This window comes from Benincasa hispida, chromosome 8, assembly GCF_009727055.1.
Source record: "Benincasa hispida cultivar B227 chromosome 8, ASM972705v1, whole genome shotgun sequence".
Lineage (NCBI taxonomy): Eukaryota > Viridiplantae > Streptophyta > Magnoliopsida > Cucurbitales > Cucurbitaceae > Benincasa > Benincasa hispida.
The window spans coordinates 46169238-46313416 of NC_052356.1; the positions used below are offsets into that span (position 1 = coordinate 46169238).

The 144179-nt window shown below is 34.4% G+C and overlaps 9 protein-coding genes, 2 long non-coding RNA genes and 1 other non-coding gene across 22 annotated transcripts; 7 read left to right on the plus strand and 5 right to left on the minus strand.

Moving 5' to 3' along the window:
- The first annotated feature begins 15276 nt into the window (after nt 1-15276).
- LOC120083119 (probable boron transporter 2) lies at nt 15277-21195 on the plus strand. 2 transcript variants are annotated; one of them, XM_039038676.1, is made up of 12 exons: nt 15277-16584; nt 16688-16770; nt 16866-17058; nt 17136-17274; nt 17485-17650; nt 17857-18023; nt 18151-18324; nt 18478-18573; nt 18966-19103; nt 19182-19501; nt 19821-20091; nt 20694-21195. In XM_039038676.1, exons 1-12 carry the CDS (start codon nt 16481-16483, stop codon nt 20994-20996), a joined length of 2154 nt encoding a protein of 717 aa, XP_038894604.1. In that variant the 5' UTR covers nt 15277-16480; the 3' UTR covers nt 20997-21195. The 2 variants fall into 2 exon arrangements, with proteins under 2 accessions (XP_038894604.1, XP_038894605.1); XM_039038677.1 differs by having other exon boundaries at nt 15279-16577.
- Nucleotides 21196-24103: 2908 nt separating this feature from the next.
- On the minus strand, nt 24104-27875 carry LOC120083606 (triose phosphate/phosphate translocator, non-green plastid, chloroplastic-like). 2 transcript variants are annotated; one of them, XM_039039427.1, is made up of 10 exons: nt 27304-27875; nt 26396-26518; nt 26101-26253; nt 25804-25889; nt 25606-25690; nt 25322-25441; nt 25170-25238; nt 24661-24790; nt 24467-24568; nt 24104-24338 (listed from the first exon to the last, which is right to left on the minus strand). In XM_039039427.1, exons 1-9 carry the CDS (start codon nt 27718-27720, stop codon nt 24492-24494), a joined length of 1260 nt encoding a protein of 419 aa, XP_038895355.1. In that variant the 5' UTR covers nt 27721-27875; the 3' UTR covers nt 24104-24338; nt 24467-24491. The 2 variants fall into 2 exon arrangements, with proteins under 2 accessions (XP_038895355.1, XP_038895354.1); XM_039039426.1 differs by having other exon boundaries at nt 24158-24568; nt 27304-27874.
- Nucleotides 27876-55514: 27639 nt separating this feature from the next.
- Nucleotides 55515-60141, plus strand: LOC120083605. The gene is made up of 6 exons (XM_039039425.1): nt 55515-56131; nt 57075-57188; nt 58212-58292; nt 58578-58750; nt 58855-58951; nt 59666-60141. Exons 1-6 carry the CDS (start codon nt 55835-55837, stop codon nt 59774-59776), a joined length of 873 nt encoding a protein of 290 aa, XP_038895353.1. The 5' UTR covers nt 55515-55834; the 3' UTR covers nt 59777-60141.
- Nucleotides 60142-65951: 5810 nt separating this feature from the next.
- Nucleotides 65952-69377, plus strand: LOC120084250. 3 transcript variants are annotated; one of them, XM_039040153.1, is made up of 9 exons: nt 65952-66089; nt 66963-67314; nt 67459-67492; nt 67599-67820; nt 67928-68017; nt 68191-68256; nt 68338-68429; nt 68513-68560; nt 68887-69377. In XM_039040153.1, exons 2-9 carry the CDS (start codon nt 66992-66994, stop codon nt 69002-69004), a joined length of 993 nt encoding a protein of 330 aa, XP_038896081.1. In that variant the 5' UTR covers nt 65952-66089; nt 66963-66991; the 3' UTR covers nt 69005-69377. The 3 variants fall into 3 exon arrangements, with proteins under 3 accessions (XP_038896081.1, XP_038896082.1, XP_038896080.1); XM_039040154.1 differs by having other exon boundaries at nt 66986-67314; XM_039040152.1 differs by lacking the exon at nt 65952-66089 and having other exon boundaries at nt 66115-67314.
- Nucleotides 69378-70409: 1032 nt separating this feature from the next.
- Nucleotides 70410-73232, minus strand: LOC120082584. Its single transcript, XM_039037823.1, has 5 exons — nt 72858-73232; nt 72499-72603; nt 71495-71750; nt 71202-71279; nt 70410-71005 (listed from the first exon to the last, which is right to left on the minus strand). The coding sequence occupies exons 1-5, from the start codon at nt 72894-72896 to the stop codon at nt 70866-70868; spliced, it is 618 nt and encodes a 205-aa protein (XP_038893751.1). The 5' UTR covers nt 72897-73232; the 3' UTR covers nt 70410-70865.
- Nucleotides 73233-76650: 3418 nt separating this feature from the next.
- On the minus strand, nt 76651-77771 carry LOC120083897. The gene is made up of 2 exons (XR_005483582.1): nt 77636-77771; nt 76651-77196 (listed from the first exon to the last, which is right to left on the minus strand). It is a non-coding gene; the product is annotated as an uncharacterized LOC120083897 (long non-coding RNA).
- A 239-nt stretch (nt 77772-78010) lies between these two features.
- LOC120083896 lies at nt 78011-83286 on the plus strand. The gene is made up of 3 exons (XM_039039806.1): nt 78011-78867; nt 81794-81853; nt 82922-83286. The coding sequence occupies exons 1-3, from the start codon at nt 78039-78041 to the stop codon at nt 82942-82944; spliced, it is 912 nt and encodes a 303-aa protein (XP_038895734.1). The 5' UTR covers nt 78011-78038; the 3' UTR covers nt 82945-83286.
- An 8604-nt stretch (nt 83287-91890) lies between these two features.
- Nucleotides 91891-91993, plus strand: LOC120084348. Its single transcript, XR_005483707.1, has one exon. It is a non-coding gene; the product is annotated as a small nucleolar RNA R71 (small nucleolar RNA).
- A 1777-nt stretch (nt 91994-93770) lies between these two features.
- On the plus strand, nt 93771-98197 carry LOC120082864 (anthranilate phosphoribosyltransferase, chloroplastic). Its single transcript, XM_039038219.1, has 10 exons — nt 93771-94198; nt 94317-94460; nt 94879-95040; nt 95151-95234; nt 95655-95843; nt 97052-97142; nt 97230-97289; nt 97382-97500; nt 97567-97701; nt 97776-98197. The coding sequence occupies exons 1-10, from the start codon at nt 93950-93952 to the stop codon at nt 97797-97799; spliced, it is 1257 nt and encodes a 418-aa protein (XP_038894147.1). The 5' UTR covers nt 93771-93949; the 3' UTR covers nt 97800-98197.
- A 571-nt stretch (nt 98198-98768) lies between these two features.
- Nucleotides 98769-100777, minus strand: LOC120082865 (glutaredoxin). The gene is made up of 4 exons (XM_039038220.1): nt 100491-100777; nt 100094-100182; nt 99129-99227; nt 98769-99034 (listed from the first exon to the last, which is right to left on the minus strand). The coding sequence occupies exons 1-4, from the start codon at nt 100592-100594 to the stop codon at nt 98949-98951; spliced, it is 378 nt and encodes a 125-aa protein (XP_038894148.1). The 5' UTR covers nt 100595-100777; the 3' UTR covers nt 98769-98948.
- A 618-nt stretch (nt 100778-101395) lies between these two features.
- On the minus strand, nt 101396-108605 carry LOC120082862. 7 transcript variants are annotated; one of them, XM_039038214.1, is made up of 13 exons: nt 108313-108605; nt 106728-106860; nt 106069-106205; nt 105604-105805; nt 105288-105526; nt 105087-105198; nt 104820-104964; nt 104588-104730; nt 104311-104480; nt 103729-104034; nt 103585-103640; nt 102883-103100; nt 101396-102767 (listed from the first exon to the last, which is right to left on the minus strand). In XM_039038214.1, the coding sequence occupies exons 1-13, from the start codon at nt 108397-108399 to the stop codon at nt 101587-101589; spliced, it is 3129 nt and encodes a 1042-aa protein (XP_038894142.1). In that variant the 5' UTR covers nt 108400-108605; the 3' UTR covers nt 101396-101586. The 7 variants fall into 7 exon arrangements, with proteins under 7 accessions (XP_038894142.1, XP_038894143.1, XP_038894140.1 ...); XM_039038215.1 differs by having other exon boundaries at nt 108332-108522; XM_039038212.1 differs by lacking the exon at nt 108313-108605 and adding an exon at nt 107247-108298.
- A 224-nt stretch (nt 108606-108829) lies between these two features.
- On the plus strand, nt 108830-110765 carry LOC120082866. Its single transcript, XR_005483310.1, has 2 exons — nt 108830-109644; nt 110340-110765. It is a non-coding gene; the product is annotated as an uncharacterized LOC120082866 (long non-coding RNA).
- Nucleotides 110766-144179: the final 33414 nt, after the last annotated feature.

The following is a 144179-nucleotide window of genomic DNA, read 5'->3' on the forward strand; positions in this document are numbered from 1 at the left end:
GAGGTTGCGAAGCCTGATCGTGCGATCGTGTAGCGCGACGACAGGTAAACGATTTACCTTAAGTTACTAAGCGATCGTTTAGTCAGTTACTAAACGATGAAGTTTGCTAACCTAAACGATAGTCTAGCGCGCTTTAAACGAAACGCGAGCGTCTGATCGTCTAACCGATGCATGCAACTTGGTAAATGATTTACCTTGCAATGCTAAGCGATAGTTTAGTTAGTTACTAAGCGATGAAGCTTGCTGACCTAAACCATCGTCTAGCGATTGCGTGCCCAATCGTCAACCCGATACGACCAACTCTTGATCGCATACCCCATCGTTTAATCGATGCGTTCAACAGTGATCGCATACTTCTTCATCTTCACGATGCGATGGATAGCGATCGCATAGAACCTCTTCTGCACGATGCGATCAACCCTAGATCATCTCCTTCCTCAAAGAGTCGCAATCTTTGCCCAGAACTTCAAAGAACGACTCAAGACTTCAAAAATTTTGAATACAGACTCGACTACAATTATTTATGCCCAAAAACCTTTACAAACAACTGCAAATGTAAAAAGGAATTAAACAAACCGAGGCAATTCATCTCGAAAACATCCATTAATCTGGCATATCCACAGCAGAATTAACATTTAAAACAACGTAGAAATGCATCCACCATGAATGTATACATTATTTCGTTGCAATAGATCAAATCAGAGTATCAGAAACCTAGCTCTGATACCAATTGAAGGATCTCATACCAAGAGCTCCTTGAGTGGGTTTAGATCGCTCCGATTTCACAGTGACCAAAACATAAATGACATATATTCAACACATACAGTTATGCATATAATCTAATTATCGGCATGCTCAGGATACAGTAAAAATCATGGAAAGGGTTCATACCAGATGAAGACACTCTTCGAATGTCTGAACCCTAAGCAGCGGAAACCTCCAACGGATCTATCAACACCCGGCGAGTATGTCGACTGCAACAGCACGATCAAAAAGTACACGAACACTGCAGTGGGGACGACACCACCACAAGAGAAACCCGGGTATCTTCGGCATCAAAAACCCAAAGAGTGGGCTTTAGTAAGTTTGGTAAAGTACGGAGGAGAAGGCGTCGTGTAGACGATAGGCAAGTGGGAGATGAAACTCTGCTATCGTGATTATCGTATAGTAGAGCTACACGATCGTGTAGGAAAGACTGAACAATCGTTTAAGAAAAACATATACGATCGTTTTGAGAAAACGTGAGGCAGACGATCGTTTAGACGAACGAGCTTTTATCGTATAGGCTCTCGCAATTGCTTTCACGGATTCTTTTAGGCGCAGGATAATACGAATGCACGATTGAATAAGATGAAAACGATTTTCATTGTTTTAATCCGCTAGTTACCATAACCATGGCAACCCCACTTCCCACATCCGAACGTGGATAAATCCGTTAATTATCAAATAGTTAATCAATTAATTTAATTAATAAATATAATCATATTATATTTATATCCTATAGTTTGATATCATATATCTACTATAGTATTTTCTCCTCTACTTAATATAAATCATATTTATATATAATTTCCTCCAAAATAATGTATCTCAAACATTTACCCAATTATATCATATATAATTAACCAGTCCAATTATATCATATATAATTGAACTTCCTCTTGTCAATTTGAATATTTCAAATTAAACCAAACACTGGTTCTCGACTTTATCCAAGCTACCCAGGTGACCTAATGGACCTGTGGCTCAATACTCCAACAGTACGAGAATATCTGACTAAACATTTTAGCCACAAGATCCACCATTCGTTAACTGTCAGTGATTTCACTAAAGACCAATAGCTGAACTCTTCTTACCACAGATATATTTCTGTGTCCATCGGATATAACCAATCATGAGTACGATGACCCTTCACAGATGCTCGTAAGTACAGCTGGACCAATTTACCTTTTTGCCCCTGTAGTTACATCTCACTCCTTAAGTACCACTGATTCCTCTAATGAGCAATACAACATAGTCCAACTATGTGTGAACACCTCTCGGGCCAAGAGAGATGTGTGTGACGCCACATCGTTCAAGCCCTGGAATCAGCCCTTAAGGGAACCATCTATCTACTTATCTGCTCGGGGAAGGAGTAAATTCCATCTTGTGTAGCTGAGTTCCCAGCTCCCAAATCAGACAAATCTCCAAAATGGTAGGTTTGAATTAGCGATCTGGCCACTTGTACCCATACAATTCAAAGGACCGCCCTCAATGGCAAGAGTTCCCAACTCACTCAGGATTGAGGTCATGTTACCTATGGTCATTCTAGTGAAGTAAAGTCTCTGTCATGAACGGTGTTATATAACGAGACATTAACAATTCGTGGTCAGGTCTTATACAAACTCTTTGTATAGGACGCCCCCGCTCGCATGTCCCCAACACGAATGATCAGGACTAGACCACCTGTGACAAGTCACAACACTTGTGACCATTCCACAAAGCAGGCCAGCGTCCATAGCGTTACTAGGATAAGGTTTCCCTCCTTTACCCATTTACTACATACCATTTTGGTTATCACTCAAAACATGATCCACTTATATGTCACCACATACATGTTTGAGTCACATACATATAACTAGGAATTTTATATTTATTTGTTTGTTGTAAAGCAAATAAAACAAATAACCGAGTAAAACAACAAGATGTGAAGTAAATATCATATATTAACAATCACAGGTGTTCGTATATACTGTTCACAAACTACAGGACACGAGACTTTAGGGCATCGACCCCAACAATTATATCACATACAATATAAACTATAGTTTCTTTTATCTATTATATGACATTTAATATAAATCATATTTATATTAAATTTAACAACTATGAATCATATTCATAGAAAATATATTTGAATCTCATTCAAATATTTATTTCCTCCTATTAAACTATAATGTATCAAATACATTATGACAATTATATCAAATATAATTAAAACAATTTGATTATATCATATATAATTAAATCCCTCTATTAATTTGAACAATTCAAATTAATCCAAAAACTGATTCTTAACTAAATCCTATTGAACTACCAAGAGGACCTCATGGACCTGTAGCTTGAAGCTCTAACGCTACATGAATAATCAATTAAACTCTTTAATTACATTCGTTAACTGTCAGGCACTCCACTAAAGACCGACAGTTGTATTCTTCACATTACAGATATATTTCTATGTCCATTGGATATAACTAATCAACAGTACGATGACCCTTCACAAATTGCCTGTAAGTACAACTGGGCCAAATTACCGTTTTGTCTCTATAGTTACATCTAATTCCTTAAGTACCACTGATCCCTCTAATGAACAATAGATCATAGTCCTACTATGACTAAACCCCTCTCAGGCCAGGAGAAGGTGTGGCGCGACATTGTTCAAGACTCAGAATCAGCCCTTAAGGGAGCAATTTATCTACTTACCCCTGCTTTGGGGAATGAGTGAATTTCATCTTATGTAGCTGTGTTCCCAGCTCCCCAATCAGACGAATCCACAAAATGGTAGGCTTGTTGAGTCGGCGATCTGGCCACTCTTACCCATACAAATCAAAGGACTGCTCTCATAGTCAGGAGTTCACAACTCACTTAGGATTCAGGTCATGTTACCTATTGTCATCCTGGTGAAATGTAAGTCTATATTATGAACAACATTTTATAATGAGACTAAAGATTTCGTGGTCCGGTCTTATACAAACTCTTTTGTATAAAATATCCCCGCTTGCATGTCTAATATATGATTGACCAAGATAAGATCATTTGTAGTATTTTACAACAATTGTAACACCTACAAAGCGGGCCATACTCGTAGTGTCACCAAGATAAGGTACCCAACCTTATCCATCTCTACAGACCATTTAGGTTATTACTTAAACACGATCCACCTATATGTCTCCACATACATGTTTAAGTTACAAAGATAACCTTGGATATTAATTTATTGGTTTGTCGTTAATGTAACTAAAATATCACATATTTTATAGACAATGAATAAAATATCAAATATTTTATTAAATACAAAAAGAGTTTGTTCATACAATGTTTACAAACTATAGAACCCTACGAGATTAAAGGCATCAACTCCAACAATTTAAACATATTTCTCATCGCATATTTAGGTTTAAGTTAGCTTATTCAATCAACCCCTTAAATATTTTAACTTGCACTAAGATCATATTCTTAGCTTCATCGCGTGCACAAGCAATCCCTGTGTTCGACCATGGACTCATCAGGAACTTTGGTCAAATTTGCACTTGTGTTTGACTAGATAAAACTGAACGTTAAATCTCACAAGCATTATTATTTCATCGCATGTATAGAACCAATCATATGCGTCCAATACCCCATCCTTTAGGGTTTTTTCCACTATATTGCTCAACACTTGGACAAATTCTCTCCCTTGAATGCCCTATGCGTCCACCCCTCATTCTTCTGTGCATCCAACTCTAATTTTCTCTCTTGGTGGTGCATAATTCCACACATGGTTGTGCAACACTTAGTCAAATTCTTCCCCATGTGTTAAACTCATCCAAGATTCTCCATCCTCTCCTATGCTACGAATCCAACTCTATTCTCATCACATAGTTTGGATAATTAGCCAATTTTTCTAATGTACTATGAGTTCATAGCATAGTTTATATACTTGACCAAAAGTTTACCCCCTTTAGGCTCTGAGTATGCATTTGCCCAACAACCAAAGAATTCTAGTCAAGATCTGGGTCTTGCAGGCCAGGGGGCACGTGCTCCCCTCAAGTGATGACATTTTTCATAAATGAATATTGGTTTTAAAAGATTGTTATATATATGTGTATATATGTATGTATGTTTATGTATATGTATTATATATTTAAATAATGACCAATTAGCTGGATATGTCTGATAACTCTAAAAAGGAGCTATTATTCTTAGCTTAATTTAGGCGCCTTAATGGATTTTATGTGTTTATTGTGTTATTTATAGGTACCAAGCAATCAAGAGGTAGAATTAATCATTTGGTGAAGAAAATGGTTAATTTGAAGCAATTTGGAGGTGATTTGAGCATCCTGGCTTTAAAGAAGTTAAAATCACGAAAATGCCACTACCATAAAGTTGCAACGCTAGCCTGTCGCTTTGTAGAGTTGCAACTCTAGCCTGACGCTTGTCTGACGCTATAAGGCAGAATGTGCAGCATTGCAACGCTACCTGCAGCATTGAAACGCTCTGAAGTTTGCAACGCTTCGACGATTTCTATAAATAACTCCATTTGTCTTTAGGTCAAAACATGCTGAATTTTTTGGCCCAATTGATGGAAGCCGAGGTTAACCTTCATTCTTCTTCTTTCCCCTCAGAATTTAGTTTCTTTAGGTTAGTTTTTCTTATTGTTTTGGGTTGTGATCAATGGATCATATGTATATCTCGGATTTGTCTATGAATTAAGAGGTAACTCCTATCTAATTTCTTTGAGTAAGAGCCCTATGTTTAATCTCTTAAAGGACTTCTAGTTAATTTAACTGATTGTTGTGAACTCTTTGGATGGATTTGATTGAATCTTAATGGAATTATTATGAATTTATCTGTAAAATTAGTTTATCGAAATTCTTGTTTGTAAAATTGTCATAGCCTATGCATATATTGATTGATTTAGTTATCATATTAGGATCGCATGTTTAGGGTCTAGACTTATTCTGACCAAACTTGTGTACCCAAATATAATCTTTCCCAATTAATCATGCTATAAGATATGGCTTTTCCGACTTGTAGCATGTCTAAAAAATTGAACCATTTTGTAATGCAATTCAATTTTAACTTGTATGTCGTTAAGAAGGAAGAATTGTAAATTGAATTAAGACTAATTTGGTTTAATATCAAATTTAGCTAATTGGGCTGTTAGATTTTCTAATAGGCTGAGAGATTGATAGATTCAGTGCAATTAATTGATGCCTAATGAAAGAAATTACATAGGATTCTCTCTCTTGCTCTAGAAATTAGATAGACTCTTATTTTAGATTACATTTACTATTTTATTTTAATTTCACGCATATATCTCTTCCACACACAACCCCCCATTTACTGCTCTAGTTAGAAAATTCACTTCACGAAACAAATTGTGCTTCCCTATGGATTGACTTGGACTTACCACTATTACTACGACTTTGTAGTGATAGGAATGGTTCGGTATTTACAAATTTTCTTTTGATAGGGCTTTGGGATTAAACGATGTCCAAAATCCTACTGTCAATGTCTTAAAGTGTGTTTGGTCAAGAGCTATCCTAAGACTATAATAACCACCTATTGCTACAGTAAATACTATTTTGTATTCCCTAATTAGCTACCGTCAATACTAGTTCAAAATTCTAATTTGCTACAATTTTTACTATTTTACATTCATCATTTTGTACTCTTTACTATAATGTTTACTATTTCCTTCTCAAACTAAAATAGTTTACACCTGAAGCATACACTATTATAACCCAAACTAAAATAATCTACATCCCAAACACAAACTATTATAACCCAACTATAATAATCTATGCCCTAAGTATAAACTATTATAACCCAACTATAATAACTTAGGACTATAATAACCAACTTATTTCCTAAATGTCCCCTTAGTGGTTGTGAGGACGCCAGTAGTCAGCATGCGTGCTTTAGGTCCAAGGATCAGAACCTGATAAAAGCATTTCCCTTTTTATTTTAGTTTTGAACACATTTCTTTCTGTATATATGAATGAACTATTTCCACATATTTTTCAGTTTTCTCCTATATACATTTAGAAATCTATAAATATTTTTTGGACCTTTATAATAACTGCACGAAAATTGATTGGATAATTTTTTGTTATATACTTAGATAAATAATTCTATAAAAATATATAATTATTTTATAATTGGTATTATTTAATCTAGATATCAGTGTTAATACAAGGTTTCTAGAGAAACTTGTTTCGTGGAATTTGAACTGATCGGTCTTTCGGCTTGTTGATCTTTTTAGATGATCGGGCTTTAGGCTTGATTTTCTTGGATGATCAGCTTTTGGGCTTGTTGATCTTCTTGGATGATCGGTCTTGGGCTTGATGATTTTCTTAGATGTTGGCCTTTGGGCTAGATGATTTTCTTGGATGATCGGTCTTTGGGCTTGTTGATCTTCTTGATGATTGGTCTTGGGCTTGTTGATCTTCTTGACCTTTGTGCTTGATGATCTTCTTGAATAATCGACCTTTGGGCTTGGTGATCATCTTGAATAATCGACCTTTGGGCTTGGTGATCGTCTTGGAGAAGCAATGTTTGCACGTGGCTCTTGGAGAAATGTATCTTCTGGATTTGAACTTGTGTTGATGTAGATTTGACGCCGATGTGGTTTGATCTCTAGTACTTAATCCTTTAAATGCACACACTTATGTGTAGATGTTCTTGATGTTCAATGAGTATTCTGGTTGTAGAGAATTCCCTTTAGACTCTTTGGAGCATAGAATTTCTGACCCTGCAAATGAGAAGAGCTTCTCTATTTATAAAGTTCTCAGGTGGGCTTCGTGGGGTTGAGCTTGATTGGTCCATGGACCTGACCCGTGGGCCCAACTAATTGGATTTTAGTCTTAATTGATATTTGGGTCAAATTAAGTCCATTTTTGGGCTCAATTAGACTTCTAGCCCAAATAATAATATCAAATTAGATCGTATTAATTTTATTCAATCCAATGGTTATGAAGAAAACATGTGGCATCATCGGAATTCGCTAATTTATGTCTTCAACTTCAATTTGTGACACATATCAACTTCTAATTAGTCTCAAATTCAATTATTTGGAATTTCGTCATTAATTTAGTAAATGGCGTGATAATTTACGATTGGTCTAAAATTTCTCATTCAACAATCAGATATTAATATATTTAAGATTACACTTATGTGAATGTTAATATATAAGTTTTATCCATAAATTTTGTAATTAAGTTATTACTAATAAATCTAACTTTCAATTTTATATTTAATGAATCTCATAAACATTAAATATATTTCAAAATTAACTATTTTATAAGATAAAAAAATAACTTGTGTCAAATTTAACTTTAAATTTTTAATTTTATAGTTAATAGATAAATTAATTCTATGATCGTTCTTATTAAACACAAAAGGTAAATTTAATGTTCATTGTAAATTTTTTAAATATGTAAAGAGATATACTGGATGTATAATTGATATTTTAAGAATCTATTAAATGCAAAAATCGAGAATTCATGGTCTTATAAAACATTTTTTTTTAAGTTTACGATCTATATATAAACATAAGTCTAGAAATTTATGGACTAAATTTCTTACTATATATATTTGTGTCCCTGACATAAAGTTCTGGATCTGCCATTAAACCTATATATTGTTTTAATTTGAAATGAGTGAAAATGTGATTAAAAATATTGTTAAATCATTGCAAATTAAATATATACATTATAATTTGAAATTTGAACCATTTATTTCTTGGTTAAATTACAAATTTGATCCATATGATTTGAAGAAAGTCAAATTTTCGTCTTTATGTTTTAAAAGTTATAATTTTGTTCTTATAGTTTGATAAAATCTCAAAAATACTCCTTATATACTTTAGTAACTAAATTCTAATTTTCTCTGAATCTTAGGGACAAAATTTATAATTTAACCTTATTACTTTGTCACCAAATGCATGATGAGTCTATTTTTGAGATTAGAACTCGAAATGACAACTTGATACAATATAATTATAAAAATTACAATTTGGTACAATTTGATTATGAAAATTATACTGTAATTCATGTTTCAACTAATAAATGGAAGGTTAAAATACAAATTTAATTTTATACTTTGGTTTTATTTAAACCTAATCCAAAAAAATGTCTTTATAAGCATTCTCTTTATAAACATTTGTACAGAGAATGCTTATAAGAAAAATATTATTATTATCTGGTTTTAAAAAAATTACTTTTGAATGACTGATTTTAAGATTTATTGAAAATATAGAAATAAAATTTAAGATTTAAAAGTACCGTGACTAAAATTAAATAATTAAAAATGCAGGACTAAATGAGAATGGAAGTTAAGGTCTAAAATGGACAAAATGTCACTAGTGTAAATATAATATAAATAATAGACATGTTAACTTTGTTTAAAATTCATGAAATATTTATTTACTAATTTAATTATTTTTTTTTTGAGTTTTTTGTTATTATAAATTTTCCATAAATATCCATCATTTTAAACCTGGAAGCTAATTTTGTGAATGCTAAAAGATATTTGAATTAAAAATATTATTATGCCCTCAGTATTTTCAGTCTCATTATTTGTTTTAGTCTACTTTTAAATGTCTAAATTTAAATATTTGTATTTCTGATAAAATTCTACTACTCCCATTCAAATAATAATAACAATAACAATAATAATAATACCTATTGTTTAATATTATTCTTTATTGTTACTGTTAAGTTTTTCTTTTTAATCAAAATTCATTAAGTAATAATAATAGAAAAGACACCAAATAATTTTTTTCTAAATTTATAGAGAGAATGCTACCGATGTTAATTTTTCTTTGTAGCGAAATGATAGTATAAACTAATTTTAAAATTTACTAGAAATATAAGAAATAAATTTGAACATTTGAAAATACAATAACTATAATGAAAGATGATCAAAAGTATAGTATAGAAGTTAAAATGCTATTTGAGTCTTTTTTTTTTTTTTACAAGAAGTAAATATGACAAATAAATAAGACTATTTTCACATTGTTTGTTTTGATTTTTAATTTTTGTTATCTTTAAACAAAAAATCCATACCCTTCCACTTTTTTTTTTTAAAAAAAAAAACATAGTTTTGATAACTAAAAAAGATGTGTTAATAAAACAAGTACAATATATTATAAAATTATATGGTTATTAAATAATTCATTAGTTAAAAAATTAATATATATATATATATATAAATCAAGCTCAAATTGGTAGTTATTGATTTTAACATTAGAAGCACTTTTTAAGACAAAAATTACATAGATAAAGGAATGAACCTCCAATCTCAAACGAAGAGGAGATATCAATTAATTAATGGTTAGATAGAGTTTTTTTTTTTTTTTTCAGCATTTTGTTTGTTACAATAATTTAATCGTGTCCAAATTTTGTTCCGGTATATGTAATAAAATTTAAATTTAGTTATTTTTGTTAGATGATATAATTAAATTTATCTTTATTAGTCAATTTAAATTTTTGGGTCAATTGACGATTTAAGATAATGGTTCAAAAAAGCAATATTTTTTTTTTTTATCAATCAGTAATTTAAGAACTTTCTACCCATCTAAATTTAGTCTTCCAATTCAAAATTTAAAAAAATTGATTACGAATATTTTCTAATATATATAAAATAAAATGTTAATAAAGGCTGATTTTTTTAAATAGAAAAATAGTCGAAATTTGAGATATATTAAAAATACAACTATAGGACCAAAAGGAGATTTAAATCAAATATATATATATATAAGTGAAAATTAAAACCATCAAATCGAAGGTTAAATAACTAAAAAAGAAAAAAAAAAAAAAAAAATGAAGGGTCAGATGGCGAGTGCGTGGGGAGGGGCCATGGACCCTGTTCGATGAAAAGCCAAAAGGGTACTCCACCCACAAATATTAGGTATGGTATTATAAAGTTTTATTGTTTTTACATTCTAAAGTTTCTCTTTTAAATTTTTTATTTTTTATTATTATTATTATTTCTTCTTTTTTTGGGCCTTTTTTCTTTTTTAAGTAAACCTTCCTTTTGGGTTTTGTTGGCTTACTTTAAGTCTCAATAAGAGGCCACCATATACTTCAACTTTTTTTAATTTTTGAATTACATTCTTTGTAAGTTGAAACAGTATTATGTTGATTTCATATTTTTCTACTTTAGTTCATCTTAAACTTTTTAAATATTTATTTTACTCTACATATTTCTTTTTTATAAAATTGACTATTTTGTAAAATTAAAAATGAAAGGACAAAAATGATCAATATTACGTTTTAGATCAAGTACGAAAACTAAAATAGACATTTTGAAAATATAAAACCAAAACGAATAAAAGTTGAAAGTATAAATACTAGAATGAACATATTGAAAGTATATAGACCAAAATAAATTAACAAAAAATATTCAACTGAAGTGTAGTATTTAAACCTATTTATGAATATATAATTTTATATTACATTTAGACCACTTTTACCCCCAACTGAAACATAATCTATCAACGAAAAAGTAAAAAGTGGGCCCTAGTTGATTACGTTTGTCGTTGTTTACTTGTATTTTGCAATCATAATGAATTGTGGGCTCACCTCCAAATTTGTAGTCAAAACATGTAATATAATTGAGGAATAGAAGATGCTTAATTTGATTGTACTTGAAAATTACGTGGGACTCATTACCTTTATCGTTATTATCATTGTTATAGATATGTTTATTGTAACAGTATGAGAATTATGAATATGTTACATTTATGATTATCTTTACTTTTACCGATGTCATTATCGTTACCATTTTGGTCAAACAATAACGGTAACGGTAACGGTTACAGTAAATGTGGCAAATCTGTAATTATAAGTAAACATAATAAAAAAAATCTAATAACATTTGCAATTCAGACTCATTACAATTGATCAACCAATAAAGTTTTATTACGATTACGCCACTTTTCATTATAGTTTGGCAAATGTGGCATTATCGACCAATTATCTTGGGCTTTTTCAAGATCAGTGTAGATATAAAAAGATTATATTTATCAAGGATATAAAATTTTATGACGTTTTTCTTTAATTAAAAAATTTTGAGTAAAATTCGAGTGTACCTTAGGTTACACTCATTTTCATACCTCTTCTTTAATGACATAGTAAAAATATGATTAAAAAATGGTCACGTGACAAATATTAATTAGATAAATGAATAATGGAGGTAGTGGATAATACATCCAATTACTTTTATAATTTTTTATAACGTTTATGTATAGCTTAAGGTGCATATAACTCAACCAAATCTTAACCATATAGTATTGTGTTTTACTCCACTATGCATTATATTTTATATTGAAAATAATTACTTTAATACGATATTTTATAACACAAGCCTCCAAAATAATGATTATTGGGTCTGTCCAATGAAATCGAAACCTTATCTGGACAATTAGAAAGTTAAATTAAATTACATAATTTCTTTTTAGTTACGTGTGATTTGTAATCAAGTGGATAAAATAATATAAGATAATAACATAGGGGTGGTTATTTTCCTACAAATAAATAAATAAATAACATAGGGTTGTTATTTAACAAAATAGTCCATAGAGTCTAGTTATTGCATCACCAATTGAGAAAACACCATCAAAATAAATTATTTCTGTCCTAATAAATTCTTCTATGATAATCAACCTATAAAGGTAGACGGTGAAAATTATTTCCCAAATGTTTTTTTTATTATTATTTTCATTACTTTTTTAATATGCTAATAATAATTACAAAGCTTTTATGAAATGTGATTTGTGTGTCACATTAAAACTATATAGAAATGAGTGATATTAATTAGTTATAGAAGTGGAAGTTATGTTACTTTATTAAAGGATATAAAATAATAAAATATAATCGTCTCACCTTCTATATTATTTTATACATAGGAATAGAGAAAAATGTAAATTGATTTAAGTATTAAAAAGTGTTGCTACACACGCATGCAAACCAGTACTACTCATCGATGTGCGCTCCATTTAAAAAAAAAAACAAAAAACAAAATATGGTGAGTTTTTTTTTTTTAATAAAAAAAATTTATTTATTTATTTATTTATTAATCTCGTGTCTATTTGATCAATTAACATTTCAACAATGTATATCGATTTATAAAATTTTAATTTTGTGTCAAATAGATTTATGAACTTTAAAGTGTCTACTAAGTCCATGAATTTTTAATTTTGTGTCTAGTAGATATATCTCTAAACTTTCATTTGTTTGTCCTGTGTTGACCTATTTGATATTTTTTTAAAAAAAAATCATGGAAATATCTAACAAAAAATTGAAAATTGTTCAAGTTTTGTTTGATAACGAGTTTTAGTTTTTAAAAATTAAGTTTTGAAACACTACAATGAACAAGAAATTAAACAACATAGTCCAAGACAAAAAATTTCAAGGAAACAAAGTATTCAATGAAAAGTAATGAAAATAAAAAAGAGAGAAGAGAGAATAGAGCACACAATGTTGTGGTTCGACCAAATTTGGGGTTCTCCTTATTCCATTTAGGTGTAACCATCGAAATTGATGGTACAAACACTATGTCACTTGAACTATGTTCATTTTGGCATTTTGATAAAAAGTATAATAATTAAAGTGTGGGATAAGAGAATTGAATCGAAAACCATAAGTCGATAATACAATTCTTTTGCTAATCTATTTGGCCGTCTTTGCATGTCCCTTAATATCAATCTGTAAAATCAATTTCTAGTTATCGCAAAGTAATTTAATATTAATTTTTTAAAAAAAGAAAATAAGTATTATAATAATAATTGATGAGATTTGGAAGGACTAGAAAAAAAAAGTAAAGAGAAAATGTGGCTTTATGGTTTTCAATCGCTTTTTATCAATCTTACTTTACAACAACCGATGGGAGTAGGGGCAGAGCAGAAAGCTTTCCGTTGAATGGCTCTTCTTCTTCATCATCACCATTATTATCAATTATTATTATTATCACTATTATTGTATTATTTTATTCTTTTTCTTAAACTATAAATATGTATGAAATTTACAAAAAATAAATAAATAAATAAATAAATAAAGAAAATTATTTAATTATTATAACAAAATTTTAATTTTCTTTAATAGAGATTGAGAGAAATCCATCCATATTCGAAACTGATAGAAGTTTACAGTGTCAATATATATTTTTTTTTTTGCTATTTATGTAATATGAGAATTTTTTCTGACAAATTCTCCAAATATATTATATATTATTTTTTCTTAAATTATAAATTTCTCTTTCACTACCTAAACTCTTTCTTTCTTGCATCTTCATGCCTTTTTTTTTAATAATAATAATAATAAAACAAACAACATTAAAGAAAATATTATCTTACACAATTATATCATTTATCCCTTCAAATATCCTAACAACTTTACATGCTATATTATAAATAATATATAAATCTGGTTTGGAATTATTTTATCATTTTATCAATTTTTATTTTTGAAAGTTAGGTTTATTTTTTCTCAACATTTTATAATAATTCGTATATTTTTAAGTACAAGAGTTTAATTCTTAACCAGATTCTAGAAACAATAACAAGTTTTAGAATTTTTCTTTAGTTTTTAAAATTTAGCTTTGATTATTAAAAATCTTGGTAAAAATTAGATAACAGTGCAAGAAATTTAGAGGTGGAATGAGTGTTAAAGACTTAATTTCTAAAAATTAAAAACGAAAAAATAAACGGTTACCAAACAAGGTCGTAGTGATCCTAATAATGTAGGCTTTTTTGGTTAAATACATGACATCTATCAGTTTTTCAAAAATAATAAAAAAGTCATCTTAATTTTTTTTTTTTTTTTTTTTTTTTTTTTTAAGAATCTGACTAAAAATTCAAGTGTTTCTTAAAGGAATGTGCAAATTATAATATCAAAATTAGGAATAATCAAGAACAACTTTTTTAATAAAAAATACTAAAAACAAATTTGTTATCAAACTATTAAGCGAGCATTTGGAATACTAATTTATAAAATATAGACAAAAAATTAAAGTTGGCTAAACTTTATTTTATTATTATATGTTTTTTTAGTATAATAAAGGAGCTCGAGAGAATTTGAACCTCTATCTTCAAAAGAAGAAATACACACCAATTATTGAAGCTTAAACTCAAAGGAATGATTTAGGTTCAGTTTAGCATTTATCTTTGAATTGTTACACATTTTTTTACATATTTTTTAAAGGGTGTCATTTAAACTAATTTGTTTAAAATTGTTAAACTGTATTTAACTTAAGTAATACGTATATTAAATATAACTTTATGATCATACGCGTTTCAAATTCTCATTTGACATAGATGAAAAAAATTGTTCTTTTACAAGTGCGCAAGCATGTCACGTTCAAACAAAAAAGGTCGACATGATAAAGGATGAAGAAGATTAGAATTAACAAAATATTAAAAAGTAGAATCATGATCTAATTACAAGAATTATATAGCTCGCGAGTCAAATTTAAAATTAATTCAAATTTTAACCCCTTAATCTGTCTCTCTTCTCCAAAAGAGGAAAAGAGAGAGAAATGTGGGTCTGTGTCATCACTCATCACTGAGCAGGGGAGAGTTATTTATGTGCTTTGGCTGTCACCGCACACTAACCTCATTCACGCCAAAAAATATCATACCCCAATTCCCCATTGCTCAATTTTCTTGCAAAATTCTCTCTTACTTGCTCTGATCGTTGTTGTGTGCTTCTGAATCCCTTCTATCCTTTGTATTTCTTGTGTAATCTGTTATTTCAGGTCATGTAACTGTGAACCATCTTCCTCCTTTTTCTGCCTTTTCCCCCTCTCTGTATGTCCTTTTTTGTTCTTCTGAGTAATGTAATCTGGGGATTTAAGCCTTCTTGCTTTAATCTTTCTTCGTTTGGTTAATGTTCATTTCATTGAAACTTCTGTTCTGAAGCAGTGTGTTTGTGTTTTCAATTATGGGTTCTCGCTAATCTTGCTGCTTTTAGTCGGTGGGACTGTTTTATGAATGCCCATTTGCTTTTGGTTGGTCTAAAACGATTAGAATGCAGTTTGGGAAAATGGGTTGTCGTTAATTATTGAAGTCTTGCTTTAAAAAGCAGTTAATGCTCTTTTGATTTTGTATCGAGTTTAGTCATCTTTAGGATGTAAATCCCTCCCACATTACCAAGATCTTCTTAGTCGGTTAGTAGAATAGTTCTGATTAAAAATACAGGGATTTCAATTAGTTCGTTTTGATCTGAAATGATGAAAGTTCGTTAGCCTAGATTACCTTAGTTGCAATGAAAAATTCCACCCTTGTTTTTGTGTTTGATGTGGAGTCAAGAGCTATCAGGCTCACTCCTAACTAATTCATTTTTTTATTTGTTCATTTGTATCTAGCAATGATATACCCACCATTCTTTACGAACACTCTTAAAGATGTAAAGTTCTGTTAACTTCATTCAACTTTGTAGCGTTTTTTAAGGTAACTATATGTATTACATTCAATTTTCAGACCTCTCATTCGATATCTATGAGAATCTAGAGTTGTTTGTTTCTCTGTCCATAGGACATATCGAATAATTAGTTATGAAATCTTAACCATCATGTTGGCCTCTCGAGTCCTGTTAACTTGATTATGGTTTAGCTTACATGTTACCACTTTGATTTGTCTCTTCAATGTTACTTCCACTCTCATACTCTTAATATCTCAAAAGAAAAGGGGGGGAAATCCGTTCACGAACCTTCTTGTTCACAAAATATTCCACTCGAAATGGAGGAAACATTTTTTCCTTTTCGTGGAATTAAGAATGATATAAGAGGAAGACTTCTGTGCTACAGACAGGATTGGACCGGCGGCTTTCGTGCTGGTATCAGGTTTATTTCCTTATGACCAAAGATGATCTCTGCATAAACTTCCATTTTCTTGCCTCAGCAAGTTAGAAATGTATACTTATCCACGAGGTTCATATTTTGTTAGGATCTTGGCCCCAACAACGTACATATTCTTTGCTTCGGCCATTCCCGTTATATCGTTTGGGGAGCAGCTAGAAAGGAATACATGTATGGATACTTTTTGGTTGCTGATATGATTTTTATGATTTTCAAACTTGTCGTGGTCTGCTCAGATATGTTTCTCTCTTTCATGTGTGTCATAGACGGGACTCTCACTGCTGTACAAACTCTAGCATCAACAGCACTTTGTGGTATTATCCACTCAGTCTTTGGGGGACAACCTCTACTCATCCTTGGCGTTGCTGAACCAACTGTTTTGATGTATACGTTCATGTTCGACTTTGCAAAGGACCGAAAGGAACTGGGGCAGGAACTATTCTTAGCCTGGACGGGATGGTATCTGTTTAATTTACTTTACCAACTGTATAGGTGTCTGGTGGCAACAAAAAGTTAATCTTGTATTTTACTTCTAGGGTCTGTGTATGGACAGCCATCTTGCTTTTCTTGCTTGCGGTGTTGGGTGCATGCTCCCTGATCAATAGGTTCACACGTCTTGCTGGAGAATTGTTTGGTCTGCTAATTGCCATGCTCTTCATGCAGCAGGCGATACGTGTGAGTATGCTTTGTGATAGTTAGTTGTGATGTCCTTGGTCTCAGTCTCATTGTTAATTAGAAGAAATTGATAGTTGAATTCGTCTTATGATCTTGATAAGAAATTCCAGCTTCTTGAGGAAGCTACAAAATTTGTCTCATAACAGTTTGATTGTCTTGCATTCTGTTCAGAACAACTGCCATAGTCCAATGTACTATTTCCTTGTATAGGGTGTTGTTGAGGAATTTGGCATACCCCAAAGGGAAAATCCTAATCAGGTGGCTCTCCAACCTCCTTGGCGCTTTGGCAATGGAATGTTTGCATTAGTGCTGTCCTTTGGGCTTCTGCTAACTGCTCTTCAAAGTCGCAAGGCTAGATCATGGCGCTATGGGACTGGTACCACCAGACAGGCTCTTCTTTTGAATTCGAAAATATAGAATTTTTAATACATATAGATAAAATTTCGAAGATAGTTTTGGATAATATGTTGTGTTCCTATAATGATTCTGTTCTGAACCTCCCTTTTCTTAATTACTTTCCACCATCATGCAACTATTGATTTGATTTAGCTTTTTTCTCCTGAAATATGATCTAAAATATAGGCTGTCTACGCGGCCTTATCGCTGATTATGGAGTTCCACTTATGGTGCTCGTATGGACAGCCCTATCTTACATTCCAGTCAACAACGTCCCACTTGGGATCCCAAGAAGGCTTTTCAGTCCCAATCCATGGTCTCAGGGTGCCTACTCAAATTGGACGGTTATAAAGGTTCGTCAAATTTGGCTGATATCCAAGTTTCTAATAGTTTGGTAGCTAGAATCTGCATAAAATCAAAGCCATACACTTACCTATCTTCAGTGGCATGTCTAGGTATTTACACTTTTGACATATGCAGGAAATGTTGAGAGTGCCTCCATTGTATATAGTTGGAGCATTCATACCAGCAACCATGATAGCAGTTCTTTACTACTTTGATCATAGTGTTGCATCTCAACTTGCCCAACAGAAAGAGTTTAATTTGAAGAAACCAGCTTCATATCATTATGATCTTCTTCTCCTAGGTTTCCTTGTAAGCTGCCCCATGGAAATACAATATTTCCTTTTGTTTCCCCTTTTTTCTGCAAATTTAGTGGGTCCATATTGGATTTTTGGCTCCAATAGTTGCTATCTGATGTATTGGGAAAAGGTTACCCAACTCAATAGAAACTATTTCTTTTCTCAGGTTATCCTGTGTGGGCTTATAGGCATACCACCTTCCAATGGTGTAATTCCTCAGTCTCCTATGCACACAAAAAGCTTAGCTACCCTAAAACATCAGGTAATACCTTCAATTAGTTCTCAAGATATCTGATTTTATATGCATATATCCATTCTCTCTGCATTGAACCTTGAAGTATAGAACTTTACAACCAGTAGTCATTATAAACCTCTCTTTCCGAATGTATGTATGCATATACTATCCCTTTTATCGCTGAGATCTCAGCGTCACCCATTTTCTGGGCTGATGGGGTGTTTAGATTATGTTCAGCAATCAACTTCCTTTTCGAATATTCTTGACTACATCTCCTTTCTATGTATTTCATCGATCAACTTGTGCAATTTCTATGATTGTAATCACTCTCTTAAACTGTGATGTAGTTACACGAGTATAAACTTCTTTGTAATGTGACATATAAACAAACTGCTTATGTTTTATTTCTTTTAAAATAGATTTTGCGGAGCAAGCTGGTAGCAGCAGCACGGCAAAGTTTCCGTAAGAATTCGAACTTAAGTCAATTTTATCGGAACATGCAAGAGGCTTATAACGAGATGCAGACTCCTTTAATTTATCAAAATCCACCAGCTGTGGTAATGATGGTCATTTGGAATACCCTGCGTTATTTCATTTTACTTATTTAATCTCACATGTTCTTCTGTCTTAAGCAGGGGCTGAAGGAGTTGAAGGATTCCACAATTCAACTAGCTTCAAGAACTGGCTACATTGATGCACCGGTTGATGAAACTGTTTTCGATGTGGACAAAGATATTGATGACCTTCTGCCAGTAGAAGTTAAAGAACAACGTCTCAGCAATTTGCTTCAGGCAGTAATGGTTGGTGGTTGTGTTGCTGCTATGCCTCTTTTAAAGAAGATCCCGACTTCGGTTCTTTGGGGTTACTTTGCTTTCATGGCAATCGAGAGCTTGCCCGGAAATCAATTCTGGGAAAGGATTTTACTGCTTTTCACTGCTCCGAACCGAAGATACAAGTTAGTTGACATCCATATGCACACACTACATTAATATTGTCGTCACTACACTTCGAGTATCCCCAAACCCTCCGCCCTCCTCCTCCCCCACCCCCTATCCCAGAAAATATCATGACAATGATAAAACAAAATTAAATAACCCCAAATGGAAACACAACAAGAATGCATTGATGAACCCCAAGGTAGATTTAACAAAACAGGACAGGTAAAAGGAAAAAACTTCTATACATTTTGTAGCTATAATCTATGAAAATGAGACACTGATTCGTATACTATTAAGGTTGACTAAAGATTGATTAGTAATTCATTTCACTTTCAGGGTGCTGGAGGAATATCATGCAACCTTTCTGGAAACTGTCCCCTTCAAAACAATTGCCACTTTCACCTTGTTTCAGACAGTATATTTGCTGATGTGTTTTGGTTTAACCTGGATTCCAATTGCTGGTGTTCTTTTTCCACTGTTGATCATGCTTCTTGTCCCTGTACGGCAGTATTTGCTCCCCAAGTTCTTCAAAGGTGCTCATCTTCAGGACTTGGATGCTGCTGAATATGAGGAGGCCCCTGCAATCACTTTTAATCCGTCATTCGAAGTAAGCTATCAGAACTCTCTATTTGTTTTAGTTAAATATGTTGATCATCTAGTTCAAGTAATGGTTAAGATTATTAGATAAATGGGGTTTCATCTCAAAACCAAATGACAATGAGATGAGTAACCCACATACCTGGTAAAGATTGTGAAGTCTTTTATCTTTTCAATGCGGATTCTTCAACATTCCCTAAACCCCCAAGCTGGTATCTCTTTGGGTTCATTCCTGGGTCAGATTCCTTTTTTTTCTTTTTTTTTTTTTCTTTTTACCAAATGCTTGTTTGAATTTGATGGACTCTGATACCATATTAGATAAACATGAGTTTTCATCTCAAAACTAATTGGCGATGAGTGGAGTAACATATGTATCTTGTAAAGATTGTGAGGCCTCTCCTTTCGATGTGAAATTCTCAACAAAGATGTCATCCACATCCTTCTAGAGTTTGAATAACAATGTGAAATTTTGACATAGGAGTACATAATCATCCTGTTAAATGGTGGTGTATGTGAAGCAAATTCAGTCACTTCATTCCATTCCATTTTTGTTTATGTGGGAGGTTATTTGAACTCAGTATATTGTTTCTCCTCTGCTTTGGTACTTTTCAGGATCGAATGGGAAGAACTCCCAACATTGATGATGGCGAAATACTTGACGAGATGATCACAAGAAGCCGTGGTGAGATTCGACGTACACAGGGTTCAAAAGTGACAAGCTCATCCCCAACTTCTCTAGAGGGCATCAAACCTATCTACAGCCCACAGGTGCCACAGAAACTGTACAGTCCAAGAATCAATGAGCTGAGAAGGGAGAGAAGTTCTTTATCTCCTGGAAAAGGACTTGATTTTAAGCTAAATTCTAGTCCTAGTCCTAGCGAAGAACCAGGGCCAGGACCTTCTTTTAGAAATTAGCATTTGTAAGTTGTGAGTGGCACTTCTTCTTGGTTTTGATATTGTTGTTAATTGTGTTCGAGAGGCCTTTTAACGTTGCTTTGCTGGAGCTAAGTTTCAGTTTGTATGGGTATTATCTCTTTTTTAAATAAAACGAAGGAAAAACATACATATACTGTCATATAGAAATTATCTGAATATTTCAAAAGTTGTTGCCTTATGATGTTATTTTCGTCCATTCTTATTTGATTTTTTCCCCATTTGATCATGTCATATGATTTGTTCATTTTTCAATTTAAGAAAAGCAAATATGTTATAATTATTGGTTAAATTATGTGAATCTGTACATGTATGTTTTAGTTATGCTTACAAACTTTGGAACTTTTCATTTTTATTATTGAATTTTGAAATTGTTTAAAAAAAATAAAAAATCTTTGAAGAGCTTTTTCCGTTAAATTGATGAATTTTGACACAACTAATGTGTAATATGTAAAAATCGAAGGACACAAGTTACATTATTTATAAAATTATTGATTTTATTATAAATAATTGATTTTGTAAATATTATCAACAATATCCATAAAGTTGAAATGTATGTTCGGTACGTATCTTCTTTCTAGTTGAAATTGAGTTAAGAATGATGCATCATATTACTTTCAATTTTTATATGATATTTTAATGAAAAAAATTCTCCCTAAGTTAGGTTCTATTAGCTTTGAGAATAGAAGTATTTTCAAAAAATAGAAATATAAGAAAAATTATTTACACAATATAGTAAAATTTTAATTTTCTTAAATAAAGGTTAATAGAAGTCTATTCGTATCTATCAGTGATAGAAACTAATAAAAGTATATCACTGTCAAATCTTCACATCGAAGAAGATGAAAATATAAAAATGGTAACGAATCTAATGTGAAATAAAAATTTGGCAAAATGGGTAATTGATTATAAAGGGGGCGTTTGATTGGAATCTAGACGAACCAACATAGAAAGAATGGACAAATCATATAAACCCAAAATGCTTTCACACTTCACTCTCCACTCTTTCATTAATTATATTTTAAATCCCACAGTTGGCTGCCCAATGCTGCATGTGTTATTTCTCTTCCAAAAATTAAATTAAATTAAATTGCTGCATCTGTTATGTTTTCTATGAACAAATATTTTCAACCTCATTTATTACAAAGAGATTTGTACACATTACGATTTAAGAATTATTTCTTTAATTGTCTTTTTTATAAAAAAAAATTAAGTAGCCTCGTCCATACTATGTACAAATCAAGTAATTGTAATCATAACTGTGAATCATTGATTCACTAGAGGATGAATTTTTGTTATCCGAAAAATTAGTAGATGAAACTTGCCATCTATCACTAAAAGATATATAAGAGAGATGTACTTTGAATTTATATCTTTTTTGTTTATTAGGACATTGAAATTTTTTAGCAATTATTACGAGACAATTACATTGTGTCAACCTCGTCGAAAATCTCGTCCAAAATTTTAAGGGTGAATTCTTTTTCTCTTCTTTTTTTACATTATCTCATAATTCGTTACAACATATTATTGACTTCAAAATAGTAAATCAATCTTTTTGGGGCAAATTTCAACTTTTACCATTGAACTTTAAGAGTTTGTCAATTTAAACCCCAAACTAATAATTGTATCAATGTAAATCTTGAACTTTTGGGGTTGTATCAATTTAAACCCTGAATTTTGGGTGGTATCAATTTAAACTCCAAACTTATAATTATATCAATTTAAATCCTGAACTTTCACAAGTATATCAATTTAAACCTTAAACTTTCATAGTTGTATCAATTTACATATTATTTCAAATTTAGTTTGAAAAATATTAGACAAAATATTTAATATTTTTTCAATCAAACTTATGTAAGTTTAGAGATTTAATTGATAAAATTACAAGTCTTACACTGTGTTTATCCATATGAAACACAGTGAATGGTTTAAATTGATACATTCATGAAAATTCAGGATTTAAATTAATACAACTCTTAAAGCTCAGAGTTTAAATCGATTGATACAATTATTAGTTTGGGGTTTAAATTGATACAACCCACAAAGTTCAAGGTTTAAATTTATATAATAATTAATTTATGGTTTAAATATACAACTCCCAAAGTTTAGGGGTATAAATTGATATTTTTTATTATTATTATTTAAAAAATAAAAAATTACAAAAAGAAGAAAAATCTAGCTTTTTGTCCATCTAATAAAATGACTTTTGACCAGACACACCAATCCTTATGTAGCTCATTCTTATTACTCACATAAAAAAAGATTTAAATATGTTTTAATAAATAAGAAAAAAAAATTGTCATATGATAAATAATGATTGGATAGTTTGATAGAATATAAAGATAGATGCTATTAGGAATACACCAAAATATTTTTCTTAATAAGTTGGAGTGTCCATCTACAGATAGATGAAAAGTTGGTTCGGAAAAAGTTCTTAAGCAATCAATTTTTTAAAATATAAAAATATTTTTAAAAAGTTTTTATAGTAGTTAAAAAGAATTGTTAGAATGAAAATGAAGGAAAAAGAGTTGCTAGAATAAAAATGAAAACACTTGATGCAGACAACAAAATACGCAGTCGATGAATATTCCAAACCACCACAATAATGATGGACAAGCAAAAAGATCTCAAATGCCTTTCGCTAGACCCCACAAAACTTTCAATTCCCAACGAAAAATGATTTTGAATTTATTATTTCATTTGGAATGAGAATGATTTGAAATAAATATATTCAAGATTTTGTGTGTGGATGATCACTGAAAAAGAAAAGATAGTTAAGATTTTACTAATATGTACTTTTTAACTATAATATGTTAATGAAAAATTAGAATGTGACAAGGTAAAAAATTAGTGATTTAATTCTTTTTTTAAAGTAAAAGCAGGAGTTAAAATCACTCCAAAATTTAAAATCTCTCTATCTTGCACTACCCAACAACATAATTCATTAAATTCATTTGAAATCCTAAAAAATCACGAGGTTGGGTTCTAAATAGGTCATAAATCTTTAAGCCACATCACATGCGTCAATTAGAAATTACAAAACTTACATCAAACAAACTCTTACTTTAGAATTTGTTATCCCACTACTCTTTCAAATGAATTCTGTTAAGTTTGTTCAAGGAAGAGATTGGACAGATGTGAAATAAGTTTGCAACAAGTGGCAAAGGGTTTAAATCTGAAAACTTTCACTAGCATTTCATTTCTAATATTGTGGTTACTTATAAGGCTGGCGAATCGTGTGGTCATGCTAGTGAATTGAAATGGGCACACAACTGTCCAGAGGGAATGAAGATGGCTATTTATCCACAAAGAATAAAAGTCATCCTGAAGGACAGAAATAGTACAAAACTGAAATCAACAAAAAGCCTTACAGTTTGTTTTCTACAAGGATTGCAACTACAAACAAATCATTGATGGATTTCTTTTGTCATGGATCGCAACTACCAACTTACCGAGGCAAAATTTCATGGGGGATTTTTAAGCCGTTTTCGGCTTAGCTTTGATGCGCTTAACCCTTGAATACAGGAAAACCCCAGCAAGAGCTATTCCAGTGCCTGCATTTGATCCAAGAACAAGTATTTTAATGCATCGACAAGTGTTTGACACACATATTCACAAACAGAAGACTGAAGCAAATCAATATTACCAATAGAGTTGATAGGAGAAACGGGTGTTTGGAAGAAGATAACAGAGCTCACGATGACCACAACACGCTTTACACAATTGCCTACTGAGTGGGTAACAGGCGATACTCTTTGCAATATCATGTAAGAAACCTACAAAAGTCATCTCAGAAGCCGTAAGTTAACACCCTTTATGTGAAAAATGAATGAGCAGGAGGTACGGTAAAAGTTTAAAAACTGCAAGTGCCTCAATTTCATCATGCTTTAGATCAGAACTACACCAAAAGTTCTCAGCACTACACATCAAATTTTCTCAATATTGCAGAGAACAACATATATTCCTTTTATCCAAATGTCGGATACTTTCTCCACAGATGCAGCATATTAGTTTTTTTTAATTTCCAAAAGTCATATTAGTTGAAGATGTAGAGATTAAAATTAAAAAATAAAAATAGAACTATATGAAAAAGGTACATGTTTAGGAGAAAGTTGGAATGCAATCCAACTCCACTAGTTAAATTAGAAATCTTACCTGTTGGTAAGCATGGAAACAAAGGGCAGCAAGAAGAGACCTAATGTATAGTTGATTCATGTTCAATCCCTGTAATGCCAAAAATTACATTGAAGATCAAGATATAAAACTACAGGAAACTTTGACCGAGCTTTGCTTATTGAATTACTCACAACTGATTGAAGGTATGCAGGAGTGAACTTGACTCCTTCCATGAAGATGGCCACAGGGGATAGTAAGAAAAAGGACATGACTGTTATAATTGAAAAGAGGGTGATGTTGTCAATTGATTCCTGTTTCAATAACAAAATGTTGTTACTTTCAAGATTCCCGCAAAGACACGTTCGCCATGAACAATATTTTTTCCTCCATTAGATGTAGAACATGAGTTTCAAATCAATAAAGCTGCTAACAGAAGCAACAAATGTAATCAGAAATATGCATCTGTAGCGGTTACCTCTTTTTTCACCATGACCTTTTTGCTAAGAACATTACGAGATTGATTAGTCACATTGGATGCCATTGCACTCCAAAACCCAGCCCTTTTGCAAGAAATACGATATGTTAGAAATTGCATAAATAATCCATTTTCTGTCATCTACTTACAACAGTAGACATGAATATAGACATAATAAACTAAATCACTCAGACTTACCAGTTGAAGGAGGCCTCAGTGGCAGATGCCAATGCAACACCACCTACAATTGGCAGAAGGGATGCAACGACCCAGGGAGTAGGAGTCTTCAAGGACATAAATACAAACGTCAGAGTTAAGACACCACCAACATTTTTCTCATGATTTTAAAAGGTTAATGCTTAGAACTCTAGCATAGAAAGCACTAGCACTTTTAATCGCTGAAATTCAGGGCTAACTGTGTTCTAATTTTGGCCAAGCATAAACACGTGGACAAAAATAAATAATTAAATAAGGAGTAACCAAGTGTACGTATACCTCTCCAAGAAACATGGCTGACAGGACAACTGAAAAAAATGGCTCCATAGCTTTGATTGTGTGAGTGAACGATACCGCCACTTTCCCAAGACTCATATTTGTGAAAAGATTTCCCAATGTGTGAACAAATGCCAATGGCAGAATAGCAACAAGCTGCTTAAGTTTAAAGAAGTCAGAACCTCGTAACAAAAAAAATTGAATGGGAAACAGTTGCCTCAATGAAAATTCATTACTCAAAACAAGTTTCACACCCACAAGGTTCCTAAAACCTGAAAGGGGGAAAAATACTGATTACCTGAGCACCACTAATCTTTGGTCTTTTGTAGAGATTGAGTCCCCACATGAGAAGAACAAGTACAGTCCCTACAGTAAATTGAACTGCAGTGACAGTTACAGGGAACGGATACACCTTGAGAACCTGTGAGCAAGTAGTGTCAGATAATTATCAGGGTTCTCATCTCCAAAAGAGGCTAGCATTTCAATTCATCTTGATCGATATAAAGCAAGTTGAAAGTTGAAATGAATGAGCATGTAAAAGAGTTACACGAAATCTTGAAGGAGCAATTTACTGAATCAGACGCCAAGGATCTAATTTTGAAGTCAGCTGATTACGACTTTTTGCAGACGGAAAATTGCTCTGAAGGTTATACGACTTTCAAGTATCAACATACCAGCAAGAGCTTAATCATACCTAATCGTTCCTCTGCCTTCTTTTATTTCTCATGAAAAAATAATAAAAGTAAAAATAAAAGAAAAGAGGCCTCCACTTAAAATATCACATTCATGCGGATCTACTATGGGAGTTTGATTTTACATCTTCATGGAAACAACTCTTTATCTGCCTCGTTGAAATATGAAATTATCGGAAGCGACCGGGAAAATTTGGCGTCAGTATCGTATAAAAAAGAGTCCTGGATAAATCCTCATACAAGAATATTGATCAAGAGAAATACTGAATATAATAAAAGAAACACATCTAACACCATGCTCGTTCGTATTTGATTGATTATGAAGATAATTTAAGCATAAGAATAACTTTCTTTTCTCTAAAGGATCCATATACGGAACATTGTCAAGCCTCGGTTTCTCGCGGTACAGGCATTTCATGCAAATCGATCAAAATAACTACGAATTCTAACAACCGTTCCACACAAAATGCACAAACGCCGTAAAATTTCAAAGAAGAAGAAGAAGACACCTAACCTGCTTGTTGTAGATGTTAAAGTAGATGTTGAACAGGTACCAGAGGCCAAACAACAACCCAAGCTCCAACGTTTTCATTAGGCTTCCGCCAGCACTCGCGGCCTCCCCTGAGCTATCTGGCACCGCAGTGGCCTGAACCTTGAAATGACTCGCATCGGAATCCGAAGCAAGCAAGGGCACACCGGTCCATGGGCGGAGTTTCGATGATGAAAAAGGAGACGAAGACAGAGCCCAAGATCGCCGGGGCCAGGAGGAAGGGAGGCCAACATTATTCAGGTCTCCGAGATCTCTGGAATTTGAGGAAGACGAAGAAGATAACCGAATTGAGTTACATCCAGAGCTGAAGGAGGAAGTATGAGGCCTGCGAGGCTTGAGAAGAGGAAGAGAAGGCGAGAAGGTGACGGCAGAGCTCTGCATTTCGAAGGCTTGAGCTCGAGATCTGAGATCGGAGAAGAGGACGAAGCAAAAGAGAAAAGCCTCGGAGCGTCCGCCGAGGAGAAAGGTTGGTGAAGCAGTGGTTGGTGGCGCAATGCAATAGCAAGAATGAAGGACTAAAAAGACGCTTAAAATTGGGGAATTAACTAGTCAAAATTGAACACCTAATGACGGATATTCTAAAGCCTTTTATTTCGTCATTATTATATATATACAAAATAGTTTTTTTAAGTACCACAAATGACTCTAGAAATTTATGACCCCTTTTCAGCAAAATATTTAAAAAAAAAAAAAAAAAAAAAAAAAAAAAAAAACATTTTTATTTAACCATTTTTTATAAAGAGGAATTAAAATGTAATTGAAAATTTATTTTGAATACTTCCCAACATTTTCATTCATTCTAAAATGATTGTTATTTAAAAAAATTAGACATTTGAAAATATATTTTAATTGTACCCTTAAATTTCAATGGTACAAATATAATTTTTTTACATAAATTTCGTAGTTATCAATGTATTTGGATGTTAATTGAGTTATGTTCGGTCTGATGGTATGAATATACATTATGATTAAATTATACTTTGATTTTAATTTAATAAAAGACTCAAGTTTTATGTTATATTTTGAGTTACATTTAGATTTGAAAAAAAAAATGGTTAGTGTTGATGTCATTTGTCTTATTTCATGGTTATATTTATATTTGCAAAAAAAAAGTTTTATTTTTGTCCTTAAATTGTAATTAATGTGTTGAAAATCAAGGCACAATTATTTTCTTTTTTATCTTCTATTTTTTGAAAACTATATTTATTTTTCATAATATTTTTTTTGGGGGTAAGTTTTTTCAATTTCATTAAAAACGCATCTGATTTGTGTAAGAAATGTTATTGTACCTACCATGTAATAATAATATAGTAAATAAAAGAATTTATTTTATTTAAAAATAGTGCTTTTTGTTTTCATATAATGTCTGATGGACTGCACCTAACCAAAATTTCAACCTTGTTGGGGGCTGCGGGAGAATATTTATGAGGAATTTGTATGATGGTCCTATTTAGGAGACTTTCAAAATTTGGTATCACTTAAAGAAATGCTCGAAATTTATCTCGTACTAATATCATCTATATGTGAAAGTATTCATTTGACCTCAAAACACATGTGAAGGTCGGTTTCTAGCTCCTCACTCCTACTTCCACTTCTCGCTCCTTCATCTTGATCCTCATAAGACACAACATTTTTTTCTTCCATTTTTCTTTTCATTTGTTCAGACTCTTCATCTCATTTTCTCGCTCCTGGTCCTTGCTCTCTGCTCCCACTTTTCGTTTTTCGCTCTCGTTCCTCTATCCTTCGTCTTGTTCTTCATCAGACACACCTGCAACTTTTTTCTTCGAGAAAAAATTGTAGAACGAAGAATAAAGAAAGAAAAATAAAAAAATGTGACATAAATAGAAATCGTCGAAAAAGAAAAAAAAAACCCCAAAGGACAGCATAAATGAAAGAAATTGCCAGAAACGAAAAAGAGAGAATAAAAGAAGAAGAAAATAAGAAAAATTTGGGAAAAAGTGCTACAGAAGAGAGGAGGGGGAGGGAGGGAGGAGAAAAAATAGTTAAAGTGGTAAATTCACAAGTGATGACATCAACAAATGGCAAAATTTTATTTGTTTGTAAAAGTGAGGCCAAATTTCAAGTGGACCTCGGGGCCATCCGGATAAATTTTCCTAGATTTATAAAATGTAAAGTACCTTTTAAAAAATAGAAATAAAGTGAGAGCAAAACTTCTAATTTAAGTTTTTTTTAGCATGAATTAAAACACTAAAATTCCATTGGTTTAAAATTATGTTGGTCCCTATATTTTTCTATTTTTGTTTATTATAGCTTTTTTACTTTTAAAATGTTCATTTAAGTCCTTATAATTTCAACTTTGGTTCATTTTGTAATTTTAATTTCGATTCATTTTGACCTTTGTACTTTGAAAGTGACCATCTTAATTCAGATATTTTCATTTTTTATTTGATTTTAGGGATTAAAATTATCATTTTTTTAAGTTCAAGAGAAATTAAATTAATTATTTAAAAAATATATAGACAAAAAATAATAAAAATTGAAAGTATATGAAAAAAGAAAAACATTTTAAAAGTACATAAAAAGAAAAAAAGAAAAAAAGAAAAAAAAAGTTTAGGAGGTAGTATCTAAATCAAATCCATTAATTCGAGGAAATAGAAAAAACACACTTTCTCCGCCTTACGGCGATCAATTGGAATAACTTTCTGTCTGATCCCTTCTTTTTCTCATCTTTCTTTTTTTTCTCACATTTCTTTATGTTATTTTTCTTCGGATATTATTTTATGAAAAAGGGGTCAAAATGGAGGATAGATTAGATAACATAGGATGATAAGTTGGTTTTCTTTAATATATATTTAGATATAATTTTTAGTAATAGTTCACTTGATCCATTAATTTTAAAGTGTGCATTTTTAAGTCTACTATTTTAAAATATAAGTATAAATTCATGACATTACTAACAAAAGTTTTGTTAGTTTAATTGACATAAAATATGCATCTTCCACTAGATTAGAAGGTTAGTCACAAGTTCGAACTTCCTCATTTCATAAAAAAAAAACCATCGATACGTTAATATAAAAAATTTATAATATATGTAAATATATTGTCTGGATAAATAGATTTATCTTACAGGAAAAAAAAAAAAAAAACTTTATTCTTAGGCCCGCTTTATAACAATTTGGTTCTTTTAGTTTTAGTTTTTGGAAATTAAACCTATGGATACTACTTCTATCTCAAATTTCTTCATTTGTTATCTACTTTTCACAATGATTTAAAAAGTCAAGCTTTGTATATGAATATATATATATATATACTTTTACTAATTCACCTAATTTTCAACTAAATGATACCTTAAATGTCTATGTATATGTTACAATTCTTTTCATATACGTATACTTTTACTAATTCTCCCATAGTTTTAACAAATACATATATACTCTCTTAGAACTTGAACATTTTAATTTTGACACAAAATTAGGTTTTCTCAATACAACTATGTCAAAACTAACAACTTTAAAGAGGATGAAATATATATCTATTAAACAGGACAAAATGGGGAGATTCTTTAACACCCAATTTTGCCCTTACTTCTTTACAAAATTTCCTTTTTTCCCTTTTTTTCCTTAATTTTCATTTTTGCTCTTCACTTAAATTTATTTTAAGTCTTACTTTTTGTTCTTTAAATAACTGTTTTTTAAAAAAGTCTCGTACTCTTTCGTTATAAAACCTCCCAATCCCTTCATTTTAAAATTTTTAGTATAACCAATTCTTTATAGTTCCATGAAAACTTTTTATGAATAAGAAGTTTCATAAAATTAGTTTTATTGTATGGTGATTTCTTTGTTAAAAGTTGTTGGATCCCAAAAACGATATTCGAGATTTCTAAAAAGTTAGTGATCGTTTCACTCAATTTCATAATTTTGAAAATTTTAATGATGGACATGGATGAATTGCCATAGAATTCACGTATCATTCATCTATTACCATGATTTATTCAAATTTTATTACTCTATCATTATGTTATAAATTTCCACATGTTTTAAAATTTGTGTGAACTAAGGATTTTAGTGGTTGGTCGTCAATTTCAGTATAAATATTTATAATAAAAAATTTATATTGTTACTCGGATTTTGATACATTTGTAGATCCAATTAAATTAAATTTATTGATCATTACATATAATTCTAGTCTTTTTTTTATTTGAGAATTGAAAGATTTTTTATTGGATAAAGATTTTTTTGCGTACCCTATATGTATGGGATTAATAACTCAATCAAATAAAAAGAAATGTGATTATCTCCCAAAACAAAGAAAAAAGAAACTGTTATGTTTAATATATCAAGTTTCATCTGTATTTATCTTTAATTCTTTTGTTATGAAAATTAGATTGAGGTTTGATTTGTCTGGTTTTTTATTTATTGAAATGTAGATTTTTTTAATAATATTATTTCTTTTTTAGATTAAACTTTTTTATTTTTATTTAAATCTTTGATATATTTATAATTGGTTATGTTAGAGAATCTCTCGGTTTTTTCCTTTTTATACTATGATTTTTCTTTTTATTTGTCCATGATAATAATTTATAGATTTCTATTTTATATCTTGGTTGCAAATATATATTACTCCTCATTGATATTCATGCAATCTCCAAAGTTCTTACTCTAGTGCTTACAAATATCACTACTACAGAGATTAGATTACTTGACGTTTTTCCAATGTCAAGTAAAAGGTATACTTGGCACTTATAAAAGGAGTATTCGAGTGTCAAGTATAGTGTAATAACCTGACTCCGAAAAAACGTCAAGATAAATGTTTCTTGATACAATTTTCATGTCAAGAAAGATAATACACTTGACATTGGTGGTATGTCAAGTTTATTAATTCTTGACATTGATTACATATCATATATAATAACTCTTTGACGTTTTTTATGTGTCAAGTATGTCTTTTTTTCTTCAAATTAAATGCCCCAATCGATATTCTCATTTTTTGTCTTGTATTCCAACAATACAATTATATCAACTAAATAAACATTATACATTTAAGATCTATCAACTCAATATATTCATTAAAAGTCTATATGTTCAACTATGACCTTTCATATGAACACTCCTCGTAAATTACAACAATATTTTTCTTTCACATATACTTGCACAAAATAAAATCTCAATTATTGCTTTTGTATACAAAACTCAACTTTCAACAAACACAAAAGTGACAAATTGTTTAATAAGTAACCTCTCAACAAAGTACATTATTTAATCTATACATTGAGCTTTGAAGTCTAAAGATCGAGAACTAAGGGTCAGGCAAATCATATTTAAGCAAGTCAATCTGCAAAATAGAATAAAGGACGATAACATCAAATTTCAAAATATATAAATAAATGTTAAGATACAACAACGACAAAAAGTCACGCACAAGAAAAATGCACAAATAAACGATTCAACATAAACTCAGCAAGTTAATGGTTCTCCTAGACTTAATAGGAAACACAACAAACTAGAATTTTGCAAAATATATAAACATAAACCAAAAAACCTTTAAACACATACACTCAATGGAAACCATAAACAAACTTAACATCAAATTCAATTGGAAAACTTACCAAAAATAACTTGAGACCTAGCTGAAAAGTATCTGAACACGCCCGAAACGAATCCAAGCTTAAACAGAAGTTTCATGTGTTTGGAACAATTATAAAAAGAAATAGACGGTAAAGATAGTCAGAGAACTCCAACATATATTCTAATCACCTCACATTACATAATGAAACATCTAAATAGATAAACTAGATTGACAGAAAATTGGAGCCTCAATTCGCAACAATGGAAAGAGATTTTAAAGAAAATCTAAATCAAAGTCACAAAGCATCATCACCCAAAATTATAAGCAATTGGTTATTAATAGAGCAAAATCATTTAAAACACTTGGACGAGCAAATCAACTAATCCTCTCTACAACATTTTTCATATTCATTTGTCTTTGAGAGAAGGTTGAATAGATTGAACATGATACTTTCAAGATACCAAACCTTTTTTTAATTTCTCAATTCATTCATAAAATCGAACTCAAAAGACAAATTTCTAGTAGTAGTAAAAGGAAAACCCCTATATTCAAAGTACCTTGTTGATAGCATTTAATTGGACCTTTTGTACATTTACTGAAAATAATAATACAGTCAATTCAAATCGATGAGGATCTATGCATTGGAGCACTGTAGAAATGAAACAAATATACTTCTTCAAACTTACGGTTGCATGGGATTAAATTTATAGAGAAGCACACCACATTGTGCTAATCCTTTTTCAGGAATTCAAATGTATGGCCTTCCTTTTCAGATCATGCATGTACATAACTTTTGAAGTGTGAATGCTCAGACAAACACAACAAACCAAAACAAATCACTAAAGGAATTTCCCTAAACACTAACTATCCTATCCAAGTATCCATAAACAATTGTGCAAGTGTAAAGAGGTACAGTGATGGGATGTGTGGGTATGTCGTCGTTCATGAATCATCGCTTCTCGGGGTCAGCTATTTCAAGAGTTCATAGCTTCAAAATGAGAAAAGGAAAACAAATAAGATCCCCAATTTTCTTTTGAGAAAAAGAGATTCCAAACAGAAATTAAGAAAGGATTTTTTTATCCAACAAAATTGAACTAATCTATCACAAACAACCAGTCAGCCACCACATAATAATGAAAAAAAAAAGTGAGAAATTCAAAAACCCATCTTCAACAGAAGAAAAAAAAAAACTTCACTAAACAAAATCCAAATACCAAGATTCAACTAGACATAAACAGAGGATTTCATACATAAAAGCAACTAAACCACAACAAAGTATCAATAAATTAAAGAAAGAAATGAAAAATCAATGAAACAAAAATGCTGGAATTAGAAGAAAGATTATCAGAATACGAATATTATGTCCCATCATTATTAATTCCTATTTCACCATAGAAAATGGCTCCTTAGAGCTCAAACCTAAGAAATCCATCAAGATTTAAACCAAAAATCTGACAACACCACAGAGTTGACCAAAAAAAAGACCAAAGCAGAGAAAATTTGAAATAAAGAGAATGGATCTTCGAGTGGCTGCTGATGGAGGTTAGAACTGCCGCCAGATCGACGGTGGAACAGGAGAGGGAGAGCGGCGAGGGCTGGCGGTGAAACGATGAGGACTCGCATAATTTGGGTGCGGTTGGTTGAGTGACTCGAAATCCGACGTTGAGCTGATACTTCTGTCAATGATGAGATGGTCGGAGCAGCGGCGTGCGGTTCATGGGGCTCGGATGTTCAGGTGGCGCATGCGAGGGTTGGGCTGACGAACGGGGGGGGGGGGGGGGGGGGGTTGTTGGGGTGACGAACGGAGGTTGGTTGTACGGCTGCCTGGGAGAGGGAAAGTCGGCTAGAGGGTTTGGGAGGGGAGGGGGTTGCGAGAGTAAAAATGAGAAAGGGGAAGTTTTTTTTTTATGGTTTAAAATAATAAGTTAATTATTTTTTATATTTTATTTGATAATTTTGGTAGGAGGAAACCAAATTTGAGAGAGAAATGAAAACGAGAAGGGAGGAAAAAAAAGTAAATATTAAATAAATATTATTTTTTATATTTTACTTGACACGAAAAATATGTCAAGTAAGAACTTCCTATACTTGTTAAGTAATGGTTCGCGTGAAAATATCTGAAAAATTCCATCTTTTTTAACTCTTTTACTTGACATTTTTTTTTCTAAAAGGTCATTATTTTACTTTTTTCTAAAGAAAAGTGAAATAATTAAAAACTACAAGTGTCAAGTAATGTAGATTTTGTAATAGATGTACAATTGTTTTTTCTTTTCATTTATATAAATAAAAGATATGTAAATCATCGTGTTCTTAAATTTTGGATTTAAAGAGCAATTTAAAGGATATTATGATATTTTAATATACAAATTTGTGATTTTTTTTTATTCAGGTTGTGAGTTTTTGTGATATATGTTTGTTCATCTTCATTTATAGTTTTTGATATATTATTAAACAGAGATTTCATATGTTTGTTCATCTTCATTTATAGTTTTTGATATATTATTAAACAGAGATTTCCAGAGAAAACTTTTTGTATTTGTATTGATGCGATGTGGTTTTGTATTTGTATTAATGCGATGTGGTTCAATCTCTAGTACTTGATCCACATACGTTTGGGAGAATTCTCTCTAACTCTCTAGTGTAAAATTTCTGATCTCATAATTAAAGAGAATCCTCTATTTATAGAGTAATCTGGTGAGCTTTGTGGGTTTAAGCTTGATTGGTCCATAGATCTGATCCTTGTACCCAATTAATTGGATTTGGGTCTAATTTGTCATTTGGGTCAAACCAAGCATATTTTTTAACTCAATTTGACTTTAGCCCAATCCTTCATATTTAATTGAACCAAAATAATTAATTTGATCTGACGATCAAGATGAAAACACATGGTATCATCGGGATTTGTCAATTTATGTCTTAAATTTTTGTCATAAATTTGAGAAACGAGGTGACAATTTGTGATTTGTTCAAAATTTCTCATTCAATAAATGGTCCCGTTTCGAGATTTATGCACATTTATGGGTGGATGAATCACGAAACACATAAAGTTGGAATCAAACTACAAGTTATTTGTTCTTGATTTAAACTCTATTTGATGTGTCAATCAAACTATGAATTTAATACGTAAATTTGTGATTTTACCGTCAATTTGATTTGGATTGAGAATAAAAGCTAAAGTTGATTTGAATTTGACATAATATCTGGAATATGATCAAATTTTAATAAATTTTGAGATATTATTCCTAATTTATTTGAGCTAATTTGGGGATAAAAGGCTAAATTTAAATTATTTGAATTTGATATAAAATTTGGGATGTGGTCCAACTTTAATTTGAGGTGAATTCGAAGTCTTATCCATACCTGGGATAAAAGTTCAAATAATTCGAGTTTGGGATAAAATTTTAAATATACTCAAAATCACAACGTTGGATCAAAAGATTTAATCCCAATTCATATTTATGTTAGATTCTTTTGTAATATAATTTAATTCTAAAGCAAAATCAAAATGCTTCTTCCAATTAGAATCCAAAGGATTTCAAAATATAAGATTCATATTTCGCAATCTATAAATCGTCAAGATCATGCTCAAATTATTTTTTTCTTTAACGAGCCACATCCTCACAAGGTACCACAATATTTAATTCAATTTTTTTTTTTTTTATTTCTTACAGAGGACAATGGCGAATTACTAATCACCTTTACACACCCCATTTTTTTACTGAAGGAAATCAGACATGAGGATTTTCATAAGTAGTGGAATGATCGTTCCAAATTCTATTCGAAATTGAACATAAACAATTACAATCAAGAAATGGAAACTAATCGATCATGCACAATATGAAATTACAACGTGCTTTACTAGATAATCAAGGGGAAAATATCATACCTTTGAAGACTCATCTTCAAATTCCCTCGATCACGAACGCCCATTCAATCTCCAAGACTGCAACACACGAACGCTTGAACACAGCGACCACGACATTGAAGGAAATCGGACACGAGGATTTCCATGGGCAGCGGAAGGATATTTCCAAATTTCAATCATATATGAACAACAACAATTACAGTCATTAACGGAAACATACGATTATGCATAAAATAAAAATTACAGCATGTTTTACTACGTGATCAAGGCAAGGAACTAACGAACCTTTGAAGACTCATCTTCAAGTTCCTTGATCACGAACGCTCGATCACAGCAACACTCGAACGCTCGTACAACACGACCGTTACACTGCACGATCACAACGAACTCGAATAAAGTGATTGCCAAGGTCACGAACACCGCGAATGGCCTCCACATAACCTCGACTGTGTCGAGTTGAGAATAACACCACCAAGAATGTTACATTGGTATTCTCGGTATGAGAATCCAGAGGGTGGGCTCTATGTGGACTTAACTAGAGGTAAGAAACCAGAGAAAGAGCAATCGTGTGAATGATTGAGCAAGTGGGAGATGAAACAACTTATCGTATAGGTCGATGTCCAATCTTTTAGTAAAAGCTATGTGATCATCTAGCAAAAGCTATGCGATCATTTAGGACATCGTCTAATTGAGTGTCTATCGAGTAAGAACACTCCACGATCGTCTAGTCTCTCCAAACTGTCATTTAGTAAATCTGATTTACTTGACGACTATTCTGTGAGTAATTTCCAATATTGGAAATCTAACAACTTACCAAAATTAGAAAAACATTTTTCCTTTTATCTCACGGTTACCATGAAACCACTAATAATCTCTCACTCAATTGGTTATTAGAGAAAAAAATATAATTATCTAACAATTAATATTATTATAAATATAAATGATAATTAACTTACCATAATATATTTATAACCTATAGTTTTAATATTTCATCTCATGAAACATACAAACCATAGCTCTTTTTCTATTCCATGTCACTTAATATAAATCTCATTTACATTAATCCTCCATTTGATGTATCTTATACATCATATCGATCATATCATATATAATCGAATTACCTATTGTCAATTTGAACATTTCAAATCAACACAAAAAACTTATCCTTAACTTGAATCCATTGAGCTACCAAGGGGACCTTATGGACTTGTAGCTCGAAGCTCCAACGGTACGTGAATAACTGACTAAACTCTTTAGTCACGAGATCCACCATCCGTTAACTGTTAGACACTCCACAAAAATCTGACAGTTGAACTCTTCTTACTACAGATATACTATGTGTCCATCTTAACCAATCAATAGTGCGACAATCCTTTACAAATCGCTCGTAAGTACAACTCGGCCAATAACCGTTATGCCCATGTGGTTACCTCTAACTCCTTAAGTACCACTGATCCCACTAATGAACATAAGTCATAGTTTTACTATGATTGAGTCATCTCTTCCAAAAAGAAGTTGTGGCCACTATGTTCAAGCCCGGAATCAGCCCTTAAGGGAGCAATCTATCTACTTACCCCTACTTCGGGGAAGGAGTGAACTTCATCTTGTGTAATTGAGTTCACAACTCCTAAATCAAACAAGTTCCCAAAAAGGTAGACATGTTAAGTTGGCAATCTGGACACTCTCACCTATACTAATCAAAAGGACCGCCCTCAAAGGCAGAAGTTCTTAAAACACTCAGGATTAAGGTCATATCACCTATGGTAGTTTAGGTGAGATGTAAGTCTCCAGTATCAACGGTGTTATATACAGAGACGAATTATCTCGTGGTTCGGTCTTATACAAACTCTTTGTATAGGACACCCCTGCTCGCATGTCTGCACATGAATGGTCAGGATCTACCATCTATAGTGCTTTACAACACTTGCAAATCTCTACAAAGCGGGTCGTATCCGTAGTGTCACCAAGATCAGGAATCCCTCATTAATCCTTATACTACATACCTATTTAGGTTATCACTTAAGACATGATCCACTTGTATATCTCATATACATGCTTAAGTTTACATAAGATAACCATGGAACTTTGTTTATTGGATATGAATAAATGGCAGAATGAAATAACAATTATTTTATTCATAAAATAATATGTATAATTACAAACAACAAGACTCCGGTAGAATTAGGACACTAATCCCAACAAACACAACACGATCACAGCGACCACAAACACAGCTACCTTGGTATTTTCGGTGTGAGAATCCAGAAGTATGGGCTCTGTATGGATTTGGTTAGAAGAAGAGACCGGAGGAGTAACAATTGTGTAAACGATTGAGCAAGTGGGAGATGACAAAGGTCTATCGTATAGACGAATGCCCAACCATTTAGAAGATGGCGAGCTATCGTATAGCAAAAGCCCCACAATCGTTTAGAAGATGACCAGTTGAGTGAACTATCGCGTAGTGTCACTCCACGATCGTTTAGTCTCTCTTCAGTTATCATTTAGTGAGTTTTATTCACTTGACAGCAAACCGTGAGTCTTTCCGAGCATGAAAACTCTCTCTAATCTACTAAATTTAGGAAAACATTTTTCCTTTTATTTTACGGTTACCATGAAACCACCAATAATCTTCCACTCAATTGGTTATTAGGGGAAAATATATAATTATCCAATAATTAATATTTTATAAATATATATGATAACCAACTTACCATATTATATTTATAACCTATTGTTTTAATATTTCATCTCATGAAATATATAAACTATAGTTTTTTTTTGTTCTATTTCATGGTACTTAATGTAAATCTCATTTATATTAATCATCCACTTGATATATCTCATATATCACACTAACCACATCATTCTCTTGTCAATTTGAACATTTCAAATCAGAACTGATTCTCAACTTGAATCCATATAGATCAAGAGGACCTTATGAACCTATAGCTTAAAGCTCCAACGGTACGTGAATAACTGACTAAACTCTTTAGTCACAGGATCTACTGTCCGTTAACTGTCAGATACTCCACTAAAGACTGACAACTGAACTCTCCTTACTACATATATATTATGTGTCCATATCAACCAATCAACAGTGCGATAACGCTTCACAGATCACTCGTAAGTACAGCTGGGCCAATAACCGTCATGCCCATGTAGTTACATCTAACTCCTTAAGTACCACCGATCCCTTTAATGAACATAAGTCATAGTCCTACTATGACCGAGTCCTCTCTTCCACATAAAAGTTGTAGCCATTATATTCAAGACCCAGAATCAACCCTTAAGGGAGAAATCTATCTACTTACCCCTGCTTTAAGGAAAGAGTGAATTCCATCTTATGTAAATGAGTTCCCAGCTCCCAAATCAAACAAATTCCCAAAAAGGTAGACATGTTGAATTGGCAATCTGGGCACTCTAAGGCAAAGCCAGGAGGATTGAAATTGATCTCGCATATGAGGCAGAGCCAGGCGGATCGGACTTGATCTCTCAGCCGTTACATCATTCATCATGATAGATACTACATCAAAGTACGATTTTTTCTTTGATCGATCAGAAGCAAGAGCAGGGTCATCGAACAAGGGATTTTCTCTGATGACGATCCCGCCTTCAAGAAATTCCAATAGCTATTTCCAATTTTTCTCCACGATGACATAGTCTTGTTCTTGCTCATGCAAGATCTACTTTGAATGACTTTGGGTGATAGGTCCCGTATAGAAGTCGCTTGTGGCAATTGCTTCGGAAGCAACTTTCTTTGGTGTCATTAGTTTACTTGAATGTTGAGAGATATGAGAGGTAGAGATGTCCCACTAGATGTGTCAATTTTTCCGTACGAGGTTTTTGGAGAAATTTGTTTCATGGAGTCAAACTTGTATTTGTGTTGATTTGATGCGATGTGGTTCGATATTTAGTACTTGATCCTCTTATTTTCTCTTGGTTGAATGTGTATGCTTGATTTGAGGAAGCGGAGCGCGTGACCTTCAAAGTTAAAGTCTTGGAAGAATCTTTGTATCTTCATAATTTGAGCTTCAAGAAGTAGTTCAGTCTTCAGGAGTCAATGAGTCTTCTAAATGTAAGGAATTATCTTTAGGCTCTCTATAATATATAATTGATGACCCCTTTAAATGAAGAAAAATCCTCTATTTATAGAGTTATCTGGTGGATTTTGTGGGATTTGGCTTGGTTAATCTATGGATTTGGCCCTTGGGGCCAACTAATTGGGTTTGGGCCTTGACATTTGGGTCAAATTATATATATATATATATATTGCTCAATTGGACTTTAGTCCAAATAATAATATCAAATGGAACCAAACTAATTCTATTCAATCTAGTGATTATAATGAAAACACGTGGCATCATAAAGTGCCACGTCATTTCTCAAATTTATGACGAGATTACAAATAATTGAATTTAGGGCTGATATTATTATTTAAGTTAAAGTCCAATTGAGTAAAAAAAGGCTTAATTTGACCCAAATGCTAAATAAGACCCAAATCTAATTAGTTGAGCCCAAGGGCTAGGTCCATGGACCAACCAAGTCCACAAAACCCACCAAAAAAACTCACTTTGACCTCAAGAACATCGCCAAATCAACCGTACGCATTCAAAAGATCAAATCACATCGCATCAAATCAACAAAAATATAAGTTCAACTCCACGAAACAAGTTTCTTCAGAAACTTCGTTCGAACAGATATATTTTATTGCTTTTTTTAATTACAATTTAAGATAAGTTTATTTTCAATTGATATTCATATTGTAAAGACAAAAAAAAAAAAAGTTGATTAAGATGATGGAGAAAAAACCATTGGGATGGAGAAAAAATAAAGAGAAAATAGGGGAATGGGAGATATAGAATGAGATTTGAGAGAACTAAGGAATAGCGAAGATTGAAGGGAGAAATTGATAAAATAATTAAAAAATAATAATTTTATGAGTACAATCATCTATTGATTCTTCATTTTTATAATCTAATAATTTTAGTGTAATTGTTAACAAAATTAAACATTACTATTCAACAAAATCCATCATAATATTTTAACTTATTTGTAAATTTGATAATTATCTATTGGTATATTGTGTAGTTAAATCAAAATCAAATATTATTATTCGGTCATGAACAATATTCTACATAGGGTTGTTTTCAAATATATAAAAATGAACCAAAATATTTACAAATAATATCAAAATATAATAATATATCCATGATAGACGGTGATAAACAACGATAAAATACGACCTGTGTCTATCAGGATAGAAATAATAGTCTATCGTTGTCTATCGCACTTTATTTTGCTATTATTTGTAAATATTTTTAGCAATTTTTTCATTTACAGTAATTTTCCTTCTACATATTAATATTATTGTTCACAATTAAATATTAATTTACATCAACTCTCTTAATTATTTTTTTTTTAGATTCCTAGCCATTAAAATTGAAGTTTTTCTTTGTTTGTTAAAGTTTAATGCAATGAATATTTATTTGATTATGAAAATTCATCGAGAATCCATTAATTTATTTAATGTTGTTATTTCAACCTTCGATCATTTTTGTTTTTGTTAAATCTTTCATTTTATTCATTATCTTAATTAATTTTTTTTTAAAGATTTTTAGCCATTGAAGTTAAAGATTCTTTTTTCAACCGTCAACCTTCGCTAATTTATTTAATGTTATTATTTCAATTCTATTTTTTTTTTTTTGTTAAATCTTTCATTTATATCACTTATTATTTTAGATTTACCATTAATATTTTTTTGTTAGATTTTAATTAGACGGAGATTTATTTGATTATAAAAGTCTACAAGTAACTAAATTCATTAGTTTATTTTTCTCCATGTATCGATAATGTTGTTATTTCAATATTTATGCATTTTTTTTCCTTTTTTATATTTATTTTTCGTTTTTCATATATCCACGATATTCTAATGATTATTTTCATTCTTCTTCAATTTTTTATAAAAGTTTTTTTCCATTTGTTTTCCACAACATAATTTTACAAATACATTAAAAATATTTTTAAAATTTCTTAAATTAATGAAATGGAGTAACCTTATAATTTTATTCACTTAGGTATTGTACTATAGAAAATTTAGGACACATATATCAAATGATTATTATATATAACTTAAATAAGATATAATGGAAAAATAAGTCTATGATCGGAGTTGGAAGTTTTATAAAAACAAATAAATAAATAATCAACAAATTATTTTTCCGTTTTAGACTAAAAAATATCTGAAGGTTCATTTAAAAAATTATATAAAATGGAGCTTTTATTTATTTTTCTTCCTCTTAAAGTCACTACCTTCTAAGAACTATAAACAATTACTTCATGAAATGATAATTAAGATAGGTTATTATGTAACTTTTATATCAATTTTATTTTATAAAATGTAGGAAAAATTCCATAAACCACCTCTGAACTACAAGGTTTGTTACAATCACACTCCTTAATTTTTAATTTGATCCATCAACTCTATATAGTTTGCTAAGTATTGTAATCAACCCCTTATGTTAATTGATGACTTGAAATTAAATTAAGGAAGGACAAAGTTGTCATCTTACATATCTATACCAGAAAAAAGAAAAAGAAAAAGAAAATTACCTGAAAAGAAGCAGCAAAAGACCTCTAACCGTCGCGGCGAAGCTAAATGAAACCACAATGCAGGCCACACACACCCTCTTTCTTGTTCATCATCTTTTTCACAGGGCACACTACAGCGAGCACCAACCCGTCGTCAGCCAACTTTTGAAGATTCGCGTCGTCTTCTGGCCGCCTTCCATCCAACCATCTTTCAATGCTGGTAAACTCCTCATCCTCGATCTCATTTCTCTCATAATAGTCAACAACCACAACAACTTATAGCTGCTTTCTAGTGTTTGCCCACGCCTTAGTCATCGTTTCGTGACCCTTCCCCTCTTTGAAGCTTATTGTACTAATCTCTCTATCTGTCAATCTTTTTTTTTTTTTCATCTCTTTTTCTTATGGAGATGATGGTGAAGGTCATGCGGTCATGTTCATTTGGGGGATTTCGTGACCAAAGTCAAGAAAACCATTTTAAAAAGGTTGTTTTTAAATAGAGAAAAATGAACCAAAATATTTACAAAATATAACAAAATTTTAGAATTATCAATGATAAATGTCGATAAACACTGATAGACTTCTATCAGTGTTTATAAGTGACATTGATAGACAAGAAGTCTATTAGTGTCTAACAACGTTTATCAATGGTAGTTCTAAAATTTTGCTATATCTTGTAAATATTTTCAATAGTTTTACCATTTGAAATAATTTTCCATTTAAAAATCATTTTTGTTTAAAAGATATATTTAAAAATTAAATTATTTGAGATTCTTCACTCTTTCTCACTTCTCTTCCCATTTTTTTCATCCATTTTGAACTTTTGTAGTTTCGTCTCTTTGTCTCAACAGTGTGTGCTCTGATTTACTATTTAAATTTTAAACTTGATTAAATATATAATCATTCAAAAAAAAAATACCTTCAAAAATTGTTTTACAAAATTTTAACAATATTAAAAATATCTCATATCTATGGTAAATTAACTTGAAGCCAATAGATATATAATTTTTGTACTCTATTTTAAAATTACTTCTTTTCCTCTCAAATATTTACTAATTAAACTAGCCTATTAAATTACAATTTAAAATTTATTCTAAGCATTTATGTGAAAAAAATTTAAGCCATATGTATCGCATGTGTGACTAGTTAAATTAAAATGAGTTAAGAGGGGAGAATTTTTAACTTCCCTATTTGCCCTTATCTTTTTAAATAAAGGTCATTTTACTCCCACACTCACACTCCTCCATACTCTTCTACCTACTTTCATATTTTTTTTCATTTAATTTTTCATTTCTCTTTTCCTATTATATATTTCAACCATTCCTATTTCACATTCCTTCCTATTTTTTTACCTCTACTTTCTTTTTTATCTCTAAAGTCTTTTCTTTTTATTTTTTCATTTAATTTTAGAATTTTATATTATCAGTAGATCTTTTACCGATTCTTATTTTCTCCTAAAATACTGTGTTTTGAATTGTTTTTATTAAAAAATCAAAATAACAAATATAATTTTCTAATATATAAAATTCCAAAATATTTTAGAATATACAATGTTCTTTCAATTTCTTTAAGAAAAATCTCAAATGTATATGGTTATTGATAATTTAGTTTTACTCAAGACCATTTAAAATTTAAAATGAAATATATTTTCTATTTTATCTCTTTATTTAATTTTAAACTCCATGTCTAACATTTACAAAATCTACCATTTATATTTTCCTCTATGGAATTAGTTTCAAAGATTGTCAACTACATCCAATATATTTCATATTTATTATAAGTTAATTAAATAAAACATACCTATAGTGATATAATCTTGTTATCTAATATTTTTCATTACTTTTAAATTTAAGTAAAATTTTATATTCTAAAAGTTTTGATCCATGTGCATCCCACGTATACTCAAACTAATATATATATATATATATAATGTGGCTATTGTATTATATGTATAATATGTGGCTATTCTAAAAACATTCCTATATCAAGTTCCTCCGGTTGATATATATTCAGTTTAATTATTAGTAGATATCCTGGTTTAAAATTTCCAACTGAATCTCGAGATTTTGAGATTTCGAAGGGTTCAAAAGTTTGATCGGAGAACTTTCGTTTTTTTTTCTTTTCTTTTTTTACCAATTGGACAATATTTCAAAAATATTTTGATTCTCCCTATTTCGACGAAATTTCGAGATTTCGAGAAAATTGTGATGTTTCGAGCAAATTTCAATTTTTTAAATTTAATTACGTTAACCTTGTTCAAGTTTTTAAATTTTATTGTCCGGTTACATACAACTCTAATACCAATTTCATTTTCAACAAAGGACTAAGCCTTTTTATGTGCTATTTTTTTCTAATTCCCAATTATTTTCAATTTTTAGCTTTATTTTCAACTCAAAATTTTCAAACTGAATTTGAAAGAAAACCATAAAAATAACCTATATTTATTTTTAACCTCATTCAAACCATTTTCCATTAAATTTTCACATCATTTCACCTCAAAATTGAATTGATGTGAGTTTTTTTTTTTCCTTTTACCATCCAAAACTTTTATAATATTCACATTATTTAGCCTCAAAATATTTATAAACTTTATATTATTTTGAATTATTTTTCCATATCCTTTAAAAAGTTTTGCACTTGCCTCAATATTTATTTTTTTAGAATAGATGATATTATTATACAACAACAAGGGGATCCCACAGCCCGGATCAAAGTATCAAAACACAAGCAAAGCCAGGGTAACAAAACCCAAAACAAAGCCTACAAAATAAGATCAGAACAAAACCAACACAAAAAAAAAAAAACAAAAAGAACAAAACCAACACAAAAAAAACAAACTTGCAGACTACCAGAGAGAAAGCCAGAGAAAAGAAACCAAAATCCCATACACAAGGGACAACAGCAAAACAAAGAACAACGGAAAGTACAACAAGAAAAAACATCCGTAAACACACTAGAAAGAAACACGAGCACGAAATAAGGTGAACCAGAGGTGACATCGACCTCGGTCTACTTCCATGCAGTCGCCGATTACGTTCTTGCCAGATGTAGTATATGAAAGCACACCAGAATACACAAAATAACTTACTGTCACATCCCACCCTAAATTACCCTTTAAACCTGGATAGAATGGTGATTGCAGCAGTTACTACCCCTTTTGCTGGCACTTACCGCCTAACTATCCTGTTAACCTTTACTCAAAACCCTGAATATATACATATCATCAATATACCAACATATTAACTCGGAACTTAACACATTTACATTACAGGGTTTCGTAACATTGTTCATACATGAATATTACAACTTAGTGAGCCCCATCTAGTATACTAGTCACTAGACAGACACATATGTACTAACTAACATAGGTCTTTAATAACGCTTTCTTCAACCTGTTTCTTTGAGTGGTAGAGCAACAGCATAATAGTCTTTTAGGAACTGACCGCTACCTGAAAGAAAACATTTGAAAACGTAAGCTAGAAGCCCAATGAGTGACTTAACAAAAATATAAATCTCATGCTCAAAACTGAAAGCTTGAAACCATAATACTGGAACTAAAGTATAGCAAGCAAACGTGTACATAAAACCTTTAAACCACCATTAAATATCATTATTCCTTAGTTGAGAACGAGCATACATCGCTCTAGCTCCCAACGTCTATTACCGGCCAAGAGACTCATACTTCGGCCTCCCTTTGCTGGTATATGACCTAGGAAACCCATACTTCGGCCTCTCATATTGAACTACCTACGTGCACGTGGAGTATACTAAGTACCGTCAACACCTTAGATACTTCCTCAGCTGTCTCTTATACACATCTAGATGTGTATAAGAGACAGCCGTCAGCCCCTTAGGTACATTTATTCAAATACCTTCCTTACCTTTAGTATCCGGCTCACTTAAGCTATCAAGTTCTCGAATATAGCATAGAAAACTCTTTAGGATACCTTCCCTACCATTAGTATCCCTTTTCATTACATTTAGGAATACCAACGCATGTACTTTGACAATCTTAGGTATTTAAAACATAGTACATCAAGCTTCATTTAACCTTAGCTTTAACCTTAACACATGATTCATACTTTGTAAAATAAGTTGACTTAAATCACGTTGAACTAGTTTGTAAAAACTATTAGCATGTGTTAGATATGGAAAACATACTTAGAAAACTCATACATTAGTAACATCATGCGTTGATAAATATTCATAAGCATTAGAAATTCCAAACTATCCTTCTAGCCTAGGAGAAGATATGACTGCCCTTATCCTTAGTTGAGAATGAACTATTAGATCTAACCCTCAACGTCAACCTTGTTCAGGGAGAACCCTTTTGCTCAATCCCTCGACGTCGTATTATCTACGTGCATGTGGTTATAACTGAGTACCTTCATACCTTAGGTACTTTACTAGGATACATTCTCATTGTCCTTCAGTATCCTTAGGATACCTTCTCATTGTCCTTCAGTATCCTTAGGATACCTTCTCATTGTCCTTCAGTATCCGTCATGTAACTAGTCATAAACATTTAGTTGAAAGGATACCTTCTTATTGTCCTTCAGTATCCGTCATAAACATTTAGTTGAACACTAAGGCTTAGTGCTCAAATCATCATACTAGTTCATCCATCATACTGGTTCATCATAAAAATGGAGTTACTTAAACATATTGATAGTATTTGGACAAGATAACATATCTAAATCATGTCAAATCCATGGAAAACATGTTTTACTTAACATGAGAAACAGTTTCACAAATATGTTGCTTGGCAATCCATTTAAACACTTAGCATGGGAAATATCTTCAAGAAATCATAATTTCTAAATCATTAAAACGACAAGTCATCACATAGTCACTTACAGTTCGTTGGCCTCTTAATGGGTTATACGTCTCTCCTAGCTCTTCTTGGCCTGAAAGGACATAATTCTCAGTTAAACTACTTAGAATTCTTAGCAAAATACCTCAAATAGTTCATTTACTAAAGGAACTTTCATCAACAAAGACAACTTTACTAGCGAGATCCTCCTCATAAGAGAGATCCTCCTCATGAGTGAGATCAGCGAGATCCTCATCACAAAATTAGCGAGATTCTCTTTCTCCATATAAGCTGTTTGCTTATGTACAGCTTCTCTGTTACAATTTCAAAAATTCATAACTCAAAATCCAGCCCTATTTTGAAAAAACTTTATTCTACAAACATGTTTAGAATCGAGTTAGCAACATTACCTTAAAATTTTAGCTCAAAATTTCTCGTCGTTTAATCTGGAGATTCAAAACTTCATCATTGGCCCTAATTCAAGCAGCTACCTGTTTGATCAACAATTTCCAGTTCAAACTTCAAAATTATATAACTCGATTTCCAGGCCTCATCTTAAAAAGTTTCATTCTATAAGGTTATTTATAACTGAGTTAACAATATTTTCTCAAATTTTTAGCTCAAAACGCTTCGTAATTCGTCATGAAGCTTCAATTCTTCACTGATGGCCTAGATTCAACTGAGAAATGAACCCTTCGTATTTATTTTGACCCTCCGGCCTTATTCTGGTGAGTTTTCCTTCTAGAAGCCCAACCACAGAAAATAGACACACAGAGCTTTCGAATGCCACTAGAATTACACAAATAGCCTAAGTAGTTTGTCCAAACCGACCCAATGAACTTGACCTTCTTGTTTATATTACCGCCCAAAATCCAGCATGAACTCTCCTTGTGCCACCTGGCTCACTATTGGTGATGAATGGCTAGGATTTAGCAAATTTCCTTTTGCTAACTTCACTCACAATATTTCTTCAGCACCATACCTCATTAGATGGCATGGTTTCATTCATATACTTATTATAAATTCCATCATCAAGCATGACCTTCCTTAGCCTAGCCGAGTTTTGTCCTACTTTTACACTTAGTTACCCAAGAGCCTATTTCTTCTTGCTTACATCTTCTACCCTTCCTAAGACATGGCTTCATTTAGCTCATTAGAAGACATCACATTATTTACTCTTACTTGAAGTAATTAGGATTCGGGTTTTACACTTACTACGCACCCCTTACTCGATCCCACTCGACACAACCAACTCAACTCTACATCCCAACACGCCACCCGATGCGACGAGCTCAACTGACGCAACACACCAGACTATACCTCTCTCCCAAACCCATACTAAAAAAATAAATGATCTCACGACTCCACACTTCCCCCACACAGAAGGCACCCCCTCTGACAATACACCCCAACTCCTCAACCAATCCCACGTACCCAACCTGTCCCTCACAGCTAACCACAAAGGAGTGACGTGGAATACTACCCCGCCCACAAAATACCAGCCTAAGACACCCTAGGACAACGAAGACGCAAACTTTCCTACGCACTAGCGATAGAAAATCGACCACTCGCGTCCGGCACCCACACCTAATTAATTCCCGCCCCCCTCCCACCCTTTAGGCCTACTTGCTGAAATAAGACCCAAATCTCAATAAGAAGCCTCCCAAGACACCACTGTAGCCAACTCCAACCTCTGCTCACCATGCCATCGAATTCTTGACAGACCGCACCTCCAAACTACTCCATGCATTATAAACACACCGTAGACCGCATTGAATCAAAATCCCACCCCCTGTGACAGCTAAAGGATCCCCACTAAACAATAAACAAGACCGGACCATCGCCAACATCAATGAATCCAACATGCTTTAATCTATCTCTATTTTGCAAGATAGCCCATCAAGCACCAAGACCTCCAAATTCACTTATTCCGAACGCCACAAAGACCGCCCACGGTAAAACATAAGCCTCCACCTACGGCCATCCATCAATGAACCCGATTTAATTAAAAGAGAAGCCAGAGTAAAGCTTTCATAAAATAACATGCCTGGTTTCCAAGATGTCACATGGTTTTCACACCAATCCCCTTCTCAAAATACAACGCCAAGCAATACTTCATCCCACGCACCCCGTCGCACCACCTCCGATTCACCATACTACCCTTCCATAAATAACTACGTAACAGGCCGATCAATCTCATGAGTTACCAACACGCAGGCAACACGACAGATCTACAAGCCAAAACACCTGAAAAGGATTATAAGAATAACCTACAAGCTGTAACCTCCCAGCAAAGGAAGAGACCGCGCTGACACAACTTCTAATACGAGCTATAATCCTCTAAATCAAAGGCAGCCATAAACCCGTAGCCCTCAACGACCCTGCCAATTTAAAGATAAACCCAGGACCCTAACAGGCCAGTAACAAGACAGAAACCCATAATGAGCTAGTTCCTCCACCTCCCTACTCTAACACCTGCAACAAACAATGAAACTCTTTCCAACATTAGTAACTAACCTAGACAACCCTGCAAAATCTGCCAGAACCTGCCTCACAAACTCCAAAGAATCTCTCTCAGCTGCACAGAAAATCATCAAAATCGTCTGCAAAACTAAATGAGTCAGGCCCACACGCTCACACCGATCATGGAACCTAAACCACACATGGAGGATTATTCAAACAACCTAAGACAAGACTTCCATCTACCTCACATAAAAAAAAAAAAAAAAAAGACAACGGATCCCCTGTCTCAACTCTTTCCTACCAGGAAAAGACCTCAAGGGAACCATTAACCATCACAGAGAACATAGGCGAAGTAACACAAGCCCTCACCCAACTAACAAACTAAAGGGGCGTACCTATAGCCAACAACACACCAAACAGAAAATCTCAATTGACCGAATCATACGCCTTTTGAAGGTCTACCTTTAACATACAACGAAGTTTCCCTCTGCCCTCCTTATAGCCCTCCATAAGCTTCTGACACAATAATATGTTTTTGAAAATCGACCTACCCGGAACAAACGTGGACTGGTTACCACTGATGAAAGCAGGCAACCACAACCGCAATCTCTCAGCTAAGATCCTCGAGATACACTTATACACAATATTGCAACAAGAAATAGGACGAAACTCCTCCATACGTTCAGCGCTCTGCCTCTTTGGGATAAGAGTGATAGCAATAGAATTAACTCCACCAGGCAGGTAACAGGACTAAAAAAAATTTAGCACAGCATCACATAAATCATCCCCAACCACATTCCAAAAAATCAACCGAAAAACCATTAACCACATTCCAAGCATCCTCAACATTTACACATATGTTTACAATAGACATTTAAATGATGTCTTACTCTTTATAAACCGTGATTAAAAAGGGTTAATTATAGTTTAATTAAGCGATAATGAAAGTTTCATTAATTAATTACAACAATTTTCATCAATTTTCATCAATTTCTGTAAATTTTTTTCTCGCAATTTTCATTGATATCGATATTTCCATAAAATCAAGACCTCAATATTTCCATCGACGTCAATATTTCGAAACTTGATAATAATAGTACATGTTAGGCTTTTTTTTTTCTTAAGAGAGATAGATCTTCACAAATTGTTGAACTAAAAATCTATGTTCATAGTTGATGGAAATATAAATTTCTATAATTAATTAATAATAAAGTTAATGTGTCCTATAATAATAAATAACAAAGGGCGATGCACTTTTTTCCATTGTCACATAAAACTTAATATTATCACATAGTATACACAAAGGATGATTTATCATGTGAGCGTAATGTCGTAACTGGCAAATACTATCAAAAGTTTGATCATTCATCCTCAAATACATTCATAACTAAAAGGACATGGTTGTTTTTTTCCACGAAGACAAATATGGTATAAAAGATTTTATCTCCCAATTTTATAGGTTTTAGAATTCAAATAGACTTGGAACTATCCACTTTTGATTTGATTTAAGGTTAATTTGTTTTAAGTAGTTTCTTGATTTGGGTGAGAGACAATTTAGAGTAGTATTTATTTTTAAATTTTGTTTAAAATTAAAGATTGATTTTTTTTTTTACAACAAAGAAAAAAAAAAGAGAGAAAGATTTAACCTTTTTCCAAAACATCAATTAAATACAAATAGGATCATGTACCTAGTTACGTCAAATTAATTTTCATACGACAAAGCAAAGTAAATGAGCTACTTAGTGTTTGTTTATTACTTAGGATATGTTTGGTTTAACTTTTAAAGTATTTAATTCTGAAAATAGGTCATTTTAAAAAAAATTAGATTGTTTGACAACTACTCAAAATAGCTTTTGAAACATTTGTATTTTAAAAAATGTTTACAAAAAGAATTTATAGTTTTCCAAACATTCTCATTCCCCACTCATTTCCCTTTTCTATTCCCTATCAAAATTGTGGGTAATCTTTTCCTCTCCACACCTATTTTTATTTTATATATAATTTCATTTTGAATACAATTAATTAATTAATAATATTTAACAAAATTAATATAAATATTTATTTTAATAATTCAATAATAATCTATTATAATATTTACTTAACTTATTTTTACAATAAAAATTATTAAATAAATGAAAGTACTTTTTCACATAAATAAATAATTAATTAACTAACAATATCTTGAATATATTTAATCAGTAAACTAAGATTAGTTAACTTTAGTTAGTACAAAAATTTATTTTTCAATAATAATAATTGATTATTTATTATTATTTTTATAATCAAACAATTATTTATTGAGATTAATTTTAATTTAATATTTCACTATAAACATATACATTATTGATTATTTATTATGATTAATTTTTATGGTTTGATTCATTGTTAACATAACATATTTATAAAACTCTTTTAGGTATTCTTTATTAATTATAAATTATTCAATTTTAAAATAATTTAAAATAATTATTTATTTTCCATTAATTAACTTTTATCAATATATGAAATGATATTTATTTTTTAATTAATAAACTTATTACAATTATATAAGATTATCATGCTTAATTCCATAAATTAAATACAAACATAATTTGTGTTCATAAAGTTATGATAGTATTTTCCATACACAACTAATCATCTTTGATTCTCACACATCCTATTCCGAAGCATCATATTTCAAGTATCCTTTATTTTTTAGGTATCTATAAAATCTTAAACCCAATGACCCTGAGTCTATTCTCCCTTCTTCTTATTTGAACGAGCTCCAAATTTATGCACTAAAGCGCAACCCGTCAAAGGAAAATTTGGGATGAATTTAAATTACATAAATTGCAGGAAAATAGCCTATTTAGTCTCGAGTTTTGAAGAGTATGTGGGTTTGGTCCTAGACTTTCAAAATAATATTTTTAGTCCCACATTTTTAAGAATGAGTGCGATTCTTAGATTTTCAATAGATTTAAAAGTCTCTTTAAATAATTACATATTAATTTAAATAATCATACAAGATTTTAAATTAGAAAATGATTTTAAAATGATCTATTATCTCTAAAATTATTTTAGAGTTGAGCCATTAGCCAATTTCAGATTAGTCAGATCAAGGTCCATCAGTTTAGAACAATCGGGATGTTCGAGAGAGAAAGTTGATGACTATCACGAATCTCCAGTTATCAGACATTTGAATGGATTTATAAAGTCTCATAGGCAAATAAGAGCATCAAAGTAGAAGGCTAAAGTAGTTGTTAAGGTTAAAGAGAAAGTCTCCAGCTTGGCAACATGCTTGAAGAAATGAGTCAAGCCACTTACAAAATGTATCTTCTTTAAGAATAGGAGTTTAGAATTGAGGAAGATGTCATTTGGTACCATTTAACGGAAGTGAGAGTACCTGACTATTCTTTATGTTTAAAGGAGGGGCAAGCACATATGAGCTACAGTTATTTTGTGGATGATTTTCTGCCTTTATCACTTTGATAGTTTTATAATTTTTTAAAAATTTATTTTAAATTTAGCCTTGGGAGTTTGCCAAGAAGATAGATGATTTTCTACCTTTATCACTTTGAAATTTGCCAAGATCATAAACTTTGTTAAAGTGGGAGGCAAGATCATCGTTTTCTCTAAATTTTGTTAGTTAAGTATGCTACACCATATTCACACACACTATATATATATCCTCCTTCATTTTCAATTATTTTCAATTATTATATTAGATTTTGATTCCTTTATTCATGCCATATTTGATTTTTTAAATTAAATTTTGTATTTAAATACTAAATAATTGTGTCAATGGTCAAGGAGAGTATATTTGTCCATAATTTCATATAATTATCGTATATTTTGATTTAATATTTTATGTTTATACATTTTTAAGATGAAAATCGTGTTTAGACATTTCTCAAAATTTCATTTTAAAATTAGACATTTGTCCAGTCATCCCATATTTATAGATGTTTATGTGGAAAGTTATTTTTTCAAATGACAAATGAAGTGTCTTACTGCAGAAGCAGAATTTTTCTTATTTTGTGTTGTAATCAGTGTGTGACAGTGGGCGTTTTAGGAATAATACAAAGAGTATTTTTTTGTTCTTAACATTGAGCTTCACTTTATTGTTTATGAAAAATAAGATACCGGGTACTAGAAATCAAATAGTTCGTATTGGGCTATCTGAGAGAAATTTGTAATGCGTGTTTGTGATTTTTTGTAATCCTCATTATAGTAACCTGCAGAAGACTGGATGTAATATTATTTTGGGAGAACTAGTATATTTTTGGTGTCACTCTTTTTCCTTCTCATTATTATTTGCTATTTTATGATCGATAACTTACTTGGCTCTGGCATGTGGGAGCTTAAGATATAATTTAGTTTCAACATTTATTTATATCTCCAAACGTAAATCATAAAGTTTTTGTTAATTTTTATTCTATGCTTGAATTGTAATTTTTTTTCAAATTTTAGAAGCAATAATAAGTAATGATGCATATCTTAAATGGCTTAAGTATGTAACAATCCAAAGATCTGTAGTTTGAATTTCTCCACCGTCATTTTTCTTAGACTTACGGAGGTTTGAAATATGGGGTGAAAATAGCATTAAAAAAATACATATCACCATCAAATATGGTGAATGTGAAAATCAACGGCTCAGATGCAAATTGATCCTATAGGGTTTTTTTTCCTTTTTTTTTCATCCTTACAAATGTTCTATGAACTATTTAGAAAGAGTGAAAGAAAAAGGAAGGAAAAGAAATGGTCTCGTGAGGCCAAAAAAAGCTAGCAACATTAAGATGACGATACTATGAAGGACCACACCGCAACTGACACGTGTAAATTTCTCTTCCACGTACTTCATAAAGGAAATCTTCTTATTTTCAGGTTAACAAGTATTGACCTGAATTCCTAAAAATAAAATAAAAAATAAAAAAATAGTATTGAGCTGAAAGGGGGAAAAAAAGGTATTGAGGTTATAGAAGGAAGAGATGATAGTATCGTCATTATAGTCTCGCACCAGGGGTACTTACGTAACTTCATTTAAAATTTTTTGGATTATAGTACCAATTTCTCGCGTACAAGGTTCAGTTATACGTGGAAGAAGAAGAACAAAGCGTCTTCACTGCCAATGCGGAATTCTAACTATCACTTCATGTCATATTGAAGCCTATTCAATCGTTTCGCACAATTTTATCGAATCAGATACAGAATCTCTTGATTTGAACAGTGAGAAATTTAGCAGAATTTTGGAAGAATTCGGGAGAATGCATTCGTTGAGCTTCAAGGTTGTAGGTGATTTTAATGCGGGATCGAGGATGAATTTACCTAGACGAGGAAGCTTTTGCTTTCCGGAAATGGAGGTTGGGGCAATGAGGTTTTCTGGGGGCCGTCGAGCATTTGGAAGACATTGTAGGATTGTAGCATGCACTTCGGAGAGAAATGGTGATGGTGGTGGCGGACAGAGCCAGAGCGCGAGTACGAGTCGGAGTCGTTCGTTTCTATCCCGCAGTGAAACTTATGCTCTACTGAAGCAGCAATTGGAGGTTGCTGCCAAGTCCGAGGTCTATCTTTCTTCTTTTCTCTTCTCTCACAACCACGAGTCTCGTAAATCAATGTGTTTAAGCTAATTGGTGTAGAAAATTCACGAGTCTGGTGGAATTAGTTCTGTAGGTTCCCATAGTGATATGGAAGTATGGACAGTTTGCCCTCTTTAATCGTTGCTGATACGTCGTATTAATTGTTAGTTAAATTGACTCCACACAGATTTTCTGGTTAAGGAGCCTTGTGATACTTTATCTATGTTAATTATGACCAGATATGTGGTTTCCTTGTGTTCTATTATTTTCTATGTGTTGGAGTTCTCACATGTCTCCTCGGTTATTGATTCTATTTTGTCTGTAGCTTCTTTGTTTTCATATTAAGTATGATTGTGGGAAGTCAATTTCGGGACTGGATGTCGTTTTGCAATCTGAATATGTTTGTTAACAGAAGTGGGGGTCAAGAAATTGGGGGAAGAGACATTCACTCGTTCCCTCATTTGCCTTTGATTCATGGCCTAAAAGGGTTTGAGTTTCTGGCTATATGCGTCCTAGAATTTAGATGTTTTTCCCGGTAAGAAACTTAAAGGTTCCCCCCTCCCCCCACCAAAAAAAGAAAAAGGAAAAAAGACCTACGGAATTGAATGGGAAGGCAATATCGGGACTGTATACCGTTTTGCAATCTGAATGTGTTTGTTAACAGAATTGGGGGAAGAGACATTCACTTGTTCCTTTATTTGCCCTTGATTCATGGCCTGAAAGGGTTTGAGTTTCTGTCCATATGCGTCCTAGAATTTAGATGTTTTGCCCGGCAAGGATCTTAAAGGCTCCCCTTCCCCCCACCAAAAAAGAGGAAAAAAAGGACCTACGGAAGAGTAGTAGAGGTGAAACGATTGTGATTCTGCAGCTTTCAAATACTACGTTCATTTTATGAATTTTTCCTCTGTATATCACTTGTCAAATCTAGGATTATGAAGAAGCTGCGAGGATACGTGACTCGTTAAAACTATTTGAAGAGGAAGAGCCAGTTCTGCGTCTCCGAAGACTGATGAAGGAAGCTATTTCTAGTGAGAGGTTTGAGGTACACTTTTTTCCAGATCTCATCACTTATTGCCGTGCTATTCTACCATGCAATCTTTCATCATGGAAGTATAACTATAATGTAAATATTCAATCCCAATGTGTTTACTTGAGAGTAATGTAAATATTCAATCCCAATGTGTTTACTTGAGAGTAGACTTTAATAGAATATTCTATCTGCCTTTTCAGTTCTTAATATTCAATCCCAATGTGTTTGGCGTAATTATTATCCGGTTCTTCGTTTCACCTTGTTCCCAGTTCTGCATGGCCGTTATTCTAGTTCTTTGTAATGCTCTGGTTGCCTTCATTGCTTGACGATCTCTTTTTCAATTTTGGTCCTTGGGGGTTAATAAGTGAATTCAGGGCCAATATCAATATATTGTACCAATTAAAACTTCAAACTAATAATTGTATTAATTTAAATCATGAATTTTCGTAAGTGTATCAGTTTACACTCTCCTCTAGATTTTTTTCAACTAATATCATGTGAAACTTATGATATGAGTCAATTAAAATTCTAAATTTTCATAAGCCAATTAATTTAGACATTTCATTATGATTATCTTAGAAATTCATCCATGCATTGTTTCTCAAACCTGTGTACACTTCTTCAAATGACGGTTTTACAAAATGGATGATTAGAGTTAGTGTGTGGATGATTTTCAAAGGAAATTCTGACTAAGAATCTAAATTGATACATTTATGAAAGTTTAGGGATTTCATATACAATTATAAGTTTACACAAGGTTTTTCCAAACGGAACGTAATGAAGGGTGTAATTTGATACACTCAAAAAAGTTCGGGATTTATATTGATACAACCCCTAAAGTTTAGGGGTATAAATCGATACTTCTCCTTAAATTTATACATGTGTGCCACGTGTGTTTGTTTGTTCAACTTCTGTACGAGCTTGGCGTGAGTCTGCAGCTGCAGCCTTGATTGACTCCATAACTTTATTTCATATCATGATACCATGTCTTCACCATTACTTTTTTCTCTTGATCTGTTTGCAAAAAAATTTCAGGATGCTGCAAAATATCGTGACGAGCTGAATGAAATTGCCCCTCACTGTCTTCTGAAATGTGCAAGTGATGCAACAACTTTGGTACATTTCTTAATCTTCTTATGAATGTTGTTGATTGATTAAATAACATATAATTTAATTAATTAAAGAAGTAATTTCTCATGCTATCTGAATCAAACATTCTATATCCTATATAGTACTTAATAATGTCTATACTTCTTTAATTCATAAGGAGTTAGAAAGTAACAATCATGCCCTCCTTCAGAATAAATTGATAATTGCAATGGAGTATTTAATAGCTAGAATCTACGTGTGAGAGGACAAAAATATTGAAAATAGACATGATTTTAAATAGTGATTCTATAGGGTATCAGGGTACAAGTTAGGAGCATTTACATAGAAGGCCGAAGCCAACCTTCAAAGAATCAGTACTTTTTTGCATACCGAATAAGAATAACGAATAATTCAAACCGTCCAGTTCAACTTCTCAGAAGACATTGGATTATCACCGATGCAAATGGGAAAACAGAAAATGTCTGGTAAGTTTGACTTGATTCAGTACTTTCCTCCTTCATTCATTAAGCCTGTTATGGTGTTCTCCGACTCAACCTGGTCATGTTTTGTTTTGTTTTTTTTTTTCCAGGGGCGTTGGTGTTATTGGTGAACAACCAGTTATACTTCCTAAGACTGGGTTTGAATACTCATCAGCATGCCCATTAAGTACTGCTAACGGCAGAATGGTTAGAATGATTTTACTCATGTGATTCTTGTACTAAATTTTTTTTTTCTCATCTTTAACTATATAAGTTTTTCTGATCCGGGAAAAGAACTGCTATAGCGTATTGATTTGAATTGATTCATTAAAATTTACAGTCAAACTTGTTGGCATAAATAAACTTAAATTAGCTGTCACATTCTTTTACCGTGGGAATTTTTAACTCACATGTGGAGTGCACTCTTCAAACATAATTTTTTGAGAATTTTTAATTTTGAGGTTTTTTAGAGAGAGATCAATGATGCAATATTAGTTTTCTTCTTGTTTATGTCTAACAAGGTAAGAAGCAACTCTTGTCATTTTCCGAACTCAGACATGTCTAACAAGCCTGAACATCCTTGATAGATAGCAAAGATGAAAAAGAATAAGTCTTACAAGGCAATTCTCTGGAAATTGCATTGATGCTAAACAAGCTATTATCTTTTGGTAATTGCTTGCTCGCATTGCATAATCACATCATGCTTTTCATCAAATTCTGCCTAATCAACTCATTTCTTGGGTGGAAAATATTTTTATATGTAATATGTAAAAAAAATATAGAAGTTGTGGAAAAATACAGAAATTTGAAATGTTATAATCTTACATATTAAATAAATATTTATTCTCAATTGTGAATTCACGCTTTTCTGGCATTTTGAATATGGGTTAGGAACCTAAGTTCTTACTAAATGTGATGCAGGAAGGTGACTTTGAAATGAAATACATCGACCGAGTGGGCGAACAATCATTTAACGTTGCTATTGCTCCGTTTTCTCTCTCCATATTAGGAGATAGCACAGATGCTTTCTAATGTTTAAACTGCAACCAAAAGTCAACCATGCAGAGGTTTTTCGGGACATCAAGAAGTCTGTCGAAAATGCTGTTTGCAGATTTTGTAGATAATCTTTCGCTAGGGATGCAGAAGACCAAAGCTTGCCAACAAATCCATTATTTTCTTAAATGAATTTGGAAATGTTAGGAGCTTCTTATGTTTGCAAACTCTGAAGAGAGTTGTTGTAAAGATCAATGTATATAGATTTGTTGGAACTTTAAGCGAATAGGTAGACCTAATTCATTATTGCGAAGCTTTCAGTCGGATTGAAGTTGAACCATATTGTATTCAAGAATTGTCATCAACATTTCAGATTTATGCTGGCACCGTCTTGATGATTAAAAGTGGCGAGGATCCAATATTTATGTTTAGTTGTACATTGCAGTCTTGCTTTAAATTTTTCTTTCTAGTAGGTTTTAATGCTTCTTCTTCCTCATGCTGCTACGTTAAATGATTGGTCAGCGGAGTGAATATGCTTGTCCAATTTGTTATTAATTATATTATTACTATCCTTTACCCTTTCCACTTTGCCTTTGACTTTTGTCCTTTGATTTAACCGTTTTCAGCACATAAATTTTACAGGTGCCTTGCTTGGAAATATTGAGAGTTCGATATGGGCTTGGAGCTCTCTCTTGAGTAGTCTTGACCAGGGCAAGGCGGCAGGAGTGGATGCTCAATGCAGCAGTGAGTCGGTACAATAGATGAATAAATGAACATTATTTCTACCAACTATTTACATTATTGGAAGATCCATTTACTATGTCTTTACACCTGTTTAATGCCTCCAAAAAGCAACCTCTCCCGGTTGACCAATACCAAAGATTCTTACTGTTGATATGTTTGAGAGTGATTTTCAAATGGTTAAATTCACTCTTCTCATACCCAAAATCACAAAGAACATGTATTTAATTATGTAAAATCAATTTAATATTTAATTTTATACTTTTAAATACAGCTTTCATGTCATTAAAATTGATTTTGAATAGTTAAAAGTATATTCTGAAGTGATCTTCAAAATGACAAAAATGGTTTTGACTCTTTCATAATCATTCCAAGATATGCTTGTATGTTTGTGAGGGATTTTAAAATAGTTGACGATCATTTTTGTCATGCTTAAAATTACTTTGAAACTTACCTTTAATCATTTAATGAATTTAATATTTAATTTTACACTTATATTACTAAAATGGATTTTGAACGATTGAATAAAGCATTTTTTTGAGTGATTTTGAAAATGACAAAAATGATTCAAATAATTTAGTATCACTCCCAAACATGTCAAAAGTTGTCTGGTCTAGCTCAGCCTCTCAATATTTAACTCCTATGAGATTAGAGCAATCAGCTGCATCTAACTGTCATGCTCCTTTTTACCACACAAATAAAAAATATTAAAAAATATATAACTTTTTTTAAAAAAGAAAAATGCTACGTGGCATATTTTGGTTGGATGGCAGTTGGGATGCATAAAAAATGGCCTAAACTTTTCTCATGAAATTAATAATAATGTAAATGTAATAAACTACAACGGTGAAACGTTATATAAATTGCCCTTTGTTTTGGTTGTAGGAAAAGGCCACAACACAAAAAAAATAGTCTCTATGGTTCTTGGAAAAGAGCTCTCCACGACTTTTCAAAACAGTGAGCTGATGCATAGTGTTTAGGTGAGTCTTTGAACCATTGAAGAGTGTTGGTTGCAGTCTTCTAGTTCAAGTGCTTCTGTTTTTGTTTCTTTTTTCATCTTACAGTTCATTCCTTGCACTTCACTACAATCTCTAGAAGTTGAAGACGTGAAAAAACACAATTTGCTTAGTCATTACACCTTAACTTTGCATTTTTTAAAGTGTTTTCAGACGCATTGTATATATGCATTTGCTCCTCTCTGCCCTCACATTCTGCATTTTTTAACTGCATGGGAGTTTGTTTCAGTCCCCCTTTACCAGTGCTCCCCCAAACTACCAGGTTTCTCTCTGCATATGCCTTAATTTTGTTCTCTTTACACATATGCTTATTCCAATACTATATAAGTAATAGGGAGGTAGAGAGTAAGGGTCTGCTCTTTTAACATAAGTTTGTAATTCTGATTCCTGTTTGGTTCACACTTAGCTAGCGTCATTTCTAAACAGGTTTCCTCTTTGTTTAATTAACTCTTAGTTTGAATAGCCAAAAAGGGAGAAGAAAAGCAACATGTATTTATTTATATTGAGAAAATAAATCAAAGTAATTTTCCCTCGTCATAAAGGATATTGTTTTCTTCCCAATTAATCAGAGTAACTTCTCTTTATTCCTTTTGATTTACTGTTTATGATCTTCTCTATTCTACTTTATTCCAGCTAGCTGTGTGTTCTTTTTCTTCTCTCTTTTTGCTTAAAAAAAAATGATGTTATTGATAGATTTTTCCAATTTTACAGGGAGAGCAGCAAGATGGAAGATGGACCTTGGAGTTTGCTATCAGGTGTTTTAAATTTTTAATAATAATAATAATAATTATTATTTTATAATTTTATCACACAAGTAAACACAAAAAAAGGGCATATCGCAATATATATTTACCCTTTACATCGGTAATCAATTTGCCAATCTTTCTGTTTTCAAAAGAAAATTTGGAAATGGTGTCCAAATTTTTGAAAAATCATTAGAGTCTTGTTTGGTAACCATTTTAATTTTTGTTTTTAGTTTTTGAAAATTAAGCTTATTTTCTTCTCATTTCTTACCATGATTTGTATCTTTTTTAAGTACAATGATTGAATTTTTAGCCAAATTCGAAAAATAAAAATAAATTTTTAGAAGCTATTTTATTAGTCTTCAAAATTTGACTTATTTTTTTAAATCATTAGTAAAAAGTAGAGAATAAATAAAGAAATTTGGAAGTGGAAATAGTGTCTATAGACTTAATTTTTCAATCAAATGGTTTCTAAACGAAACCTAATCTTTTAAAAAATATTAATTAACAAACTTATGTGCAAGAAAATTTTAATGTCAATATATACACTTTTTTTTTTCCTTTTCAGAAAACGGTCAATATATACACCTAGCACCTGAATGAATCCATAATAATAATAATAATTCAAATATGTATAAATTCTCCCTCTACGCCCGACATGAAATATGGCACAAAATTAAAGAGAAAGTGTCATCATATGTAGTCTTCAACATACATGGATGAGGTGAAGAAATAGTATGACTATAGTACTGAATGCTAATGTGTGTGTGTGTGCACTTTTTTCCTTTTTTCAATTGTTTCTTTTGCTTAAAAATATTTTTGATCTACTTTTTGTGGAAGCAATAATATAGTAAAAAAAATTATTTTATAATAAATTTGGTTCATGTATTTTCATTTTTGTAACAAAATGATTTCTAAATTTTGTTATATAACAATTTAGTCCCTATTGTGATTTTTCTCAAAATATTTAATAAGATTTTTTTGGACAAATTATCTTTTTAGTCTCCAAATTTTGAAGAACATATATTCATGGTCTCTTGATCTAAAAATATATCTTTTTAGCTTTCGAATTATTAGAAATATGTGCAATTGATTCATGAGTTTTCAAAATGTCATTGTCCCTGAGTTTTTAAAAATAGGTCTAAAGGTTCTAAAGTATCCTTTTAAAATAATTTATGATATTTAAATTTAGAAAATATATTTTAAAAAAAAAATTAGAGAGAGACATAATTTTTAAAAATTATTGTTCTAATTTAAAATGACATTTCTAATAATAATGAATTGTTTGAGGGATCTTTTAAACTCATTTAAAAATATTTGAGAATTAAAATTATACATTTTGAAAATTTAGTGGTCAAATGCACATATTCTTAAATAACTTGAAGATTGAAAAGTTATATTTTGAAAACCTAAAAACCAAACGCATCTATTATTCGAAATTGGAATAAAAAAAAATATTTCTTTTCAATTTTCTTTATATGAACTTTTTGGGGACAACAAGTGCTTATAAACAATCAAAACTTGTTTTGACTTTTCATATCAAATTGTTATAAATAATATAATTAACATGCGAAATTATTATAAATTTCAAAGTTCGAGAATTAAATTCTTACAAATTTGAAATTAGAAAATCTAAAAGGATACTTTCACAAACGTTTAAGGTTCAAAAATATTTTTCAACATGTTTTTTCACCCATAAACGTCTTTTATATGTTAATAAGGTGTGCGATAATTCTTACAAATTTGAATAAAAAGTTTTGTGTCTTAACATGTTTTTTTTCATCAATGAACATCTTTATTATATTATTGCATTTGGACTTCAACATTCTTATAAATTTATAAGTAAAAGAATTAAAGTATTATTTTCACAAAAATTCAAGGATGGAAAGTATTCTTTTACTTGTTGTTTAAAAATGTTCACTTTTTTTTTTTTTTTTTTTTTTTTTTTAGGTTTTTTTTTTTTTTTTAAAAAAAAAAAAAAACCACTATAGAAAAAAAGTGTCAATGCATGAAGGACAAGTGTCCTACAAACTCATTTTGCCATAAATTTTCAAAGGAGGGTCAAGGTCACATGTTAGGGTCCCACCTCTACACCAATTGAAACTAAAACACAGCAATCTCATTCTTTATCATAAAGCTAACATTATGATTATAACTTTTAGATATTAAACGACACTATGCCCCTCTATTGTTACATCACTTCCTCTTTTTTTTTTTTTTCCCTTTTTAAATTTTATTATAATTATCATTTATGCTTTCAACTTTTTTTTTTTCTTTTTTATGATTTTCATCTTGATTGATCTTGGATTGCAAAAATATATCAGATGGCTCAAAATCACTGGTCAAAACTTTGGTCCCACCTCCAATTATGGTGCTTCCATCACCAAATCATTTGCCTCTCTTTTTGTTATCCCTCTGTTTTGGAGCACAAAATGCCTCACTATCATATGTGATTATTTTTCATATTATTATTATTATCCTTTTATAATTTTTTGTAAGTTATCATAATTGGATAAAGTGTGCCTTGTTTTTCTTGTTTATTTAATCTAATCATTTGATTTGTATTTTAAAATAAAATGTTATTGATTTGGTCTTTGATCTAGAGTCAATAAATTGGCATGATACATTGTCAATGTCGAATTAGCTTCTCAACTATTTGATAGTAGTTTTTTAAAATAGCTTGTAAAAAAAAGTACTTTTTGATGAAAATTAATTTTTCTATAAATACTTGTGAAAAAATTCATAATTTAAAGTGTGTTTAGTGTAGAATGTTGAATGATTTTAAATGATTAATTTAAAAGCTAGTTTTCAAAGAAATTCTTTAGAAATAGATTATTCAAAAATAATTTTTAATCAATTTAGTTTTTTGAAGTGCTTTTTATTCATTAATATTTTATTAAAAGACATGTTTGATCGTCTAAAATGATTCCATAAACTATATTAATCACACTTTAAATTCTTAATTTTTTAAAAAAGTAAGAAAACTTGATTTTGTTTTATGATAAAATAATTAGAAATATCACATATAACGCATGTGTTAAAAGGCTAATATATTTAAAACATCACATTTGATAGGTAAAATANATTTTAAATTTTTTTATTAGTGGTTTTAGTTTTTTAGGAAAAGAAGTTGGGGGTTATTATATTTATCTATTTATTTTATTTATATATATTTACATGTTATTCCAAACATATAAAACACTTTTTTCACTAGGAATTTCAGACACATAACTAACATTAAAAACTAAACAGGTTACTTAAAAAATATATAGGGATTAAAATGAAAAAAAAAATCAAAATACAAAAATGCAAAGATAAAAATGCAAAATGGGAGGACTAAAGTGATAATTTTACTTAATAGAATTTTCTTCTTTTATTATAATTTTTATTTTGACACTCAATAAAATCTCAAATTTAGAGTGGCTAGCTAATGAAGATGTGATATTAAATGCCAAAAATGTTCATTACTTTTATTAAGCCTTATTTTATTCCCCTTAATCCATTCCAAAAAGCACCTGCAACATCATGCACTTCAACAAAATTATTCTCTCCCTCTCTCTTTCTCTACACATTTAAAATGAAAATCAAGGAAAGGGGACAAAAATTTACATGCTCCTTGGGAAAAAAAAAAGGAAAAAAAAAAATTGCATGGAAATATGAGGATTCTGGTCTATTCCTATTTTCCAAGATTCTGTATTTGATTTTGAGGTAATGGGCAAAAAGAGAAGCTTACAGCCAAAGCTCCACAGGCTTTTTCTTCTCTCTCTCTCTGCTTTTATTTAATTTCTCCCCAAGGCAAAGAAGAAAAGCATCTCCCCCAATCACACACTTCCCACTTTCTTCCTCTCCATTGTAAGTATAAACTCTTTTCTTGCCTTAGAATTTAGCTGCCCTTCCTTTACACTATATTATTTGTTAATGTCTATCACTCTATTTTCATATTTCTTTCCAATAACTTGTTTAAAGTTTCGAATCTGTCTTCCCCCATTTCAAGCATTTTCTTTGGTCAAATGGGAAACTGGTTGTTCTTGTTTTAAGTTTCTTATCTATCTCACAATCTTCTTTCACATACTTCCATTATTTTATGCTCTAAATTCTTCCTTAAACTTGTCCATTTTGTCTCTGTTTTGTATTTTTGGATTATGAAGATGTTTCTGTTTACCTTTCCTCAAACTGGGTTCTCCAGAAAGTTTGTGTTTTTTTCTTAAAATAACTGTTGGTTCATCTCTTTCAGCTTTGGTGCTATCCTTTTCTTTGTTAACAATACATTCTTTTATTTGTTTTTGAATTCTCTCCTCTCTCTCTCAAGTGAGGGTTTTGATTTTGATAATTTTAGTTTCTTCTACCTCTGGTTTTCAAAAGCCATTCTTTCTTTTGGGTCTCCCAGTTGGCCTTCTGGTTCTCAGATTCCCTGAAAATAAGTGGTCACTGTCATTTTTTTTTTTTTCATTTTTATCTTCTGTATTCTTTTCCTGTCTCTCAATTCAGCTGGATTAAAACCAGGCATTCCATTTTTTACTCCCATTCTCTTAAACTAAGCAATTCTTTCTTACCCTTGAAAAGGAAAGTTTTATATCAGTTTGTTTAAAATTTTTGCATTCTTCATTCTTGGAGTATTCAAGGAAAAATTAGTTTCCCTTTTTCTAAATCCACATTTGGTTTATACCCTCTTCAGAAGACAGCTTCATTTTCCTAACCCTGGTAACAAAATGAGTTTTTTAACAGGATCTCCCAAAAAATCTTGGCAGCCTATCATGACAGAGGATACAACAACTTCCAATTACTGGCTCAATTGGAGGGTTCTGCTTTGCATTATATGGGTTCTTCTTACACTGAGTTTTGCATTGTTTTTGATATGGAAATATGAGTGCCGAGGGAATAAGGAATGTGATAGAGAAGAAACTCGGAAAGAAGAAGCTGGAGATTTGTATGATGATGAGACATGGCGGCCCTGTTTTAAGGGAATTCATCCTGCATGGCTGTTGGCCTTCAGAGTATTGGCTTTCTGTGTACTTTTGGTGCTCCTCATTGTCACTGCCATTGTTGATGGAGGAGACATATTTTACTTCTATACGCAGTGAGTTTTCATTGATTTTGTTTCTATACTTCAGTCAAAGAAATGGGGAAAATTCAAACATTTTTTTAGCTGTCCAAAATTTTGTTCCTTTAATGTTGCATGTTACTTATGTCAGTTTTTTCATGGTTTTGTTGTGTGAAACAGGTGGACTTTTACTTCAATCACCATTTATTTTGGGGTATGTTCATCATTTTTCAAAGAGCCTTGTTTCCGTATATGTTCCTCTTTATATTTCTCCTTTTTCAATCTTTATGAGCTTATAATCTCCAATTTTGTGTTCATAGCTTGGATCATTGCTCTCCATTAATGGCTGCTACCAGTATCAGAAGAAAGTTAGTGGTGAGAAAGTGGATAATGTGGAGGGAGATGCAGAACAAGGCACTTCTGCAGGTGGAAACGGTTCGATTACTTCAAATACAGAGAAAAATCCATCCCTTCGTGAAGAACATCGTCTCGTACGTCACCGTGCAGGATTTTGGGGTTATGTCTTTCAGATTATCTTCCAGGTTGGTGCATTGTCGAGCATCACAATTGCCATTTTCAAAGTTTTAAAGATTTGATTCCATTGTTTTCCTTAGCTTGCTGACCTTTTGGCCTCTTCTGTTATTGAAAGATGAATGCAGGTGCTGTTATGCTGACAGATTGTGTCTTTTGGTTCATAATCGTTCCGTTTCTTACCATCAAAGATTACAACCTTAATTTTGTAAGTGCTTAGCAGCTGAAAATTGAGTTTATGAAAATGCATAACTATACATCCATCTAAACTGCTAGGGGGCTCTTTATATTTGTGATTACAAAAGAATGGCTATAAGGTAGTTTTCAAGTGCTCCCAACTTCATTGCTCTAAAGAGCCAATGTGATCTTTTTTCTTTGCAGTTGATAATAAATATGCACACCATTAATGCTGTTTTCTTGCTAGGAGACACTGCTTTGAACTCTTTGGTAAGTGATGAAAACAACTTCACTTTGCTTCTCTTCTCTTGTTATATCATGGCTCAGTTCTTACACATCACAACTTTTCAGCGATTCCCATGGTTTCGGATCGGGTATTTCTTCCTCTGGACGGTTGTTTACGTAATCTTTCAATGGATCGTTCACGCTTGTGTGAGATTATGGTAAAATCATTTCCTTTCTTCCTTTCTTTTTCAGTTTGATTCTATTCATATTGTTACAACAATGATTTCTCTCTGCAAAACAGGTGGCCATATCCATTTCTTGATCTCTCATCTTCATTTGCTCCTCTTTGGTAAGTGTCTTGGTGTTTTCTTGTCAACATCTTTTCTACATTTTCATCCAAACTTTTGCAACAACGAAAAGATTACCTTAAACTTGTTAAAATCGCTTTTGACGTTTTCAAAACCACTTTGAAGCATGGTTTTAATCATTCAAAACCGATCTTCATGATCTGAAAACTGCATTTAAAAGTGTAAAATTAATTATTAAATTAATTTTGAGTGATTAAAGTCGTGTTGGGGTGATTTTGAATATAAGAAAAGTGATTTTAATAATTCCAAGATCATTCCCAAACACGCACTAAACTCGTGGTAGTAAACTGATTATCTTGTGATTAAGGTACTTGTCCGTGGCTCTAATGCACATTCCTTGCTATGGCATCTTCATACTAATCATGAAGCTGAAACACCATGTATTTTCGACGCGGTGCCCGCAATCCTATCAATGTACGAGGTAATCGACGGAGACTGTAAAGACATCATTAAACTTCTCCAGAGGAGGAAAACAAGCATAAATGGCAAAAGCAAACTTAATATAATTGATCTGTAGGGAAAAGTGTTTGATGTAAATGAGTTCTGCAGACATGAAAATCTTAACAGGAAAGACAGCAGCAAAAGATTCAAGGTTTTCTTAGGCAATTAGATTAACAATCTTCTCAAAAAGAGTTGTATGCACAATACATATAACTTATATGTATGTAAACCACAGGAATATTTTTCTATTTGGTATAGAATATAAAGAGAGCTCAGCCTTCGTTCTCTATTTGTGTCCTACCATATTCATCCTTTGTAATGGTTTGTCATTTTCATTTGCCCTTTAGTTTTTCCCAATATGGGGATTGGATCCCTGCCTTGCCAGCATGAAAATTGATAGATTAGATTCTTTGCATTTGGAAAGACAAGGTTCTCTTAAGTCATTTGAATCAATGTAAATGGAAGCCAGTGGAGCATAAAGTGGCAAAGGGGGGTCAAAAAGTGGGGGGTCAAGAATGAGAACATCCTTTCACTTTGGAATTTAAAGTGCTAGTTGCAAGGTAAAGTTTATACCTCTCACTTTCTTCCTTTCCCCCTAAAGATCAATATTCAAAACTTATCCACTAATGCAAGAATGATCATTGTATTGCTAGTTTTGGAAATTAAAGAAAAAAAAAATTAGTTACATTAGGAATTTAGTTCAAGTTTGTGTATATTTAGGCCATGACTTTATAAAAGTGTGTAGACAAATTTAAAAATTTTAAACAATAATATATAAGTTTGAACTTTATATCTTATGAAACCCAAATTTTTATCTAGTAGATCTATATTTTAAAAAACATAAGACTCAACAATTGAATTTGTAATAAATATTAATGTTTGAGAACTAAATTTGTAATTTTGAAAGTTTATGGACCAAATAAATATAAATTTCAAAGTTCATGGACTAAATTTGTAAGAAATATTTAAGTTTGAGAACTAAATTTGTAATTTAAATATATTGGAGACCAAATAAACACAAATTTCAAAGTTGAGAGACAAAATTGATTATAAATTTAGAAGTTTGGAAACTAAGTTTGTAATTTTAAATATTTAGAGACTAAATAAACTCACACTTCAAAGTTGAGGGACAAAATTCGTAATAAATTTCGAAGTTCGAGGACTAAATTTGTAATTTTAAAAATTTAGAGAGCAAATAAATACACATTTTTAAAATTTAAGGAATAAATTTAACTTAGCCTTAAAAAAATTACTCATGACAAAGATCTTGCAAATGATACATCCCTACACAATCTATTATTGGATTGAGACTATGCAACTCTAAAAAGCAAGTCAAATGATAAAGCTCATTATGGTGCTCCCTCTCTCTCTCTCTCTCTCTCTACAATGTACAAAGGTTAGGAGGGTACACACCCCAATATTTCAAATTTCTCCAGAAGACAGCAGTTTATTCATTTGGATTCATCTCCAAGACTCCAACATCCATATAATTAAGCGATCAAAGTCGCTATCTAAACATGAAGTTACGGGGAATTGTTTGTAGAAAGAATCCTCACATTTCGCTCATGAAACAAATCTTTGAAGGTAACACAACCCAAAAAGATAATCCTATATGAGAATGAAATGAGATTAAAGGAACAAGATGAAACACGTTTTCTTCCTATAATGGTAGTCCCCAAGAATGGCCAGCTTATTATCTTCGAAACCACCAGAAACTCCTGCAAAAATGGTAGAATGCAAGCAAAAAACCAACTACCCTGGTTGGAAATGGTCTGTATATCACTCCACTTTGACTTTGTTCATGGTATCTTGCTATGCTGGAAAATGGAGAGAAGATCATTTAATCTACTTGTTCAAGTTTTCTTCAAATCTCTCAATAGCAGCACCGACACCACTCTTTGATTCTCCCTTTTGAACTTTATTAGGATAACCAAGCGCTTCATTACCTTCATTTGCTTTCTCTACAAGCTTTAAATGAAGCCAACCTGTCATTGCGATGTCTCTTTAGTAACAAGCAGCCATCGCTTTCTATCAAACTTAACCACCACTACTATTCTTTTCCTTTTGATTTATTTTAGAAAAGGTTCTTATAATTCAGGTGGAAGAGATTCCTCAAACCATCCTATAAAAGATCACAGCATCCATATAACTTTGAAGAGAGAAAAAATAATAGACCATTACCAAGAGGGAAGCAAAATGCTGCACCTAGGACAGATCCCAATGCTACATTCCTAGCACGCCACTTGAGTGATCCTGGCACTGTTTCAGTAAGCCAAATAACAAAACAAGCTAAATTGCAGCTGATGTTCAAGAATATGATACAATTCTGTCGTTCAAACTTCAAACATTTTAAGCTGCCCCAAGCTTCAAAGTAAAATTTCATAAAAATTAAGATAAGGCATAACCCTATGCTTTTAGATCCAAGGGACAGCAAGTGAGCTATCAAATTATTCGCATTTGGTATAACTACTTACATATTAGACCAAATGTAGCAGCTGTGGCAGAACCAGCTGCAGCAACATTGAAGACATCGTGTACAGCACGCTTCTCAGCTAGCAGATTTTGTAGACCATAAAATGCAGCTGTAAACATCCCAAGGCGCACACCACCAACTATTGAGCCACGTGTAACTCGGATAAATCTTTTCTCCATTGCATCTCTTATTAACCTATATTGTTCACGCTTGTCAGGTGTGCTACCAAGCTTCAATGTAACTTCTGCATCCTTACTCTGCCAATTGTCATAGGACTCTCAAATATCATCCAGTTGGAAAATTTTCACTTCATTAAACACGAGTCATTTCAGAAAGGCAAATTGCAAAAGATACTGAGTATATGTGGTGCAACTGGCATTTCTATATTTAACATCTCCAAGTATTTGTCTAAGCCTTTTATTACTTTCCCTCTTTCTTGTACAGCCATGGATTCAGAAGTAAAAAGTCGAGAGCATTAGAATGAGAGAAGCCCTGTTTTTGTTATTTATATTTGTTTGAAAACTCATGAAAATAGTTAGGTTGAAATAACAAATAAAACTCCTTATGTACCCTTGTCATAAAAGATAAGTCTATTACCATGAAAACCTTATATGCATAGAAGAAGTCCACACTACAGTCTACCCCTTTGGTTTCCCTTGATCTACAACTTTCAAGCGTATTCTCTTGAGCAGATGCAATCATCATTCATTGTTATGACATTTATGCAATACTAGAATTGCTCACTACTCTTAATACATTTAATGATCAATTCCGAAGTTTCATCGAAATCATTCCACCTTCAAAATATTTACACAACAAATGAACCTAAGTTGGAATGAATAATGAGATCAAGGGGAACAAAGTTTCATTCCACTATCCCACCGTTGTATCATTTCTTCACAACTTTCAATCATCCAAGCAGCAGGAAAAAAGCAAACTTCTCAACTTCGAAAATTCAATTACAATAGAACATCATGGGTATATATTTACACTAAATTAACTTACCACCGAAGCGGCTGCTTCTTTGCTTCCTCCATAAAACATGCCTGCAAACACTCCAATAGTTGTTGCCGTACCCCAGTTCACCGTTCCGGGCAATTTTTTAGTACTCTGGTTAAATGAACATTAATCAAGTGGGCGATCAGAAAAGCCGGTTCTAGACCCAGTTAATCATCAGGGAACAAAAATTCATTCGGATATTTAATAGATAATTTGAACTACCTTTTCAATTCATATACTCAAACTCATTATAAAGAAAAACCTAATTCAATAAAGGGGCAATGTTGAATGATCCAAAAGAAACGGCCTTCTGATGATCAAATTGTAAAAGACGGAGAAAAGTTAGTTCTAAGAGAGATGCTTACAGTTGATGCCGTTTCTTCGGATTTCTCGGCTACTTCCATCGTCAAATAGATCTCTAACTATAATGGCAACACTCCTACACCGAAGGCCAGGAAACCATTGATTGTCGGCCAAAGAAGAAACCCTTTTTTCGCCTTCTCGTAAATAGATGGAAACAGTATCTCAAGTAAGATTCGGACACTCTGAAAGTCGAGACTTGAGAGCGAAGCAGAAGGTGCCGAGTTTTGTCCGATGATGCGGAGGCGGAGGTGGCTTCAGCCGAGTCGTTAATCAAACTTGGGGAATTTGCACGAATAACCCAAAATTTGGGACTAAATTGGCAAATAATCTTTTCTGTAAATCACAATTAACCTCCTCCTACTAACGTCACATTTTAGTGAAACTATCAAAATAAATTCGTGCACGTAGAAAAACCATCTCGCTCTCACTCTCCAGCTCATCCACTCTCTCACTCTCTTCCTTTTCTCACTCACAAATCACTTTCATCTCTCTCCACTCTCTCGTTCTCTCGCACTCTTGTCCTCTTTGTGTGGTTTCGCTCTCGTCTCTCTTGCTCTCTTGGTTGCGTTGAAGCTATTCATGTTGAATCGTTGTGTCGAAGAAGCTATAGTTGTGTTAGAGAAGAAGACAACGTCCCTCTCGTCTCTCTCGCCCCCTTGGTTGTGTCTAGCTGCTCGTGTGGAATCATTGTGCCGGAGAAGCTATGGCTGTGCCGAAGAAGAAGAGAACACGACACCAGAGGAAAAGAAGAAAATGCGAAGAAGAAAGAATGAAAAGAAAAACGAAATACCAGGAACTCACTCTAAAAGAGAAGAAGAAGAGAGGAAGGGCAAATTCATAACTTCACGTGGTCATGATGTCAACAGAAAGTCAATTTCTATTATTTTAAAAAAGCAGGGTGTTTTTTTTGTTGGAGTTAGCATGCAATTAGCGGAAGCAAAAGCATGTTCATAAATTAAAATAGGGTTTGAAGATATACTATTCTCTTGACCTTAGATTGAATAGTGGGATTTAAAGTGAGCTTAAATTTTAGAGATTTTGAAGGAGAAGCCACTGGTTTTTTCTTCTCAAAATGGAAAACAGAATTTTCTTTTGTATGTCCCTCAATTTCAGCTAAATTAACTAACTTTTATTAGCTTGATTAGTGCAATCAAATTGCACAGCCAATTGACACCAAATCCACATCAAGTGAATGGAATTTAAGGTGGAATGATGATTGTCAAAAGATGGAGAAATCAAGTTAGGGTATTTTTCCCATTTTCAAATTTAAAAAATAACATTTTTAAAAAAATTTAAATTTAAATTTCTATAATTTAAATTAAATCAAAATTTGATTTTATAATTTTGAATTTTCATAAAATTCAAAATTTTAATTAATTTTTAATTAATCAATTAAACAATTAATTGATTAATATAAGTTAATATATAATATTAAATTATTTACACCATCAACTCCATAAATATGAATCTCTATTCTTGTAATTAATATTTAAATTGCATTTAAATATTATTAATTTCGTTTAATTTGATAATTAAACATATCAATTTCTCTTGTGAGCTACCTAATAGACCTACAGATCATGGGCTCCAACAATATGAGATTAACCGGTTAAACTCTTTAACTTAATTAACCAACATTTGTTTACTACTGGGTCACTCCATTAAAGCCTAATAGTTGCACTCCTCTCATTGTAGATATAATTGTGTCTACCCAATATAACCATAATTAGTAAGTCAACCCTTCATAGGTTGTTTGTAATAATGGCTAGGTCAAAAGTTGTTTTACCCTCGAGATTATATCTTGTTCTTTAAGTCCTACTAATTCTCTAATGAACAATTGGTTTGTGATCCAATCACTAAACCGAGTCCCTCTAGGGCCAATGAGAGGGTGGGACTCCTTGTTCAAGACTCGGAGTTAAAAAGAGAAGAACCTCTCTACTATCCCTAATAGCAGATAGGAATGAATTTCGTCTTGTACCTTATGCACTCAGTTTTACCCTCGAAATGGGAAGCTTATTGAGTAGGTGCTACTGAGCCAACTCTCACCCATGCAAATCTAAGGATAATCCTGAATAAACAAGAGTTCATAGTTAGTGCAGCATTAAGGTCAAGTTACCTAGGTCATCGCTTTGAAATAGCCAGTCGTAAACAGTAAACAACGTTATAAAGTAAGAGTGTTTTATTTCTTGGTTTGATCTTATACAAAGTCTTTGCATAAGATGCCCCCTACTCGCATGTCTCTAAATGAACGAATCAAAATCACTTCATTTGTAGCACTTTAAAACAATTGTAACATCTACAAAGTGGATGCATCCGATAGCGTCACCAGAATAAGGTACCCAACCTTATCCCTATACTATAAACCATTTTGATTATTTGCTCGAACTTGATCTACTCTTATGTCTTCATATAAAGTTCAAGTACTCGAGTAATAGTCATGGATCTTAGTTTATTGGATTTAGGTTATTTCTAAAAACAAATGAGCAATTCATGCATTCAATAACAACTTTGTTGAATCAAACTCTAAGAACATTCATATCGATTAACAAAATAAGTTTATTGTTTACCAACCACGAGTTTTAGGACATCAAACCCAACATTTTCAACTTGGGCTTCCAAAAGGACTCAACTATGTCATTTACTCATCAAACTTTGATAGAAAATTTGTTTGAATGACCCAAAATTTTGGCCCAAAATGCGACCCGAATTTTTTTTAAAAAAATGCCAAATGACCCTTTATTGATGTGAAAGTTCGAGTAAAATTACCAAAACAAACCCACGCACGTAGAAAAGTTCATCTTGTTCTCACTCTCGATGATAATCCATCCACCACAAAGCCACACACTACCGCAAAATGGGTCGCCTTCTTCCCCTCTCTTGCTCTCTCTTGCAGAGGAATGGAATGGATGTAGATTGTCGATTTCGACCAAATTTCGCTGAGGGATGGAACAGATGATGGTTGTTGAAACCATGGAACGAGGGCTATGCTCGGTCTCAAGCGAAAGGGCAGAAATAAAGGTCGCGTTGAAGCCATAGAAGAAAATAAAATTGCACCAGAGAAAAAGGAAAGAGAAAAAGAAAGGAAAATTTATAACTTCACTCATTTGTGACGTCAGCAGAAGGTCATTTGACCTTTTTTTAAAAAAACTGGGTCATTTGGCATTTTAAACCTTTAAAATAGGCTAGTTGTGCAATTTTCTAAACTTTCATATTATATATACAATAAGTTAGTTATTATATTTATATATATTTATATATTATATTTAATTTAATTTTGAATTAAATTAACTGAAATATGAAAATAACTCCATCCCTATTTTTATTCTCCCTCACTTGTGGTGTTGAGAGAGGTTATGGGAGATTGGTCTTTGGCTTGCATTTGACGCAAAAGGAGAAAGAAATTCTCTTTAGTTTATCTCTAAAGAAACTCATGAATAACACACAGAAGAAAAAGTTCCTTCTTGGAGATCGAAACGTTTGCGACCAGATCGAAGGACTATGCGAAGAATTTTGTCTTCAAGGATAAGTTTCTTTAGACTCCAAGCAGTAAATTTATTGATTATGCATAATTTGATTGATTTGAAAATTAGAATTCTGTAAAAAGTTAAAATTGAGATCGATCTCCTTTTCTTGCGAACCTTCACCGATTCTTTCAAATTCCTGGTATTATAGAAGGTCTAAAATGCTTGACCAAGCTTAAGGAAGAAGACGACCTACAAAGAGGACCTAATTTGAGGTGAATGAAGTAGTTTTGTACATCAACTTGTATACGTATTTGAATTGGCCAAAATATTGGGTTGTCAAATAAGGATATTTTTAATATATTGGTATTTGAATTGTTTGGACAGTGATTGTACTCGAACAATGTCACCCGGTGCAAGAAATTCAAGATCTTCTACCCCCAAGACAACAAAGTGTCAATGTAGAGTGAATAGTGGTGCTTGTGGCTTGTCATGTGCTCGCATGCCATCCAAGTGTTTAAACAGAGGTAGTAAAATGACCGAGGTGCGTTAATGCAACTTATTTAGTTAGGAATGTTGGAAATGCTACGGAAAATGATGAAACCAATGAGAGAGTCGCGACCTTGTTCTCATGGTGCATAATCTTAATGATATCGGAATCACGAGGATCAAGGGCATCAAGAGGATCAAGATGCATCATGAGAAACAAGGTCACGACTCTCCTAATCGAATGACCATACTTGAATGACTCTTTAGCTTTAGAGACATTTTTTCTAGCATTTGAACTGATCTCCCATTCACAAATGAGATACTCTCAATAATGCAAATGGAGGGAAGAAAGGGGGATTTGATCTGCTTCTAACCTTTATCTGCTTAATACCTGACAAAAAGAAAGAAAAAAGAAGACCAAATAAGGACATGTTCATAATTGAAAAAATTAGAATACCATATTCATTCCACAAATAGGAGGTTGATTGACATTACAAAACTGACAATAAGCCAAACCAAAAACAAATAAAAGCTGTATAAGTCGATGCTTCACTACAACAAAGGATCATTAATATTCTTTGCATCAGTTAGAAGCAAACTTGAATTCTTCTTACTCGTTCTTCTTCTTTTTCTTCTTTGCCTTCTCAGCGCTCAAATCTGTTCTCCCTCCCTCTTGTTCTTCGAGAGAGAGAGCAGAGAGCCGAGAGCGAGATTCAGATTGGTCAGTGCACGCAAGGATTTCGTTTGGTAATTTCATTAGAGTTGATTTCAACAAAGGGTTGAAAAAAAAAACCCTCATTTTCAAAATGTGGGGCAAATCTCCTTTTTACCTCTCAATATGGGTCCCGTGCAAAAATCCATGAAAACTTCTGCTTTTGGCTGGAGAATCTCCCGCTCAACGGAGAATTTGAAGAAAAAGAAGAAAAAGCTTGTCGATGAGAGAGAGAGAGAGGTAAAGATAGCTGGATTTCAGAAAAAGGAGAAGAAAACCATCAACAAACAAATCAAACCCTCATGTAAAAGCAGAACAACAAAATCAATTCAAAGTCACGAATTCAATCCAAATTCTTCAACAATACTCATCTGAATAAAGTAGTTCTAATCAGCTCCTTAAACCGACACCAAATTCTTCTCCATCCACAAGCAAGGTATCATTTCCCCTAAATCAGATCTCTCCTCCTTCAAACTCAATTCTCACTCACTCACTCACTCACTCCTCCATCTCCTTCAACAATGTCAAGAACATCTCTCCTAATTCCTCTCTCCCTCTCTCTCATCCTCTCGTCTCTTCCACCATTCAGTTCCACCACCAACATCCACTCCGACGCCTGCCGCTCCTTCTGCGGAAACATCACCATCGACTATCCCTTCGCTCTCCAATACGGTTGCGGCCATCCCGGCTACCGCGATCTTCTGTATTGTATGAACGATGTTCTAATGTTCCACATCCGATCCGGATCCTACAGAGTATTAGACATCGATTACGCTTACGAAGCCCTAACTCTCCACGATCCTCACATGTCGACCTGCGATACCATCGTCCTCGGCGGTCGAGGCAATGGCTTCGACATCGAGGAGTGGCGGTCGCCGTACCTGAATCCGACGGCCGATAACGCCTTTCTCCTTATCGGTTGCTCCGCCCAATCGCCGCTCTTCCAAGGGTTCCCAAATAAGCATCTGGTTTGCAGAAACATTTCGGGAATGGGTTGTGAGGAGTATTACGACTGTCCGGCTTGGGATTTATTGGGCCACAGAAGACCGGGCCGGGTTTATGGGTCCGGTCCACCAGAGTGCTGTGCGGTTCCTTTTGGGTCTATTAAGGCTATAAATCTCACGAAGCTTCAGTGTGAAGGGTATAGTAGTGCCTATAATTTGGCCCCGTTGAGGATTAATGGGCCTGATGAATGGGCCTATGGAATTCGTGTGAAATATTCAGTTCAAGCAAATGAAGACTTTTGTCGAGCGTGCCAAGCCACTGGTGGCACGTGCGGGTATGGTACGGATAGTGTTAGACAGGTGTGTATGTGTGGGAGCTCCAATTCTACCTCCACTTGTGATTTTGGTAAGTTGGGACTGATTTCAGAACATTATTATTATTTCTATCAAACTATAAATTTGGTTATATAATCATATAGTCCCATAAAATATCACAAATAATTCTTATGATTTATAAATTTCTCATAAATATTTTCATTTTATCATATTCTAAGAGCTAAATTTTAATTATAAATCGTAAGGACTAAATTCTAAATTTTTTCTAAATCTTATGAATCAAATTTGTAATTTAACTTTTTTTTCATTTTTCATTTCTACGTTTTGGGAAGTTTTGGGAAATTTAGGGTACATCGTATTGACTAAATTTTATTTTATTTTTCTAAATTATAAGAATCAAATTTGTAATTTAACATTTTTTTATTTCTAGACTTTGAGAAATTTAATGTGGTTTTTTTATCAAATAAAAATAAAATAAAGTTTCAATCCACGGTTAATTCATAGCTTAAACTTAAATAAGTGTACCATTTTAACTTTAAGTCTAAATGTTACTTTTATTTTCTATAATAAAGTTTTTTTAGTTGGTAATACTAAAAAAAATGAGTAGCCGTTTCCTAATTTTGATAACCTTATTATTATTTTATTGTAAATTTTTTTGTTGAAAACTAAGGGTGTTCAAAAAACTCGGTAACCCGACCAATCTGGACTATCCAATCCAAACCGCAAGGGTTGGATTGGGTTAAAAAAATATTAAATTCGGGTTGGGTCAAAGGGTTACCCCATTTCGGGGTCGGGTCGGGTCGACCCGACCCGAATATATATATAAGTAACAAAAAAACAGTCAAATTAAAAAAAAAAAAACCGATGACCCAATCTGGCCCAACCCAAAAATTTTGGGTTGGGTTGACCCTAAAAAAAAACTAATAGGATTCATTATTAGCCAATATGAATTTTTGAGTTGGTCCACAAAAATCTTTCAAATCCAATCCAAATTATCTACATCCTATTGAAAACATCAAAATTTCCCCTAATTTTCATAAACACAAACATGATTTTTATAATATAGAATATATAAACAAATATCTAAAGTCAAACTAAACAATATAGTTTTAATAACGGTTTTTTAGACAAAATTAGTAATGGTAGTATGCTCATCCTAATCATGTCACAGAATCTATCATTTCAAAACATCTTATTATCGGGAGTTTTTGGTTTTTAAATGTAAAATGGGGATAATAAAATATATGAAATAGAGGAATATTAGGCGATTTTGTATGATTATAATAATTATTATTTTCAAGATTTCGATAAAAAAAAAAAAAAAAAAAAATTTAAAAGAATTTTACTCCTTTCATTATATAAGTTTGAACTTTTATCAGTCTATGCAACCTTTGATTTTATCAAATTATGCAACCTTTGAATTTTACTTCTTTCATTTTATAACTATTACAACTTTAACTTTAAATTTCATAAAATGTTTTAATTTTTAGTTGCTATAATGAGTTTTTTTTATTTTTATTTTTATTTTTTTAACTGTCTTAAGTATTCTAGCTGTATTTTGTTTTTCCATCTTGTAGAGGTTTCCTTGAAAAAATCATTTTTTTTCCCTAATTTTCATAAACAAAAATAGGATTCTTATAATATAAAATAGATAAAGGAAAATTATTTCAAATGATAAAACTGTTGAAAACATTTATAAGCTATAACAAAATTTTAAAACTATCAATAGATATTGATAACATGGATATAAGTGTATCTATCAACATCTATAATTGATAATTCTAAAATTTTGTTATATTTTGTAAATATTTTGATTCATTTTTCTATATTTGAAAACAATCCATAAATAAACAATTAAAAAAAATCAAATAAAGAAACATAGATCTATTAATCATTTAAAATGTAAAATCGAGAGAATAATAAATATGAAATGACTATCTAATTTTTGTTTTATGTTTTCGAATGAATGAGTACATGATCGACGATTAATGTGAATTCTCTTCCTTTAAAACTATTTTTCAAATTTTATAATTTACATAAACATTTTTATAATTTCAATGTATCTAAATTATGAATTTGAAGATTTGAAATTCATGACTAGATAAAAAAGATAAGAATGTTAATAATTATAGTATTTCATTGCAGCTAGATTCAATTCATCTTTTAATTAAAATATGTATTAAATAATGTATTATAAATTATATGAAACTAATAACAATTTTATAATTTTTTTAACATAAAACAAATTCATAAATTTATGAATATATATCCAACCTAATATTTAACCTATCATATATTCATCCTAATATTTAGTATATAACTGCAATTAATTTTATAATTTATAAATACATTCACAAATCTAGCTTTCTAAATTTACTTCAAAATACATATCTAAAAAATATGAAAGGTAATTAATGCTTTCCTTGAATTTATTACTTTCAGATTTATGTTTTAGATTACTTACTAAAGATGCCATTTATTACCATTTTAACTTTTGGGGACAGTACTTTACAACACCCAAAATTATGCTTTTCGGTACCAATATTCCATAAACTCAATTTCATTACGGGGAGCATAGCTTAATTGGCGTAGTGTTCATATTATCAACTTCGTGGTTTGAAATTCGATTCCCTCATCCCACACTTTAATTACAATATCTTTTAAAATATATATATATAAATTTAATTTCATTATTTAAGCTAGAAATTACGCAATTTTCACGTTTCATAGTACCAAATAATTGAGTTACTAAAAAGGATATAATAATTGGGATACAAAATTCAATATAATTGATGTCTCAAAAGTCAATATAATTGATGCTTTTAGATTCTAAATCCTATGACGTGTTAGGCGTGGGTTTAGCTATAATTAGAGATATATAGATATTTTAATTATAATAAACTTTTATTTTTTAGTTATTTTATTATTATTATCATCGTTGTTATTAGCTTTTGGGACTAAATATACTAAACTATATATGTACATGTAATTTGCAGTTATGAGCACGTTACCAAGGAGGATGACATCATGGACAATAATCAAGGCCATCTTAGCAGGTAAAAATATATGGTTGTTAAATAATTTATCTATTTTTTTTTTCTTTTTTTCAATGAATTAATTCACAAATTTAGTATTTAAACTTTTAAGATTTATGTATATTTTCTCTATTATATTTTAAAACTGTAGTCAAATATTTAATATCTAATAACTTCATAAACTTTCAATTTTATTTCTTATAAAACTCAATAATTATTTTTGATCTCTCAAATATAAATTTAATATTATATTTGGTAAAATTTTAAATTTTCAATTTCGTGTATAGTAAATATGATTTTTTTTAATAAATTTAAACGTTTTGAGATTAATTTATAATTTCTAGTATTTGAAGACTAAAAGATACCAAATTAAAAGTTTAAGAACTAAACATGTAATTTTACGTTTTTTATTATACAAAGAATGACAATAAAAGAAAAAAATGAAGCATTTTATTTATTTTTTATTTTTTATTAATAAAAAAAACGAAGATCGAATTTTCACTTAATGTGTATATTAATACCGTTATTACTATTTTTCTAGGAATAATAAGTTGCGAATCATATTTAATTTATGGAATTCAGCATTAAGCAAACAGTAAATATAATTCAACGTATACATCATTTAGTTTTAATTAAGTACTTGCATTCAAAGTAAAAAGTAAATGAGAGAGGAAAACAGAAAATCAACAATTTTGTAAGGTCATGGTCCATGGAATATCCATCATTTATGAGAAAACAGTATATCAAATCTCGTACCAAACAAGGTATCAAAAAGGGGATTCAAATGACCCTTAAAGAGTAAAAATAGAAAATTACCAAACTACACCGCTGCACGGACAAGACAAGTATAAATGTATATAACAATCTATTATTCTTTTTGTTCGTTTATTTAAATCGATGCATAATCTATATTATTATTATTATTTTGAGAGTTTTTGTTTTGTTTTTTTTATAATATGTGGAGTGGAAGAATCATATCTCTAATTTTGATATCGATAAAATAAATTTATGTTAATTGAAATATGTCATGTTATTTATATTGTTATCTTGAATTTTGAATAATTGATTTGTTTGTAAATATAATTATAGGAAGCTGGATGCTGATGTTGTAGACTGAGAAGAACAACTACGAAATATTGCTTGTAGCCAAGCCAAAGAAACTTCTTTGTGCTAAGTTAATTTCCATGGGGCTGAATATCAATACGTACACGTGTACGATGGGAAAATATTTATGAATTTTGAGCAATTTTATAGATTTAATGGGGGCAGGAATGGAATATCATAAAATTTTGTTTTTGTTTTTGTTCTGTTTTCTTTTTTGTGTTTTATGTTTTGTTTTGTTCGTTTGTTTTTCTTTTTGAGATAGAATATTAGGTTGCTGGGAGAAAATTGAGTGGTTTTTGTATCAATTTTCATGAATTTGAATTACATTGAAAATTTAGAAAAGCAAGATTGATGATATCATGATCTGAGTAGAGTGATAGAATTTGAAAGTTCATACTCCCATCATTGTTTTAAAATTTGGTTACCGATGTACTTTAGGTTATGTGGCAACCATTTTGTTTTTTAAAATTAAGTCTAGATATATATATATATTTATTTATTATCTATCTTTTATCAATAGTTTAAAAAACTAAGCCATAATTTTATTTATTATCTATCTTCTGCTTTTCTTGGCTTCCTCCGCTCGCATGACGCGTTAGAGGAGTTTTATGGGACACATTGGTTTAGGAGACTTTACTTCGTTTTGGCTTGCCCTCACGAATGTCATGCGAGCATCTAACTACGGCTAAGTGCCTGTTCCAACTTTAACTCATGCCACTTTGAGGTTTTTTCTTTTAGAGTAATGACAGAGGAGTTGCGTTTAACATTTTTCTATTTTGTTCCCTTTCTTTTTGATGTATTCGGTTAATGCGTCTCAACTAGGATTTCCCTCATCCCCAAATTTGGAGATGAGCTAAATCCTCATTGCTAAAAGAGAAATAAAATTTTGAAAAGGCTTTGAGAGTTCCGAAAGGAGTTTTGACTTAGAGCTTGCATGCGTTAGAAAGAAAACATGTAGTCTTTTTAGAGAAGTTCAGGCTTTGTTGATTTTCGTAACGCCTACTCTATACTTATAGATTTCATATTGTTGATATCATTGAAGTGAGGCAAAGCAAAAAACTAGAAAATAGCTAAAGAACAAAAAAAAAAATATGTTAAGGTCAAACGCAAGGAAAAAAATGATAGAAAATTTTCATTCATTTTCATAGGATAACATGAAATAAACAAACAAGTCAAACAAATACAAAAGATCATCAAATAATTCAAAATACAAAATAACCAATACCCCAAAACTTTATTGTGCTGGCGCGTCATCCCTGTGTTCTTCTTCATCTATAAAGCGCAAAGGGTTTCTAAGATGAGCAGGTAGTGGAGGCAGGGCAAACATTCCGACCAAGACCTGATTAATGTACTGCGTTGTATAAACAAATTGGTCTTGCATTCTTCTTGTTTGCTGCCTTAAGTAATCCCTTAAAACCCTATTTTGTTGTTGAAGACCTTCAATGGATGCGACCAATGGTCTGAGTTGATCACTGATGAAAGTTTTCAACTCCTCAATGTCAGTGTTGCGTTGAGGTGGTGCTGGCTCTTCACTTCTTTCAACTGGGTCTTCAAAATTTACTGCGTTACTCGACCCTAACCTAGTTGGTTCAAAAATGATTGGAGAAGGCACAAAAGTGGGAATTGGAATTGGTGAGGGCGAATAAAGAGGACAAGGGATGTCTTGATCTATATCAGTTGGCTTTTGGTGCGTCGGATCAAAACTCCCTTCTCGCGGGGCCACTGGTGAGTTTTGGAGAGTGAGGTTTAGGTTTGACCACGTTTCTTCATCCGTAAGTGCAAGCTCTGCTTCATAATCTTCATTCTCTGAAGCTTCATCGCTGTGTTCAATTATCTGGATGCGACTTCTTTTGGGGGCGCGTTTGGATGATCGAGGTCTGGCTGCCACTTCTTTACGAGGTAGGGCAGGCTAATGCGGCAAACCGCAAAGCAAACTCCTGATTAACTTGATGTCCATCAGACCGCCGATCTTCTCATAATCATCCCCCAGAGGGATGCCCCCGCATTCACACAGTGTGCAGATCAGCCATGGAAAATAAAGTTGTCCTCGTAGTTTGGTCTTGATGGCTTTGATCTGATCCCTTATTATTCTTCCTACATATAAAGGGATGCACTGTACGATACAGTAGATAGCCAAGACGCGTTCTTTTGACAATGTCTCATCATGCGTTGTAGGCATGATGCTTCTCTTAAGAAGATAATACCATAGATTCGCATTTGGCTTCAAGTTCCTGGTAGCTAGCATCTTTGCTCCATTTTTTAACGTTTGCCATTTGCTTCCAGGCTTGGCTATCACTCTTAACGCATCTTCAACTTGGCTCGGCGTTGGTTGTTCCAAGATGTGGTTGCCTTCTGCGTCCGGATTACTCCTGATGTTGAACACTTCATTGATCTTATCGGCTGAGAAGCGCACCAATACCCCATCAACAAATGCTGTATTTTTCTCCATGTCGAACTCACTGCTGTAAAACTGGTGGACAAGGTTGGGCCAAATTCTTGTGTGTCCAACACATAGCTGATTCCAACCCATTTATTCTATGGTTTCAGTTATGTATGCTGGTAATGGGTGGCGTTCAGGAAAGAAGCCCTTTTTTGCAAGAATATCACTGAACTGACGCTTCCTTCCTGTTGTCTTTTTAGGTAACGCGTCGGTTACATTGTACTTGCCCGCCGCATGTGCCTTGGCTTCCCACGCCAACTCTCTCAATTCATTCTCCAATTCTCTTTGGAGAGCTGACTTTCTTCGCCCTTGCCTTGCAGGCTAATAATGTTCCAATTCCTTCTCTAACGCATTGTGCCTTGAGCAGCTTCCACGCGTTGCATCCTCAGAACCGGATGTTGGCTGCTCTTCTTCCTCCTCCAAAATTAATTTTCTCTTTCTCGTCATTCTCTTTCCTTTTGAGGGCCCTTCATTCGCGTTAGTTTGGCGAGATTGCGACGCATCTGGGCCAACTTCCCTTTCTTCTTCTTCTTCTAACTCCGCTTCGAGCATCATTGCATAGCGCTCCACTTCATCCATTTTTAGTGATGCATTGGGTGGGTCAGAACGCATCATTTTCTCTTCTTTTTGGCCTTGATTCAGACTTACCAAGATAGCTCCAAACACTTATTGCTCATCCCTTCGAGCCAATTCTGCTAGTTCTTCGAGGTTTCGCTCTGACGTAGGACTGTCAAAGCTGGCCTTGGTGGAGTGAATGGTGGGGTGCCGGATGGGGTATGCGGACTTAGGGGATGAGATGGTGATGGGTGAACGTAGCGGTTGGCTGGACGCGTCTGCTTCAACTGGGTAGATGGTGGCTAAGGGTTGAATTGACAGTAGATGAGGTGGACGCACGGCTGGTGATGGTGCGTTATGGAGGTAGGCTGGGATGGGGTCATGCGTCGCACCCATCGGAGTGATATTCGGAATAAATTGTGGTAGAGCGGGCTTGGTATACGGTTTCTTGGCAACCTTGGATGATGAAGGACGCTGCCTTGTTTTGAAGGGGTTTTAGGTTTTTGGTTTTGGGGTGGTTTTGGGCTGTTGGGTGGTCTTAGAAGAAGGGTTTGTGGTGGCTTTGGTGGGGTTCGACCGAGACGGTCGCTGGGAGGTGGATGATGCCCCGCAGTGCAGAGGTTTAATAGGGACGGTGCTTTTTGCGGTATGTCTAGGGCTTGGGGGAGGCGATGTTGAAACATACCAGGAAGAGAAACAGGTTAGCGGCGAGACGTCTCCAAAGCTCATTGATTGATTCTGGCTATCGTACGCTGAAGACATCTTTGTTGAAGAGTGACCGGAGAAATGCTTGAGCGAACGACAGTGAAGGGAACGATGGATGCTAAGGCTTTTTCTTTCTTTTCTTTTCTTTTTTCACAGAGAACTCGAGGGCAATGGAAGAAGAAGAAAATGAAGGGTCTCGATTTTTATAGGCTGGAGAGAGAGAGAGGGGTGATGTCAAGCGGCGCCTGACGTCCGCATTTAATGCAAAGTCGAAGGGACGTGTATTGGGTTTCCAAGCACTCGAGTGCTTTACATTTTCAAGACGTGTCCTTTCAACTCATGCATTAGACTTAAATCTAATGCGTCCGTTTATTCCCATCCCGATTATACACAACTTTTTTTTAATTAAAAAAATAAGTAATTCTCTAACTACGAAGGCAATAACATTTAGCAATCAATCTTAAAACGCAAAGATAAGCAAACAAAGTAAATTCAAACACATTGATAAAATACAAAATGAAAAAGGAATGAGGAAAGAGGAAGCATCCCTGGAATATGTGTCGATGTGAACACAGGGATGCTTCGACGTGAGCCTCAGTTGGCTTCGCGTAGTATGAGAGATGAATTTTGACGTTCTATGCCATCTTCAAAGTAAGGCTTCACTCTTTACCCATTTACTTTGAACACATTTGTGCCATCCTCCCGCATTAATTCTACTACTCCGTGGGGAAAGATTGTTTTGATAATGAATGGTCCTGACCACTTTGACTTTAACTTTCCTAGGATCAAACGCAATCGTGAATTGAATAATAAAACTTTTTGGCCAACAACAAACTCTTTCTTACTAATGCGTTGGTCATGCCAACATTTTGTCTTCTCTTTGTAGAGCTTGTTGTTCTTGTATGCATTCAACTGCCATTCCTCAAGCTCATTGAGCTGAAGTTTGCATTGATCGCCCGCGGCGTCCAAGTTTAAATTTAGCTTCTTTATTGTCCATAATGCTTTGTGCTTCAACTCTAGGGGTAAGTGACAAGCTTTTCCAAATACTAAAGAGTATAGAGACATACCTATGAGGTATTGTAGGCAGTCCTGTAGGCCTAGAGTGCTTCATCTAGCCTCTGTGCCCAGTCTTTCCGCGATGCGTTAACAACTTTCTCCAGTATATATTTTATTTCCCGATTTGATACCTCAGCTTGATCGTTCGTTTGTGGGTAGTATGCGGTAGCGATCTTGAGCCTAACATTATATTTGGCAAGTAATTTAGAAATGATATGATTAATGAAATGCGTACCTTCGTCACTTATCAGGGCTCTTGGCATTCCAAAGCGCGTGAAAATGTTCCTGGTAAGAAACTTAGAAACAGTCGATGCATCATTTCTGGCACAAGCTACTGCTTCTACCCACTTTGATATATAGTCTACTGCAAGCAAGATATATTGTTGACCGCAGGACAGGGGAAAATGTCCCATGAAATCAATGCCCCAGACATCAAATAATTCAACATCAAGAATATTGTTCAAGGGCATTGCGTCCCTTGATGAGATATTCCCGGTGCGTTGGCAAGGGTCACACTTACGAACATATTCCCTCGCGTCTTTGAAGAGGGTGAGCCTGAAGTATCCACTTTGAAGGATCTTCGCAGCGGTTCTTTGCCCACCAAAATACCCCCATAAGGAGAGTCATGACACTCAGCCAGGATGCGTCGTGTCTCTTCCTCCGGAACGCATCGACGCATGATGGAGTCGGGGCCTTGTTTACAAAGAAACGATTCATCCCAAAAATAAAATTTACTATCATGTACTAACCGTTTCTTTTACTGAGAGTTGAAGTTCCTAGGGAATTGCTTGGTAGTTAAGTAATTAACTATGTCTGCGTACCAAGGTTCCCTGTCTTCAACTCTGAACAAGCTTTCATCAGGAAATGAATCTTTGATTTCATTTTCTTGATCTTGTATTTCTTGATTTTCTAATCTGGACAGGTGGCCAGCCACCTGATTCTTAGTCCCCTTTCTGTCCTGAATATCAATGTTAAATTTCTGTAATAGCAGCACCCATCTTATTAATCTTGGTTTCACGTCCTTTTTACTCATCAGGAACTTTATGGCTGAGTGATCTGTGTAGATGGTTGCTGACACACCAATTAAATAATATCTAAATTTCCGTGGTTGTGTAGTGTTCCTGAGAATCATTCAGTGTCTTGGACGGGTAAAAGATGGGATGTATCAAATTTCCTTTCTTCTGCCCCAACTTGGTACCTATTGCAACATCACTCGCGTCGCACATGAGAATAAAACGTTGCGTCCAATTCGGTGCTATTACTACCGGAGCTGTAGTCAACGCATATTTCAATGTTTCAAATGCGTTGCAGCAGTTGTCATTGAAATCGTAGGGTCGATTTGCTTCTAGTAATGCGCTCAGAGGTCGCGTAATTTGAGAAAATCCTCTAACGAACCTTCGATAGAAGCCAACATGTCCTAGAAAACTTCGTAGAGCTTTCACATTTAATGGTGGTGGAAGTTTAGCTATGACATCTATCTTGGCTTCATCAACTACCAACCCAGCTTTAGATACTTTGTGGCCTAAGACAATGCCTTCAGTCACCATGAAGTGACATTTTTCCCAATTCAGCACAAGATTTGTTACCTCGCATCGAGCGAGGATGACCTCCAAGTTATCTAAGCATGATTGGAATGAGTCTTCAAAGACTGAAAAATCGTCCATGAAAACTTCAACGATCTTTTCCAAAAAGTCAGAGAAAATTGCCATCATACACCTTTGGAATGTTCTAGGTGCGTTGCATAGCCCAAAGGGCATGTGTCTGAACGCAAATTTTCCAAAGGGATAAGTGAATGTTGTATTTTTTTGATCTTCTGGGTCAATCAAAATCTTGTTATAACCAGAGTATCCATCAAGGAAACAATAAAATTTTTTTCCAGCCAGTCTGTCAAGCATTTGGTTGATGAAAGGAAGGGGGAAGTGGTCTTTCTTGGTTGTCGCGTTGAGCTTCCTATAGTCCATACAGATGCACCAGCCCGTGATAGTCCTCGAAGGAATGAGCTCATTATTTCTATTGACTATCACTGTTGTTCCCCCTTTCTTGGGAACGCATTGGACTGGGCTTACCCAGCTGCTATCGGATATAGGATAGATGACTCCTGCGTCCAACCATTTTAAGATTTCTTTCTTGACCACTTCCTTCATTATGGGATTCAGCCTTTGTTGAGGCTCGATTGATCCCGACTTCCCTTCTTCCAGCCTAATTTTATGCATGCAATAAGATGGACTGATGCCACGGATGTCCGCTAGCGTCCAACCTATTGCACGCATGTGCTTTTGCAGCATCTGCAAAAGAGAATGTTCGTTAGGCTCCGTAAGATTCGTGGAAATAATTACAGGTAAAGTTTTATTTGTTCCAAGGAAGGTGTATTTAAGGTGACTAGGTAACGGTTTCAACTCAAGTTCTGGTGATTCCTCTAGTGATGGATGCATTGGTTTCATCCGCTGCTTACTCAGATTTGGCGGCTCTGGTTCTTTTATGTTTTCCTCCAACGCGAGGACCTCGCACACTTGGGTCACTTCTTCTTCAGGCAACTCTATTCTGTTCAGTTGACAATCTTCACTATCCGGGAACTTTAATGCGTTTAACACATTAAACTTCACCTCTTGAATGTCTACGCGCATAGTCAATTCTCCCTTATGCACGTATGTTAAAACTTTCCTAGTGGCTAGAAAGGGGCATCCAAGAATAATTGGTATATCCCTGTCTGCTTCATAGTCCAAAATGATAAAATCCGCTGGGAATATGAAGTTATCAACTTTTACCAGAACGTCTTCAATCTTTCCTTCAGGGTACTTGATTGTTCTGTCAGCGAGTTGAAGAGTAACAGAAGTTAGTTGTGCTTTAGCTATTCCCAATTTCTTAAAAATTGAGAGCAGCATGAGGTTAATGCTTGCTCCCAAACCGCTCAACGCATGTCTTACATCCAACCCTCCTATCGAGCACGGGACTGTGAAGCTCCCAGGGTCTTTCTGTTTCTTGGGTAGTCTGTTGCTTACTAACGCATTGCACTCCTGCGTTACCGCAATTACCTCTGTCTCGCTGACTCTTCTTTTCTTTGTCAAAATATCCTTAAAAAATTTGACATATTTTGGCAATTGATCCAAATCCTCTATAAATGGATATTGATATGCAATTGCCTTAGGATTTTAAGAAAATGCTTAAATTGTTGTTCATCATTCTTCTTCATCAAGTGTCTAGGGAATGGTGCGTTTAGCGCACCGCAAGTTTTCCCGCGTTAGACGTGCTTAGCTCTGAATGGCTTGTTGTTTTAGGCGTTATTTCTTCTTGATCTTCTAATGCCATTGAACGTGTGTTGTGTTCTTTTGAAGGACTGTTGTTTCTTGGATTCATGGTTCTTTCTTCAAGAGCTTTGCCACTTCCCAATGTCACTGCGTGACATTGCTCCTTTCCATTGTTATTCCCAAGTGTTTTAGTGTTGCTAGGCAAAACTCTAGGCTGTCTATTCTTCAACTCACTCGCTATCTGCCCCACCTGTATCTCCATGTTTCTGACAGACAACACCTGGTTTTTTAGCAACGCGTCATTCTGGGCTATGCACTCCTTTAATAGGTTTTCAAGCGGAGATGCTGAGCTCGACGCCTGACCTCCTCTATTAAAGAACTGTTGGTGTGGCTGATGTGTTGGTTGGAATGCAGGCGGCGGTCCTTGCCTTTGCTGCTGGTTCGCCCCTGGGTGGTGCTCCTGTTGATTTCCTGTCCAAGAAAAATTTAGATGGTTCCTCCATCCGTGATTATATGTATTTGAAAATGGGTTGTTTTTAATGAAGCATATTGATTGCGGGTTTTGTGGGCAATCAGCGTAGGAATGGGGATCTCCACAGCCCACACAGCTAACCATGGGCTGCACGAACGTTTCTACCCGATTCATCTGAGTTGATGTGTTTCCTAATGATATGTTCTGCAAAAGGTTGGTCATAGTAGCCACTTGTGCAGAGAGTGTGACTATTGCGTTGGAATCGATAGAATTAACATTTTGAGATCTCCTTTTCCTGTTAGCTCTTGCGTCAGACGTATTGTCCACCCATTCCATGTTGTGCTTAGCAATGCGGTCTAATATCTCCTTAGCTTCAGTATAGGATTTATCCATAATTCCACCAGTTGCAGCTGCGTCGACTGCTATCTGCAATGCTCTATTCAATCCACCATAAAAGGTCTCCATCGGGATAGTTAGTGGTAATCCATGGTTCGGGCAATTTTTGACCAATCCCTTAAAACGCTCCCATGTGGCGCTTAGGGTTTCAGCTTCTTCTTGCTCAAAGTTCATGATCTCTTGATGCCTCCTTGCGTTGTGGTAGGTGAGAAGTATTTTCGCATGAATTTCTCCAGCAACTTCTCACAGGTTGTGATTTCACCAGGCTCTAGTGAGCTTACCCCTTGCTTTGCGTCATCACGCAAAGAATAGGGGAACAAAGATAGCTTGATTGCTTCTGGGGTGATTCCAGGAATCATGAATGAGTTACACGTTTCCAGGAAACATTTCATGTGGGCGTGGAGATCTTCTCCACGACTACCCCAAATTGTCCAGCAGTTTGGAGCAATTGAAGCATTACAGATTTCATCTCGAATCTCGTCCCATCTAGCGTTGGGTATATGATTCCTGGTGAGAAATCATATAATATAGGAGACACGTACTATTGTTCACCATTAGGATCGAATTTTGTGCAGCGTGAGCCAGTTGTTGAGCTAAGTTCTGATTTGCCTATTCGTCCGCCATTTCTTGTTGCCTGTTCTATTGTCTAAGAAGTTGTTGCTTCAACCTTCGACGACGATTAGATCGATTTCTATGTCGGAAGGTCCTTTCAATCTCGGGGTTGTATATAAGTTAAGGAGTGCTCTCCCTGCTCATAAACGTTTACAAGCTTCGGTTTAGCTCGTAATACTCCCTCGGCTGAAGTGTTCCTACAAAAAATACAAACAAAATTTTTGGTTAGTTTTGTTTCTGAATCCTCGGCAATGGCGCCAGTAGTTTTCAAAATTTGTTTTTGTGTTTGAAACTTGGCTAATAATTAAACCATTCTATCCAATTAATATGCAAATCATGGTAAGAAATGATGAGAAAATAGACTAATTTTAAAAGGCAAAAAACAAAAAATAAACCAAAAGGTTACCAAACGAGACCTTAAATTCTGTTTTATTTAGTCTCTCTAATTTTAATAAATTTTAAATAGCCCTTCAAACTTATTATTTTTTTTTATCGAAGTTGATTAAATAATAATAATAATAGGAATTTTTATGCACAAAAAAGCCTAATGTAAATATACTTTCATAATTTATTTTAAGATTTATTGAAAATACATAGACCAAACATAAACAATGAAAGTAAATGGATCAAATTGTAACAAAATCCAAAGTACAGGGATTAAAATAATATTTTGACCTTAAAACTCTATAAAGAAATGAAATTCTTATTTGAACTTTGTTATTTGTTTAAAAAATACATTTAGTTTTACCTTTACTTATTAACTTCCATGGTTATTTCAAAATTACCAGTAAGGAAAAACTTCTTTAGAATTTCAAATGGAAACAGAGAAATAAGAAGCGTGTGGTGACAATTTAAGATTGATCTAAATTTTAATTCAAGGTGATCACATTATTTCAAATGAGTGGCAGACCCAAAATTTTTGTTCGAGGACTTTGTTTAGAGTTTCTGAAAAAAAAATAAAACATTTAACTTTATGTTTACTAGATTTATGGAGTTTATACTTTCAATCCAACTCCTTATTTTTTTTAAACAATATGTAAGTAAGGGAACGGAACCTTTAACTTTGAGATCGATAGTACAAGTTCTGTGTCGGTTTAACTAAATTATTGATTTTGAGATTAAAGGTTCGATGGTACAAATATAGCTCAACCGATATAAGAATTGTATTAAGTTACTGATCTCAAACTTTTTCACTAAAATTGAATCTAACTCTCGAGGTCGATACAAGTTTTCTCAACTAAATTAATGACAACATACGAAAGAAACTTTGGTGCTTCATACAACAAAAATTGAAACCAACGAGGAACAACAGCATTCAGTTAAAAGGAGAAAAAAATAAAAATAAAAATACCTGTCTTCACCGAATATTACCATAAAAAAAAAGGGACCGATGAAGGGAAAACCAGCACGGGGAGTGGGGCCGAGCGGCAACTTCGGAGCCGATCCTTGTAACGACACAACCTTCGTGTCTTGAAAAAAATCGTCGTCCCGTAGAATTCAGGGCCAAAGCTTTGCATCGATTTCCATTACCAATGGCGTTTTCTTCTCGTCTATCTCCGATTTCGTTGCCTTCTTCTTTCACTTCCCATTCTGAAGCAGCTTCTCTGTGTTTTACCACCTTCGATTGTCTAAGTCCTCAAAAAAGGCGAAGCTGTACCAAGTTTCGGGGTTTGAATTTCCATCTTCCGCCTTCGATTTCTGCTTCAAGTACGGTGGCCACCGGTGCTGTGTCACCGGCAGCAGTTGCAAATTCGAGTGGGCCAGTTACTTCATTCAGTAATGTAATTGGTTTAATTAGTTTTGCTCCATTTTTATTTCCTGTATATCTTCCCCGTTTGAGAGTTTGTGTCTTTTTTGTTTCTCAAATTGTTCTCTCGCTTTGAATGTTGACTTCAACAGTTGATTGAATCTCTGATTAATCGCGTGGATTTGTCGGAGGATGAAGCGGAGGGTTCTCTTGAGTATCTTCTTAACGATGCCAGCGAGGCTTCAATTAGTGCTTTCCTTGTGTTGCTCAGAGCCAAAGGAGAGACTTATGAAGAAGTAAGTCCGTCATTTAAACTATTTTCTGAATTTGTGTTGGTCATTGTTTCAAAGAATGAAAATATAGTCAAGACATTGTGAATCATCGACATATTTGAAATACTTTGTGTTTGTGCTACACTGCTATTTGTTACAATAAAGAATAAAGATGTAGTTCAGGATAAAATTAGGAAGAACAGCAGAGTAATTTCTATGGTCAGCTAGATGTTTTCTTTTTTCTTTTTCCCGATTATGGAAAAAGACTCGTTTGTTTGAACCTTTCATCGTGAATGTTAAGACCCAACCCCATTTATTGTGTATGCCATGTGCTTGATAAAAGGTCATAAGAATAAAAACATTACAAACATTAATGAATGATTGAAGATAGAGATGAACATCAAGGGAGGAATTATTTGAAAGCACGTTTATGATTAAGCAGATTGTGGGACTTGCGAGGGCGATGATCAAGCACAGTGTGAAGGTGGATGGCTTATTTGATGCCATTGACATTGTTGGAACAGGTGGTGATGGAGCAAACACAGTAAACATCTCAACTGGTGCTTCAGTACTTGCTGCAGCATGTGGCACAAAGGTTGCAAAGGTGAGAAAAAAGATTTTTCTGGTGTACCTTCAACGCTATAATTTTTTGAAACATATTTGAAAGACTATGAACTAAGTGGAGATGACAGTAACCAAGTGCATGTATTGCAGCAAGGGAACCGTTCGAGTTCTTCAGCATGTGGAAGTGCTGATGTCTTAGAGGCATTGGGGGTAGTTATTGATTTGGGACCTGAGGTTAGAGCCTTGCTAACTTGGTTTTGAGTATTTTACTCATAGAATGTGGTTCTTGTTTGTTGACTAGACTAAATAGATGCTTCTACCATAATATGTTAATGTTGACATCACAAGGACGCCAATAAACTGACAGGGCTGTACTTCATTGATATTGGTTTACCACATGTAAATTGGAATCAATAAAGATGTTATTAAACATGCATCTGTTGGCCCTGGGCGTCATATTCATTCCATTCTTTTCACTGATTGCCACATAAGTCTTTATAAGTACCATATATCATATGACACAAATATTGATGAACAGTAGTATGCAAGAATTCTCATAAACCTGTGTGGATTCAAGATTTAAGATTGTCATACTTTTGTGAGAAAATAATTTATATTCATGCCAATAATTCATTTCTTGATCTCTTGAAACAGGGAGTTGCCAAGTGTGTTGATGAAGTTGGAATTGGCTTCATGATGTCTCCCAAATACCATCCTGCAATGAAGATTGTCAGTCCTGTCAGGAAGAAGCTAAAAGTAAAAACTGCATTTAACATACTCGGCCCTATGCTTAATCCGGCTAGAGTCCCCTTCGCTGTTGTTGGTGTATATTCTGAGAACTTGGTAAGGTTTTTATTTCTTTTTTGGTCTCCTTGAGCTGAAGTTTATAATTTCATTCTCCCGTTCTCACAGAAAGGGGTGCATTTATTATTTTCATTATACATGCATTCTTAATTTGAATGAAGCATCATGTTGCTGGATGGTTGTTGATATTAATGCAATTGGCTTTCCGTCAATAGGGATATTCAAAAAACCCGAGGATTCGAAAAAACCAATCAATCCAACCTAACCCATGCAGTTTGGGTTGGGTTGGGTTCAAATAAATGAAAATTTTGTGGGTTGGGTTGGTTCATGGGTTCACCTAAAATAATCCGAACCAACCCAAACTTATTGTTAATTTTAATCTATATACATATATTTTATCTTATGATACAATTATATATACATATATTTATTTAAGTTTTTTTGGGATAATTTATTATCTAATAACTCCTAAAAATAGTTTTTTAGCACTTTGGAAAGAAAAATTTATTATATAAATTAAAATTATGTTTAAATCTTAATTCAATATATGAAAATAATTAAATTAAATTTTTTTCGTATTAACATCTTACTTCTTTTTAGAACATAAATTTAAATAAATAATCCGATTAACTCGAACCAACCCAACCCAAATGTTTCATGGTTGAGTTGGGTTGGGTTCATTTTTTAATAAGGGTTATTTGGGTTGAAGAAATTAATAAACCAAACAATTGGGTTAGGTCTAAAAAGTTGTTCAACCCAACCCAACCCAACTCACGAACACCCCTATCCGTCATTACTTTTGAATTAGGAGCCTTAATAATTGTTATTTAGCTGGTAATAAACGTAATCTACAACATAGTTAATGACCAGTTATTTTAAGGAAGCCATTATATTTACTCCATACAAATTTGATCTGCTTCCCTGTGTCGAGTAGCTGACTAAAAGCTACTGTAAGGCTTAGACCAGATGTTTCAATCAATTTACTTCTTGACGCAAAAACATCTCATTTATTGTATTTAATTCATCAACTTTGATTTTGATTGGATTGTGCGGATGTATTCAATTAAGGAATAATATTTTTACTTGCAGGCTTTTTTTTTTTTGAGAAAGTTTGTAGTTCCCTCGAGTTATTTTTCTGTGATGCATATGGTTTTTCGTTAAAAGCCTTGGCACTATCATCTTTTGGTTGGCTATCTTTCCTAATTTCATCTATTAGCACATTGTTCATCATACTATTCTGTGGATAGGTCTCCAAAATGGCTAAAGCACTGCAACTATTTGGCATGAAAAGAGCATTAGTAGTTCACTCTGAGGGTCTGGATGAGATGAGCCCTCTTGGTGGGATTTGCTTTTCAGATTCACTGCTCTTTCCATGTTGATGCTTTAAACACACCTCCCGTCTTACTATTATGCATGTGTATACAGGACCAGGATTTATTCTTGATGTAACACCCGAAAAGATTGAAAAGGTTGCATTTGATCCATGTAAGAATCTTTTGAGTATATGTTGAATTCATCATAGTACGGTGATCATCAATTAGAAAAGTCCATCTAAAATCTTTAAAACTGTGAAATAGTGGATTTTGGCATCCCTCGCTGCACCCTAGATGATCTTCGAGGGGGAGGCCCCGATTATAATGCCGAGGTGATGAAGCGTATATTATCCGGAGAAAAGGGGCATATTGCAAATGCACTTGTGAGTTAATCTTGTTATAAAGTATTTTCCCGTTGAAAATATATGCTGATTTACCACAATATACAGATCCTGAATGCTGCTGCTGCTCTTCTGGTTAACTGCCGAGTAACCACCTTGGCCGAGGGAATTGAGTTGGCTCGGGAAACTCAACAGTCTGGAAAAGCCATGAAGACCCTTGATTTGTGGATAGAACTCTCCAATGTAAGTAGTAGTGTTTACTTCTCAATTTCCATCCGTTTAGTAGCATGCTCATTCCCAGTTTTGAATGATTGCAGAAGCTAAAAGAAGTATATGCCTAGGAGCTCTTAAACTTGAGCTGCTGAGTAAGATTAAGAAGACTGAGAACTTCCCTTTTTTGAATATTGTTTCAAGATGATAATCCGGCCTTTATCAACTGCATTCGACAGTTTGAGTTGACCATCTTTTTGTGATCAAATCAAACAGTTAACTATTTAAATAAAATACATTATCTTTTCTCCTTACTAAGGTGCAGTTGAGGGCGACAGAACTTGAACGAGTCCACTGAGCTAGCACTGGAGTACTGACCATTAACCATGGTGGAGTACGTAGACAATCCTTGTCATAATGTTTGTAATAAAGCTGTTTAAGTTTTATTTTTGGACATTGAGGAGTTTAAGATTGTTATGTCTCGTTTTCATTATGAATAATAAAAATCTTTATACTTAATTGAACCACATACCCATTAATACAAAATTATACATAAAATGTTAAGTCAAGCTCCTTTTGGTGATTGAATTACATAAGAAGCCACGTTATGTATACGGTGTTTCATCATTATTACTAATCAATTCATCAATACATTTTGTACCTAGATGAGTCGTTGTAAACATGAGCTATTTATTTCTGAACTTTTGTTAGGTTAGTTAGTGTAATTGAGAAAGACAAAGGTCAATAGCTCGATTCTTAATTAGAACTAGAACATAGTTTCTTAAAAACACCTACAAAATGAACAAATTTCAAGAATTCCCGGTGCCATTTTGATCCAAGATAATTTTTTTGTTATCATAGTTTTCATATATGCATAAATAAATGTTATTGATTATATTCAAAACTAAATCTCTATGACTCTATCTCTACCCTTTAGACGACAAACTTAAAGTTACAACATTTGACACTTAGACTGTTATAGTTCAAATTCATGAACTCAAACAAATTACTCGTGTCTTTAACCACCTGATCAGCCCTCATGGTTAAGCCAACCATAGAGCAGTAGTGGTAAAGCAAGCAGAACCAATAACAATCCATCCTTATGTTCCAAATATTTAACAATGCAGGAATTCAACCATAGGCATAGATTTCTTCAGCTTCCAGATATTAGATCATTCAAAAAGCCACATTAAAATATTTTCACAACTGTTTTGTACAAACCTCAAATCCATCAACATACATTTGCTTCATTACAAGATTGTGAAGCAGTGAACCAAAGCTCATAGCTGAGCAGAGTTACCGGCAATGGCACCGGCCTCAGTAAGAAGTGGCACTAGCTGACCTCTGTGGTGCTTCTCTGTAACCGCTGCAACGATGCAAATGGGGATAGAAGATGAGAAAAGTTGGGAGAAGTACACACTAACCAGACATAACGTAAAGAAATTAATAGCTGTTCTTACCATCGCAACCACCGATGTGCTTTCCTCCAATAAACACATTAGGCACCGTAGTTTGGCCCGTCCACTCCGCTAAAGCTGACTGAATTTTATCTCCATCACCTTCATATAGATGAATTCCTCAACATAATGTTTGAAGAACACAGTTACAAGCAGAACAGCTCAAAGAACTTGTTATGGGGTAATTATACAACTCAGTCATTAATATTCAATTGATGCCGATCATCATTGTAGACGACCAGAAAATTAAGCTAACACACGTATTATTTCAGCCAGAAAACATTCATTTTACATCTTCATGTTTCATCTTGCGAATGATTCATCCATAATCTGTAGTCAACATTGAGTATTTTACTCAAAACAATGAACAAAACTGCTCTTAGTGCATTGTGCAGGACATTGGATGGGACTCCTAGCAACTACAGGGTTTTCCAGCCCACATTTTCTTTCCATTTTAGAGTAAGTTGCAAAAGTTACTCTTGGGTTAATGGTGCAAGATTTTCTCCTCCCTCTTGACACTTCAATATTTTTTTTCCCATTGAGTAAACTTTTCAATAAACAGGGTTAAAGTTTAAGGGCGTATTACTTGAAACTAACTCTTCTTTTAGAATTTCAATCTCATCAGTCAACTATGAGCTCATATGATGTAACCTAAATGCTAAAAGGAGTAATCTTCTCAGAATCAAGATTGTAAATCTTTTATTAGAATGAATAATGTATTCGATACAATAGTGGAAGATTCCGATTTATAGAGCTTTATTACAAGTAGGGTAAAAATGAAATTAACCTAGAATATTACCTAATTACCCAATTAACCCCTATTCATCTTACATCCCAAAATAAAAGGGAAACACCATTTTCCCAGTTGCAAGCAAATAACTTCCATTAAATTTCGATTTTCAGTTTTCAAGATATAACAAGATTATATTTCAGCAAAAGAACACCTAGAACAAACATTTAATACTTACTTTTTTGGTTCAATTCAATGACCTTATACTTAGCTCCAAGCCGTGTGAGCAGCTGCTTGACACTCGAACAATACCCACAGTAAGTCTTACTGCCATGTGAACAAAGAATAATTGAATCATTATAAGAACAATCTTCCCAAAATTGAAGTATTCTTCAATCTTCAATACCGATAACAATTAGGCCAAATTTCTCAGCAATAAGAGCTAAATCATTCAACATTCTGCACATCTTCATTATCACAGAATCAAACATATTGATAAAAAGTAAATGGTGGGAGAATCAACAAGAAACTCAAACGAGGAAGATCAAAACCCAAATAGAGATTTTCCACTTTGCCTTAACATTTGAAAATTCTGGTAAAACTTGAAAAAATCAGTTCTGGGATAGTGATAGAACCTGAAAACAACAACAGGCTCAGAGGAGATTATCTTCTTAGCTTCGTTAAGCGCTAATTCCAGCTCTTCTTTACTCAATTTGTTTGAGCTGAACCACGACCCCATGACCTCGGTTAATGAGATCAAACAGGAGAGTTTCAAGGATTCTTTGCTATGAAGAAATCGGTATGAATTTGGAAATAGAGGGGAAGAATAAAGGTCAAAAGAGACGAATTTTGATGTCAATTTCACTTGCTGAAAGAGTAAAAGAACAAGCTCGCATGGCCGTCCGAACGCCGAAGATCTTCAATGCCCACGAATAATTTATTTCCACGGTCCAGATTTTTTTCTTTTCTTAATTCTTTCTTTTTCTGAAAAGTTAATTATCTAACCATTGATAAAGTTAGCATTTTAATTTATCTAATTCAAAACAAATCCTAAAGTATTGTCAGTTCGAAGTTAATCTTTAACAAACTTGAAAAAAAAATTATTAAAAAAAAAAACTAACTTAAAAAAAAAATCGTAAAAGAAAAATAATGTAACTATGTTCAGATTGGTTAAGATTGTTTTTTTAATACAATAAGAGAACTAATTTTAAAGTTTATGCTAAGGAGAATCACTAACAAAATTTGAGTGTATGAAGGGCATAAATTAAAATAAAATTAGTCAAGAAGTATTGGAACTACATTAATTTTCTTTTTCTTCTAAATAAAAAATAGCAATTGGAATTAAACTACGTGATCATTTACTATAACTTCCATTTATAGAGATTGATATTTAAGAATTAATTGATTTTGTTAAATAAATATTTAATATATAATATCCATTTCATGTAGTTAAATAGACAAACTCTTAATTGCTTTAAGTCTTCTTAAAGTTGAAACCGATGCTGACATGACTTGCAAATGATTAAAAGACAATGAAGGATTAATCACAGAATATAATGTAAATTTTTTGGATGAATCTTGGGTTTCTTTTTGAGTATAGGTGACCATAGAACCAATTACAACTTAGAACCCAATTGTCTGTAATCTACACCCAAAATGATCAACTATGGGATGATAAGCTACCAATGAATGAACTTCAGAAGATCATACTAATACATTTGTGTTTTTGTTTCACTTGGATGAAAAAATCGTTTCAAATTCCTTGTACAAGCCTTTGGATTTGGACCTGAAATCAGATGAACTTATGGAAGAGCTTCTGCTACTTCTGCTCCTACTTCTCCGCCCCCAAAACCCGGTCCACTGCATACCACTTCCCGAAGGATCATTTGACGTCCCTCCTTGCTCTTTAGTGAAGCTTGCCTTTGCCAACTTTCGAAGTTGTTTCAACCATGGTTTCTCATTACTCGAGCTTCTACTGCCCGACATGTTCCTATCAGACGAGTTATCCATGGTTTCGGAGTCTCCGCTAAGGTTCACGGCGAATATACTTTCCAAGTTTTTAGTGAATCTTTGTGGGAGGAATAGGAGGAGGAATCCAATAAAAGCCACCTTGAGTCCTGAAAAGAATGATTGCGCACCAAAGTCAAGTTGTTTTGCCTGTTTGTACAAAGCATACCATTCATTGATCAGTTGTGGACAGTAGCCTATAAGGAACAGCGCCAGCATTGTTATTCCGAGTTTCGTTTGATCCGTGATTGAAAATTCTTTATCTAAGAGAACTGCGCAAATAGCGAAAAGGCCAACTTCACATGTGTTGGAGATGATCTCAACCAACTGAACTTTTTTCTTGATAAATGGCTTCTTGAGAACAAGGAAAAAGAGCTGAAATGATGAGATGCATAATAAGGTAACTATTGGAGTTCTGGAAGAGAGTGTTTCCTTGTAGGCACCAGCCATGATTCCAAGAGTGACTCGTCTGATAGATTCGAGGAGTGTATAGTATATTCGAAGGATGCCAAACAGCTTCTGGATGAATGGTGCTTCTGCATCTTCTGTTTCATCATCTGACGCAATAATCTGATCGCCACGTTTGTTGGGATTCGCCACAGAAATTTGAGATAACATATACTTTGGAGGACCTCTTAGATCTTCAAACATTGGCCCAAAAATTGTAAGGTAAACAGAGTTTGGCTGGTTTTTCCAAGTCCATTGACTTCTCTTGCCAGGACCTAGAGTTACACGAACAAGTTCTTGGTACCAATGAAATTTTTGGCCTTCTTGATGAACTTCTTTGTACTGAAGTAGCTTCCCGAACGTGATTCCGACTGAAAGAAACAACAGCAAGGCTAGCAAAAGAAGCGACACAATGCCAAGCAACAAAACTCCAACTATTACTCCTGCAAGAGCTCCACCTAGCACAACCAAAATAAAGATCCAAACAAGTTATATTCTTCTAGAAATGCTTTGCTCCCAAGTACATAGGGAGCAAATAAGACAGTTGGAGCAGATAAATTATTCGAAAGTTACCTCTAAATAATGCGCCTGAGGCCATGGACATGGAAGGTAGTACAACAAATGTAATGAATATCTCAAATCTAGGGAAAGTAAGTGCTCCATAACTGCCCCGTGTGTTGTATATTTTCTTTCGACATTTCATAATGAAAAGGAAAAGAGCATGGAGGAATATCAAACTGCCAGCAAAAATTCCAAACCAGAACATGCTTCTATAAAAATCATTCCACCTGCTAGGATAAAACCAACATGTTCATTTGTAAGGAAATTGAATCTCTGTTTAGTCTGTAAACAAGATATAGAAACAAAATGAATTTAAAGATAGAGATGCCATAGCTCAGCAACGATAATGGTTTCATTAGCTCATAACATTCATCAACACATCTAATTTCCAACACTCCAAAGGAACACTATATGATCAAACGAGATCTTTACCGCCATTCATCCATTTTCCTATGCATTTTGAGCTTGGAACTTTGATATTAGAACACAAACAATGGAGAGCTTTACTCCGAGAGAGCCATATTTTAACAAAATGCAGACCGGTTTTTCTCATGATATTCATTCAAAATGAAGCAAGTACTAGGATAAGCATCTTGAACAGAATTTCGATCGCAGGCTCTAATATTTTGAGTATATTTCCTTTCATTTTGATCCATACCAAGAAGAAAGAACCACTATTTGATAATGAAAAAGCAAAACAAGAGAAATACTTACTGACTGTAACTTCCTGCTCCAAAAATATTATCTGCTTGGGGTTTGATATTCTGACTCTGTAAATAAAAAACCATCTTTATATAAAAAAAAAGAAAAAGTTCATCTTCCATTGCCATTAATAGAAGATAAGTCATTCCTACTTACCTCGAAAAATGATCTGTATTCCATTGGAGTAAGTGGCAACCCATATAACTGATCAACCACAGTAAAGTTATTGCCTGGAACCTTGTTTTGCAGAACTTCTGAATGACTAGTTTTGGAAAGATAAGGATTTGATCCAGTAAACGGGCTGTAGCCGCTTAAGTCAGGATGATCATGCTCATCTTCCCATGGAAGTCTAAGGTAAGGAATACTCCATTGCAAGCCCTTAGCAAATTCATAGTACTCGACAGGCAGGGTAACAGGCAACCATATAGATAGCGCAAAAATCTGAATGTGGCAAGCAATTCTCTGCATAAAAGAGAAGCTGCTTAATATGCTGTATTCAAGCAGTTTATTGAACATGTTTATGTTAGCAACTCGAGAAACGGTATTTCAAAGTGGTCGGTGTTTGGATTGAACATCCATCCAAGATGGTGAAGTGAGAATTTTAAGAAAAATTTGGTGCTTGTAACTGAAGAAGTCATGAAAGTTGTCTTCAAACATGTACAAAATGAAGTATCTACTTTAAGCTATGGAATAGAGGGGAAAAAATAAATAGTGAGAGACTGCTTCAAAGTTACATACAAAAATGTTTCTTGTAGGATTATATGTCAGAGAAGAAGATGATCTCATGAATACTCCTTCTGATTGAAGGTTAGCTGTTGATACAGTGAGTAGTCCTGCTGCAAGGGATGTTGCTGTAAATGAAGCAATTGTAAAGATCGAAACGACTGTAGATATCGCCGGTATAGAATCTGCATATTTTGTTCATAACATATCTTATATATAACAATTGAAATAAATTAATGAAAGGACAAGGGATTTATCAGTATGATGCAGACTCAAGTATTTGAATGCTTACAGTGCCACACTTGCAGGATATTTGATGGTAGATTATGATTTCCAGCAACATCAGTCGTTACATTTTCAGGGACACTGACAGATATGATTTCATCCTCAGCTTGTACTTCAACAGAGTAGATATTTCTGCCCATTTCACGAAAGCTGGGCCATAGAAAGATATTATAAAGAAAAAGAAAAGCAGACAATCTGGTTTCATTGAAAACTTAACCTGCATATAAACACTAACTTGCCTCTGCAAACGACCTCCACGAATTGATACACACGATAAGTTGAAATCAAATACAGGCTTAATGAAATTCACGGTGACTGAAAATCTTTTTTCTTTTGTCCTCATATAAGTAGTTGTACTGAGCACCACTGTAGGCCTAAGGGAATCTGAAATTCACAGTATGTATTATGAAATTCTCAGACTTGTGAAGTTCATAAATTATCGATTATTGCCATAGGTGAAGTAAGAAGTTCCGCTAGTAAGTTCCTCAACTAAAAGTATTGTTTACCATAAAGGAAAGTAACTGGTGGAAGTGGTGAAACGGGATTTCCTTGTCTACTTATTATAGAGTTAGGCTTGAGGCTCACTGTGATTATTGCAATTCCAGAAACATTTGTAACCTGAATAGGAAATAGCATATCAAGTGAAACATATACAGATGGACATCAGAAAACAAAAACGAAAACATATACAGTATAAAAACACTAACCCAAAAGCTGAATCTACGATTTCCAAGGCTCCTTCCACTAATTGGAAGCAGCATGCCATCGCTTACTTCAAGAGCATTCAAAACTTCCACAGATGAATTAAGAACTGGTTCTGAAAAGTACAAGTAGACCTTTAGGTTATCAAGTTTGTTTGTTGCTTGTACCAGTCTGGTGTCACTGTTGAGCTGGAGTAGCCTTTCCGGAACACGAGTTTTCAGGTTGGCAAGCAGTTTTCTTCTATCTGGCAAGTTTAGAAGTTTGTGTTACAATTGCAACATAATTAAGAAATGGGAAATAACGATTGTCCAGTAAGCTTACCAAAGTGCACATAAGAAATTGAATTTTCTGTTCTTGTGAATATATTTCCTGCACTATCAGTACAGAATTTCTTATCCATTACTAATATAATTCTTCCATATTGAATGGTAGATGGTAAAGCCACAGAAAGTGAGTATTTGAGCTTGGGCTGAAGAATTTTGAAAGATGATGGCATAACACGCCCTTCACCGTACACCAGTAGCTGCAATGAATAATTTTTTTTTATATCAGACTTCAATTTCTTTCCAGACAATAAAAATGTTTTCTGCCAGCAAAATTAGACAATATGGATATGACCATTTTACATTTAGATATCTTTGCTTCAATATGCTGTAGTTCTGTAGAATCATGGGATACACCATTATTTGATATCCGTTTTGAGGATGTAAAGAAAAATATAAAGACCAAGAAACTTCTCAGCCGTATTGTTAAACAGTACGAAAATGAAAGCAGCCACCTACTCACGTTGCAGGCCTCTACAGATGAACATCCGAAACCTCCACCACCATTACATGGTTCAGAGAAAGAAATATTTACAGAAACATTTAAAGCGTTCGTAAATGTTGTTGAGGCCATAATTGATGCTGTGGGGGGAACAGTATCTGCAAAAGAATGGATAGTAAAGAAATTAGCAGAGTTCAAGGGAGAAAACTAACTCTTTTTTCCTTCAGTTTGTGAATGCTACGTGTGACTGAGGGTGCAAACTAACAAAATTTCCACTTTATTTATTATTATTATTTTAAACTTTCAAATGGAATATATTGTCTTGAAACATGATAGACAAAATTTCTACAAGAATGACGGCTGAAAACAAAAGTTTAAAAGAGCATTTTATGAAGCATAGTGTTATTGAAATTGAAATCGTTATAAAGGGTATGTTCAGTTTCACTACTGATAGATGCTTAATTATGTTTGCATGGAAAGAAAAATAACAGGATTTACACTTCTTCAACTTAAGCAACTAATTACAACTTACAAGTGCTAACTGAAAACATCATGAAACCACTTTCTATTTCTCAGTGAGAGATTTTGATCAAATTCTATCATCTTATGTGAAGTTAAGTGGCTGATGATCCAAGTACTGTTTTGACTGAGAACGATAATTGAGATTCTTATATGCTTACCAACAGTCCACTTGTAGCTAGAACAGCTAAATCCCTTCGACAAATTAGTGCAGACCATGAATTTATGCTCTCCATCCTCCAACTTAGAGAAGAAAATCTTTCTGTCATTGCAGTCTAAGGAGTGGTTATCCAGCTGCAGGAGAGAAGTAGAGGTGCCCTTGAGTATATTATCAATGAAAAGAAGTGCAGTGCAAAGTGAAGATAAACATTAGGAACCACATTTTCCAATTCCAACAAATATAGATCAGAATGTTCTGTTTTGAAGTCCAAATAATCTAGTAGCTATTCTCAGTTAATGGGAGTCAAATTCTGGAATTTCCTAGCCAGAGTCTTCAAAATAAAGACATCAACAGACAAAAATGCTTAAACATCGATGACCTTACCAAATCAACCAACTAAACTGAAGGATTATATTGCAGAAGAAGAAAAGAAATAATAAGAAAGAGAAAGAGAGAAAGCACATGAAGACAACAGCAAAGTAAACAAGCGAGCTCAAAGAACTGATAGAGTTGAAGGTACCGAGCAACTGATGTTGCAGTCCTTGCAATTATTACTGAGGCCATTCACTAAAATTTCAAACACAAATGTGGCTGACTTTAAGCGTGAGAAAGCCTTAGGGGCCTCCAAGAACTTCACAGTGACCTTAGAACCATGGCAGCGAGCTCCAAAGCACAAAAGAGAGAAAATCCAACAAAGACAAACCAAAACAGCAACTTTAAGCAGACCCATTTCAGAAAAGTATTAAGTTTCAGTCTGAGACATGAGGTCAGGAATCAATTGGCACATTTTGAAGTTATGACTAAGGAGGTTGAGCTTTCAGAGTAGGTTATGGCGTGGGAGAAAGAGTGGTGAGGATGAAAATGGAAATGGGAGCTTGGGCAAGGAAATGGGAAGAGCTTACAAGAAACAATAAATGGTCTTAGAAAAAGTGACAGAGATATAGAAGAGGCTAATTTAGTGGTGTTCATGAAGGCTCTAGGAAAGAGAGAGTGAACAAGACTACAAGAGAATGACATGCAACTTACAAGATAAGCATTTTCACAGGCTAATTTAGAGAGAGAGAGAGAGATAAGGAGAGAGATTTTTATATGAAAAATGGACGGAAACCAAGACAGTGAAAGAAGCACCATCGTTTTTTAGCCTAAATGGTCGTTCAGGGGCTTCTATATCTTCACGGAAGTAATTCGAAATAATAAAAGGATTATTAAACAGTTCAAAGATTTAAACAAAGAGTTCTTTTTATATTAGTTAATCAATATAATGGCTGATCTTTTGCACTTGGGAAAGAACCAAAAAAGAAAGCAAACACAAGAAAAGTTAAATAGTCAAATGATTAAAAGAACAAGTACATTTCCACATTCTTAATTCTACAGCTATCCGATGCTATTGCTATGAGAGAAAATAGCAGCCATGCCAGGACGACATTTTCAATGTGTTATTTCAAAGTTCTAAAACTGTTTTCATACAAAAGTTCATGAAGGAAAAAAAACCCTCTTCATTCAGATGGAGTCAGTCAAGTTTTAAACTAATATGGAAGTGAATTTAAAAACACTTCGAATTTTGAGAGGATTGTTAGAGATTTTTCCTGGCTCCTTTCATTTAACCTCAGACCCCATTTGAAACAAACGGCAAATTTGGGATGTCTGGCCCATATTGGAACGAGCAGCGACATGACATCGCCATTAATGGCAAAATAGGAACTCAAGCATTCAATAAGCGGAGAGAGAAATTTCAAGTCGGGTCATCTGTGCTTAGTTTTGGGCCCAATTTCAGGTGCATGGAAACCCTTGTCTTCTTGATGAAAAAGCTTGCAATATGGCTGGCCAATTGGCAATGTCCCGCTTTGGAAAACCAAAGGACAACCTCTGTTTCATTATCTCCTCTCTTTCTCTCTCGAAGCACAGCCTCTGATTCATTATCTCTTTCAGTGTCTCAGTTTGGCTGGGCTTTGGATAAAGACTTAGAAAATGGAAGCACAGCCTCATGTGTCAATGTTAGGAGAAATGGGGAAAATTGATATTATGCCAAATAGAAAGACGACAAAAGAGATAAGAATGTTGACATTAGGGAAGTAGGCAAGATGTGGGTTGATGAAATTTTGGAGGATATGTTGGAAAAATCTAATCTTTTCTTAAAAAGTATATGCTAATTAGCAAGGTATGCAAAGAAATAAAGAATAATTCAAGATTATGAAGAATTTGATAATGAGGTTTTTTGTTGAACCAAAAAAGGGGAGCTTTGGATGTAGAAGAAACCAGCTTCAGAGCTCAAAACGAATTGAAAATGGGGTTAGTTGTTACCATTAATGAGAGGTAATGTGGATTGTACTATATATGAACGTCAAAATGTTTGATCAATGAAGAAGGAAGCCAAGGTCACAAAGGAAGGGGAAAAAAAGAAACCATTTTGGCGTTTCGAATTTACTTCAAAATGTGATATAGTATCAGAATATTAATGGCATTGATGATTGAGGTCTTGGTTGTTGAACCAGAAATGGTGAGTTGCGTATTTTATACGATAAAGATGTTCGAATTTGAGCTATGGCTAAATTGGGAAAAGGGAAAGAAAGTCGGATCATTCACTGTTCATATTCATTCTCTCACTGCCTTGGTTTTGCAGTGGATTTGTCATTGTAGGCTTGTTTATCAATGGCTTCTCTGTTGCCCTCTTTCTCTTCCTTAGTTCTTGTTTAGGCTACATGAAGGCATCAAAGAGTGCTTGCTTGTCTCGCCTTATAAACACTTTCGTTCACCAGGCCTCCATTTTTCTGATTGTCTTGTTTAACTTTGCTTTTGTGCACAGTAATCAGGTCAAAGAAAGATAGTCTCAAGTATGAAATGCCTGAGAAAAAGCACCTTTTCGATGCGTTGAGGAAGTTACCCGACGATGAGCAGATGCAGACGAATTCTTCAACGAGGTAAACTTGATTGGAGGAATTTAAAACAAGAACTTTGTAAAACTTTTGGGATTTAAGTATTGAAGACCTAGAAAGTCTTTTGGTTTATAAATGTGCCTGACATAGAAATGACTTGCTGATTTAAGAACTTCAAAATATGAACTCTGTTACATCATCTTTGATCTAATGTTTTATTGTTCATATGTGTTTATACATCTTTCGAGCAACTGCCTATTCCCTTTTTGCTTACTCCAGTTGCAGTTTGCTGCTGAAAGGAGTTCCTTTTGCTGCAAATTATCATTCAAGTGACTCTAAACACTTAATTGCTTCACTGACGAAAGATTTTCCAGTATCAAGTTTCTACCTTCTGAAAAAACTGTGATGCCCTGATATAAGTAATCATAAGAACTTTCTGTGTACTACTGGTTCTGATTCTCGGAGAAGTAGACAAATAGTCAAGATTTAAAATCTCATATCATCTCCGGAATTGTGAGGACACTGATTGACCCAAAAGTTAAAGCTAGGTTATGGTAAATTTAATTATAGCAACAATTTAACACTCTCTCTCACATGTGGACTTGAAAATTTGTAGAAGTAAAAGGATGCACGGTTTTTTCTTGTTTGGAAGAAGAGTCAGCATCTAGGTTGCATGCTACATATCACAGTTGAATATATATAGCTTATGCTTTTAATTTCTCATTTGGCTATTTCTTTAGGAATAGGAGATGACTTTCACAATGTAAGCCTAAAGGAAACTATCTAGTGAGCTGGAGCTATGGATGCTTTGAATTAGCAATGCAATGAACATAATCCTCAACATATTTCGAACAGGACGCTTCGCTCTCGCCAACAAGTCTGATTTCTTTTTCTCCAAGGATATAAGATCCCTTAATGTATGGTCTAAGGATTACTGAAGTAGAAGTTCTACATATGCCTTTGGGGTTCTGGTTCTTGAGATTGTATGTGGAAAGAAGGATACTTCTTTTAGTTCAATATCGAATTCAGTTCTGGATACTGTACGATTCATGTAGATTTTTCATGAATGATATACATCAGTTTGCTTGGCAGTATTTGTATTATATGCTATGTGTTTCCGAGGACATGATTTTTATTGTTCTTGTAACAGGTAAGGATGCTATTGACTTGAGAAATTTCGGCCGATCACAATTTGATCCGTCATTAATTTAAATTAATAATTGATAATTTTGGAGTCAATTGCAAATTTTCATGTGTTCTCAAATTAAAATTAATGACATAAAGATTGGCAAATCAAATGACGCCACTTGTCTAAGCATTAATCCATCCGGCAATGTCAGCTCGTCAATCAAATTATGCTATGGGAATACTGGGTCTGAAACTATCCTAGATTTATTAAAATAAAATGGTTCAAATTTGAATAAAAATCTATTTCAAAATAGATTAATTTAAGTCCAAGCACAAAAGTTGGGTTCAAAGTCAACTAAGCCCAAGCCCATATGGAGTCTCCAAAAACTCTATAAATAGAGGAGGTCACCCTTCATTTGATTCATGTAGTTAGAGATTTAGAAATAAGAGGATTCAAAGAATTTCAATATTTAGAATTCAACAAAGTGATCTCCTTCAACAAATTGAGCATATCTTCTCCAACAAATAGATTGTATCTTCTTCAACAACTTGAGCATATTTTCTTCAACGAATTGATCGTCTCTTCTTCTCCAAATTGATCTATAACATCCCGAGATCTAGGTAAATTTAAATTAGTTTATACAATTGTTGAATTTTCTTTTTATTTCAAGGCCAAAGCTTAGGCAATTGAATGGTTTGTTTGGTTCAGTTTTAATTTGGTTGTTGTTTGGAGAAGATTTGTTAAAATGAGATTTGGTAGTTTGAGTTTGTTTTGGAAGAGGAAAATGGGGTATATATATATACGAATTTAGGGTTTTGGGTTTTAAGGATTTATTTATATAGGTTAAAGGGGGACCTCGATTTGCGTGCATTGAAAAAAAAAGAAAAGGGAAGTGGAGTAGAGTAGTGCGCGACCGCATCACCTCCCTCATCGCCTGTGTTGTGCCGTCAAGCCCACGCCGGAGGTGAAGCCACGCTGCGTTCACCGGTCGTTCAAATCACACCCGAGTCGGTCATCCACGCCACGTCGCCGCTTCCTCATCGCGCCCCAGGCGATTGTCCGCCCCGTGCCGCTCGCTTCCTTGCAGAGTTCGCCAGCCGCTACCTCTCGCCGTCCATTTCAGGGTCAGTTTTTACTCTTAACTGAGGAGCAGTAGTGTGGCAAAGCACTAAGTAGGGGTACATTGCTGATTCCACGATGGAGGCCAAGTACGTAGCGGCTTGTGAAGCTGCTAAGGAGGTCGTTTGGCTCAGAAAGTTCCTGACTAATCTAAAAGTTGTTCTAGACATGTCTAGGCCCATCATTTGTAAAATATAAATTTCAATTTTTATGAATAATGATTTTGTTCTATTTTTATACAAGTGTTTTGATTTTTACATTTTACACTAATACAACGAAATGATTTTTTTTTTTGCAAACTTAGTTTTTGCAAATATTTTTATGGTTAGTTTTTATAGATAAATCTAATTTGTTGCTAACAAATGAAATAATAATATCCACAAAAATGTCTATGCATAACAATGAGGTGATCTTTTGTTCAAGTTGGTCATCAAGGTGAATGTCAGTGTTGGTTAATAGAGGTGGTGTTCATCGGAGTTGGTCATCGAAGATGGTCTTTGTCGGAGTTGTTGGAGTTGGTCGTCGGAGTCTGAAGTTTGTCATCAAAGTTGGTTAAGCAAAGGTGGTCATTGGAGTATGTCGTCGGAGTTGCTTTTGTGTGGAGGTGGTTGTTGGAGTTGTCGTCGGAGGTGGTTGTTGGAGTAGTCGTCAGAGGTGGTTGTCGGAGTCCGAAGTTGGTCGTCGTTGTGACAATAGTGGTGCTGTGGTGAACTCTAAGGAGCCTAGGAGTCACAGGCGCAACAAACACATAGAGCGAAAGTATCATCTCATCCGCGAGATAGTGCATCGAGGGGACGTGATAGTCACGAAGATCGCTTCGGAGCACAACGTTGCTGGTCCGTTTACGAAGGCTCTTACAGCTACAGTGTTTGAGGGTCACCTTCAGAGCATGGGTCTACGGGACCACCCGCGGCTAGACTAGGGCAAGTGGGAGATATTTATTGTACTGGGCCTTAGTGCCCTAGTTTATTGTTTTGTACTAGTTGTATGTACACCCCACTCGCTTTAGGACAAGTAGGAGATTGTTGAGGATGATGCCCTAAACTCTCGTGTCCTGTAGTTTATAAACACAATTTTTGAACAAACACTTGTGATGTATAATATATGATATTTTCTTCACTTTTGTCTATGAACATTAGATGTTTTATTTGCTTACCACAATCCAATAAACTAAGATCCCTGGTTGTCATTTGTAACTTAAACATGTATGTGGAGACATAGAAGTGGATCATGTTTTAAGTGATAACCAAAATGGTCTGTAGTATATGGATATAGGAGGGAAACCTTATCCTGGTAACGCTACAGATGCGACCCGCTTTGTAGAATAGTTACAAGTGTTGTGATTTGTTACATATGGTCTGATCCTGATAATTCATATGGAGACATGCGAGCGAGGGCGTCCTCTACAAAGGAGTTTATATAAGATCGGACCATAAAGTGTTATAGTCTCGTTATATAACGCCGTTCATGATAAAGACTTCACTTCACTAGGATGACCATAGGTAACATGACCTCAATCCTGAGTGAGTTGGGAACTCCTGCCTTTGAGGGTGGTCCTTTGATTTGCATGGGTGTGAGTGGCCAGATCGCCGACTTAAACCTACCACTTTGGGAATTCGTCTGATTTGGGAGCTGGGAACTCAGCTACACAAGATGGAATTTACTCATTCCTCGAAGTAGGGGTAAGTAGATAGATTTGCTCCTTTAAGGACTGATTCTTGGACTCGAACGATGTGGCGCCACACACCTTCTCATGGCCCAAGAGGTGTCCACACATAGTAGAACTATGTTGTATTGTTCATTAGAGGGATCAGTGGTACTTAATGAGTTAGATGTAACTACAGGGGAAAAATGGTAAATTGACCCAGCTGTACTTACGAGCATCTATGAAGGATTATCGTACTGGTTGATTGGTTATATCCGATAGACACAGAAATATATCTGTGGTGAGAAGAGTGTAGTTGTCGGTCTTTGGTGGAATGTTTGGCAGTTAATGAATGGTGGATCACGTGGCTAAAGAGTTTAGTCAGCTGTTCACGTACTGTTGAAACTTCGAGCCATAGGTCCATAAGGTCCCATTGGTAGCTCAATGGATTCAAGTTGAGAATAAGTTTTTGGGTCAGTTTGAAGTATTCAAATTGACAAGAGGGAGTTCAATTATATGTGATATAATTGAACTGGTTAATTATATATAATATGATTGACATTATGTATGAGATACATTATTTGGAGGAAAATGATATAAATATGATTTATATCTAGTGGAGAAGAAAAGACTATGGTTCACATGTTACATTTGATGTGATATTAAACTATAGGTTAATGAATATAATATGACTATATTTATTATTTATTTTTGGATAATTATAGGATAATTGTGCTAGCATTTTCTCCGTAACCGTGTAATAGTGGGAGGTTTCTTTCAGTTTTCGTAAATGAAGAATAAAATGAAAATCGTTTTTATTTTGCAAGAGATCAGCCATTCGCTCACGTTTTGTGTATACTGTCTATCGCATAGCAAACTGAGAGCTTACACGATAGCTCAACGTTTCTAAACGATTGTATACGCGCATGCAACTTACTAAACGAACGCATAGGATTTGCTAAACAATCATCTAACTTTTTCCTAAACAATCGTGTGCTCGAGCGTTTTCTAAACGATTGTCTATACGATCGTGGCCTATTTACTAAACGTTCGTGTACCTCTTCCTAAACGATCAAGCATCGTCTATATGATAGACACCTACTTTCTCCCACTTGCTTGGTTGTGGTATACGATCTTCTCTTCTTCCTTCCCTCTGCCAAATCCAATAGAGCCCACACCTCCTAAATTCTCACACCGAGAATACCGAGGGCTCTAAGTGGTGGTGTCCTCCCTGTTGCTATGTTTGTGAGGAGGCTGTTCGTGGGTAGACGACTCTAATTTGGTGGACGATTGCTTGGACGTTCTCAGCGAGAGCGAGAGGAGTAGTCTTTGTACGAGAATGAGTTATAAGGCGAAGAAGAGTTCTTCAACTGGTACGTTTCTTGTTCTCTTGTTGTTTAAGTTTCAAAACATGCCTGTAATTAGTGGTTAAATGCATATCTATTTTGTTAGATTGTGAATGCGGTAATTATGTCACAATGAGTTTGGAACGATCTCGAAGAAAATCGGATTCGAGATTTTCATGAGCAGCAGAACAAGATTATTCTAAATCACAATCATAAATGAATATTGCATTTACTGTCGACTTCAAACAAGCGGTTATACAAATAATATAGAAATTACAACATGAAAAACTCAAATGAACAAAGAGAGAAACTCTACGAACATTTGAAGATGCGTCTCCACGCTCCGTTGCGCGACCGCTCGAACAATAGCAACCTCGAACGCTCGATCTACACGATCGCAACACCATAACACGAATACTGCGCTCGTCCTTAACGAATGCCTCGACCACGAACTCCTTAGCAACAGCACGAACGACCTCCAGAAAACCTCGACGGTGTTGAGTTGAGTCTGGCACTACCAACAAGGCTACCTTGGTATTCTCGGTGTGAGAATCCAGAGGGTGGCCTCTATTCGAACTTGGAATGAGGCAGACGAAGGAGGAAACACCGATCGCGTGCTTGATTGGGCAAGTGGGAGATGGCGGAGACCTATCGTATAGGTCGATGCCCAATTGTTTAGATAAAGCTAAACAATCGTCTAGCAAAAGCTATGCGATCGTTTAGCTCGATCTATCGGCTACAGACTCTATACGATCGTTTACTTAGAGCAAGCGATCGTCTAGCAAAACTATGCGATCGTTTAGTAAATACTGCACGATCGTTTAGCTCGCCCAACCATCGTTTAGTAAATTTGTATTTACTTGACAACTACCATGAGATCCTTTTTTCGCCGAGAGAGAAACTTTTTACTAGTTTGTAAAAATCATCTTCAAAATAGGAAAACCACTTTTCTTTTAAACTCACGGTTACCATGAATCCAATAACCACCCACTCACTTGGTTATTAAAGAAAAAGAATTAATTATCCAATAATTAATGTTATTATAAATATAAATGATAATCAACTTATCATACTATATTTATAACCTATAGTTTTAATATTTCATCTCATGAAACATATAAACCATAATTCTTTTTCTATTCCATGGTACTTAATGTAAATCTCATTTACATCAATCCTCTACTAGATGTATCTCATACATTAAACCGATTATATCACATATAATCAAAATACCTCTTGTCAATTCGAACATTTCAAATCAACACCAAGAACTGATCCTTAACTGAATCCATTGAGCTACCAAGGGAACCTTATGGACCTGTAACTCGAAGCTCCAACGTTATGTGAATAACTGACTAAACTCTTTAGTCATGGGATCTACCATCCATTAACTGCCAGACACTCCACTAAAGATCTACAGCTGAACTCTCCTTACCACAGAGATATTATGTGTCCATCTTAACCAATCAGCCGTGTGACAACCCTTCACAGATCGCTCGTAAGTACAACTGGGCCAATAACCGTTATGTCCCTATAGTTACATCTGTCTCCTTAAGTACTACTAATCCTTCTAATGAACATAAGTCATAGTCCTACTATGACTGAGTCTTCTCTCCCAAAGAGAAGCTGTGGTCACTATGTTCAAGCCCCAGAATCAGCTCTTAAAGGAGCAATCTCTCTACTTATCCCTGCTTCGGGAAAGGAGTGAATTCCATCTTGTGGATTGAGTTCCCAGCTCCCAGATCAGAGAAGTCCCTAAAAAGGTAGGCATGTTGAGTTGGCAATCTGGACACTCTCACCCATACTAATCAAAGGACCACCCTCAAAGGCAGGAGTTCCTAAAACACTCAGGATTGAGGTCGTGTCACCTATGGTCGTTTAGGTGAGATGCAAGTCTCTAGTATCAACAACGTTATATACAGAGTCTAGTCATCTCGGGGTCCAGGTCTTATACAAACTCTTTGTATAGGACACCCCCGCTTGTACGTCTCCATATGAATGGTCAGGATCAACCATCTATAGTAGTTTACAACACTTGCAAACCTCTACAAAGCGGGTCATATCTGTAGCGTCACTAGGATCAGGTATCCCACCTTAATCCTTATACTACAGACCTATATAGGTTATCATTTAAGGCATGATTCACTTGTATATCACATATACATGCTTAATTTCACATAAGATAACCAAGGAGCTTTGTTGATTGGATATGAGTAAATGCAAATTATTTTATTCATTAAACAATGTGTATCTTTACAAAACAACGAGACTCTGAGAGAATTAGGACACCAATCCCAACACTCGCTTCTGCTTAGATATATTCTTTGATAAAAGTTCCTTCACCTACGTTGGCTTGAAGTATTTTGACATGCTTGTGGTAAATTGAAATTTTTGGAAGCTTACGTTTATGTTATGGGATTTCTATATTATGTGTTGCTGCAGTGTTCAATTGTTGGATAAATTGTGAAACTGTTATGAAACCTAAGTACGACCTAAGACTTTGATTGTATGCTTAAGCCTATGTTAGATTGATAGTGACTGTTAGCACTTCTATCGAGCTATGCACATTGTATGTTGTGAGCCTTCGGGCCCACACCTTATGCCTATGTACGGTGTTCCCTGGGGATCACCACTTATGTTTATGATTGTGCCCTCTGGGGTCACTACTTATGAAAGCGTGCCTTTGGGTTCCCCTCTTATGCTTATGCTTATGCCTATGGCTACGATGCTATTATGTACTTGGGTCCAGATCGGAAGGCAAACAGTTCACCTAGCGGGCCTAGTAGTGGGTCGTTTACTGGGTATATTTATATACTCATCCTTTTCCTTCCATGTTTTTCTTTTAGGTAAAGGTAAGGATAGACCAATGAATGATAGGAGGGATCCATGAACCGGCCATTTGGACATGTACCACTTCTTTTTTGATGGACTGAACTTAAATTTCTTTAAGTTGCCCACGTACCATTGAAGAAAGGGATCAAGTCATGATGTAGTTCATGAGGAATATTCATTTTTGCTTTTTTTTTTCTTTTTGTCTGGACTGAACTTAAAATTTCCTTCAAGCTACCTACGTACCTTTTACAATGATAGAGATTAAGTCATAACGTTGACACCTTTTAAGCTCATGTAGGTCAGGAGCAATATACAGTTTAGGCTCTTGCGATAAAGAGCTATTATATTTGGTTTTTCAAAAGCTTTTACTTTCATCATGACTTTGATCATCCTCTTCATTTATAGGATTCATCAATATAATGAGATTTGACTTCAACATCAAGGAACCTTCTATACTCATATCAACAGACGACTTCCTCTTCATGCGTGAAAGGACACGACTATGAATCTTCTCGTCATTGTTTTCTTCATGAAATTATTTTGCCTTCAAGATTTTCATCTGTCTTGCATGTTGATCATTTTTAATTTTGAGATGATCAAAAGCAGATGTTGAAGGTCGATCTTTCATTGCTTTTGAGATACTTAGCCTTTTGAAAGTTGAAGTTCGAGTGGAAGTAGATGTTAGATGTTAGTTTTCTTCTTTTATCGTGGCCATACTCAATCTTTGGAAGACTGAAGATCGAGTAGTTGAAGGCTTGATACGATCGAAGACATAAGTTCTTTGCTCGATTTCTTTTGAACTGTCGACTTCTTCAACAACTATATGATTATTATTAACTTCCGCTATGCTGATAACATGACATGCAATAACTTCTAGTACTTTCTTTGGATGATTATCGAGGAAGTTTCTGGAGAAATTTTGCCAAAGTTACCGACTGTCGAAGTTGAGGGAAATCCTTATCTTCTTCCTTACTAAGCTTATGCTTCCATGCCTTCTTTTACCCTTTCTTTTTATGAGTCTTGTTCCTTTTTCTATAGCTTTGATAGGAACACAACTCTTTTTAGGTGGAATTTGGTTGTCTTCTCTTTCGACTAATCACGAGGATCCACCTTTTGTTTTTATCATCAACAAGATCATCTTTCTTCTGGGAGTATGTTGTTTGAAATCTCTTGTTGGTACCGAACAACTATAGGCTTGAAGGTTCCAAACTAGATCGTGCTTTCTCTTTGATCATAAGACGCAGACGATGTTGGAACACTTGAAGTCGACACTAGTGTGGTGTGATTTATTTGAGCTACTTTATCAATATCTAGCTCAATCTTCTTTTCATGAGCTAACTTAAGAATCGTCTCCTTCAGAATGAAACACCTTTCAATTGGGTGACTAAAATCCCGATGATACTTGTAGTAGTTAGGATATTCTACTTTTACTGCTTGTTTTGGTCGCTTGCATTTCGATAGTTGAATAAGTTGCTTCTCTAGCAGTTTCTTTAGCATGTGCGTAACATCAGAATCAAGAAATGGATAAACCTTCTCCTGTCTTTCTTTAATAGTTGGGCGATGCTTATCGCCACCATTGTGTTTTATTTCAAATTTTGTTTGTTTTTCTTTAGAGGAAAGTTTCATTAGGGTTGCATGGATGACTATAGATTTTTTGGTGGCACTCTCCATGATCTTTTCAGTGCCTTAGATTTCATTCTTGTCTTTTCTCCTTTCAGGGACTAGGAAATCTTTAGTTCCCTGTTGGCGATGTTTAGCTTCTTGTCATGAGCGCGTGTCACAAACTCCTCAAATGTATGAGGTTTTATTCTCTGCAGGATGTAGAAAAGCTTCCAGTGCATGCCTTGGGTACACATCTCCACTATGGATAACTCCGTGAGTCTATCTTTGCAATCCAAACTTAGAGCTCTCCATCGGTTGATATAGTCAATGACCTTTCCACTGTTTGGTGTTCGTCAGCTTCATCATGCTAACAGTCTTCTTTGTTCTATAGAAGCGATTCAATAATTATCTCTCGAGTTGTTCTCAACTGTCAATCACTTTAGGCTCCAGATCGGTGTACCAGTTAAAAGCACTTACTTTCAAGGTTCGGATGAACTGCTTGACCAGTAGGTCTCCTCTGGTTCTTGTATTTTTTCAAGTTTTAATGAATTGAGCAACATGTTGCTTTGGATTGCCTTTTCCATCGAACTGCTGGAACTTTGGAGATTGATACCCAGTTGGCATTTTCAGGTTGTCGATTCTCTTAGTGTACGACTTAGAGTACATAAAATAAGTTTGCGACGATCCTCTATATTGAGCCCTTATGGAGTTTGTGATCATATCCTACAGTTTTTGAACTGACAGGGAGGCGATATAGGTAGATTGTTGGGGCTGACTTTCTTGCAAGACAATCTTTCCTTTGTCATTGGTTTTGACAGTTGGAGTTTGACTCGTCTCAGCAGTTTCTCGAGCTTGTATTTGGTATCTTAAGGCAACGATTTCATGGTCTCGCTTTTCAACAACTTTTATTAAGAGATTTATCTTCCTCTCCATCTCTGCCATGGTCGACTCAGCTGTTACATCAGCCATCATGATAGACACTACATTGAAGTGTGATTCTTTCTCAGATCGTTTAGAAGCAAGAGTAAAGTTGTCGAACAAGAGATTTTCTCTGATGACGATCCCACCTTTAGAAGATTCCATTAGTTGTTCCAAGGTTTTCTCCATGATGACAGAGTCTTGTTCTTGCTCATGTAGGATCCCTCTTAAGTGTTGACGGGTGACAGGTCTCATGTGAAAGAACTCTTAAACAAGAGTATCCATGAGCGGGTTCGGATCTTTCCGATTTCATTGTGACCGAATTACCACATACACATTCTAACAAACAGATATGCATTGTAACACTAATTATAGGCATGCTATAATAATTAAAATACAAAAAAATTGAGTAAACGTACTAGTTGAAGACAATCTTCACTTGAACTCAGTCCAGCAGAAGTGACTTCTCTATGTTCCTTATCGCCTAACAATCAGTCACCTAACAGCACCACGATTGTCTACACGAACGATAATGCACGAACAAGCAGCAACCGGGGATGACACCACCACTCGAAGCCCTCGGTATTCTCGGAGTGAGAATCCAAAGAGTGAACTTTGATGGAATTGGTAGAGAGAGGAGAAAAGGACGATCGTGTAGTACGAACAAGCAAGTGTGATATAGTAGATGACTATCGTATAGTCGGGTGCTTGTCATTTAGGAAAAGGTACACGATTGTGTAGTTTTCCTAAGTGATTGTCTAGCAAATATTAAGCGATCGTTTAGGTCTGCTCAGTGCGCTAAGTGATCGTTTAGAAAAGGTAAGCGATCGTTTAGAAATCGCATGCGATCGTTTAGTGCACGAGTGTGCGGTCATTTAGGACGATGGGCGTTATCGTATAGGCTCTCAACGCTAAGCGATCGTGAAGTTTTCACACCTTGAGCGAATTTTCGAATTTCTTACAAAATGAAAAAATTTTTAATTTTATTCTTTAGTTATAAGAACCGAATTCAATCTTCCCACTTTCGGACGATTCTGGAGAAATTCTCGGCCAATTATCACATAACCGCCTAATTAATTAATTAATGAATATAATCATATTATATTCTTAACCTATAGTTTGATATCATATATCTTCTATATTAATTTCTCCTTTACTTGATATAAATCATATTTATATCTAATTTCCTCCAAAATAATGTATCTCATACATTTAGTGAATCATATACTATATAATTAACCAGTTCAATTATATCATATATAATCGAACTCCCTCTTGTCAATTTGAACATTTCAAATTGACCCAAAAACTGATTCTCGACTTTATCCAAGCTACCAAGGGGACCTTATGGACCTATGGCTCGAAGCTCCAACGGTACATGAATAACTGACTGAACTCTTTAGCCATGAGATCCACCATCCGTTAACTGTCAGGCATTCTACTAAAGACTAATACCTGAACTCTTGTTACCATAGATATATTTTTGTGTCCATCAGATATAACCAATCATGAGTACGTTGACCCTTCCCAGATGCTCATAAGTACAGTTGGGCCAATTTACCGTTTTGCCCGTGTAATTACATCTCACTCCTTAAGTACCACTGACTCCTCTAATGAACAATACAACATAGTCCAACTATGTGTGAACACCTCTTGGGCTAAGAGAAGGTGTGTGGCACCACATCGTTCAAGCCCTGGAATCAGCCCTTAAGGGAGCTATCTATCTACTTGTCCCTACTTCGGTGAAGGAGTGAATTCCATCTTGTGTAGCTGAGTTCCCAGCTCCCAAATTTGATGAATCCTCAAAGTGGTAGGTGTAGAATTATATCAGCAACTCGGAAGCACAAGGATCATCTAAGCACTCTAATTCACTAATTTTGGCAAAATATAAAGCATGCTCTTGCAGAAAATTAGTGAGTTTCAAGACATACCTCTTGTAGAACTTTTTCAAAGCTCCTTCTCCAGCTGCTATCTTCTATGAATCTGGTTGTAGACCACCTCAAGATCTTCCCCACTATTCTCTTGGTGCTCTAGATTGAGTTGTGGGACTTAAAACAAGCTTGAATCAAGGGATGAAACAGAAAAGCTCACAGCAGCAATCTTAGTGAAGAACCCTTTCTTCAACCCGAATTTTCTCTAAAATTCTCTATAGATTGCATGACTGAATCACTCCAATCTCTTCATTATATTGCAAATCAACATGCAAAGAAGAGAGTTGCATGAGTTGCAGCTCATGCTTGGAGAAGACAAGGCAAAGATGAAAGCTTTTGTGTGAGCGAGTTGAAAGATGGATAATGGAAAATCAACTTTTTCCATTTTGTGTTTTGTTTTTCACTTTTTCAATTTTATCTTAAAAATAAAAACTTGGTTTCTTAAAATCTATTTTGATTTAAAAACTAAAAATTTTAATTAATTTTATAAATTAATTTTTTAAAATAAAACTTAATTAATTTAATATCAAATATTAAATTAATTTTTACACAGATCCATCTTTATATATTTAAATCATACTTAAATATAAATTCTCCTATTTCGTTTAATTCTCAAATTAAATACGTAATTATATCTTACATAATTACTAATTCTCTTAATTCTTATTTGAATGATTCAAATTAACTTATTATGCTATTATAGAGCTAGTCCGTTACGAGCTAGTAGGGGGACCTCGCGGACCTACAGATCATGGGCTCCAATGATTCGAGATTAATTGGCTAAACTCATTAGACCAGATAAATTCCCATTAGTTAACTAATGAGTCACTCCACTAAAGCCCATAATTGCACTCCTCTCACTGTAGATATATTATGTCCACATGATTTAACCATAATTAGCAAGTCGACCCTTCATAGGTTGTTCGTAATAACGACTGGGACAAATATCTGTTTTACCCCCGAGATTACGTCTTATTCCTCAAGTCCCTACTGATTCTCCAATGAACAACTAGTTTGTGATTCAATCACTAAACCAAACTCTCTCAGCTTAGTGAGAGGGTGGGGGCCTTTGTTCAAAACCTGGATTCAGTACTTGGGAGAACAACCTTTCTCCTATCCTTAAATCGGGTAAGCACGAACTCCGTCTTGCACCCTATGTCCCCAACTATCTATTCGATCTTACCCTTGAAATGGGAGTCTTATTGAGTCGGCATTGTTGAGCCAACCCTCACCTATGCAAATCTAAGGGCAATCCCGAATAAATAGAAGTTCATAGTTAGCTCAGGATTAAGATCGAGTTGCCTAGGTCATCTAGGTGAAATAGTCAGTCTTATACAGTAAACAAAGTTATAAAGTAAGAGTGACTTATTTCTTGGTCCTGATCTTATGCAAACTCATTGCATAGAACGCCCCCACTCCCCATGTCATAACATGCACAAATTATGATCACATCGTATGTAGCACTTTACAACTCTTTGTAACAACTACAGAGTAGGCTGCATCCAATGGTGTTACCACATAAAGTTCAAGTACTCATACAATAGTCATGGGTCTTAGTTTATTGGATTTAGACTTTCATACAATTTATGAAATCAATAATAAGTATATTGATTATAGAAAATATTTATCATTCTACAAACTGCGAGTTTTAGGACATAAAACCCAATAATACTCCCACTTAAACTAAAACTCCAATGGATCAATATATACAAATCTATACGATGTTGAGTTTACATGGAGAGAATAAAATGTACAAATATAATAAACTAGGGCATTACAATACCCATAAATTCTCCCACTTGTCCTAGTGATACAAAACTCGTAGACCTAATCCTACTAGGTGACTCTCAAACACTTTAGCCGAGAGGGCCTTCGTAAATGGATCAACTAAGTTGTCTTGGGAAGTAATCTAGGTGACGATTACGTTTCCTTTGTGTATAATCTCCCTGATGAGATGATACTTCCGTTCAATATGCTTTCCCCTTTTATGGCTTCGTGGTTCCTTTGAATTTGCAACTGCTCCACTATTGTCGCAATGGAGAGTGACAGACAGGTGCATATTAGGAACTACTTCCAGATCTATCAAGAATTTTCTGAGCCATACTGCTTCTTTTGCTGCTTCACTTGCAACTACATACTCAGCTTCCATTGTGGAGTCAGCAATACAACTCTGCTTGATGCTTCTCCACACAACTACTCCTCCATTTAGAGTGAATACTGACCTTGAAGTTGATTTCCTCGAATCAATATTGGTTTGAAAGTCAGAATCAGTGTATCTAGTAAGGATCAAATCCTTAGCACCATACACTAGCATATAATCTCTCGTTCTCCAAAGATACTTGAGAATGTTTTTAACAGCAGTCCAATGATCAAGACCAAGATTGGACTAAAATCTGCTAACAATTCCTACGGCATAACATATATCGAGATGAGTACACAACATTGCATACATCAAACTCCCAACTGCAGATGCATATGGACTTCGATTCATCTTCTCAAGCTCTTGAGGTGTCTTAGGACTATGTTCCTAGACATGTGAATTCCATGCCTAAAAGGTAAAAATCTTTTCTTGGAATTTTGCATTTTATACCTAGACAACATCTTGTCTATATAAGATGCTTGAGATAATGCCAATGTTCTATTATCGCGATTCCGAACTATTTGGATTCCAAGAACATACTATGCTTCTCCCAAATATTTCATTTGGAATTGTGAAGCCAGCCATCTCTTAACGTCAGCTAGATATTCTACCTCATCCCAATGAGTAGAATATCATAAACATACAACACCAGAAAAGCGACAGTTTTGTTGACCCACAGGGTTCGTCAACATTTTGTTCAAAGCCATAAGATTTGATCGCAGCGTCAAATTTCATATTCCAGGATCTAGAAGCTTGTTTTAATCCATAAATAGATCGATTAAGCTTGCAAACCTTTTACTCTTGATCCTGCTGTATAAACCCTGTAGCCATTCAGAAAAGCTGTCTTGACATCCATTTGCCATATTTCATAATCATAAAATGTGGCTATGGATAAAAGTATTCTAATAGACTTTATCATGGCAACTGGAGAGAATGTTTCTTCAAAATCTACCCCCTCTCTTTGGGTAAACCCTTTTGCCACAAGTCTAGCTTTGTAGGTCTATACCTTACCAGCTTGGTCTTGTTTTCTTTTGTAGATCCATTTACAACCGATGGGTTTTACCTCTTCAGGTTGATCTAGAATATCCCAAACAGAATTGAAATACATAGATTTCCATTTCAAGGTCCATGGCTTTAATCCATTGGTTTTTGTCTACATCGTTCATTGCTTGATTAAAAGACAATAGATCCTCTAAACCATCATCTGGTATGATGACTTGAGTTTCAGTTAAACCCATGTACTGGTCAGGTTGTTGCACAATCCTCTCACTACGACGAGGCATTCTCAACTCTTGAGAAGGATGTGAAGTATCAGTTTCATCAACTCTTGTTGATGGGCTTGCTCTATCAACAACTCTTGTTGAAGGATTTGCTCGATCAATAACTCTTGTTGATGCATTTGTCGTTTCTCTGGACATTTCTTCTATTACTAGCTTACTGCGAGGTTGATAGTTCTTTATATAATCTTCCTCTAGTAAGGTTGCATTTTTCGACACAAAAACCTTATCTTCCTGAGGATCATAAAAGAAACCAACTTTTGTTTCTTTTGGGTAGCCTACAAATAGGCATACTTTTGAACGGTGTTCCAACATTTTAGGATTTTGTACCAACACATGTGCTGGACAACCCTAACTCCTGAAATGACGTAAATTTTCTTTATGTCCTATCCAGAGCTCGTAAGATGTTTCAGAAACATTTTTCAAGGGAACTATGTTTAAAATATATACTATAGTCTCAACTGCGTGTCCCCAAAAAGAATTTGGTAACTGAGCGTAACTCATCATGGAACGAACCATATCCAACAAGGTTCTATTTCTCCTCTCTGCCACACCGTTTTGCTGAGGTGTGCCAGGGGTTGTGAGTTTAGACTGAATTCCATGTTCTATCAAATAGTAATGAAATTCTATGTCCATATACTCACCACCTCGATCCGATCGAAGTGTTTTAATCTTTTTACCTAATTGGTTTTCAACCTCAGCCTTACACTTTTTGAACTTTTCAAAAGTTTCAGGCTTTTGGTGCATTAGGTAAACATATCCATATCTAGAATAATCATCTATAAAACTAATGTAATATTCATACCCTTCTCTTGCTCTAACATTTAGAGGCCTACAAAGGTCTGAGTGAATCAGCTCTAGGGGTTCTTTGGCTCTAAAACCTTTTCCAGAAAAAGATCTTTTTGTCATTTTACCCTCAAGGCAAGACTTATATGGTGGTAATGAACTGTCTTCCAACTTATTTAGATGACCGCTGTTAACCAATCTCTCAATCTTGTTAAGATTTATGTGACCCAGTTTTAAGTGCCAAAGATAGGCATTTGGAGAAATCTTCCTCTTCTTATGAGTCCCAACAGTTTTAAACCTCTCTATGTTCAGAATAGATTTGACCTCAATTGGTTTTAATATGTACAAGTTATTTTCTAATTTTGCAGAGCAAATATGTTTATTTCCCATATTGATGAACACTTCATCATTTTCGAAATAAACTTTATGATTTTGTTCTAGCAAACAAGAGACAGATATTAGATTTCTTTTCATAGAAGGAATATAATATACATTTTTCAAATAAATGTATTTATCTCCTAAAAATAACTTCATATCTTCCACTACTTTGGCTAAAACAATCTCCTCGGTCCCTACCTTAAAGATTGTTTCACCTTCTGTTAACTGTCTCCAGGAACTTGTTTCCTATGAGATAGTACAAACATGATTAGCAGCACCTGAATCAATTATCCAGATTTTATCGTTTTCCACTAAACATGCTTTGATAACAAGTAAATCATATTTATCTTGTTGTTCGAATTCTGCACTCTCATCTACATAATTCATAATTTCAGATGAGTTGGGAGATAGAGGACAATTCCTCTGTTAAAACTCTTTTGGTATAATCAACCACTAGTAATTTGTTTGTCGATTTGATTTTACACTTCGTCTACACGATCGCTTAGCTCCGCATCTAAACGATCACTCAACGCTATCGCGTAATACTTCATCTCATCGCTTAGTATGCATCGTAGCTAAATGATAGTGTAGTACCATTGTATAGTAAATTCAATGTACCGTTTAGTTCCCACGCCAAAACTAAATGGTCGCTTAGTGCTATGTATAGCAATTTGGACGTATCGTTTAGCTTCCGTAGGTATATGATCGTCTAGTGTTCAACATCACTACGAGCAGCGCGCATTGCTATACGATTGTCTAGCTTTTCTTCACATCGTGTAGCATCTGGAGCTAGACGATCGCTTAGCAACTAAACCTCAACAACGATTTTGAGCAGAAGCTGAAAAACTGGAACAGCAGCTCGGCCTCCTTCACTTGTTTCTTCAATTACATCTTAATTTCAACTCTAATGTCTCCAAATAAATTACAGACTCTTGCTAACACATAAAAGCTCATCAAACAAGAGCTATTTACAAATTTAAATGAGAAATTAAAGAAAATTAAAATGCCAAAACTCAAAAAACTATATCAATGCATCAGTTTCATATTTCTCATATAAAATACCCACCAAACTAAAATTAAACCGATTTGAATGCTTATATGATGCTCTGATACCAATTGTAGGATTGTATCAACAACAACGGAAGCACAAGAATCATCTAAGCATTCAAATTCACTTATTTAGGCAAAGTATAAAGCATGCTCTTGCAGAAAACAAGTGAGTTTCAAGACATACCTCTTGTAGAACTTTTTCAAAGCTCCTTCTCCAAATCTTGTTGTAGACCACCTCAAGATCTTTCCCACTATTCTCTTGGTGCTCTAGATTGAGTTGTGGGACTCAAAACAAGCTTGAATCAAGAGATGAAGGAGAAATGTTCACTGCAGAAAACTAGTTGAACTCTTTCTTCAAACCGAATTTTCTCCCAAATTCTCTATAGATTGCATGCCCGATTTTCACTCCAATCTCTTCACTATATTGCAGATCAACATGCAACGGAGAGACTTGCATGAGTTGCAACTCATGCTTGGAGAAGACAAGGCAAAGAAAATGCATTTTGAGTGAACAACTAAAGAAATGGACAATGGAAAATCAATATTTTCCATTTTAGTGTTTTATTTTCTAATTTTCAAATTTTATCTCAAAAATCAAAATTTGATTTTATAAAATCTATTTTGATTTTAAAAACTGAAAAATTTTACTTAATTTCATAAATTAATTATTAAATAAAACTTAATTAATTTAATATCAAATATTAAATTAATTTTAACACATATCCATCTTTATATATTTAAATCATATTTAAATATAAATTTTTCTATTCCGTTTAATTCTCAAATTAAACACGTAATTATATCTTACATAATTATTAATTTCCTTAATTCTTATTTGAACGATTCAAATTAACTTATCACGCTATTCTAGAGCTAGTCCGTTACGAGCTAGTAGGGGGACCTCACGGACCTACAGATCCTGGCTCCAACGATTCAAGATTAATTGGCTAAACTCATTAGACCAGATGAATCCCCATTAGTTAACTAACAGGTCACTCCACTAAAGCCCATAGTTGCACACTCCTCACTATAGATATATTATGCCCACATGATTTAACCATAATCAGCAAGTCGACCCTTCACAGGTTGTTCGTAATAACGGCTGGGACAAATATCTGTTTTACCCCCGAGATTACGTCTTATTCCTCAAGTCCCTACTAATCCTCTAATGAACAACTGGTTTGTGATTCATTCACTAAACCAAACTCTGTCAGCCCAGTGAGAGGGTGGGGCCCCTTGTTCAAGACCTGGATTCAGTACTTGGGAGAACAACCTTTCTTCTATCCCTAAATCTGGTAGGTGTGAACTCCATCTTGCACCCTATGTCCCCAGCTATCTATTCGGTCTTACCCTTGAAATGGGAGTCTTATTGAGTCGGCGCTGTTGAGCTAACCCTCACCTATGCAAATCTAAGGGCAATCCCGAATAAATAGGAGTTCATAGTTAGCTCAGGATTAAGATCGAGTTACCTAGGTCATCTAGGTGAAATAGTCAGTCTTATACAGTAAACAACGTTATAAAGTAAGAGTGACTTATTTCTTGGTCCTGATCTTATGCAAACTCATTGCATAGGACGCCCACACTCCTCATGTCATAACATGTACGAATTAGGATCACATCGTATGTAGCACTTTACAACTCTTTGTAACAACTACAGAGTAGGCCGCATCCAATGGTGTTACCAGAATAAGGTACCCAACCTTATTCATGTATCATAGATCATTTTGACTATTTACTCAAACCTGATCCATTCTTATGTCTCCACATAAAGTTCAAGTACTCATGCAATAGTCATGGGCTGTCTCTTATACACATCTAGATGTGTATAAGAGACAGCTCCAGAAGTGTGCTCGCAACACTCTTGAAGGGAACACAGTTGAGTATGTATACCGCAGTCTCTATTATGAAAGCCCAAAACGAGTCCGGCAAGGAAGTGTAACTCATCATCGAACGAACCATGTCCAACAAGGTTCTATTTCTCTTCTCCACTACACCATTTTGCCGAGATGTACCCGACACTGAGAGTTGGAAAACGATTCCATGTTGTATCAAATAGTCTTGGAATTGCGAGTCAAAAACTCTCCACCTCGATCCGATCAAATTGTTTTAATCTGTCTATCCAATGCATTTTCAACTTCAGTCTTGAACTATTTGAACTTTTCAAAGGATTCAAACTTCCGTTGCATAAGATAAACATACTCATACCTAGAGTAATCATCAGTAAAACTGATAAAATACTCATAGCCACCTCGAGCTTGCACATTCATAGGACCACAAAGGTCAGAATGTACTAACTCAAGAGGCTCTTTGGCTCGATAACCTTTTTCAGTAAAAGGTCGTTTAGTCATCTTACCCTCAAGGCAAGATTCACACACCGGTAAAGAATCTTTTTCTAACTAAAAAAGAAGTCCATTCTTCACCAATCTCTCAATCCTATTGAGATTGATGTGCCATAATCGAAGTTGACAAAGTTGGACATTTTCTTTTGGAGAAATTTGTTGATGTTTAATTTGAGTTACGACTATTTTAAACAATTCTATGTTATAGAGGGAACTAATGGCTAATGGTCTTAGCACATACAAGTTATTTTCCAGATACGCTGTACAAATATTAACACCATCTTTAAGAATAAACGCTTTATCCACATTAAATGAAATAGTGTATTTAGAATGTAGCAAGCACTTTACAGAAATAAGGTTCCTCTTAAGTTTAGGAACAATATATACATCATTTAAAAAAGAAACCTATTCTGTAAAGATAATTGGATCCCTCCCACTGCCACAGTTGAGACGACGTGCCCGGTGCCTACTCGCATCGTCATCTCACCAGCCTCTAGTTGTTGTCAGGATCTAATCCCCTGAAAAGAAGAACAAACTTGATTAGTGGTGCCCGAATCAATTATCCAGACAGAATCATCATTCTCCACTAAACAAGTTTCAAGTACAAGTAAATCGTATTTACCTTTATCTACCTTGGCCTTAGCCTTGGCAGCCTTCCTTTCCTTCAGCCAGCAAGGACAGTTCCTTTTCCAGTGTCTATCCTAGTGTTGGGGTTGATGCCCTAAAGTCTCGTATCCTGTAGTTTGTAAACAGTATATACGAACGTTTGTGTTGTTAGTATATGTGATATTTACTTCACATCTTGTATTTTTGCTCATTTACTTATTTTATTTGCTTTACCACAAATCAATAAACATAAAATCCCTGGTTATCTGTATGTGACTCAAGCATATATGTGGTGACATACAAGTGGATCATGTCTTGAGTGATAACCAAAATGGTCTGTAGTATATGGATAAAGAAGGGAAACCTTATCCTGGTAACGCTACGGATGCGGCCCGCTTTATGGAATGGTCACAAATGTTGTGACTTGTCACAGATGGTCTGATCCTGATCATTATTGTTTGAGGACATGCGTGCAGGGGCGTTCTATACAAAGAGTTTGTATAAGACTTGACCAAGAAGTGTTAACGTCTCGTTATATAATACCGTTCATGACAGAGACTTCACTTCACTAGGATGACCATAGATAACATGATCTCAATCCTAAGTGAGTTGGGAACTCTTTCCATTGAGGGCGGTCCTTTGATTTGTATGGGTGCGAGTGGCCAGGTTGTCGATTTAAACTACCATTTTGGGGATTTATCTAATTTGGGAGCTGGGAAATTAACTGCACAAGATGGAATTCACTTTTTCCCCAAGGTAGGATTAAGTAGATAGATGGCTCCCTTAAGGGCTGATTCCGAGGCTTGAACGATGTGGTGCCACACATCTTCTCTTCGCCCGAGAGGTGTTCACAATATTGGACTATGTTTATATTGTTCATTAGAGGAATTAGTGGTAATTAAGGAGTGAGATGCAACTACGGGGCAAACGGTAAATTGGCCCAGCTCTACTTACGAGCATATGTGAAGGGTCATCGACTCTTGATTGGTTATATCCGATGGACACAGAAATATATCTGTGGTAAGAAGAGTTTAGTTGTTGGTCTTTAGTGGAATGCCTGACAGTTAACAGTGTCACACCTCGCTCCAGATTATCCTCAAAACCTGGATGGAATGGTGACTGCAGCAGTTACCAACCCTTTTGTTGGTACTTACTGCCTATCTAACCTGGTAAATTTTGCTTAAACCTTGAAGACGTACATATCATCAACATAAGAACATATTAGCTCAGAACTTAACACAATTACATTACAAGGTTTTGTAGCATTGTTCACATATGAATATTACAACTTAGTGAGCCCCATCAAGAATACTAGTCACTAGACAGACACATGTGTACTAACTAATATAGGTCTTCAATTACGTTTCCTTCAATCTGTTTCTTTGAGTGGCAGAGCAGCAGCAGAAAAGTCTTTTGAGAACTAACCGCTACCTGAAAGGAAAACATTTGAAAACATGAGCTAGAAGCCCAGTGAGTGACTTAATAAAACATAAATCTCATGCTTAAACTGAAAGCTTGAAAACATAATACTGGAACTAAAATATACCAAGCAAACGTGTACATAAAACTTTTAAAACCATTGTATCTGAAACCTGAATCTTAGCTGAGAATGAACATTCATCGCTCTAATTCCCAGTGCCAAACCATGGCCAGATGAGTCCTCTACTTCGATCTCTTCATACTGAACTATGGCTAGGAGAGATCCCTACGTTGATTTCTTTAAATATACCATAGTTTACTTAGCATGAGAAATAGCTTCAAACATATGTTTCTTGACACTTCATATAAACACTTAGCATGAGAAATAACTTCAAAGAAATCATAGTTTCTAAATCATTAAAACATTAAATCATCACATTGTCACTCACAGCTCATCGGAGCTCTTAACGGGTTATACACCTATTCTAGCTCTTCTTGGCCTAAAAGGACATAATTCCCGGTTAAATTCCTTAGAATTCTTAGCAGAATACCTCAAATAGTTCATTTACTAATAGAACTTTCCTCAACAAAACCACATTGCTAGCGAGACAACCATTATGAATGAGATCCTTCTGCATGAGCGAGATCCTCATGAGCGAGTTCCTCATGAACGAGATCAAGCATTTCTTTAACAAACTTCAACCTAGCGATACTCACCATACCAATGAGATTCAACCCAAATCTCTAGTGAGATTTCCTTCTTGAGCGAGATCTTTATCACAAAATCAGCGAGATTATCATCCTAAGCGAGATCAACGGTGAGCTGTTTGCTTGTTCTTCCTAAGCAGCTGTCTGCTTTTGCACAGATTCTCTGTTTCTATTTCAAAAATTCATAACTCAAAATCCTGAACTCTTTTCAAGAAACTTCCTTCTAAAAACTTGTTTAAAATTGAGTAACTTTCTTACCTCAAAATTTCAGCTGAAAATTCCTTATGGTTTGGCTTAGAGCTTCCAATCTTCACCTCGGGCCCTGATTAATCCGAGATTCTGTCTCTTCCAGTCTTCTGTTGATCATTTTGTTCCTTATTTTTATACTCAATGTACCCTTGGTACATTTCGAGCTCACTGTTGCTTATCTTTTCCCTCCTCTGAGGACTAATCTGACTGGGACTTCCTCTAGATTACACCATTTCCTCAAAATTCACTAGAATAGACTTCATGTTTGCCACTAACCTCTAAGAAAACTTGTTATACATTCTATTTCTAGTGAAAAGTCTATGTTTACCTGTGTGGCTCCCAACTTCTACTCTGATACCAGTAGTGGATTGAGTAATCTTGTCGGCCTCTACCCTTCAGGTTTTACTTGTTGACAAATCAAACATCACATAGTACTTTTCTTATCTTGCTAGACTATGCCTTAGTCTATTAGTCTAGAGTGGCCATTCTGCTCACTCCTTATCATTCTTTACTGCGTTACTACTTAACCGGGAAGGAACCCCTTTTGTTCACTTCCTAAAACATAATTTGCATCCTTAGTTGAGAGAGAACCTTTACTCAATTCCTCAACGTCAATCCATAGTTAGTGTGAAGTGATCTCGATACTACATATAACAAATTTTCTTTCATCATGTGATTCTAGTTTAAGTACCGTCATACCTTAGGTACTACTACTCAGATACCTTCTTCGTGTACTTCAGTATGGAGCTGCTTGGATACCTTCTCCATGTCCTTCAATATCGAACTATTCAATTTCTAAGACTGAGCTTCAGTACCTTCTCCGTGTACTTCAGTACTGAGCCACTCATACTCAACTTGCATATTCTTATCCTTCAACGACTTAGTTGCCCAAAAACATTCTATACTAATGCATCCTCATGGTCATTGAAAAGCATGGCATAAATATAACATTAATGTGAGATGTGTTGCTTGGTAACTATTTGAGAATAGTTGTCATAAATAGCTTTTAGTAAACATGCATTGCTAAACATTCATAAGCTTTAGCAATCTACTTAAAACATTTAAAGCATTTAGAGTCACTCACTCCTGCTGCTGGAACCATATGACCAAGAAATACAACCTGGCCTAACCAGAAATCACATTTGCTGAACGTGGCATACAACTGCTTCTCTCGTAGCGTCTGCAAAACTATCCTTAAATGGTTCCCGTGATCTTCCCCACTGCTTGAATACACCAATATTCCATCAATGAAGATTATCATGAATTGATCCGAGTAGGGATGAAATATCCTATTCATCAAGTCCATAAATACTGCAGGGGCATTCGTTAGTTCAAATGGCATTACTAGAAACTCGTAATGTCCATACCTCATCCTGAATGTAGTTTTTTTGGAACATCCGCCTATACCTTCAACTGGTGGTAACTTGATCTCAAATCTATTTTAGAGAAAATTGTGGCTCCCTTTAATTGATCAAAGAGATCACCTATACAGGGCAATGGCTACTTGTTCCTGATTGTCACCTTGTTCAACTGCCTATAATCTATACATAACTGAGAGTACCGTCTTTCTTCTTGATAAAAGACCAGCGCTTCCCAAGGTGACACACTAGATCTGATGTTACCCTTATTTATTAATTCCTGCAACTGAACTTTCAACTCCTTAAATTCTTTTGGCACCATCCTTTCTGGTACCTAAAAAATAGGTGTTGTATCTGGAATTAAATCGATAGTAAACTCAACTTCCCTGTCAGGTTGTAAATCTGATAACTTTTCAGAGAAAAAATCCAGGAACTCTTGTACAACTGGTACATCCTCAGGTTTCAGTTTCTCATCCTATGAAACCGTCACATAGGCTAAATTGGCTTCACATCTTTTTCTTAGCAGCTTCCTAGCCTTCACTGCTGATATTAAGCTTCCTGAAAGTATTTCGTTGCTTCCTACAAATACTGTCTCTTGGCTACCAAATCTCTCGAACATTATCTATTCTTAAAACAATCAATACGGTTGTAATATTTATTCGGGAAATCCATGTTCTAGGGTGACATCAATTCCAGGAAATCTAAGAGAATCACTTCATAACTACAATTATCAATAACTACCCCAGAGCCTGTAAAACTTTTATACTATTACAACCTCTCCACAATATAATAATAACTACTTAGGGATATGCTCTCTACAATCTTTCTTACAAGCAGTGCAACATGCTAGATAACAATAAAGGTATAGCACCATAAGCAACTATTTCATAAATATACTGATACATAAAGTTTCTTTACCATTCACAACATTAGGTGACTCCTCTGCCTCCTGGTGGGTCACTTCGTAAAACCTGCCTTGTCGCTGAGGTCGTCCTGCTTCCTTTCTCATTTTTCTTCTCTTGAATCCCTTCCTCGGCTTCTGAGCCACTAGGCTTATCTATCGCCTGTAAAGTCATTTTATGTTCTATTTGAACTCCTCGACCTAGCTGGGGTATTCCTTCTTGAAATGTCCTGCCTGTCTGCACTGGAAACATACATTTTTCCCTCTGTAACATGTCCCTCGAAGATGCTTACCACAATTCGTATGTAAGGGTTTCTTACCCGTACTAGTTACTAGCTCGGCAGGATGCCAAAACCTTGATCTATCACCCATACTAACCACAAGTCTTGGCTTCTTCCTTCCTACACTATGCTAACTTGTAGCTCTTTGTCCTTTATCAATACCTATTAGGTCATTCTCAATACAGTACTTCCTTTTCGAATCCGCCAGAATTGATTTGACACTTTCTATCAACCCCTTGGCGATCTTGTTAAATATTCTGTCCTCTGATTGAGAATCTGTTCCTGTCTGTGGAATCCTCGACTCCCCGTCTGAAGTCGTTTCTTGATTTACCGGGTCTTTACCTTTACGTTCACTAAAATCTGGATTCCCTCGAGTATCAGAACTACTAAAGGTAAGGTCAGAGTTCCCATTATCTATCTGCCTGCTCTGCTTGCCACTTTTACTTGACATCTTCCTTTTACTTAGGTAGTACACATGCTAAGGACTCAGGACTCAGACTTATATATATATAAACATTTCCCCTCTCTTCCCAAAATCTTTTGCTCTCATATCAACTTATCACACCCCGCTTCAGATTACCCTCATAACCTGGATGGAATGGTGACTACAGTAGTTACCAATCCTTTTGCTAGCACTTACTGCCTATCTAACCTGTTAAATTTTGCTCAAACCCTGAAGATGTACATATCATCAACATATGAACATATTAACTCAGAACTTAACACAACTACATTACAGGGTTTTGCAGCATTGTTCACATATGAATATTACAACTTAGTGAGCCCCATCAAGAATACTAGTCACTAGACAGACACATGTGTACTAACTAATATAGGTCTTCAATTACGTTTCCTTCAATCTGTTTCTTTGAGTGGCAGAGCAGCAGCAAAAAAGTCTTTTGAGAACTAACCGCTACCTGAAAGGAAAACATTTGAAAACATGAGCTAGAATCCCAGTGAGTGACTTAATAAAACATAAATCTCATGTTTAAACTGAAAGCTCGAAAACATAATACTGGAACTAAAATATACCAAGCAAACGTGTACATAAAACCTTTAAAACCATTGTATCTGAAACCTGAATCTTAGCTGAGAATGAACATTCATCGCTCTAATTCCCAGTGCCAAGCCATGGCCAGATGAGACCTCTACTTCGATCTCTTCATACTGAACTATGGCTAGGGGAGATCCCTACGTCGATTTCTTTAAATATACCGATGGGCATCTCAAGCAACTTCCTTTAAACATTAACATTGATAACTACTCTTAAACACCATTAAACATCATTATTCTCTAGTTAAGAACGAGCATACATCACTCTAGATCCCAACGTCTGTTATCGGCCATGAGACCCATGCTTCGGTCTCTCTTTGCTGGTTTATGGCCTAGGAGACCCATACTTCGGCCTCTCGTTCAGAACTACCTACGTGCACATGGAGGTTTCTATGTACCGTCAACACCTTAGGTACATTTATTCAGATACCTTTCTTACCTTCAGTATTCCTTTTCATTGTGTTTAGGAATACCAATGCATGTACTTTGGCAATCTTAGGTATTTAAACATAGTACATCAAGCTTCATTTCACCTTAGCTTTAACCCTAACGTATGCTTCATACTTTGTAAAATAAGTTGGCTTAAATCATGTTAGACATGGAAAACATACTTGGAAAACTCATACATTAGTAAACATCATGCGTTGATCATGCTTTCAATCATAGAAATAAGTTGCTTGGAACCACATAAAATTTAGCATGAGAATAACTTTGCTCAATCCCTCAACGTCGTATTACTTACGTGCACAAGCTTAAAACTGAGTACCGTCATACCTTAGGTACTTAACTAGGATACCTTCTCATTGTTCTTCAATATCCTTAGGATACCTTCTCATTGTCCTTCAGTATCCGTCGTATAACTAGTTATAAGCATTTAGCTGAAAACTAAGGCTTAGTGCTCAAATCATCATACTAGTTCATCCATCATACTAGTTCTTCATAAAAATGGAGTTACTAAAACATGCTGAAAGTATTTGGACAAGATAACATACTTAAATCATGTCAATTTCCATGGAAAACGTGCTTTACTTAGCATGAGAAATAGCTTCAAACATATGTTGCTTGACACTTCATATAAACACTTAGCATGAGAAATAACTTCAAAGAAATCATAGTTTCTAAATCATTAAAACATTAAATCATCACATAGTCACTCACAGCTTATCGGGGCTCTTAACGGGTTATACACCTCTCCTAGCTCTTCTTGGCCTGAAAGGACATAATTCCCGGTTAAATTCCTTAGAATTCTTAGCAGAATAACTCAAATAGTTCATTTACTAATAGAACTTTCCTCAACAAAACCACATTGCTAGCGAGACAACCATTATGAGCGAGATCAAGCATTTCTTTAAAAAACTTCAACGTAGCGATATTCACCAGACCAATGAGATTTAGCCCAAATTTCTAGCGAGATTTCCTTCTTGAGTGAGATCCTCATCACAAAATCAGCGAGATTATCATCCTGAGCAAGATCTTCATCTTTCTCATCTCGCTCTCGCTCTTAACGGTGAGATGTTTGCTTGTTCTTCCCAAGCAGCTGTCTGCTTTTGCACGGATTCTCTGTTTCTATTTCAAAAATTCATAACTCAAAATCCTGAACTCTTTTCAAGAAACTTCCTTCTACAAACTTGTTTAAAATTGAGTTAACTTTCTTACCTTAATATTTTAGCTGTAAATTCCTTATGATTTGGCTTGGAGCTTCCAATATTCACCTCGAGCCCTGATTACTCCGAGATTTTGCCTCATCTGCAAATTCCTCAGTTTTTGTTCTTCTTCTACTGCAATATTTCTTCGGCAAGACAACCTCGATCCCAGCTTTCAAATGGCACTGATTTCACTAAATTTGCTCATGTAGATTGTCGAAACCAAGCTTTCGAAATTTCTCTTCCTTTTAATCTTCCTGCCGCCTCCCGAGTTCAAGGATTAACCATCACGTCACCCCATATTTAGTGCCTCTAGCCCAAACCAATAAGTGAGTTTCCCTATTTAATATTTTTTTCTTTTCCTTTCTCCACAACTCCTATATATAACATGGATTTTCACTTATTAGATATTTAATATATCATTCCTTTGGCTAAACATACTTGTCTAGGAAATTTAGAATTCGGGGCTTACAAATGGATGGTGGATCTCGTGGCTAAAGAGCTTAGTCAACTGTTCACGTATCGTTGGAGCTTCGAGCCACAAGTCCATTAGGTCCTCTGGGTAGCTTGGATAAAGTCGGGAACCAATATTTGGGTTAATTTGAAATGTTCAAATTGGCAAGAGGAAGTTCGATTTTATATGATATAATTGGACTGGTTAATTATATGTGATATAATTGGCTAAATGTATGAGATACATTATTATGGAGGAAATTAGATATAAATATGATTTATATCAAGTAGAGGAGAAAATACTATAGTAGGTATGTGATATCAAACTATAGGATATAAATATAGTATGATTATATTAATTAATTAATTAATCGATTAATTATATGATAATTAAAATTTTTTCCACGTTTGGACGTGGGTTAGTGGGCAGCATCGGTTATGGTAATTGATGAGTTAAAAATGAAAAGATATTTCATTTTTGGATCGTGCAATCGATATTCATTCTTCCGCGCAAAAGATTTTGTGAAACGATCGCCCGAGAGCCTATACGATAGTTTCTTTTCCGCCTAAACGATCGCCCGAGAGTCTATACGATAGTCTCTTCTCTGACTAAACGATCGTCCACCTCGTGATTTCACTAAACGATCGTACACCTTTTCCTAAACGACCGTTCAGCATATCCTACAAGATCGTGTAGCTCCTCTATGTGATAAACACTTCTGCTATGTGATCTCTCCTACTTGCTTATCGCCTACATGATTCTTTTTTTCTCCCTCCTCTACCAAATTCACCAAAGCTCACCCTTTGGGTTTTCACTCCGAGAATACCTGGGGCTCATTAATGGTGGTGTCGTCCCCGTTGCGTCGTTCGTGTTCGCGTTGATCGTGTTACTACAGTCGATGTTTTCCGTCGGGCGTTGGTAGAACATTTGGAGGGTCCGCTGCATTGGGGTTCGGAAGTTTGAAGATAGTCTTCAATTGGTATGGGACTCTATCCCTTATGTTTTTGTTTGTTCTTAGCATGCCGATAATTAGATTTATTTTCATAACAGTATGTGATGAATGTATATTGTTATATTTCGGTCACGATGAGATCAGAGCAATCCGAACACGCTCAAGGAACTCTCGGTATGAGATCCTTCAATTGGTATCAGAGCCAGGTTTTGATACTCCGATTTCATCTGTTGCAACGAAATGACTTTTACATTCATGGTGGGTGCATTTCTACGCTATTTTAATTGTTAAATCTGATGTGGATGTGCTGGATTAATGGATATTTTCGGGATGATTAGCCTCGGTTTGTTTAAGATCCTTTTACATTGGGCTATTTGTAAAGGCCCCTGTGTTTTTGGGCATTAATAATCGTTATCGAGTCTGTATTCAAAGTTTGTTTGAAGTTTTGAGTCGTTTGTCGATGTTTTGGGCAAAGGTTGTGGCTCTTCGGGGAAGAAGGCGATCTAGGGTTGATTGCATTGTGCAGAAGAAGTTCTATGTGATTGTTGTCCATCGCATCATAAAGATGAAGGAATAAGCAATCACTGATGAACGCATCGGTTAAACGATGGTGAATGTGATCAAGAGTTGGTCGTATCGGGTTGACGATCGAGTACGTGATCATTGAGTATCGCATCGTGTAGACGATGAGACGCTTGCGTATCGTTTAAAGTGCACGCGCTAGACGATCGGTTTAGGTCAGCAAGCTTCATCTCTTAGTAACTGACTAAACGATCGCTTAGTAACTCAAGGACAAATCATTTACCTATCGTCGCGCTATACGTTCACATGGATGGGTAGGCTTCACAGCCTCCTCGTCATCTACGGCGATCGTTTACTTATGCTTCTATCGTCTAGTGCGCGCTGAACGATCGTCTACCTGCTCGAGTTTGCTACACGATGAAGACCTCCTGGTGGTTCAAGACTCGGTTCGCCTGTGAACCGATTTTCTCTGATGACAAATGTAATAGATAGGGATTTTCATTCCCTTTTTTGTGTAAAGGCTCATCCCGGTCCATTAATCCTTTGTTTATTACATGCGATGTATATATTTTTTTTATATGTCATATGTATGTACATATAGTAAATCCCACCTTAGGTTATGCAATGGTCATGCATCATCTCTTTATTGTAATTGTTATATAATTTAGAGAAGCATGATTTTAATTATGTAAGAGCATGCTCATGCATCATATAATATAAAAGTTATATTTATGCATGCATAAAAAAGCATTGACATGCATCATCTTTATATTATAAATGTTATAGTATAAGGGTGAATGATAGCATGTTTGCTTGGTTGTTACGCGTTATATAAAGTTATATATAGTAATGACCGGATATTGCATGAAGCATGACACATAGGTTACATTTATAAATGTTATAAAACGCCTCGTTGTGCGCAATTTTTTTAGTTGTTTCTTTTTAAAAGTTAAAGAGAAATTAGAACTAAATAAATTAGAAAGCATGCATATGCTCACTAGGTTTAATTCATGGTTTTAAAGTGTTTTAAAACTTGGATCACATAGACCTAAAGATCACGGTTCTAATACGATTTAAGCAACCCTAAGGCTTTAATCTTTTAAATCAGTTTGATAGGACTAAATTGGCTAATAAAAGGTTAAAGTGTTAAGCAATTCTATCTATAAGGGACATTTTGTCTAAAGGCGGGTTCTGTTCTAGGCTGGGGTATTTAAGTTGACGGAAACGTAAACACCCTACCTGGGAACTTATCCTGGAAAGGTGAATTAGATAGATTTGATGCATGCATGCAAGTTAAGGACAATCCATTAAAGTGTTTAAATGTGACTACTTGAACTTGTTCATATTTCATAGACAAACGTTGTTTATGAGCAGAGTTTAAAAAGATGACTTAGACTAAAATCAGTAGCCGGATTGTTTAGGTTAATGAATCCCTAGGTACTTGGGGCATGAGATGCTTCACTTAAACCTTTCACTTTTCTCCTAAATAGTCCACACCGTGAGATCTATCCTCGGCCTCGCGGCACCTTTGGCGTGTACCCTGAATCATTGGTGTTTAGGTAGGTCAATATCAAGGTGGATGGATAGAATGTTCATAGTAAGTGGGAGCGGGAAGTACGACAGCATATCCCTCGGTCTCCCTCATTAGGTTGAATAAAGTTATTGCGCATCGCCTTAAGGCAGCCTGGGAGTGTCCCCTCTAAAGATTGACAGTTTTGCGCATTTCTTTATTTGATCTCCTGTAAAAGGATAAGGTAACTTAGTCTCTTGTCCTAATGTGTCTTTTTCCTATTGTAAGTGCATTAGGGTGTGACTCTGGCATCGAAAGCGAGGGGTTACACTTATGCGGAATAGTTAAAAGTTAATGATTCTCGACCGTGAAATGGTGGCGGTTAGGTTCAGTTCCAAGAGTTGGTTCTGCCTAATGGTTGAGAATGTCTCATCCCAGCGAAGGGGCAACTGATCACCCCACCGGTGGCGTTTGTCCTGCCTCACTAGGGCATCATTGCAAAATAGAAGTCTATAACTTAGAGTACTTGAAACTATTTTGCATAAATGATTGGTTTAAAAGTGGTTGAGCAAAATATGATTAAAGTTTTGTTCGTATTTTCAGCAACATTTTCAAAAATGGCAACAACCACGTTAGCTTTATTAAGTGCCGAAAAACTTACTGGTGATAATTTCGCAACATGGAAACACATGATCACGACGATCCTAATCATCGAGGATCTCATGTTCGCTCTCATGGAGGCTTGTCCTCCTATTCTAGCTCCAAATGCCACTCGAAATGTTTGGGAGGCATACAAGCGATGGATAAGGGCAAATGAGAAGGCCCGAGCTTATATCTTGGCAAGTCTTTCTGAAGTCTTGGCCAAGAAATATGAGCCTATGGTCTCAACGCGTGAGATCATGGAGTCCCTGCGAGGGATGTTTGGAAAACCGTCTGAACAACTTATGCATGAGGATCTTAAATACATATTCAACTCTAAAATGGAAGAAGGCACCTCTATTCGTGAATATGTGCTAAACATGATGGTCCACTTTAATGTGGCGGAGTTGAATTGATCTACGATCTATGAGGGCAACCAGGTTAGTATAATCCTGCATTCCTTGCCGGAGAGCTTCCTGCACTTTGTTAGCAATGTGTTCGACCTCGGATCACCTGAGAAACTTGTGTTCGCGTTATACTTGGCGTGAAGCAAAAAAACTTGTGACAGGACGCATGGTCATCGCATACATTTGTTAATGCATAATCCTTCCAATGCATGACCATCGATGCATGACTATCAACGCATATCTTAAGAACATGCATCGCATATTGCGTCCAAGAGATTTTAGTTGTTGACTAATTTGACTTCTAGTTTCCCGTCATCAAAAGGTAAATGTGATTTACTTGTGCTTGAAACTTATTTAGTGGAGAATGATGATTCTGCCTGGATAATTGATTCAGGCGCTACTAACCATGTTTGTTCTTCTTTTCAGGGGATTAGATCTTGGTGACAGTTGGAGGATGGTGAGATGATGATGCGAGTAGGCACCGGGCACGTTGTCTCAGCTGTGGAAGAACTCCAATTAGCTTTACAGAATAGGTTTCTTGTTTTAAATGATGTATATATTGTTCCTGAACTAAAAAGGAACTTTATTTCTGTAAAGTGTTTATTACAATGTAAATATATTGTCTCTTTTGATATGAATAAAGCGTTTATTCATAAAGATGGTATTTTTATTTACACAGAAAATATTGAATCGAATTTATATGTGCTAAGGCCGTTAGCCATTAATTCCCTCCATAATACTGAAATTTTCAGAACTGCCGTAACTCAATCAAAATGTTGACGAATTTCTCCAAAAGAAAATGCTCAACTTTGGCATCTACGTTTAGGGCACATCAATCTCAATAGGATTGAGAGATTGGTGAAGAATGAACTTCAAAGTGAGTTAGAAGAAAATTCTTTGCTAGTGTGCGAATCTTTCCTTGAGGGTAAGATGACTAAAAGACCTTATACTGGAAAAGGTTATAGAGCCAAGGAGCCTATTGAGTTAGTACATTCTGACCTTTGTGGTCCTATGAATATGCGAGCCCGAGGTGGCTATGAGTATTTTATCAGTTTTACTGATGATTACTCAAGGTACGGGTATGTTTATCTTATGCAATAAAAGTCTGAATCCTTTGAAAAGTTCAAAGAGTTCAAGGATGAAGTTGAAAACGCATTAGATAGATGAATTAAAACACTTCGATTGGATAGAGGTGGAGAGTTTTTGGACTCTACATTCCAGGACTATTTGATCGTACATGGAATCGTTTCTCAACTCTCAGTGCCAGGTACACCTCCATGGTGTAGGGGAGAGGAGAAATAGGACCTTGTTAGACATGATTTGCTCGATGATGAGTTACGCTTCCTTACCGGACTCGTTTTGGGGTTTCGCAATGGAGACTGCGGT

What these genes read in the sequence shown, in the direction of transcription:
- LOC120083119 (XM_039038676.1), top strand. Translation starts at nt 16,481, where the DNA reads ATGGAGGAAACATTTTTTCCTTTTCGTGGAATTAAGAATGATATAAGA. An exon ending in TTCTTAGCCTGGACGGGATG is followed by an intron (nt 17,059 to 17,135) that starts GTATCTGTTTAA and finishes TTTTACTTCTAG; the next exon opens with GGTCTGTGTATGGACAGCCA. An exon ending in GCTCCGAACCGAAGATACAA is followed by an intron (nt 19,502 to 19,820) that starts GTTAGTTGACAT and finishes TTTCACTTTCAG; the next exon opens with GGTGCTGGAGGAATATCATG.
- LOC120083606 (XM_039039427.1), bottom strand. Translation starts at nt 27,720, where the DNA reads ATGCAGAGCTCTGCCGTCACCTTCTCGCCTTCTCTTCCTCTTCTCAAG. An exon ending in CAGCCATGTTTCTTGGAGAG is followed by an intron (nt 25,890 to 26,100) that starts GTATACGTACAC and finishes ATGTCCTTGAAG; the next exon opens with ACTCCTACTCCCTGGGTCGT. An exon ending in ACTGAGGCCTCCTTCAACTG is followed by an intron (nt 25,691 to 25,803) that starts GTAAGTCTGAGT and finishes TTCTTGCAAAAG; the next exon opens with GGCTGGGTTTTGGAGTGCAA.
- LOC120083605 (XM_039039425.1), top strand. Translation starts at nt 55,835, where the DNA reads ATGCATTCGTTGAGCTTCAAGGTTGTAGGTGATTTTAATGCGGGATCG. An exon ending in AGGTTGCTGCCAAGTCCGAG is followed by an intron (nt 56,132 to 57,074) that starts GTCTATCTTTCT and finishes TGTCAAATCTAG; the next exon opens with GATTATGAAGAAGCTGCGAG. An exon ending in GTACTGCTAACGGCAGAATG is followed by an intron (nt 58,952 to 59,665) that starts GTTAGAATGATT and finishes AATGTGATGCAG; the next exon opens with GAAGGTGACTTTGAAATGAA.
- LOC120084250 (XM_039040152.1), top strand. Translation starts at nt 66,947, where the DNA reads ATGAGTTTTTTAACAGGATCTCCCAAAAAATCTTGGCAGCCTATCATG. An exon ending in ATATTTTACTTCTATACGCA is followed by an intron (nt 67,315 to 67,458) that starts GTGAGTTTTCAT and finishes TGTGTGAAACAG; the next exon opens with GTGGACTTTTACTTCAATCA. An exon ending in ACACTGCTTTGAACTCTTTG is followed by an intron (nt 68,257 to 68,337) that starts GTAAGTGATGAA and finishes ACAACTTTTCAG; the next exon opens with CGATTCCCATGGTTTCGGAT.
- LOC120082584 (XM_039037823.1), bottom strand. Translation starts at nt 72,896, where the DNA reads ATGGAAGTAGCCGAGAAATCCGAAGAAACGGCATCAACT. An exon ending in CCGAAGAAACGGCATCAACT is followed by an intron (nt 72,604 to 72,857) that starts GTAAGCATCTCT and finishes TCATTTAACCAG; the next exon opens with AGTACTAAAAAATTGCCCGG. An exon ending in AGCATTTTGCTTCCCTCTTG is followed by an intron (nt 71,006 to 71,201) that starts GTAATGGTCTAT and finishes TCGCAATGACAG; the next exon opens with GTTGGCTTCATTTAAAGCTT.
- LOC120083896 (XM_039039806.1), top strand. Translation starts at nt 78,039, where the DNA reads ATGTCAAGAACATCTCTCCTAATTCCTCTCTCCCTCTCTCTCATCCTC. An exon ending in TACCTCCACTTGTGATTTTG is followed by an intron (nt 78,868 to 81,793) that starts GTAAGTTGGGAC and finishes TGTAATTTGCAG; the next exon opens with TTATGAGCACGTTACCAAGG. An exon ending in AATCAAGGCCATCTTAGCAG is followed by an intron (nt 81,854 to 82,921) that starts GTAAAAATATAT and finishes ATATAATTATAG; the next exon opens with GAAGCTGGATGCTGATGTTG.
- LOC120082864 (XM_039038219.1), top strand. Translation starts at nt 93,950, where the DNA reads ATGGCGTTTTCTTCTCGTCTATCTCCGATTTCGTTGCCTTCTTCTTTC. An exon ending in CAGTTACTTCATTCAGTAAT is followed by an intron (nt 94,199 to 94,316) that starts GTAATTGGTTTA and finishes TGACTTCAACAG; the next exon opens with TTGATTGAATCTCTGATTAA. An exon ending in GGCATATTGCAAATGCACTT is followed by an intron (nt 97,501 to 97,566) that starts GTGAGTTAATCT and finishes CACAATATACAG; the next exon opens with ATCCTGAATGCTGCTGCTGC.
- LOC120082865 (XM_039038220.1), bottom strand. Translation starts at nt 100,594, where the DNA reads ATGGGGTCGTGGTTCAGCTCAAACAAATTGAGTAAAGAAGAGCTGGAA. An exon ending in GAGCCTGTTGTTGTTTTCAG is followed by an intron (nt 100,183 to 100,490) that starts GTTCTATCACTA and finishes TTCACATGGCAG; the next exon opens with TAAGACTTACTGTGGGTATT. An exon ending in GCACATCGGTGGTTGCGATG is followed by an intron (nt 99,035 to 99,128) that starts GTAAGAACAGCT and finishes GCATCGTTGCAG; the next exon opens with CGGTTACAGAGAAGCACCAC.
- LOC120082862 (XM_039038212.1), bottom strand. Translation starts at nt 107,456, where the DNA reads ATGGGTCTGCTTAAAGTTGCTGTTTTGGTTTGTCTTTGTTGGATTTTC. An exon ending in TATCCTGCAAGTGTGGCACT is followed by an intron (nt 104,481 to 104,587) that starts GTAAGCATTCAA and finishes CAAAATATGCAG; the next exon opens with ATTCTATACCGGCGATATCT. An exon ending in GGAGCAGGAAGTTACAGTCA is followed by an intron (nt 103,101 to 103,584) that starts GTAAGTATTTCT and finishes GTTTTATCCTAG; the next exon opens with CAGGTGGAATGATTTTTATA.